Source organism: Oncorhynchus keta, chromosome 22 (assembly GCF_023373465.1).
Source record: "Oncorhynchus keta strain PuntledgeMale-10-30-2019 chromosome 22, Oket_V2, whole genome shotgun sequence".
Lineage (NCBI taxonomy): Eukaryota > Metazoa > Chordata > Actinopteri > Salmoniformes > Salmonidae > Oncorhynchus > Oncorhynchus keta.
In genome coordinates, this window is record NC_068442.1 from 38,646,488 (window position 1) to 38,762,377 (window position 115,890).

The following is a 115,890-nucleotide window of genomic DNA, read 5'->3' on the forward strand; positions in this document are numbered from 1 at the left end:
CCCCTTAGTTTGGCCATTTTCATCTCACATGGTTTTACATGAATTTTTCAAAATTTACAATTTCAATAGCTCCTTGGTCATGTGACCTACTGACCTCAAACAAGGTTCAGAATGTCCACTAACTATACCTTCATATCACTGATGTTTGTCTAATTTCATCTCATGCTATTAGACGTAAATCTGTAATCTTTGCAGGCCTTCATTTTATATGGGTGTGACATTTTTTTATGTTTAAGTCAAACAAATGTTCCATCCTCGCAATAACTATCTTTCACATGGCTGTATGTGGTTTGGATCAAGGACAGGAGAGGTGTGCTTAAGGGAAGGTGCACAGGTAGGCCTCATGAAAAACAATGTTTCATATGCTCTTTTTAATCACAGTAATAGGCAATGATTTGTCAGTCACAGTGAGCTTGATAGCGTGAAATAATTATTTTCATAGCATCACTTTCATATACTGTACATTAAGACAAATCCTTCTACGTTGAGTATTAGGACGCAGTTTACATAACCTGATAATGACTTGATATTTGAGTGCATTCACAACAAGCCACCTGCAGACAACTTACAAAATGCAATATTGCATTTGAGGGTTCGTTTTTCTGATGAAAATAGTTATTCGATGCATGACCTACTATTTCTAACTGGGAAAATTAATTCCTATGTCTTTTGTGAGTAAAATCCTTTTTTCAAAAATGATTTAGGTTCATTTTTGTGGAGCGGTATGAGGTTTGTGATATGGGTCATTTAATACTAAAATAATTTAAGGAATCAATAGATTTCTATATTGCTTCCCCAGTATCTGCATGAACCATCAGGCCAAGTGTTTTTGGTTGACCCTGCTGGACAGAAAGAGAAGGAGGAATCGGAACACACTGCATTCAAATTCAGGTCTTAGTTATTCCATTGTACTGGACCTAATACACATTAGCATTTTACATACATTCATAAGTGTAATAGTTTTTTATGACATACTGTGATTGGCACCGTTGACCTGTATGTATTCTCTCCTGATTGGCTCTGTGGTGCACAGTCTGGCAGTCTGACTAAAGTGCAAGAGGTATGAGGAGAGACATCCTCCTTTGTATTTATGGCAACAAATATAACCTCAACCTTGTGGGTCTATGGGTGTTTGGGCCAATAAAGTGCCAACTCAATTCTACCACTGACTAGTCTCTCATGCCCCTATGAACGGAGACACAGGGCAATAGTTTTTAATCGAAACCAGCCCTTTTTTTACTGGTGTACACTAACCCCTAATTGGGGCTCTTTTCTTGACACATAGTAGCAGTTTACCAGATAAGAAGTCAAGATCAAAAAGTAGATTGTTGTAAGGGTGTATTTACATCCTGTACTGGCTCCATTGTCATATCCATTCTGGATTCTGAGTGGTAAAATCATAGCTGAAAAATGCCTCTATGTATGTGTATACACTTCCACCAAGACAGAACTGCCAAAGGGGGTGGAGTTGCAATCTACTGCAGAGACAGCCTGCAGAGATCTGTCATGCTATCCAGGTTGTGCCCAAACAGTTTGAGCTTCTACTTTTAAAAATCCACCTTTCCAGAAATAAGTCTCTCACTGTTGCCGCTTGTTACAGACCCCCCTCATTCCCCAGCTGTGCCCTGGACACCATATGTGAATTAATTGCCCCCCATTTATCTTCAGAGTTTGTACTGTTAGGTGACCTAAACTGGCATATGCTTAACACCCCGGCCGTCCTACAATTTAGATGCCCTCAATCTTACCCAAATTATCATGAAACCTACCAGGTACAACCCCAAATCCGTAAAATGGGCACCCCATAGATAGCATCCTGACCAACCTGTCTTCTAAATACACCTCTGCTGTCTTCAACCAGGAACTCAGCGATCACTGCCTCATTGCCTGCGTCCGTAATGGGTCTGCGGTCAAACGACCACCCCTCATCAAAGTCAAGCGCTCCCTAAAACACTTCAGCAAGCAGGCCTTTGTAATCGACCTGGAAGGATATTGACCTTGTTCCGTCAGTAGAGGATGCCTGGTTATCCTTTAAAAATGCTTTCTTCACCATCTTAAATAAGCATGCCCCATTCAAAAAAATGTAGAACCAAGAACAGATATAGCCCTTGATTCACTCCAGACCTGACTGCGCTTGACCAGCACAAAACATCCTGTGGCGCACTGCATTAGCATCGAATAGCCCCCATGATATGCAACTTTTCAGGGAAGTAAGGAACCAATATACACAGGCAGTTAGGAAAGCAAAGGCTAGCTTTTTCAAACATTTGCATCCTGTAGCACAAACTCCAAAAAGTTCTGGGACACTGTAAAGTCCATTGAGATTAAGAGCACCTCCTCCCAGCTGCCCACTGCTAGGAAACACTGTCACTACCGATAAATCTATGATTATCGAGAAGCATTTTTCTACGGCTGGCCTTGCTATCCACCTGGCTTCCCCTACCCCGGTCAACAGCTCTGCACCCCCCACAGCAACTTGCCCAAGCCTCCCCATTTCTCCTTCACCCAAATCGTGATAGCTGATGTTCTGAAAGAGCTGCAAAATCTGGGCCCCTACAAATCAGCTGGGCTAGACAATCTGGGCCCTCTCTTTCTAAAAAGATCGCCTCAATTGTTGCAACCCCTATTACTAGCCTGTTCAACCTCTCTTTCGTATTGTCTGAGATCCTCAAAGATTGGAAAGCTGCTGCGGTCATCCTCCTCTTTAAAGGGGGAGACACTCTAGACCCAAACTGTTACAGACCTATATCTATCCTACCCTGCCTTTCTAAGGTCTTCGAAAGCCAAGTTAACAAACAGATCACCGACCATTTCGAATCCCACCGTACTTTCTCCGCTATGCAATCTGGTTTCCGAGCTGGTCATGGGTGCACCTCAACCACGCTCAAGGTCCCAAACGATATCATAATCGCCATCGACAAAAGATAATACTGTGCAGCCGTATCCATCGACCTGGCAAAGGCTTTTGACTTGTCAATCACCGACTACCTCGCCTGGCTCACCAAGTACTTATCAGAAAGATTTCAGTGTGTCATATGGGAGGGCCTGTTGTCCGGACCTCTGCCAATCTCTATGGGGGTGCCACAGTGTTCAATTCTCGGGACGACTATTTTCTCTGTATACATCAATGATGTCGCTCTTGGGGCTGATGATTCTCTGATCCCCCTCTACGCAGACAACACCATTCTGTATACTTCTGGCCCTTGTTTGGACACTGTGTTAACTAACCTCCAGACAAGCTTCAATGCCATACAACTCTCCTTCCGTGGCCTCCAACTGCTCTTAAATGCAAGTAAAACTAAATGCAAGCTCTTCAACCGATCGATGCCCGCATCTGCCCACCCGCCTAGCATCACTACTCTGGACGGTTCTGACTTAGAATATGTGGACAACAACAAATACCTAGATGTTTGGTTAGACTGTAAACTCTCCTTCTAGACTCATATTAAGCTTCTCCAATCCAATATTAAATCTAGAATCGGCTTCCTATTTCGCAACAAAGCATCCTATGACTATCCTGCCGATCCTTGACTTTGGCGATGTCATTTACAAAATAGCCTCCAACACTCTACTCTACTGCCATCCGTTTCATCACCAGAGCCCCATATACTACCCAACACTGCGACCTGTATGCTCTCGTTGGCTGGCCCTCGCTTCATATTCGTTGCCAAACTCACTGGCTCCAGGTCCTCTATAAGTTGTTGCTAGGAAAAGCCCCACCTTATCTCAGCTCACTGGTCACCATAGTAGTGAGCCAATTCCTCGTTGGCCGCCTTTCCTTCCAGTTCTCTGCTGCCAATGACTGGAACAAATTTCATAAATCACTGAAGCTGGAGACTCATATCTCCCTCACTATCTTTAAGCATCAGCTATCAGAGCAGCTTAAAGATCATTGCACCTGTATGTAGCCCATCTGTAAATAGCCCATCCAACTACCTCATCCCCATATTGTTATTTATTTTTTAAATATTGTTTGCTCCTTTTCACCACATTATCTCTACTTGCACATTCAGGGTTTATATGCGAAATTGTAATTATTTCGCCACTACGGCCTATTTATTGCCTTACCTCCCTAATCTTACGTCATTTGCGAACACTGTATATAGACTTTTGTATTGTGTTATTGACTGTACGTTTGTTTATTCCATGTGTAAATCTGTGTTGTTTGTGTCACACCACTTTGCTTTATCTTGGCCAGGTCGCAGTTGTAAATGAGAACTTGTTCTCAACTGGCTTACCTGGATAAAAAAGGTGAAATAAAAAAATGACAAACTACTGTATGTGGGAATGTCTTATGTCCGTCCTACATGTCGTGTTGGTATATTGGAATATTCCTCAACTGCATATGTCATACATTGCTATTGCAAATAGAAGTATTATTTTGAACAACTGACATTTTGCAGATATTATTTTGACAAACACACTTTGGTGCTTACAATTCATTCTCTATTGTCATAGATTTGGTGGGCACTGTCATCTGTTTTTTATTTTATTTTATTTTTGATTTATTTCACCTTTATTTAACCAGGTAGGCTAGTTGAGAACAAGTTCTCATTTGCAACTGCGACCTGGCCAAGATAAAGCATAGCAGTGTGAACAGACAACACAGAGTTACACATGGAGTAAACAATTAGCAAGTCAATAACACAGTAGAAAAAATGGGCAGTCTATATACAATGTGTGCAAAAGGCATGAGGAGGTAGGCGAATAATACAATTTTGCAGATTAACACTGGAGTGATAAATGATCAGATGGGCATGTACAGGTAGAGATATTGGTGTGCAAAAGAGCAGAAAAGTAAATAAATAAAAACAGTATAAAAACAGTATGGGAATGAGGTAGGTGAAAAAGGGTGAGCTATTTACCTATAGACTATGTACAGCTGCAGCGATCGGTTAGCTGCTCGGATAGCTGATGTTTGAAGTTGGTGAGGGAGATAAAAGTCTCCAACTTCAGCGATTTTTTTGCAATTCGTTCCAGTCACAGGCAGCAGAGTACTGGAACGAAAGGCGGCCAAATGAGGTGTTGGCTTTAGGGATGATCAGTGAGATACACCTGCTGGAGCGCGTGCTACGGATGGGTGTTGCCATCGTGACCAGTGAACTGAGATAAGGCGGAGCTTTACCTAGCATGGACTTGTAAATGACCTGGAGCCAGTGGGTCTGGAGACGAATATGTAGTGAGGGCCAGCCGACTAGAGCATACAAGTCGCAGTGGTGGGTGGTATAAGGTGCTTTAGTGACAAAACGGATGGCACTGTGATAGACTGCATCCAGTTTGCTGAGTAGAGTGTTGGAAGCCATTTTGTAGATGACATCGCCGAAGTCGAGGATCGGTAGGATAGTCAGTTTTACTAGGGTAAGCTTGGCAGCGTGAGTGAAGGAGGCTTTGTTGCGGAATAGAAAGCCGACTCTGGATTTGATTTTTGATTGGAGATGTTTGATGTGAGTCTGGAAGGAGAGTTTGCAGTCTAGCCAGACACCTAGGTACTTATAGATGTCCACATATTCAAGGTTGGAACCATCCAGGGTGGTGATGCTAGTCGGGCATGCGGGTGCAGGCAGCGATCGGTTGAAAAGCATGCATTTGGTTTTACTCGCGTTTAAGAGCAGTTGGAGGCCACGGAAGGAGTGCTGTATGGCATTGAAGCTCGTTTGGAGGTTTGATAGCACAGTGTCCAATGACGGGCCGAAAGTATATAGAATGGTGTCGTCTGCGTAGAGGTGGATCAGGGAATCGCCCGCAGCAAGAGCAACATCATTGATATATACAGAGAAAAGAGTCGGCCCGAGAATTGAACCCTGTGGCACCCCCATAGAGACTGCCAGAGGACCGGACAGCATGCCCTCTGATTTGACACACTGAACTCTGTCTGCAAAGTAATTGGTGAACCAGGCAAGGCAGTCATCCGAAAAACCGAGGCTGTTGAGTCTGCCGATAAGAATTTGGTGATTGACAGAGTCGAAAGCCTTGGCGAGGTCGATGAAGACGGCTGCACAGTACTGTCTTTTATCGATGGCGGTTATGATATCATTTAGTACCTTGAGTGTGGCTGAGGTGCACCCGTGACCGGCTCGGAAACCAGATTGCACAGCGGAGAAGGTACGGTGGGATTCGAGATGGTCAGTGACCTGTTTGTTGACTTGGCTTTCGAAGACCTTAGATAGGCAGGGCAGGATGGATATAGGTCTATAGCAGTTTGGGTCCAGGGTGTCTCCTCCTTTGAAGAGGGGGATGACTGCGGCAGCTTTCCAATCCTTGGGGATCTCAGACGATATGAAAGAGAGGTTGAACAGGCTGGTAATAGGGGTTGCGACAATGGCGGCAGATAGTTTCAGAAATAGCGGGTCCAGATTGTCAAGCCCAGCTGATTTGTACGGGTCCAGGTTTTGCAGCTCTTTCAGAACATCTGCTATCTGGATTTGGGTAAAGGAGAACCTGGAGAGGCTTGGGTGAGGAACTACGGGGGGGCGGAGCTGTTGGCCGAGGTTGGAGTAGCCAGGCGGAAGGCATGGCCAGCCGTTGAGAAGTGCTTATTGAAGTTTTCGATAATCATGGATTTATCGGTGGAGACCGTGTTTCCTAGCCTCAGTGCAGTGGGCAGCTGGGAGGAGGTGCTCTTGTTCTCCATGGACTTCACAGTGTCCCAGAACTTTTTGGAGTTGGAGCTACAGGATGCAAACTTTTGCCTGAAGAAGCTGGCCTTAGCTTTCCTGACTGACTGCGTGTATTGGTTCCTGACTTCCCTGAACAGTTGCATATCACGGGGGCTATTCGATGCTATTGCAGTCCGCCACAGGATGTTTTTGTGCTGGTCGAGGGCAGTCAGGTCTGGAGTGAACCAAGGGCTGTATCTGTTCTTGGTTCTGCATTTTTTGAACGGAGCATGCTTATCCAAAATGGTGAGGAAGTTACTTTTAAAGAATGACCAGGCATCCTCAACTGACGGGATGAGGTCAATGTCCTTCCAGGATACACGGGCCAGGTCGATTAGAAAGGCCTGCTCACAGAAGTGTTTTAGGGAGCGTTTGACAGTGATGAGGGGTGGTCGTTTGACTGCGGCTCCGTGGCGGATACAGGCGATGAGGCAGTGATCGCTGAGATCCTGGTTGAAGACAGCGGAGGTATATTTGGAGGGCCAGTTGGTCAGGATGACGTCTATGAGGGTGCCCTTGTTTACAGAGTTAGGGTTGTACCTGGTGGGTTCCTTGATGATTTGCGTGAGATTGAGGGCATCTAGCTTAGATTGTAGGACTGCCGGGGTGTTAAGCATATCCCAGTTTAGGTCACCTAACAGGACAAACTCTGAAGCTAGATGGGGGCGATCAATTCACAAATGGTGTCCAGGGCACAGCTGGGAGCTGACGGGGGTCGGTAGCAGGCGGCAACAGTGAGAGACTTGTTTCTGGAGAGAGTAATTTTCAAAATTAGTAGTTCAAACTGTTTGGGTATGGACCTGGAAAGTATGACATTACTTTGCAGGCTATCTCTGCAGTAGACTGCGACTCCGCCCCCTTTGGCAGTTCTATCTTGACGGAAGATGTTATAGTTGGGTATGGAAATCTCTGAATTTTTGGTGGCCTTCCTGAGCCAGGATTCAGACACGGCAAGGACATCAGGGTTAGCAGAGTGTGCTAAAGCAGTGAGTAAAACAAACTTAGGGAGGAGGCTTCTGATGTTGACATGCATAAAACCAAGACTTTTCGATCACAGAAGTCAACAAATGAGGGTACCTGGGGACATGCAGGGCCTGGGTTTACCTCCACATCACCCGCGGAACAGAGAAGGAGTAGTATGAGGGTGCGGCTAAAGGCTATCAAAACTGGTCGCCTAGAGCGTTGGGGGCAGAGGATAAGAGGAGCAGGTTTCTGGGCATGGTAGAATATATTCAGGGCATAATGCGCAGACAGGGGTATGGTGGGGTGCGGGTACAGCGGAGGTAAGCCCAGGCACTGGGTGATGATGAGAGAGGTTGTATCTCTGGACATGCTGGTTGTAATGGGTGAGGTCACCGCATGTGGGGGGTGGGACAAAGGAGGTAACAGGGGTATGCAGAGTGGATCTAGGGGCTCCATTGTGAACTAAAACAATGATAACTAACCTGAACAACAGTATACAAGGCATATTGACATTTGGGAGAGACATACAGCGAGGCATACAGTAATCACAGGTGTTGAATTGGGAAAGCTAGCTAAAAACAGTAGGCGAGGCTAATCAGCTAGCACAACAAACAGCAGGTAAAATGGCGTTGACTAGGCAACTGGGTCGACAGATAAAACAAACAAGCAGAATGGAGTACCGTGATTAATGGACAGTCCAGCGTGCGTCAGCTATGTAGCCAAGAGATCAGTGTCCAGGGGGCAGCGGTGGATGGGCAGGGAAGCTGGGCTGGCGAGTGTTATCCAGGTTTAAAAAAAAAAAAAAAAAAAAAAAACTAACAATGACTAAATAGCTTGTAGCTAGTTAGCTGGTTAGCGTCTGGAGGTTCTTGAGTGTGTCATAAAAATAAAATAAAAATTAAAGGTGATAGCGATTCCGTATCACAGTGGGTGAGGCAGGTTTCCGGAAGGTATAAACAAAATAAAAATCAAAGAGAGATAGAAAGTAAATGGGTTCAGAGTGTTTAGAACGCAGTGAGCCAGATGGTTAGCAGGCCTGTGCTAACAAGCTAACAGTTCGTAGGCCCGGGCTAGACAAGCTAACCGTTAGCAGGCCGAATTAGCAAGCAGGGAGATAGCGAGGGCTAGAGAGCTAACCTTTGGGGGGGATCTGTGATCTTTGTGATATGACTTTAAGCACGTACTGATGTAACTGTCACTTAATATTTTTTTCTTAAAGTCTTCAAACGCTCTACATTTATTCACTCTGTGATAGGGTTTGATTCTATATGCTACTTTTAGTATTGTCCTGTAAATGGTTCAGTACCTATAGTTTAGGCTGTGTGTAGAATGGGGCATAAAGGAAATTACCTCTACTAATAGGAAAACAGCATAACAATTTGGGTTGTGTATTCATTTGCCTATAACTAATCATAATTCCATTATTGTCACGCCCTGACCTTAGAGAGCCTTTTTATTTCTCTATTTGGTTAGGTCGGATATGATTTGGGTATGTTTCAGTGCTGGGTAGCCTGCAGAACTTTATGTTAGTTTTGTATTTTGTTTTTCGGTGTCATAAAAAATAAAGAAAATGTACACCTACCACGCTGCACCTTGGTCCAATCCATCTTTAAACGAACGTGACAGAAGATCCCACCACAAACGGACCAAGCAGCGTGGCCAGGAGGAGCAGACATCCTGGACATGGGAGGATATCTTAGATGGTAAGGGATCCTGGATGTGGGAGAAGATCCTGGCCGGAAGGGATCGCCTTCCATGGTAGCAGACGGAGGCAGCGAGGGCGGAACAACGATGACACCGGGATTCGTGACCACGAAACAAGCACGAGAGGCAGGCCAAAAATTTTTTGTGAGGGAGACACGGGGTGGTTGGCGGAGCCAGGTTTCAGACCAGAGCCAACACCCCGCACTCGCTTTAAGGAGAGTGTGACCGTTCAGGCACCATGTTATGCGGTGAAACACACTGTCTCCAGTGCGCATTCACAGCCTGGTGCGTACTGTGCCAGCTCCTCACACTTGCCGTGCGAAATTGAGCATACAGCCAGGACGGGTTGTGCCGGCTCAGCGCTCTTGGTCTCCAGTAAGCCACCTTGGTCCAGGATATCCTGCGCCGGCTCTACGCACTGTGTCGCCAGTGCACCTTCACAGCCCAGTGCATCCTGTGCCTGCTCCTCGCGCTCGTTCTGAGGTGCGTGGCACACGCCCGGTACCATCAGTGCTGGCCCCACGCACCAAGCTTCCGGCGACAGTTCCCAGTCCAGAGCTTCCGACGACAGTTCCCAGTCCAGAGCTTCCGGCGACAGTTCCCAATCCAGAGCTTCCGGCGACGGTCCACAGTTCGGTAACCTCCAGCGACGATCCACAGTCCGGAACCTCCTGAGACGGTCCACAGTCCAGAACCTCCTGAGACGGTCCACAGTCTGGAGCCTCCAGTGATGATCCATGGCACGAAGCATCGAGTGATGATCCATGGCCCGGACCCTCCAGTGATGATCCATGGCCCGGAGCCTCCAGTGATGATCCATGGCCCGGAGCCTCCAGTGATGATCCATGGCCCGGAGCCTCTAGTGATGATCCATGGCCCGGAGCCTCCAGTGATGATCCATGGCCCGGAGCCTCGAGTGATGATCCATGGCCCGGAGCCTCCAGCGATGATCTATGGCCCGGAGTCTCCAGCAAGGGTCTGCAGTCCAGAGCCTCCAGCGACGGTCCAGAGCCTTCAGCGACGGTCTGCGGTCCAGAGCCTTCAGCGACAGTCTGCGGTCCAGAGCCTCCAGCGACGGTCGGCGGTCCAAAGCCTCCAGCGACGGTCGGCGGTCCAAAGCCTCCAGCGACGGTCGGCGGTCCAGAGCCTCCAGCGACGGTCGGCGACCCTTCAGCGACGGTCGGCGGTCCAGAGCCTCCAGCGACAGTCTGCGGTCCAGAGCCTCCAGTGACAGTCTGCAGCCTAGAGCCTCCAGCGGGGGTTCCCAGTCCAGAGCCTCCTGTGAGGGTTCTGATCTACGGTCCGGAGACCCTGGCAACGATCTACGGTCCGGAGCCCCGGCGACAATCCACGATCCGGTTCCACGAAAGCGGAGGGATCAGCGAGTGGAGCGGGGTCTACATCCCGAACCGAAGCCACCAACGAGGCTAGATGCCCACCCGGACCCTCCCCCTTGGAGTCAGGTTTTGCGGCCAGAGTCCGCACCTTTGGGGTGGGGTACTGCCTTTTTATTTCTCTATTTGGTTAGGTCTGGGTGTGATTTGGGTGGGCATTCTAGTTTTCCTATTTCTTTGTTTGGCCGGGTATGGTTCCCAATCAGAGGCAGCTGTCTATCGTTGTCTCTGATTTGGGATCATGTTTAGGCAGCCTTTTTTCCCCCTTTAGTTTGCAGAACTTTATGTTCGATTATCTTTTGTTGTTTTGTTTGGTGTTCATCAAAATAAAGTAAGATGTAGCTTACCACGCTGCACCTTGGTCTCATTCCAACAACTGACATAACAATTATTTATACATAAAAAAGAGAATACTTCAAAATGAGAGATCCTGCCATGGAAAAGACGACTGGGCAGACATAAAGTGGAAAGGAGGGGAAATAACTCACAGCATGCAGCAGGACACCTTCAGCTGTGGGGTCTTTTTAATGCAGGTTTGATAGTTATATTTTCAATAATGAATGGTTAGCTGTTATGTGACAATTAGGTCAAAAACTATTTTTTTTGGTGTAGATGGCCAAGGAAGTTGCACAGAACTTCCCCAACATCCCCTTCCAAATTGATATGGAACCTTCAAAAACAATAGAGCAACTGCGAAAAAGAAATGGCTGAGGATATACTAAAAATGTCTGGAATGTAATGACATTTAATTCAAAGTAAATGTCAATTCTTTATTTTTATGTAGTTGTGTGGGACAGCCATATGTTCAGTTTATGCCTATGATTTCAGAGTTCCACAAGGCCAACAACTGACTGGGTTAGTAACTTTATTTAACATGTTTATAATCTTTTGACAACAGTGACGGCATGTAATACAATTTATGATATAACACAATGGATGGCTAATTCGTCATTCGTCATACTGCATTGATATTTGATATTATTTATAATGTGTTATGCGTTGTTTTATTTTGATTGAATGTTTTGCATGTCAACGGTGGTTCCATATGCTGTGCCTAGGAATGAAGACAAAAGAGTTCAACAGAAGAAAGAACACAAACTGGAAGTGCAGTCTTTGTATGCTATACCCCATCCACACTGAAGAGGCTCTGAAATGTACATCAACCAGGGATAAAGAGAAAGATAACACTGTGAAATTGTTCATACTTAATTGAAGTTAAGTGTCTATTGACACTTAATTTTATTCTTTGATTTACTGGCCACCATTACTGTGGTTACATGTTCAGTATATGTATTGACCAGCAAACCCACTGCAGCATACCTCACTAGCTCACTCTCCATCCCTGCTTTGGACAATTAATAACATGACACTCGTACTCTGCCCTTTTCCTTTATGGTTGATATTAACAGCGAAAGGCGATACTATCTGTCTCTCTCCTATTGTGTACCACTGTTAAATACTGTGGAAAATTAAACATAGGGAAAATAAGTACTTAAAATGACCAATTACTGTAGATAAATATGAAAGAAAATGTTAAACACAACACTAGACTGAACCCCCTAATTGTCAAACTAATATTAATGTACAACAATATAGAAGATACATGACTAGAGGTTATGCAATATGGGTGTATATCCACTGCATGCTTCTTAGGTGTGTAATTGACATGACCAAGGAGCTATTGCAAATTTGAAACGATGAAAAATGTACATTTCACCGTGTGATTTTACAGTACACAAACAAGAGTGTGCAATATAGAAGGGTAGTCAGTGGACATTAGGTCACATGACCAAGGAGCTATTGAAATCTTACATTTAGAAAAATTCATGTAAAAACGTGTGAGATAAAAATGGACAAAGTAAAGGATGTGCAATGTGTAGGCCCACTGAGTGGACATTCTGAACCTGGTTTGAAGTCATCAGGTCACATGACCAAGGAGCTATTGAAATTCTAAACTTTGAAAAATTAATGTAAAACCATGTGAGATGAAAATGGACAAACTAAAGGGTGTGCAATGTGTGTCTATGCCATCGGGTTAGCAACAACCAGTTTTGAAAGTGTTAGGAGTAATGGTTAAATGGTTTTTCGGTTTTTCGGATGACTGCCTTGCCTGGTTCACCAATTACTTTGCAGACAGAGTTCAGTGTGTCAAATCGGAGGGCATGCTGTCTGGTCCTCTGGCAGTCTCTATGGGTGTGCCACAGGGTTCAATTCTTGGGCCGACTCTTTTCTCTGTATATATCAATGATGTTGCTCTTGCTGCGGGCGATTCCCTGATCCACCTCTACGCAGACGACACCATTCTATATACTTTCGGCCCGTCATCGGACACTGTGCTATCTAACCTCCAAACGAGCTTCAATGCCATACAGCACTCCTCCCGTGGCCTCCAACTGCTCTTAAACGCGAGTAAAACCAAATGCATGCTTTTCAACCGATCGCTGCCTGCACCCGCATGCCCGACTAGCATCACCACCCTGGATGGTTCCGACCTTGAATATGTGGACATCTATAAGTACATAGGTGTCTGGCTAGACTGCAAACTCTCCTTCCAGACTCACATCAAACATCTCCAATCGAAAATCAAATCAAGAGTCGGCTTTCTATTCCGCAACAAAGCCTCCTTCACTCACGCTGCCAAGCTTACCCTAGTAAAACTGACTATCCTACCGATCCTCGACTTCGGCGATGTCATCTACAAAATGGCTTCCAACACTCTACTCAGCAAACTGGATGCAGTCTATCACAGTGCCATCCGTTTTGTCACCTTATACCACCCACCACTGCGACTTGTATGCTCTAGTCGGCTGGCCCTCACTACATATTCGTCGCCAGACCCACTGGCTCCAGGTCATCTACAAGTCCATGCTAGGTAAAGCTCCGCCTTATCTCAGTTCACTGGTCACGATGGCAACACCCATCCGTAGCACGCGCTCCAGCAGGTGTATCTCACTGATCATCCCTAAAGCCAACACCTCATTTGGCCGCCTTTCGTTCCAGTACTCTGCTGCCTGTGACTGGAACGAATTGCAAAAATCGCTGAAGTTGGAGACTTTTATCTCCCTCACCAACTTCAAACATCAGCTATCCGAGCAGCTAACCGATCGCTGCAGCTGTACATAGTCTATAGGTAAATAGCCCACCCATTTTCACCTACCTCATTCCCATACTGTTTTTATACAGTTTTTTTGATTTATTTACTTTTCTGCTCTTTTGCACACCAATATCTCTACCTGTACATGACCATCTGATCATTTATCACTCCAGTGTTAATCTGCAAAATTGTATTATTCGCCTACCTCCTCATGCCTTTTGCACACATTGTATATAGACTGCCCATTTTTTCTACTGTGTTATTGACTTGTTAATTGTTTACTCCATGTGTAACTCTGTGTTGTCTGTTCACACTGCTATGCTTTATCTTGGCCAGGTCGCAGTTGCAAATGAGAACTTGTTCTCAACTAGCCTACCTGGTTAAATAAAGGTGAAATAAAAAAAATAAAAAAATAAAAAAATAAAGAGCTCTTGAAATATCAAATAAAATCAAATGTATTTATATAGCCCTTCTTACATTAGCTGATATATCAAAGTGCTGTACAGAAACCCAGCCTAAAACCCCAAACAGCAAGCAATGCAGGTGTAGAAGCACGGTGGCTAGAAAAACTCCCTAGAAAGGCCTAAACCTAGGAAGAAACCTAGAGAGGAACCAGGCTATGAGGGGTGGCCAGTCCTCTTCTGGCTGTGCCGGGTGGAGATTATAACAGAACATGGCCAAGATGTTTGACATTTGAAAAATTTAATTTGTCACTATGTTGACGGTCCCTAACTGCTGTTGGTGAACGTAATTAAAACTACAGCCGAATATCCGTCGAATATCCAACTTGAAACTGTCTTTACATCGGTCCCAAATCATAGTCTTGTCAATGCCGTTACACAACGCAAAAGTGACCAAACAATGCACAGATACTTGCGCGCCTGTCTTGATTATCTGTGGCGGGAATATTAGTTATTGTTCACGCTCGTGGAGTAGGCCTATTCGAATGTCAAGTACAACCGTTAGTGATGAAACTGTCAACATCAATTAAAAACAAGTTGCAGACATGAGAGTTAGCGAAATGAAAGGATTGCTTCTCTATGACCAACAATGTATCAGCTGATCAGTTCAAACAGCAGACAGAATGAGGTTTATCAGTTGCTTCTTGTGTATGTTGTATGTGTGCACAATGTATGCCGAGGTCATCTACACTAACATTTGGGCTCTACATTTGAATTGCACTCCTGAACAAATCAACAAGATTGCAAAGAAGCATGGTTTCCATAACCTGGGAAAGGTAAAACAATGTTAGTTCACTGTTTATGTCATATAATGATTTGTATTTTTATGTGTAGATCTTTTGGCATATTATGACTAGCTAATTTCTTCTGGCATATTATATTTGTAGATATTTCCAGATGGCAACTATTACCATATGGAGCAAAGACAGGTGGCAAAACAATCATTGCAGGCACACTATTTGCATAATCTTATATTCAAAATGGACCCTAAGGTGAATAGCCAATAGGTCAATACTATCCAAAATTGGCTGGAATAACCAGTCCCAGCATTTCTCTTATTGTAATGAGTGTGATGATGTACTCTCTATTTCGTAGGTGCTTTGGTTTGCACAGCAATCTGGAAGGAGTAGAAAGAGAAGACACTCTTTCACAGTACCGACTGATCCATTTTTCAGTCAGCAGTGGTACCTGGTATGTCAACATTAAGCTTCCATTTTTGTTTGAAGTATATTTCCATAATAGAAGCTCTTTACATTTTTATTCAGCCTGTTTTAGTTTTTTCTGCCTTGAGTGAAAACAAATGGTTATCCCCGTTTTAACAGAAAAAAATGATTTATTCAAACTGCTTTTCCAGAGTGAGGCCTTTGATCAGAATGTGGTGGCTGCATGGGCTCGAGGCTACACAGGAAAAGGGGTGGTGGTGTCCATCTTAGACGATGGCCTAGAGGCAAGCCACCCAGACATTGCTGAAAATTATGTGAGTTGTTATTATATATATTTTTATTTAACCTTTATTTTAACAGGGAACACATTGAGACCTAGGTCTCTTTTACAAATGTGCCTTGTATAATACAACATAAATATGCAGATTATACCCTATATATATTAAAATACAAAACACATTAATGGGAAGCACAAATCACCCAGAAAAAGTTACATTCCTCCACAAAAATGTCCCCAATCAATACTTTAAATTGCCCGAATGGCACTAGAACATCAATATGAAATGTATTTAGAATTTTGTTCCAGCAATACAGTGCTGTAACAAAAATGGAAAAAGACAAATATTATTTAAAAAATCAAATACAAGTGGCAAATGATCCTTATAAAGACCTAATGTATTGTACCTGTAGGATCCACAGGCTAGCTATGACATGAACGATAATGACCCCAACCCAGACACCCAATACACTCTGACCAGACCAAAGAGGTAATTTGCTATGATGTTAAGATTTTAATGTAAGATATTACATCATGTATCATGTATGAAGTGCACTATGTAACAACATTATGTATGGATGAACCCCTTTTGTATTCTGTTCCATAGGCATGGAACACGGTGTGCTGGGGTGGTGGCAGCGGTGGCAAATAATGGGGTGTGTGGGGTTGGAGTGGCATATCAGGCCAAGATTGGAGGTAAGTATTACCCATACATTCACTCATTTGGTCTCTTTTAATAGCATATAGAACTGTACTGCAATTATCCTGCTTTAATTTGCGTCCTGTTACTTGTTCTGTTTTGTCCAGGAGTTCGGATGTTGGATGGACAAGTGACTGACCTGATAGAAGCCATGTCCTTAAATTTGAATCAGCAACACATTGACATCTACAGCTCCAGCTGGGGACCTGAAGATTTGGGGACGAATTTGGAGGGGCCAAACACATTGGCCCAAGAAGCCTTTATCAGAGGCATTACCAATGTATGATACAACTTGTACTGGTTATCCTATATTACCTGTTTCATCAGTAGTGTCCATTTTGTTAGATAAGATAAAACAATGTAATCGGCATTGGCAACTAAAGCGGTAAGATCATACAATGAGTCTTAAAAAACATATTCAATACCTTACAGGGCCGAGGTGGCTTGGGTTCCATTTACGTCTGGGCTTCAGGCAATGGGGGCGCCAGCTTTGACAACTGCAACTGCGATGGCTACACCAACAGCATTTACACGTTGTCTGTTGGTAGTACCACTGAGAGGGGAACACTGCCCTTCTACAGTGAACCCTGCTCTGCCATTCTAACAACGACTTACAGTGGTGGCAGCTTTCATCACCGCAATATTGTAAGTCTCTTTGTCCTCAACTCATCCCACACTAGTGTTTTTAACATCCATATATTTCTTTAAAAAGATGCATTTAGAGTGACAAAGCATTCTGTTAAATCTTTGACAAGTTTAGCATTAGTTTAATTGTGCTTAACAAAGTAGTCACATGAATGCAAAGGTTTGCTGAAGATGTGTGGAACTCTGAAAAAGGTCAATATTTATCTTACATTTACCACCTACAGCAACAGTAAGCAAAGCCTCAACAAAGTACCTGGATGTTGTTTCCCTTCCAGGTCACCACCGACCTGCATCAATCCTGCACCTCAGACCATACTGGGACCTCTGCCTCTGCCCCTCTGGCTGCTGGGATCATTGCACTGGCTCTGGAGGCAAAGTAACCATTCTCTTGTCTCTGTGCACCTGTAACTCAATAACCTATTTGTTGTAAGTTTGAGGCTTTGAGTCATCGAGAAAGATGATAATATCCCAACTTCTCCCACAGCCCGACACTTAACTGGCGTGATGTGCAACACCTCGTGGTGCGAGCATCTAGACCGGTAGATCTTCGAACGCATGATTGGCGGACCAATGGTGTTGGAAGACCTGGTGAGACATAAAGCACTACCTTCTAGTGTTAGGTAGTTGACCAGGGGTGGCAGGGTAGCCTAGTGGTTAGAGCGTTGGACTAGTAACAGGAAGGTTGCAAGTTCAAATCCCCGAGCTGACAAGGTACAAATCTGTCATTTTGCCCCTGAACAAGCAACCCACTGTTCCTAGGCCGTCATTGAAAATAAGAATTTATTCTTAACTGACTTGCCTAAATAAAGGTAAAATAATATATATTTTTTTAGGGAAACTGGGATGTGATTTGCTACACTGTAGGGCCAGAAATAGAGTTGAAATGAATGAACTGCTTTTAGACAGGCAGCCCAGTTCTGATATTTTTTTAACTAATTGGTCTTTTGACAAATCAGGTTGGTCAAAAGACCAGTTAGTGGAAAAATATAAGAATTGGGCTGCCTGTGTAAACACAGATATAGCATCATACACCTGATTTGCTTTATTGTAGTCAGCCATTACTATGGATATGGGCTACTGGATGCAGGGAGACTGGTGGAGTTGGCCAGTAAATGGAAAGCAGTCAAACCTAAAAGGAAATGCACCATTGACCTTATTACCAGAGCCATGTAAGGAAAACACCATTGTCCTTTCATCTCACTTATGGATAGTAGGAGGAAAACAGCCGCTTAGTGTGTTCTATAGCTGTTTACAGTAAACATAAACATGATCTTCAGATTTTATTGAGCATAAACAGAAGTGGAGGCTGGTGGGAGGAGCTATAGGACAGGCTCATTGTAATGGCTGGGATGCAATGCATGGAACGGAGTCAAACATGTGGTTTCCATTTGTGTGGTGTGTGATACCATTCCATTAGCTCCTCCCACCAGCCACCAATGATAAAGTAATTCCACTAATTCATAATGCCAACTTGGCCAGTTAGATGTGTTATACCTGATGCTCTGTCTGTCTGATAGTGAACTCCGCAGGAAACTGACATTGAGGTGGAATGTGACAGCTTGTCACGGCACCAGAAACTGGATTCGGTCTCTGGAGCACATCCAGGCCCGTCTTACACTGACCTATAGCAGACGTGGAGATCTCTCCATCACCCTCATTAGCCCAAAGAAGACCATCTCCAATTTACTCACAACCAGGTAAGGCACAGCCAAGTCAATGGACAGAAAGATTGAAAGCAATACATAGAAGTGATTTAAAAAGTCATAGTCAATCAATTAATAATATTATAATACTCTTGGTGGTCTTTAATTTACAATATGTAGAATCTATGAGGATAGAAAGGTTCAGAACTTTTGTGAAACATCACAGCACAGTGGAAAAATATATGGCAAATAGAAATCAAAACTTGATGGTGTTCAGAGATAGATGGGAGGGGTTTAGTAGAAGATAACTATTGTAAACCATACTGTGTCTGTAAAATGTACACTGCTCAAAAAAATAAAGGGAACACTTAAACAACACAATGTAACTCCAAGTCAATCAAATCACACTTCTGTGAAATCAAATTGTCCACTTAGGAAGCAAAACTGATTGACAATACATTTCACATGCTGTTGTGTAAATGGAATAGACAACAGGTGGAAATTATAGGCAATTAGCAAGACACCCCCAATAAAGGAGTGGTTCTGCAGGTGGGGACCACAGACCACTTCTCAGTTACTATGCTTCCTGGCTGATGTTTTGGTCACTTTTGAATGCTGGCGGTGCTTTCACTCTAGTGGTAGCATGAGACCGAGTCTTCAACCCACACAACTGGCTCAGGTAATGCAGCTCATCCAGGATGGTACATCAATGCGAGCTGTGGCAAGAAGGTTTGCTGTGTCTGTCAGCGTAGTGTCCAGAGCATGGAGGCGCTACCAGGAGACAGGCCAGTACATCAGGAGACATGGAGGAGGCCGTAGGAGGGCAACAACCCAGCAGCAGGACCGCTACCTCCGCCTTTGTGCAAGGAGGAGCAGGAGGAGCACTGCCAGAGCCCTGCAAAATGACCTCCAGCAGGCCACAAATGTGCATGTGTCTGCTCAAACGATCAGAAACAGACTCCATGAGGGTGGTATGAGGGCCCGACGTCCACAGGTGGGGGTTGTGCTTACAGCCCAACACCGTGCAGGACGTTTGGCATTTTCCAGAGAACACCAAGATTGGCAAATTCGCCACTGGCGCCCTGTGCTCTTCACAGATGAAAGCAGGTTCACACTGAGCACATGTGACAGACGTGACAGAGTCTGGAGATGCCATGGAGAACGTTCTGCTGCCTGCAACATCCTCCAGCATGACCGGTTTGGAGGTGGGTCAGTCATGGTGTGGGGTGGCATTTCTTTGGAGGGCCGCACAGCCCTCCATGTGCTCGCCAGAGGTAGCCTGACTGTCATTAGGTACCGAGATGAGATCCTCAGACCCCTTGTGAAACCATATGCTGGTGCGGTTGGCCCTGGGTTCCTCCTAATGCAAAACAATGCTAGACCTCATGTGGCTGGAGTGTGTCAGCAGTTCCTGCAAGAGGAAGGCATTGATGCTATGGACTGGCCCGCCCGTTCCCCAGACCTGAATCCAATTGATTACATCTGGGACATCATGTCTCGCTCCATCCACCAACGCCAAGTTGCACCACAGACTGTCCAGGAGTTGGCGGATGCTTTAGTCCAGGTCTGGGAGAAGATCCCTCAGGAGACCATCCGCCACCTCATCAGGAGCATGCCCAGGTGTTGTAGGGAGGTCATACAGGCACGTGGAGGCCACACACACACACTACTGAGCCTCATTTTGACTTGTTTTAAGGACATTACATAAAAGTTGGATCAGCCTGTAGTGTGGTTTTCCACTTTCATTTTGATTGTGACTCCAAATCCAGGCCTCCATGGGTTGATAGATTTGATTTCCATTGATCATTTTTGTGTGTTTTTGTTGTCAGCACATTCAACTATGTAATGAAAAAAGTATTTAATAAGAATATTTAATTCATTCAGATATAGGATGTGTTATTTTAGTGTTCCCTTTATTTTTTTGAGCAGTGTATATAGTATGTATAGGCTTCTACTTTCAGCTTAAGTGTTGTCGTCTACTACTTTACTCGAATTAGGGTAAGGATGGTAGGGTTAAGTGTGCCTTGGATTGTAAATAAATCACCGACAGTGTCACCAGAAAAGCACCATCACACCTCGTCCTCCATGCTTCACGGTGGGAACCACACATGCGGAGATCATCCGTTCACCTACTCTGCGTCTCAGACACAGAGGTTGGAATCAAAAATGTCAAATTTGGACTCATCAGACCAAAGGACAAATTTCCACCGGTCTAATGTCCATTGCTTGTGTTTCTTGGCCCAACAAGTCCCTTCTTCTTATTTGTGTCCTTTTTTAGTGGTTTCTTTGCAGCAATTCGACCATGAAGGACTTTCACACAGTCTCCTCTGAACAGTTGATGTTGAGATGTCTGTTACTTGAACTCTGTGAAGCATTTATTTGGGCTGCAATTTGAGGCTGGTAACTCTAATGAACTTATCCTCTGCAGCAGAGGTAACTCTGGGATCATCCTTTCCTGTGGCGGTCCTTCTGAGAGCCAGTTTCATCATTGCGCTTGATGGTTTTTGCAACTGCACTTGAATAAACTTTCAAAGTTCTTAATTTTCCGCATTGACTGACCTTCATGTCTTAAAGTAATGATGGACTGTCGTTTCTCTTTGCTTATTTGAGCTGTTCTTGCCATAATATGGACTTTGTCTATTACCAAATAGGGCTATCTTCTGTATACCAACCCTACCTTGTCACAACACAACTGATTGGCTCAAACGCATTAAGTTTTACTTTTAAATAGGCAAACCTGTTAATTGAAATGCATTCCAGGTGACTACCTCATGAAGCTGGTTGAGAGAATGCCAAGAGTGTGCAAAGCTGTCATCAAGGCAAAGGGTGGCTACTTTGAAGAATCTCAAAATATAAAATATATTTAGATTTGTTTAGCACTTTTTTGGTTACTACATGATTCCATGTGTGTTATTTCATAGTTGATGTCTTCACTATTATTCTACAATGTAGAAAATAGTAAAAATAAAGAAAAGGCCTGGACTGAGTAGGTGTGTCTAAACTTTTGACTGTGACTGTGTGTATATATATATATATATCTATATATATATATATATATACACACACACACACACACACACACACACACACACACACACACACACACACACACACACACACACACACACACACACACACACACACACACACACACAACTTATTGTGGGAAGCTTGTGGAAGGCTATCTGAAACGTTTGACCCAAGTTAAACAATATTAAGGTAATTCTACCAAATACTAATTGAGGGTATGTAAACTTCTGACCCTGTCACGCCCTGACCTGAGTATTCTTTGTTTTCTTTATATATTTTGGTTAGGTCAGGGTGTGACATGGGTGATGTATATGTTTTGTACTGTCTAGGGGTTTTGTAGGTTTATGGGGTTGTTTACCATCTAGGTGTTTATGCATTCTATGGTTGCCTAGATTGGTTCTCAATTAGAGGCAGCTGTTTATCGTTGTCTCCGATTGGGAACCATATTTAGGCAGCCATCTGCTTTGGGTATTTTGTGGGTTATTGTCTATGTGATGTTGCATGTTTGCACTCAGTGTTTATAGCGGTCACATTCGTTTTGTTACTTTGTATAGTTTGTTTAAGTGTTCTTCGTCTTATTAAAGAAGATGTATTCATATCACGCTGCGCCTTGGTCTCCTCCATACGACGAACGTGACAGACCCACTGGGAATGTGAAATAAAAGCTGAAATAAATCACTACTATTATTCCGAAATTTCACATTCTTAAAATAAAGTGGTTATCCTAACTGACCTAAGACAGGGAATTTTTACTAGGATTAAATGTCAGGAATTGTGAAAAACTGAGTTTAAATGTATTTGGCTAAGGTTTATGTAAACTTCTGACTTCAACTGTATATTGAACATTCAAGACACAATTGTGCAGAAATAAAGGGAGGAGCCAGGAATATTTTCCACAATGGAATCAGCTGACTCCTCGGCTTTCTAGAAAAAGTCATTATTTCTAAACTAGACTATGAACAAATCATAAACTCAGAAAAAAAGTCCCTTTTTCAGGACCCTGTCTTTCAAAGATAATTTGTAAAAATCCAAATAACTTCACAGATCCTCATTGTAAAGGGTTTAAACACTGTTTCCCATGCTTGTTCAATGAACCATAAACAATTAATGAACATGCACCTGTGGACCGGTCTTTAAGACACTAACAGCTTACAGACGGTAGACAATTAAGGTCACATCAAAACTTATGACAGTGAAGAGACCTTTCTACTGACTCTGAAAAACAGTAAAAGAAAGATTCTCAGGGTCCTTGCTCATCTGCGTGAACGTGCCTTAGGCATGCTGCAAGGAGGCATGAAGACTGCAATTTATTGCCCTGGCCACATCTGCAATGTCCATACTGTGAGAAGCCTAAGACAGCGCTACAGGGAGACAGGATGGACAGCTGATCGTCCTCGCAGCGGCAGACCACGTGTAACAACACCTGCACAGGATCAGTACATCCGAACATCACACCTGCGGGACAGGTACAGGATGGCATTAACAACTGCCCGAGTTACACCAGGAACCCACAATCCCTCCATCAGTGCTGACTTTCCGCAATAGGCTGAGAGAGACTGGACTGAGGGCTTGTAGGCCTGTTGTAAGGCAGGTCCTCACCAGACATCATCGGCAACAACGTTGCCTATGGGCACAAACCCACCGTTGCTGGACCAGACAGGACTGGTACAAAATGCTCGTCACTGACGAGTCGCGGTTTTGTCTCTCCAGGAGTGATGGTCGGATTTGCGTTTATCGTCTAAGAAATGAGCGTTACACCGAGGCCTGTCCTCAAGAGTGGCATCGATTTTGGAGGTGGAGGGTCTGTCGTGGTCTGGGGTGGTGTGTTACAGCATCATAGGACTGAGCTTGTTGTCATTGCAGGCAATCTCAACGCTGTGCGTTACAGGGAAGACATCCTCCTCCCTCATGTGGTACCCTTCCTGCAGGCTCATCCTGACATGACCCTCCAGCATGACAATGCCACCAGCCATACTGCTCATTCTGTGCGTGATTTCCTGCAAGACAGGAATGTCAGTGTTCTGCCATGGCCAACGAAGAGCCCGGGTTCTCAATCCCATTGAGCACATCTGGGAGCTGTTGGATCGGAGGGTGAGGGCTAGAGCAATTCCCCCCAGAAATGTCCAGGAACTTGCAGGTGCCTTGGTGGAAGAGTGGGGTAACATCTCACAGCAAAAACAGGCAAATCTGGTGCAGTCCATGAGGAGGAGTGCACTGCAGTACTTAATGCAGCTGGTGGCCACACTAGATATTGACTGTTTTTGAATTTGAACCCCCCTTTATTCAGGTACACATAATTCAATTTCTGTTAGTCACATGTCTGTGGAACTTGTTCAGCGCATGTCTCAGTTGATGAATCTTGTTATGTTCATACAAATATTTACACATGTTAAGTTTGCTGAAAATAAATGCAGTTGACAGTGAGAGGATGTTTCTTTTTTTGCTGTTCATATATATATAGAGTATTTGAAGAAGTATTTGATACACTGCCGATTTAGCAGGTTTTCCCTTTTACAAAGCATGTAGACGTCTGTAATTTGTATCATAGGTACACTTCAACTGTGAGAGATGGAATCTAAAACAAAAATTCAGAAAATCACATTGTATAATTTTTAAGTAATTAATTAGCAATTTATCGCATGACATAAGTATTTGATACATCAGAAAAGCAGAACTTAATATTTAGTGCAGAAACCTTTGTTTGCAATTACAGAGATCATACATTTCCTGTAGTTCTTGACCAGGTTTGCACACACTGCAGCAGGGATTTTGGCCCACTCCTCCATACAGACCTTCTCCAGATCCTTCAGGTTTCGGAGCTGTCGCTGGGCATTACGGACTTTCAGCTCCCTCCAAAGATGTTCTATTGGGTTCAGGTCTGGAGACTGGCTATGCCACTCCAGGACCTTGAGATGCTTCTTACGGAGCCACTCCTTAGTTGCCCTGGCTGTGTGTTTCGGGTCGTTGTCATGTTGGAGGACCCAGCCACGACCCATCTTCAATGCTCTTACTGAGGAAAGGACATCTTGCATCTTGCGATACATGGCCCCATCCATTTTCTCCTCAATACAGTGCAGTCGTCCTGCCCCCTTTGCAGAAAATCATCCCCAAAGAATAATGTTTCCACCTCCATGTTTCACGGTTGGGATGGTATTCTTGGAGTTGTACTCATCCTTCTTCTTCCTCCAAACACGTCGAGTGGAGTTTAGACCAAAAAGCTCTATTTTTGTCTCATCAGACCACATGACCTTCTCCCATTCCTCCTCTGGATCATCCAGATGGTCATTGGCAAACTTCAGACAGGTCTGGACATGCGCTGGCTTGAGCAGGGGGACCTAATCCATGACAGCGTAGTGTGTTACTAATGGTTTTCTTTGAGACTGTGGTCCCAGCTCTCTTCAGGCCATTGACCAGGTCCTGCCGTGTAGTTCTGGGCTGATCCCTCACCTTCCTCATGATCATTGATGCCCCACGAGGTGAGATCTTGCATGGAGCCCTAGACTGAGGGTGATTGACCGTCATCTTCTTCCATTTTCGAATAATTGCGCCAACAGTTGTTGCCTTCTCACCAAGCTGCTTGCCTATTGTCCTGTAGCCCATCCCAGCCTTGTGCAGGTCTACAATTTTATCCCTGGTGTCCGTACACAGCTCTCTAGTCTTGGCCATTGTGGAGAGGTTGGAGTCTGTTTGATTGAGTGTGTGGACAGGTGTCTTTTATACAGGTAACGAGTTCAAACAGGTGCAGTTAATACAGGTAATGAGTGGAGAACAGGAGGGATTCTTAAAGAAAAACTAACAGGTCTGTGAGAGCCGGAATTCTTACTGGTTGGTAGGTGATCAAATACTTATGTCATGCAATAAAATGCAAACTAATTACTTAAAAATCATACAATGTGATTTTCTGGATTTTTGTTTTAGATTCCGTCTCTCACATATGAAGTGTACCTATGATAAAAATTACAGACCTCTACATGCTTTGTAAGTAGGAAAACCTGCAAAATTGGCAGTGTATCAAATACTTGTTCTCCCCACTGTATATATATACACGGCATAATGGTGAAGTATCAGGGTTTCAATATGCAACAAGAGGTCCAAGTGTGACTCATCTTGTCTGTACTAAAATATTGTAATCCAATGTTGCTTCACAGGCCTTACGATAAAATGTCTACAGGTTTCTCAGACTGGACCTTCATGAGTACACACTGCTGGGATGAGGATCCCTGCGGATATTGGGTTCTACGGATAGAAAACAATGGAGATTCAACCAACAGAGGTACACTGACAAAAACAAATATGTTTCAATTTGAGGTAACTTCAATAACACAGCGAGTGTCTTAAAACTCTAGTATTTCAATTCAATTAGTTACAGAAAGAAATAGTACACAACATTAATTAGAAACAGAACATTTGTCATCTTTAACTAGTATTAGAAATGAAATGCACTCAGTGTGTCACGTCCTGACCTTAGTTCCTTTTTTATGTCTCTGTTTTGGTTTGGTCAGGGCGTGAGTTGGGGTGGGCATTCTATGTTTTGTGTTCTATGTTTTCCATTTCTATGTGTTTGGCCTGGTATGGTTCTCAATCAGAGGCAGCTGGGAATCGTTGGCTCTGATTGAGAACCATACTTCGGTAGCCTGTTTTTCCCACTTGAGTTGTGGGTAGTTATTTTCCGTGTTAATGTTTGTGCCACACGGAACTGTTTTGTATGTTTCACTTTGTTATTTTGTATTTTGTAGTGTTCAGTTTTACATATTAAAATGGACACTTACCACGCTGCAAATTGGTCTGATCTCTCTTACTCCTCGTCAGAAGAAGAGGACGAGCATTACAGAATCACCCATCACCAAAGGACCAAGCAGTGTGGTAACGGGCAGCAGCAGCGATCTCAGGACTCATGGACATGGGAGGACATGCTGGACGGGAAGGGTTCCTACACATGGGAGGAGATCCTGGCTGGAAGGGATCGCCTCCCATGGGAACAGGTGGAGGCAGCCAGGAGAGCGGAGGCAGCAGGTAATGGGAGCCAGCGCTTTGAGGGAACACGGCTGGCAAGGAAGCCCGAGAGGCAGCCCCAAAAATGTCTTGGGAGGTGGCACACGGGGAGTGTGGCTAAGTCAGGTAGGAGACCTGAGCCAACTCGGTGCGCAGCCATAGCCCGGTGCGTTACATCGCAGCGCCTCGTATCGGCTGGGCTAGAGTGGGCATCGAGCCAGGTGCCATGAAGACTGCTCAGCTCATCTGGTCTCCAGTGCGTCTCCTCGGGCCGGGGTACATGGCACCAGCCCTACGCACGGTGTCCCTGGTTCGCCAGCACAGCCCAGTGCGGTCTGTTCCACCTTGCCGCACTGGCCTGGCGACGGGGAGTATCCAGCCAGGTAGGGTTGTGCAGGCTCGGTGCTCGAGACCTCCAGTGCGCCTCCACGGTCCGGTCCATCCGGTGCCTCATCCACGCACCAGGCTGTCTCTCCATCTCCTCCCTCCAGGTGCTCCCTCCTGTCCAGCGCTTCCAGAGTCTCCCTCCTGTCCAGCGCTTCCAGAGTCTCCCTCCTGTCCAGTGCTTCCAGAGTCTCCCTCCTGTCCAGTGCTTCCAGAGCCGCCCGTCAGTCACGAGCTGCCAGAGCCGCCCGTCAGTCAGGAGCTGCCAGAGCCGCCAGTCAGTCAGGAGCTGCCAGAGCCGTCTGTCAGTCAGGCGCTGCCAGAGTCGCCTTTCACTCCGGCGCTGCCAGAGTCTCCCGTCTATTCGGGGCCCGTGGAAATGGTCCCCAGTTCGGGGTCGGCGGCGAGGGTCGCCGCTCCAAAGGCGCCACCTAAGTGGGCCCAGACTAAGGTGGAGTGGGGTCCACGACCCGTGCCAGAGCCGCCACCGCGGACAGTAGCCCACTCAGACCCTTCCCTATGGGTTTAGGCTTTGTGGGCGGAGTCCGCACCTTTGGGGGGGTGGGGATACTGTCACGTCCTGACCTTGGTTCCTTTTTTATGTCTCTGTTTTAGTTTGGTCAGGGTGTGAGTTGGGGTGGGCATTCTATGTTTTGTGTTCTATGTTTTCCATTTCTCTGTGTTTGGCCTGGTATGGTTCTCAATCAGAGGCAGCTGGCAATCGTTGTCTCTGATTGAGAACCATACTTAGGCAGCCTGTTTTTCCCACTTGAGTTGTGGATAGTTATTTTCCATGTTTGTGCCACACGGGACTGTTTCGTTTGTTTCACTTTGTTATTTTGTAGTGTTCAGTTTTACATATTAAAATGGACACTTACCACGCTGCAAATTGGTCCGATCTCTCTTACTCCTCGTATGAAGAAGAGGACGAGCGTTACACAGTGCTGCAGCTGATGTAACAGAGGCTGGCACTGTTTGGCTCTCGCTTTCTTCTTTTGTCGTCCTTCCCGTTCAAGCGCACACCTCATCAAAAGATACTACTCAATGTACTCATGATTTGTTTGTGTTCCATAATTTCTCACACAGTTACAATTTAGGACAGGATTTGTATGCTTTAGATTGTAGAAAACGTCCATTGCACAATGTACTCAAAAGCACAAACTCGTTTTTTTCTTTGTCCATAGGCATCCTGTTGAAATTTCATCTGGAGTTACATGGGACAGATGAACGCATGGCAGACCGTCGCATGGAGAGAGCAGTGATACAGCAGTGTGCAGTGGGGAACTCTGATGGCAGCTGTGAAGGTAGGCAGCAACATCAACCATAACCTGAATTTATACTGAACAAAAATATAAACTCAACATGCGACAATTAATGATTTGACTTATTACAAATCAAATCAAATGTATTTGTCATATACACATGGTTAGCAGATGTTAATGCGAGTGTAGCGAAATACTTGTGCTTCTAGTTCCGACAATGCAGTAATAACCAACGAGTAATCTAACCTAACAATTCCAAAACTACTACCTTATACACACACAAGTGTAAAGGGATAAAGAATATGTACATAAAGATATATGAATGAGTGATGGTACAGAACGGCATAGGCAAGATGCAGTAGATGGTATCGAGTACAGTATATACATATGGGATGAGTAATGTAGGGTATGTAAACAAAGTGGCATAGTTTAAAGTGGCTAGTGATACGTGTATTACATAAAGATGCAGTAGATGATATAGAGTACAGTATATACATATACATATGAGATGAGTAATGTAGGGTATGTAAACATTATACACTGCTCAAAAAAATAAAGGGAACACTAAAATAACACATCCTAGATCTGAATGAATGAAATGTTCTTATTAAATACTTTTTTCTTTACATAGTTGAATGTGCTGACAACAAAATTACACAAAAGTTATCAATGGAAATGAAATTGATCAACCCATGGAGGTCTGGATTTGGAGTCACACTCAAAATTAAAGTGGAAAACCACATTACAGGCTGATCCAACTTTGATGTAATGTCCTTAAAACAAGTCAAAATGAGGCTCAGTAGTGTGTGTGTGGCCTCCACGTGCCTGTATGACCTCCCTACAACGCCTGGGCATGCTCCTGATGAGGTGGCGGATGGTCTCCTGAGGGATCTCCTCCCAGACCTGGACTAAAGCATCCGCTAACTCCTTGACAGTCTGTGGTGCAACGTGGCGTTGGTGGATGGAACGAGACATGATATACATGATGTCCCAGATGTGCTCAATTGGATTCAGGTCTGGGGAACGGGCGGGCCAGTCCATAGCATCAATGCCTTCCTCTTGCAGGAACTGCTGACACACTCCAGCCACATGAGGTCTAGCATTGTCTTGCATTAGGAGGAACCCAGGGCCAACCGCACCAGCATATGGTTTCACAAGGGGTCTGAGGATCTCATCTCGGTACCTAATGGCAGTCAGGCTACCTCTGACGAGCACATGGAGGGCTGTGCGGCCCTCCAAAGAAATGCCACTCCACACCATGACTGACCCACCACCAAACCGGTCAGGCTGGAGGATGTTGCAGGCAGCAGAACGTTCTCCAAGGTGTCTCCAGACTCTGTCACGTCTGTCACATGTGCGCAGTGTGAACCTGCTTTCATCTGTGAAGAGCACAGGGCGCCAGTGGCGAATTTGCCAATCTTAGTGTTCTCTGGAAAATGCCAAACGTCCTGCACGGTGTTGGGCTGTAAGCACAACCCCCACCTGTGGACGTCGGGCCCTCATACCACCCTCATGGAGTCTGTTTCTGACCGTTTGAGCAGACACATGCACATTTGTGGCCTGCTGGAGGTCATTTTGCAGGGCTATGGCAGTGCTCCTACTGCTCCTCCTTGCACAAAGGCGGAGGTAGCGGTCCTGCTGCTGGGTTGTTGCCCTCCTACGGCCTCCTCCACGTCTCCTGATGTACTGGCCTGTCTCCTGGTAGCGCCTCCATGCTCTGGACACTACGCTGACAGACACAGCAAACCTTCTTGCCACAGCTCGCATTGATGTGCCATCCTGGATGAGCTGCACTACCTGAGCCACTTGAGTGGGTTGTAGACTCCGTCTCATGCTAACACTAGAGTGAAAGCACCGCCAGCATTCAAAAGTGACCAAAACATCAGCCAGGAAGCATAGTAACTGAGAAGTGGTCTGTGGTCACCACCTGTAGAACCACTCCCTTATTGGGGGTGTCTTGCTTATTGCCTATAATTTCCACCTGTTGTCTATTCCATTTGCACAACAGCATGTGAAATGTATTGTCAATCAGTGTTGCTTCCTAAGTGGACAGTTTGATTTCACAGAAGTGACTTGGAGTTACATTGTGTTGTTTAAGTGTTCCCTTTATTTTTTTTGAGCAGTGTATTAAGTAGCATTGTTTAAAGTGGCTAGTGATATATTTTACATTAATTTCCATCAATTCCCATTATTGAAGTGGCTGGAGTTGAGTCTGTGTGTTGGCAGCAGCCACTCAATGTTAGTGGTGGCTGTTTAACAGTCTGATGGCCTTGAGATAGAAGCTGTTTTTCAGTCTCTCGGTCCCTGCTTTGATGCACCTGTACTGACCTCGCCTTCTGGATGATAGCGGGGTGAACAGGCAGTGGCTCGGGTGGTTGTTGTCCTTGATGATCTTTATGGCCTTCCTGTGACATCGGGTGGTGTAGGTGTCCTGGAGGGCAGGTAGTTTGCCCCCGTTGTGCAGACCTCACTACCCTCTGGAGAGCCTTACGGTTGTGGGCGGAGCAGTTGCCGTACCAGGCGGTGATACAGCCCGACAGGATGCGCTCGATAGTGCATCTGTAGAAGTCTGTGAGTGCTTTTGGTGACAAGCCAAATTTCTTCAGCCTCCTGAGGATGAAGAGGCGCTGCTGCGCTTTCTAGACAACGCTGTCTGTGTGGGTGGACCAATTCAGTTTGTCTGTGATGTGTATGCCGAGGAACTTAAAGCTTACTACCCTCTTCACTACTGTCCCATCGATGTGGATAGGGGGGTGCTCCCTCTGCTGTTTCCCAAAGTCCACAATCATCTCCTTAGTTTTGTTGACGTTGAGTGTGAGGTTATTTTCCTGACACCACACTCCGAGGGCCCTCGCCTCCACCCTGTAGGCCGTCTCGTCGTTGTTGGTAATCAAGCCTACCATTGTAGTGTCGTCCGCAAACTTGATGATTGTGTTGGAGGCGTGCGTGGCCACGCAGTCGTGGGTGAACAGGGACTACAGGAGAGGGCTCAGAACGCACCCCAGTGTTGAGGATCAGCGGGGTGGAGATGTTGTTACCTACTAAGTCCAGTACCCAGTTGCACAGGTTGATGACGAGTTTGGAGGGTACTATGGTGTTAAATGCTGAGCTGTAGTCGATGAACAGCATTCTCAGATAGGTATTCCTCTTGTCCAGATGGGTTTAGGGCAGTGTGCAGTGTGGTTGAGATTGCATCGTCTGTGGACCTATTTGGGCGGTAAGCAAATTGGAGTGCGTCTAGGGTGTCAGGTAGGGTGTAGGTGATATGGTCCTTGACTAGTCTCTCAAAGCACTTAAAAAACAGTTCAGTTCATTTAAGGATATCAGGCAATTTAAATAAATTCATTAGGCCCTAATCTATGGATTTTAACTTGACCTGGCAGGTGCGTAGGCCCACCCATTGGGGAGACAGGCCCAGCCAATCAGAAAGAGTTTTTGCCCACAAAAGGGCTTTATTACAGACAGAAATACTCCTCAGTTCCATCAGCTGCTCGGGTGGCTGGTCTAATACGATCCCGCAGGAGAAGAAGCCGGATGTGGAGGTCCTGGGCTGGCATGGTTACATGTGGTCTGCGGTTGTGAGGCCGGTTGGACGTACTGCCAAATTCTCTAAAACGGCTTATGGTAGAGAAATGAACATTAAATTCTCTGGCAACAGCTCTGGTTGCTCGCTCCTTCAAAACTTGAGGCATCTGTGGCATTGTGTTGTGTGACAAAACTGCACATTTTAAAGTGATATTTTATTGTCCCTAGCACAAGGTTCACCTGTGTAAAGATTATGCTGTTTAATCAGTTTCTTGATATGCCACACCTGTCTGTTGGATGGATTATCTTGGCAAAGGAGAAATTCTCACTAACAGAGATGTAAACAAATTTGTGCAAGACATTTGGAGGAGATGGCTGCCGTTTTACAGTCTCCTAACCAATTGTGCTATTGTGTGTGGTTTTTTTGGCGTTATTTGTATCTTATTTTGTACATAATGTTTCTGACACCGTCTCTTATGACCAAAAAGAGCTTCTAGATATCAGGACAGCGATTACTCACCTCGTACTGGACAAAGATTTTTTTCTTTAACAAGTCAGACGCTTAGGATTTACTTCGGACACCCGACAAGGCCCAAATCCCTGTGATTCGCATGAGAAAGGGACAGAGATATCAGGGATGTAGGTTGGGGTGCCTTGTAAGGATCCATCGGTGAGTGGGTAATCTGCCTCTACCATCAGTCCTATTAGCCAACGTACAATCATTGGATATCAAATAGACAAACTACGATCACGAATATCCTACCAACGGGACATTAAAAACTGTAATATTTTATGTTTCACTGAGTCGTAGCTGAACGGTGACATGAATAACATACAGCTGGCGGGGTTTACGCTGCATCGATAAGATTAAACAGCCGCCTCCGGTAAGACAAGGGGTGGCGGTCTGTGTATATTTGTAAACAACGGGGGTGCACAAAATCTAATAGTAAGGAAGTCTCAAGGTTTTGCTCGCTTGAGGTATAGTATCTCATGATCAGCTTTAGACCATAAACTCTCTTGGTAAATAGTATATATATATATTTTTCGTAGCTGTCTTTTACCACCACAAACCAATTCTGGCACTAAGGCCGCACTCAATGAGCTGTATACGGCCATAAGCAAAGAGGAAAATTATCATCTAGAGGCGGCGCTCCTGGTGGCCGGGGACTTTAATGCAAAGAAACTTAAATCCATTTTACCTCATTTCTACCAGCATGTTAAATGTGCAACCAGATGGAAAAAAATACTCTAGACCACCTTTACTCCACAAACAGAGATGGATAGCAAAGCTCTCTCTCGCCATCCACTTGGCAAGTTGGACCATAATTCTATCCTCCTGATTCCTGCTTGCAAGCAAAAACTAAAGCAGGCAGCACCAGTGACTCGGTCAATAAAGAAGTGGTCAGATGACGCAGATGGTAAGCTACATGAGTGTTTTGCTAGCACAGACTGGAATATGTTCCGGGATTCTTCCGATGGCATTGAGGAGTACACCACATCAGTTACTGGCTTCATCAATAAGTGCATTGATGATGTCGTCCCCACAGTGACTGTGCAAACATATCCCAACCAGAAGCCATGGATTAGAGGCAACATCTGCACTGAGCTAAAGGGTAGAGCTGCCGCTTTCAAGGAACGGGACTCTAACCTGGACGCCCAAAAAGAAATCCCTCTATGCCCTTAGACGAACCATCAAACAGGCAAAAGTGTACATTCAGCACTAAGATTGAATCCTACTACACCAGCTCCGACCCTCATCAGATTTGGCAGAGCTTAAAAACTATTAGACTACAAAGGGAAGCACAGTTGCAAGCTGCCCAGTGACACAAGCCTACCAGACTAGCTAAATTACTTCTATGCTCGCTTCGAGGAAAGCAACACTGAAGCATGTATGAGAGCATCAGCTGTACCAGACGACTGTGTGATCAAGCGCTCCATAGCTGATGTGAGTAAGACCTTTAAACAGGTCAACATTCACAAGGCCGCGGGGCCAGATGGATAACCAGGACGTGTACTCCGAGCATGCGCTGACCAACTGGCAAGTGTGTTCACAGATATTTTCAACCTGTCCCTGACCAACACGTTTCAAACAGCCCACCATAGTCCCTGTGCTTAAGAACACTAAGGTGACCTGCCTAAATGACAACCGACTAGTAGCACTCACATCTGTAGCCATTAGGTGCTTTGAAAGGCTAGTCATAGCTCACATTAACACCATTATCCCAGAAACCCTAGACCCAGTCCAGTTTGACTCAATCGCACCAAACACTGCCCTTTCCCACCTGGACAAAAGGTACACCTACAGTGGGGCAAAAAAGTATTTAGTCAGCCACCAATTGGGCAAGTTCTCCCACTTAAAAATATGAGAGAGGCCTCTAATTTTCATCATAGGTACACTTCAACTCTGACTGACAAAATGAGAAAAAAAATCCAGAAAATCACATTGTAGGATTTTTAATGGATTTATTGCCCATCATAATTTGCAAATAAATTCATTAAAAATCCTACAATGTGATTTTCTGGATTTTTTCCCTCATTTTGTCTGTCATAGTTATGTATGTGTTCAACACCATAGTGCCCTCAAAGCTCATCACTAAGCTAAGGACTCTGGGACTAAACACCTCCCTCTGCAACTGGATCTTGAACTTCCTGACGTGCTGCCCCGAAGTGGCAAGGGCAGGTAACAACACATTTGCCATGCTGATCCTCAACACGGGGGTCCCTCACAGGTGTTCAGTCCGCTCCTGTACTCCCTGTTCACTCATGACTGCATGGCCAGGCACGACTCCAACACTATCATTAAGTTTGAAGATGACACAACAGTGGTAGGCCTGATCACCGACAACGATGAGACCTAATCCATGTAGTGGCAGGATAACCTCTCCCTCAATGTGATCAAGACGAAGGAGATAATTGTGGACTGGAGGACTGAGCACACCCCCATTCTCATCGACAGGGCTGTAATGGAGCAGGTTGAGAGCTTCAAGTTCCTTGGTGTCCACATCACCAACAAAATATCATGGTCCAAACACACCAAGACAGTCATTAAGAGGGCACAAAGCCTATTCTCCCTCAGGAGACTGAAAAGATTTGGCATGGGTCCTCAGATCCTCAAAAAGTTCTACTGCTGCACCATTGAGAGCATCCTGAGGGGTTGCATCACCGCCTGGTATTTCAACTGCTCGGCCTCCGACCGCAAGGCACTACAGAGGGTAGTACGTAAAGCCCAGTACATAACTGGGTCCAAGCTCCCTGCCATGCAGAACCGCTATACCAGGCGGTGTCAGAGGAAGGCCCTAAAAATTGTTAGACTCCAGTCACCCTAGTCATAGACTGTTCTCTGCTACCGCATGGCAAGCGGTACCGGAGTGCCAAGTCTAGGTCCCAAAGGCTTCTTAACAGCTTCTAAACCCAAGCCATACGACTCCTGAACAGCTAATCAAATGGCTACCCAGACTATTGCATTGCCCCCCCCCCCTCTTTTACACTACTGTAACTCTGTTATCTATGTATAGTCACTTTAAATCTGCCTACATGTACATATTACTTCAATTACCTTAACTAACCTGTGCCCCCGCACATTGACTCTGTACCAGTAGCCCCTGTATATAGCCTCGCTACTGTTATTTTACTGCTGCTCTTTAGTTATTTTTATTTATCCATTTTTTTTACTTAAAACTTATTGTTCTTAACTGCATTGTCGGTTAAGGGCTTGTAAGTAAGCATTTAACTAAGGTCTACTACTCCTCTTCTATTCGGCGCATGTGACAAATACAATTAGATTTGAAATACACTTTTTGTGTATATGGAGAATATCTGGAATCTTTTATTTCAACACTTTACACGTTGCGTTTTATATTTTTGTTCACTATATTTTACAATGAAACAGTTGCACACTTTGTCACATTCTATGACAGTTTGAAAATGTTACTAACCAAGTAAGGATCCTCCTTTTTTAGAGTGTGTCTACCCATTGTACGTGTTTGAGAGCATCTGCCTAATGTCCTGTCCACCTCACTACTATGAGTCAGATGGAAACAGCACCCGTTCCCATCGGAAATGCTTACCCTGCCATCACAACTGCCACACTTGTTTTGGGAAACAGGACACAAACTGTCTGGACTGCCCTCCGTATTCTATCTTGGATTTTCGTCTTGGTACCTGTAGCCCCCCTGTCTACCCCTGGGACCACAGAGGTAAAGTGACCAGTGGCATGGAGCGGACGGCAGCAGTTCTTGGTATCCTGATGGGAGGGCCGCTGGTGATTTTGTGCATCATGTGGGCGATTACATGGATGGTGAGCAGGGTGTTCCTACCATGTGTCGCTGCCAGGAACGAAGTGGACAGCAGCACCAGTCATAGCAGCAGTGAGGAGGCTAGGAATGTGGAGATGGTGGTCTTCCGTATTACAGAAGACCAGGCAGAGAACAGCGAGAGAACATCTCATTCCCAACACCAACATTCCCAATACTTCACTTCAAGAGGAATTTGACTCGCTTCAGTCAACATTAAAGTCACCAATAATAAAATTCTGTCGACTAACAGAAACAGCAGAAATTATTTTCCAAATAGCTTTTATTGTTACTTCAGTATCATTTACAAACTTTTGGATGGATAAGATAAATGTCTATTTGGGACCCAAGTTGCATTCAGTGGTTTTTATAAGAACACATCAATTGGTAGAATATCCATCCATTTGCAATTATAACTTTTAAGTCAAAGTACTTCACAAAACATTAAATATAGGCACTGGAATAGCTTAAAAGGACACACATTTAGAAGTAGAACATTGTTCAAAGACTTCCTCCACAACTAAAGGGAGGAACGGCTCTTGCATTTCAGATAATAAGCATGAATCCACATAAAAAGGTCCTGTATATGAGGAGCAAAATACAACTTAAGCCTTTACAGACTTAGAGGTTAGTGGCATTCTGTGAAGCTCTGCTGAACTTCAGACCACAGGAATGGGCTATTTCTGGGTTCTAAGCTTTCTCTTTAAGTTATAAGGGACAGTGCTCTCCTCCTTACTGAGTTTCCAAGATGTCCGTGGGTATGATACTATCTGATTTGCCACTGGAGCTCTGTGACACCTCCAGAGGCCAAGATGAAGGGGTGGTCTGATAATAGAGTGTGTCCTCCGACCCAAAGAGCAGCTGTCTGAGGCTCAAGTTGTACAGACAGTACAAATTGAAAGCCACCATGGCAAGGAGTGGGAAAACAGTGAGTCCCGATCCAAAGCCTCTCCAGGGGCTACATATGTGGAAGCAGAGCCAGTAGATAAGCCTATAGGAATAAAATGAGGATAAACTTAAAACATGTTCAGCTTTATAATAATTAGGTGCTTACATTTGTCCTATTTCACATATGTGCATGTGTGAATTGGATATTTGATTTTTGCATATCCCACTCCCGACACCCTTGGAGAATGGGGTCAGAGCCAGGGATCAGCCATTATTCATGGGCACCCTGGAGCAATAATGGTTACGTGCCTCGCTAAAGGGCAGACAGATTTTTCACCTAGTCGGCTTGGGGATTTGAACCAATAACCTTTCAGTTTCTAGCCCAATGCTCCTAACCGCTAAGCTACCTGCCGTCCATTCTAGAGATGTCACTCTTTTCACTCACTGAGCAATCAATGACTTTGAAACCACTCACCTCCCACCAACGAAAACGCCAGTCAAAATGGGCACCACCCGCAGCTGGTCTTGAGGCAGGAATGTAGCCAGAACCAACAGATTGAGAACGTAGAGAAACAACTGCTCCATAGACGCAGAGACAAACAGCTGCTGAATGGCCGGTCTTCTGTGGGGAGCCTCAGCTGGATTTAAAGACCCAGTGCAGAACTGGCACATAGCACCAATCAGCATAGCTAGAGGGGGAGTAATAGATATTTTAGTATTCACATTTGGAAACACAACACAAAACACCTAATGGTCTGTTTGACTTTGTCTGGCATTATGAGTCTTCAGCATCCTATTTTTTTTAACTGATTGCTTTTGAACTGATGCTTAGTCCAGTCTTTGATAATACCCTCCGTTTCTGCTTGAACATTCGACTAATAACACTTGAAAGCCAAATATGTGAAAGGATTTGTTTTTAGCCATGTTGCTTTCTACAGTCAAGTCCTTTCAGTAGAAAGAAAAGGAGATGAGGAAAGTAATGAGAAACTATTGGGACACTGCCCAGGAGACTGGAGAACTAGTTACCCTCATCTTTTCTATTCTAGTTTCCATGTTAAGCTATTTATAAGAAAGGGGAGGAAATTGCCAGTGCTTCAGTAAGACTTGCATTGCCTTGAGGTTGAATGTGTTGACAAAGACTAAGCCTTAGACAAATTATGAGACGTGGACTACTAGAAAACCTAAAATAACGTAATACTGCATTCAAGAGCTTTTTGGGAGATTGATTGCTCCATCTAAATAAGTAGGTTTGTAGAGCTCAGTATAAAAAGGCACCCCACTGAGCAAAAACTGGTTGAATCAACATTGTTTCCATGTAATCATGGAATCCATGTCATCAACATAAGGGGATTACATCTTTTCACCCAACTTTTTACCTAAATCCAATTACGTGATTTTTTTTATTTCACGTTTGTTGACAACAACCAAATTTAAATCTAAACTAGATGTTGAACTAATGTCTGTGTCCAGTGTGACAGTTGTGTTGTTTGAGTCGCATATGAAAACAATTATTCAGACATACCCAACAAGATGGGGACTGCAGCTACGGCACAGCAGCAAAGTGTGAAAGTGAGGCGGCTGACCATGTCAGGGCAGTCTGGGGAATCTATGGGAACATAGAAATAAAGTGCATAGAGAAGCCCTGCAGTAATCAGAAGGGAGGCCAGGACTGAGCACACAGCAGGAACACGGCCACTTTGGCAACATCTACAGCAGCAGCACCACAGTCTCTTGTCTGCCACCTCTGGGACAGCCTCACAAGTCTCTTGATCTTGGGAACTCCACATAGTCAACTCTATGCTCTCCGGTGGCAAGCCGAGCAACGGTTGGCCTTCATCAATAGTGGACTCCAGATTGTTGGATTCTGGACTCCATCTCTGTGTGTCTGTGCCATTGGGAATGTCTCTGCGAGAGGCTAGATTTGGAGTGCTGATGCAGTTTTCCACCGGGTCTTCCAAATTCTGCACAAGAGCAATCGGACTTGAAATAGTTCCATCCTGAACTCCCTCTTTCCCCTCTTGCGGTCTTCGCTCTGCTTTGAAGCCCTCGCTGGGTTGCTGGTGGCAGGAATCAAGCTCTGTACAAAACAAAGCATAATCAACATCTTTCTGCCACCATATGTTCAATGTTGTGAATAATGAATGTCACCCAATCTGCATGTTTAATTAGTGGCACTCAAAAAATGTGTTTGTTCGATTATCACTTACGGACAAGTTGATCAGCTGGCAGGGCTTCCAGGGAGTGGTGAGAGCCCATGACTGAGTGAGAAGAGGAGTGGAGCTCCTCCACTGAAGATTCAGGACTGTCAGACACTGGTGCTAAAGAGATCTGGGTGTCCAGGTCGAGGAATGGAGAGAATGACAGCCTGGCAGGGTCAATATCCTGCAGTTGATTGATGATGTCACTGATGGACTCCTTCACACTGTCAATCTCTTTGCCATCTTCTGGGTTGGTGGCTTGACGCCCTGTCATAGTCGCACAGCCTACAGAAATAACTGCAGATAGACAATTTCACATTTACTATGTGAACCCTACAATAACATTACAATATCGGTCGTATTGATATTGTTTGCATCTCCGCACGCGAGGTTCAAAGGGTCCACCCCATTCGCGCCAGGCTGTATTATGAACATCTGGGAATTGAATTTGGAATCGGCCCTTGGGGCAGCGCCAATCGTGGAGGGCGGCTCGTCGTCTGATTTTAGGACTGACACGCAACTAAACCAAACACGTCACGACTGGGGTTCATTCTCCAAACAAAAGACGGATTTACTAGACTATCATAACATTTTGTGCAGCTTTTGGAAAGTGAAGCATCGAATTGAAATGACCAATTGACAAACGGAACGCGCACACAAGAGAAAATGTGCATTTTCTGTTCTGTTGCAGATTAATTGTTGCCAGTTGCATTCATTGACTAGGATATTACCATTTTTCTTTGAATAGGATACTTGATGATTGAAGTGGTCGTTTATTGATCATAAATAATACATACATCTAATATTCCCATATCAAATTACTAATAATAACAAGAGGAGCAATATACACGATAGCCTCATCATTTAGGTCTGATGAAGCCACTATTCAATAGCTTAGTTTATACAGTCATATGGACATACAGTCAAAATCCATACAGAGAAAGTAGGCTACACACTTCTTTCTATTCGATTAAAAGATGCTTAATATACTTACTTTTTCTAGGGAGGCAGAATTACTGTTGTTTCAATTTCTTCGTTATTTTTTCCTTCCCCCAACTTTTGTCTTCTAGAATCTGGTATACAGTCTCAACTTCTGAATCAAATTTCAAGACGGACAAAATACTACGTTTAAGCCCCCGCCCACACACTTTCTGGGTACCATGTCACACAGACCATATGGAGCAAATAAATCCAAAGCGGATACACCGGGGGGGTTTGGGGCTCTGCTGTTTGGTCCAGATATTTAGAAAATAAAACATTACTTAAAACAGGAAGTCACCTGGAGTTGATCATCAAATAAATCAGCCTCCCGTAAAGTGCTATGGCACACACAGAGAATTAAAAACAAATCACATGCAAAGTTATTTCAACTCAGATTTGCAAACTCTAGACGGGTTTCCAAAAGCAGTATGAAATTAACCCACTCAGACCTTAGTGTCGACTGAAAGGTGACCAGGTGCCAACCCCTGAGACTGATTTGTGAAGCATGTTGAAACTTTAGAAAGGTAAGAGAATAGGCAGACAATAGCAGTCTTTGTGTTCCTGCCACATGTGGGGGAAACTGGCATTAGAGTAGGATTCCACTATAGCTTTGGTGGAAAGGTCCGTTTAATGGGAGGGGTACGTTTAGTTTCTGATTAATTCTTGGGGTAAAAATGTATTGTCAAAATTCCACGTACAAAAACAAATAGGCTAACCATGGAAGTCATAGGACACATGACATTTCTATAGTGTGCCAAAGGCACTGTAAAAGGTAGCCAGAATAGATTGACCCTATACTTGCTTACAGCTGCACTGGGGTCGGACAGGATTCCTATTTAGATAAAGAGACCGTGGAGCCGGAGTGAGATATTCCCAGGGATGAGAAATACATTGTACTCCGAATTGTCCCATTATCCCAACTATTAGATTGAGATTGAATGACCACTAGTCTTTCCAGAAAATTGCCCTTTCCATCTTCATGCTAAGTAGCAGAAGCTAAAGCAGCCATTTTGGAATGGCAGTGTCAGCTAATCAGCTCCTTTGTTCAACGCTATGTGCCATTCCGCAATGACTGCGGCAGGTACCGATAGCTAGAATGAGGACAAATAGCAGTTTACTTAAAATAGCAGCCGTTCAATGATTCTCGGTGTAACAGTTTGGATAATGGGACAATTCGGAGAACAACGCATTACTCCCTCCTGGATTGAGTTGTTTTCCGAGCCATATCTTGCACCAGCTCCATAGTGTCTTAATCTAAACAGGAAGCCCGTCTGACCCCAGTGCAGATGTAAGCAGTAGTGTCAGAATCTAGTTTGACAAGCGTAAAGGGAGATTTGCATTTTCGTGCATGAGGTCAACCAGACAAATAAGACTAAATTCATCGGGAGACTTCTCAAATGATTCTGAAAAAGACCAGCATGGTTTAAGTTGTTTTATTATTTACAGATAAACTTGTTCTGGCTTTTTTTGAGGTGAAAAATCCAATCATGTCACTAAAATAATCAAATAATATTTACATAACAGCTTCTAAAAATATATTTTCTGTCAATAAATTAGGATGATTAAGTATGAAGAACATATTAAGTTGCATCATTATATTCAAATAGTTCATTTTTAAACTATTAGCAATATATTGCTGGGCTGAGTGAGAAATGTTTGGGAATCTCTGCATTTTAAATTGACACACTATCAGAAACCCATTGGTCATTCAGGGATTATACAGAAGGACTAGAATAGTAGATATAGTTCATGTTTGCAATTAAAACATTTATGGAAGAATGATCAGAAGCCTTTTCTCAATCCTCAGAGAGCAGTCTGTGAAAGTGGTCTGTCCTCCTCGTCAGTACCTCACGGCAATCATCCTACAGAAGATTGGTGCCTTCAAGTTAGTAAAAACATCCACTATTTATTTTGTAGAACACTGGTGATGTTTCTTGTGGAATAAAAGTAGTGGCACAGTCTTTCTGAATTACATTTCCAAACATATGATAACAGCTTTAACTTGTGGTAACTTTAAATTGGTACCCCACCTCTTTAAGGAATACCTAGGATAGGACAAGTAATCCTTCTCACACCCCCCCCCCTTTAAGATTTAGATGCACTATTGTAAAGTGACTGTTCTACTGGATGTCATAAGGTGAATGCACCAATTTGTAAGTCGCTCTGGATAAGAGCGTCTGCTAAATGACTTAAATGTAAATGTGGTATTTGTAGAATACTAGCCATGGGTTTAAGACTCACTCAAGGTTAGTTTTTCTGCTTTTTCCACACCCCAGGGGCATACCCACCTCCCAAATGAGATCTCTGTTGCATGTGTGATGTTGGTTTTGTCAAAAGAGATTTAATCCTAGAAGACACCTAACTAGGTTGTGAATTATGGAAATTGCAACAAAAAGAAACACTACAATTTAATGAAAATAATACTTTGTATGCCACCGGAGGTGGGATAGCAAAACACTGTCAACGTACTGTTCCGGACACTCTCTCAAGATACGGGATGAGCTTCTGAAGTTCTTTGTCCTCATTATCCCCAGACCAGCTCTTGATGGGAAGCATATTCATCAGCTGCAGAAATAAAGCAGGAAATTTAATAAAACTCCACTCTGCTTCCAAATAAAAAAAATATGCATTGTATAATTAAGTGAAAAACATCACAGTAAACACACATGGTAGGGGTATGTGTGTGGAGCATTGTCCAAAACCACCGTTTTAGCAAGGTCCCTCTCAAGTACGCCCAAATCCTTGACATAGTGCCCAAGAACACAGGTACAGTCCTGTTGATACAAACGGTGTCTACAAAAGAAGATATCAGTTATGTACATGATATATACAGTGTCTACAAAAGGAGATATAATTTATACCCATTTAAAGTACAACCTAATATCAACTGAAATCTATTCCTCAAATTATTCAAAGTAGATGAGATTGTCAGCCTGTCTCTGGTACACAGAACTCTGCAGCTGCAATATCACTAACACAATACAGCAAAACAAGCATTGCAAAAGGACAGCAACCAAAGTTAAAAAATGTTACTTCTCATACCGAAACAGCCTTCTTTTCGGGTCCAAGATGTCCAGTATTTTCCCTGCATATTCTTTCTTTGCCGATGTATAAATAAACATCTGTGAAAAACACATTTGAGTCATTCAATTAACTGGCTTCTTAACAATAAACATACATGGGGGAAAGTTAAACATGTAGCAAAAATAAAAACACATGGCTACTGCACACATAATAACAACAAATACAAAACATACCTCAAAATGTTTTGTCATGGCTTCCAGAAATTCTTTCACATGTGGTCGTAGAATCATGTAGACCTATTGAGGTAAGAGAATTAAAATATTACAATATTTTATGTTACCATCATTAGACAGACATTCATCCTATTGAAAAATAAACACTGGTCATTCAAGCAAAGGATAAAAGCCCTTATCACTGCCTTCCTGAGGCCTTATAAGTCTGAAATGAACAGATTGATTCACTAACTTTGTACTGATTGTCCTGAAAGCATGTGCGAAAGGTGTACTCTGCATTCTCAATCCGGTTCAGAGAGCTGTAAATGAGTGTTTCATCCTAGAACACAAAAAATATCCAAGCAATTGGTACCCCAGTGTTTAATTTTGATGGAATGATAATATAACTTGGTAATCATCATGGAAATACAACCTACTGATACATTAATATACTAACTAAATATTAGACTAAACCAGACCCGCCTAAAAATATATATTATACTTTGCATGGGAATTACATAAGTAAATGCTTTGATTAGTCACTAATCTCAAAGGTAAACCCAACACTCACCAGATCTAAAACTAGAGTGGCTTGGGGCGTACTTCTCGTCTTAGGTGGGATGTCTTGTATGCATGGTTTGTATTGCTGGGATTTGGATGGAATGTTCTTGATGAAGGTAAAGCTAAATACAACAGTACAATGGATTAATTACTTTCAGGAAAAGGGAGTCCTTGAGAACCACAGACATTAGGACAGCAAGTATGGGCAGTGGATTATTTCAGCAGAAGTGCATCACAAACCAGGAACAATTATGTTGGCCAGGCTGGCCAGCTTCTTTAGATGCCCAGCTGTTGATTATCTTATCAGAGTTATTTGACACCAATGGACGGTTTGCTGGTAACTCTTTGATCCTGCATTATGACATAGCCCCAAGATGATCCTGAGGCGATCTAATTCATCAAGTATTTCATCATTATATTTCATAATATGTTATGGCATGCAGCCTTATAATCATTCCACAGAACCAAGAACAAAAAACGGATGAACCCACGGGCTGAAAACGTCATCATTGTCCTCATCTCCAGCGAGAAGGCTGATGGAACCATAGCCAAACACACACTGCTCTGGGCTCATCACATCACCACTGCTGGGGGTTCTCACATCTGAATAGATTTTAAAAAACGAAGAAAAAAAACAGCCTTGATTCAAATGAATAAGACTCATTCACCCTGGACCAATTGAGCCATTACTGTGCTGACCTCATCTACTCTTGCCTCAATAATCACATGCAAGTCCTTGCTGGCCTATACAGTAGTTTGTTTATTAGAAACCGAAAGTGACAGTTTCTCTGTAAACAAATAGGCCTACCCAATGGACTCAGGAAAGTGCCAAACCATGATGGCCTATTCTCCAAGACAGAAGAATGTCTGTTCGGTTCTACACAATATAGTTCTATCTGAACACAAACACTGCACACCCATGAATTAGCCCCTGGCCTTCCAGGCAGACTACCCTACTTGTAATATACATACAAAAGCCAAAACGCACACACTCAGGATCGCTTACTAAATAGTGTGCAAGTACGCAATTTCGAACATAGCCCATCCAATCCACCTTTGAGGTACTTACTTTCCTTGGTAGGTGTGAGGAACCGGACCATGGGGGAGTAGATATTTCGCATAGTGGAATTGAGGGGAGAGGAGGGGTTTAGCTCCGACAGTACCCGGTGATGGTGCACATTAATGGGGGTCTTGAAGCCCAGATCTAGAAATGAATACAGAATGATTGTCAGTATTTAGTTGACATCTTGAAATAAACAATAGAGCAATTGCATTCACCAAAATAAATGGGTACCTTCTCCGTCTTCATAGGCAGGAGCTGCCACCCTTTTCCTCCCACGCCCTTGTACAAGAGGGCGCTTTGTAGCAGTGGGGATATCATCATCAGGGTAGAGTGACTGGTTGTCTGGCTGTTGTACATATTCATCCTACACACAGAAAATATAATTGTGACAGTCTGAAAAAGTAGCTAAAAGCTCACATAAAAAGGATCAGAATTACCCCCACCAACTGTATGTCAGTAAAGTATTGGGCACTAGTATAAAAACCTGCAAGTTGTCTCACATACAGGCTGACCCAAACCTTGATGAAAAAGGCTTTATCCAAAGCGACTTACAGTCATGCGTACATAGTATGTACAGGGGGTCATGGGAAACGAACCCACTATCCTGGAGCTCCAAGCACCCTAATCTACCAACTGACCTACTAATGACCACATTATTATGAGTCTTTGTCCTATGGAGGATTCAATTCAATCAACCAGTGTGTATACTGACATTTAACAAACATCTAGCTACAGTGATAGTAAAAACAGAGCGCATGGGCGACATAGATACTAGTTCAAGTCCTTCCCCCTCGACCTACTTTTGATGCCAGACACTACATCCGTGGAGCTATTTCAAGCGAAATGTAAGACATGACTACCTGCCTGTATCAACTAAAGCCAGTGTGATGCTTTGTCAAATTAAACAAAAACATGAGTCACCATTTTATATTACAGACAGGTTATGTTCAATTATAATAAATGAGATAAAATATTGCATATATAGTTTTGGGTAAGAACGAAAAATACATTCAGGGTGGCCAACTGGTCAGTTGAACTGTGAAGTTAGCCAAAGAGGATACTCTTTTCACGCCACTTCGTTACATCTACAACCGGAATGAACGTTTTCGTAGTAGGTTGAGAATGTACATATTCAGGTTATGATAATTAACGTGTCAGGTTAAAAAAAAAGGCTAGGGTTAGCGAAAATGTTCTCATAACCTGCCAAGAAACCACTTCCGGTCGTATCTGTATCGAAGTGGCGTGAAAAGTGTCCTAGCGACGAAGAGCATTTTTCTAGCTAGCTACTACACCATCATCATTGTTTACGGTTGTCAAATCGGCTAGCTAGTTAGCAAGCGATTGTGAGTTCGGCTAGCAAAATTGTTTTAAGCCAACGATAATGCGTATGACGCATTCAAAGTTAAGCTTATTCCAAGATATTTGGTCAAAACAAGCTCATCGATTTACCCTTTTCCGAGTTACGCTCGGAGCCCCTTTCTTCGAGGACCGCCGACCGTTAAACTGTGCAGATGAAGGGTCAGCAATACTTCGAGACCGAAGTCTCATCTTCACAAAATGAAATGTTGTACACGAACAATAATCGTTATACAGCCCGTGAAAATAATCCTTGTACCTACTAAAAAAAAGTCGAGATCAGTTCCTGTTTGTTGTTGCTTTTCGTCCTTTATTCCATTCGTTCTCGTGCTGTTTTGTTTCTGTTCATTTAAATCTACCGGGAAGGTCTACTGCTGTAATCAAGGGGCGGTGCTTTTGAAAAAAACAAACAGTCAACGTGATACCCAAGTCACGTTGCAGATGGTAGCCTTGTGGTGGCAGACCATTTCTAGATTGGGTAATAGTCATATTCTATTCATATTCCATTCGTATGGCTTTTTGTTTACAGTTAACTCCCGATTTTTGGTGGATGAATAGATGGTGTATGACAAAGTGTAAACTTTCGAGGTGTATTTTTGCGAACCATTAGTATACCTAAAATGTTTTGTAAAAATTGAGTAAGAATGTACATAATGTACATCAGTAATAAGACAAGGTTTAATACAAAATACAATAAACACACCCATTTTATTTAAGATTGTATATTTGTGTTTTTTCCCCCATTTAAAATCCATGCAGATAGGCCTTCATCAGATAAATTATGTCTTAAACTTTTCCAATGTAAAGGCTGATGGATAACAATTTACAAATGTGTTTAAAGATATAGAATGTCATCTTTCCAAGTTTAACCATGCCATTCAGTTGATACCAACATTCAATGTAATCTGTTCTAGAGAAACTCTGAAACATTCATCTCTTTGTGCTGAAGTATTTATCAATGCAATTGTGGTGTAAAACCTCAGCTGACATTCTAGAATTGTTTTATATTTATTTAAATCCAAAATGAATGTATTCACACAAACACATTGATTAAATAGGCAAGAACCGTTCTACACCCCTCAGAAAAAAAGCATTAAAAAGAGATCACACGTTCTAAAAAGAGTGTTGTTGATCTGTTGTTTGGGCACTACACCTAAAAACTGGTCACTGAAGAGGCACAAAATGCCACCCCTCAACTTCACTTGTTTCCTTGTATTTTGGGAAACATCCCATTCAGTGGAAAAAAGGTTCATCATAGAAAATAATGAGAAAAAATATCACATGCACAAAACGGACTGAAAAATACTTGTGTGCCTGTATCTATAAGAAGTATTTATTTTATTTTACCAGGCAAGTCAGTTAAGAACAAATTCTTATTTTCAATGACAGCCTTGGAACAGTGTTCAAGGGCAGAATGACAGATTTTGTACCTTGTCAGCTCGGGGATTTGAACTTGCAACCTTTCGGTTACTAGTCCAATGCTCTAACCACTAGGCTACCCTGCCGCCCCAGGGTAATATATGCCATTTAGCAGACGCTTTTATCCAAAGCGACTTACTACTTATGGGTGGTCCCGGGAACCGAACCCACTACCCTGGCGTTACAAGCGCCATGCTCTACCAACTGAGCTACAGAAGGACCACAGGGTAGGCTGCAGCAATAGTGTTTCAATATAGCAGTTTGTTGCCTAGGTGTAACACCGACCAAAATGCAAAAGTGCTACATGAAAAATAATCTGTAACACCAATGAAGAGAAAGAAAGAAATACAAAGCGCAACACCATGTGCACACACTAACCTGTAACTTTAGCCCTAGCAGGGATACATCCATAAAAACTGGAGGTAGAAGTATGTTCCTGAGAAGTAGAAGAAAAAATCCTAATTTATATTCTACATTTCCAAGTACTACACATGACAACAAAATAGTTAACAAAACCAAGGCCAGTGTGCCAACCTAGCAGGAGTCGTCACAATAACTATTGTTATTAATATCATGATAATAAATGTCATCAGCTGTAAATGTAATATCTGTGCTAGGTTGCTATATCATATTTTTTAAAAGAAAACTTCAATGTAAAAACTAAGTAATATAATCTAGAGCCATCCAAAGAATTTTCAGAAGTGTATAATTACTTTTCAGAAGTGCTATAATTACAAGATTTCTTATGCTGTGACAATTCTTCTATGAATTAACCTGTAAATAGAACTATATATTTTCATTCACGATAACATTGTGTTTTATTTCATCTTCACACATGTTTTGGTTGTCCCAGCCATGTACAATCTGCCAAACAGATAGCTAAAGCAAGTGGTATGTCTTATAATGTCTTAAGGCTGAACATTCATGGAAAGATTCTGATGAGAATCTCTCTAAAATCTAAAGGATATAGAATAGAAATCTATAAAGCAAGCCTCTTCCATGGTAAGTAGGTCTCCTAACTTATGTTGAGATCAAGAAATGATAGAATTCTCCTCAAAATCAAGTTGAAATCTAAACTATGGGCCTTGCAATCAAATATAAAACAGAGGAAAGGCAGAGATTAGGCCTACCACGGAAGCTATAAACACGCTATGCATCTCAAACTGTATCTGATTGTGTGCTGTAAGAAATAATTCCACTAGGAGGCAGAATCACCAAGGCATGAAGTCAGTATTGCTGACAGAGGCTTCCCTGGTCTCCATTGCATGTTGCCAAAACAAAGGGATTGTCATCAATTATGATAAAGAAATTATTAAAGGCGTTAGACCAGGAGTGGGCAAACTTTTTGCCTCGAGGGCCACATTGGGATTTTGAAATTCAACGGAGGGCCGCATTTTTGGGCGGACCAATTGTGTTAAAATCAATTTGTGGGGCCTCCCGAGTGGCACAGCGGTCTAAGGCACTGCATCGCAGTGTTTGAGGCGTCACTAGGTTCAATCCCAGGCTGTGTCACAGCTGGCCGTGACTGGGAGACCCATGAGGCGGCATATAATTGGCCACGTGTCGTCCGGTTTAGGAGAAGGTTTGGCAGGCCGGGATTTCCTTGTACCATCACGCTCTAGCGACTCCTGTGGCGGGCCAAGACATTGGTGCGGCTGGCTTCCGGGCTAAGCGGGCATTGTGTCAAGAAGCAGTGCGGCTTGGTTGGGTCGTGTTTTGGAGGACGCACGGCTCTCGACCTTCGCCTCTCCTGAGTCTGTACGAGAGTTGCAGCGATGGGACAAGACTGTAACTACCAATTGGGAAGAAAAAAGGGCGGGCCGGATTGAAGTGTACTTTGCTCCCCCCTTGCGTTAGACGATTGTCTGCAATAATCTATCCTTCCAACCATTTTGGATTATTTACTGTGTAAAGGGAAATGGTTTTACAAGAGATTTGGTCAAAGCATAGACTTGAGGTAGGGGCGGGCCCTACATTGAGGTCAAATGGATCTGCAGGAAAAAAGACCATGAGGTATACAATGTGTGTAACATCTCCTTATTGTTGCTACAATAAAGTCAAAATCGACCTTCCCTGAGGATTCTGAAAAGTACTGAGTGTGAATCTATGCGGTTTCTTGAAGATACAGAAACAGCCTTCCGTCAGATTCTCCTCTCCACCCTCTCAGGGCTGTGCTTCTCAAACTCTTGGGACTGCTTCTTTCCTGGCAGGCTGCTCTTACCAGGTGACGTGGAGAGGATCTGTGTCAGCACCATATACTCTCACTACTGGCATGACCCAGGGCTCTGTTCTAGGCCCTCTCCTCTTCTATCTCACTCAGCTCCGTCGTATCCTCACACGGTCTCTCCCCTCACTGCTATGCAGATGACACTCAACTACTATTTCCTTCTCCCCTTCTGACACCTAGGTGGCAACACACATCTCTGGCTGCTTGGCAGATATCTAAGCTTGGATTTCGGCCCACCACCACAAGCTCAACAAGATGGGAGCTGCTCTTCCTCCTGGTGAAGGTCTGCCCGCTCCAAGACCTGTCCATCCCAGTTGACAACTCTATGGTGCCCCCCCTCCCAGAGTGCAAAGAACCTTGGCACGACACTGGTCAACATGCTGTCTTTCTCTGCAAACATCAAAGCAGTGACTCGCTCCTGCAGGTTAATGCTCTACAACAGAGTATGACCCTACCTCACACAGGAAGCGGCGCAGGACTTAATCCAGGCACTTGTCATCTCCCATCTGGAACACTGTTGGCTGGGCTCCATGCTTGTGCCATGAAACCCCTGCAACTTATCCAGAACGCTGCACCCTGTCTGGTGTTCAACCTTTGCAAGTTCTCCAATGTCACTCCGCTCCTCAGCACACTCCATTGGCTTCCAGTCGCAGCTCATTACAAGATAATGGTATTTGCCTACAGAGCAGCAACAGGAACTACCCCTCGCTACCTTCAGGCTAGGTTCAAACCATGCACCCCAACCTGAGCATGCCATTCTGCCTCCTTTGGTCTCTTGGCCCTACCACCTCTACAGAAGGGAAGCTCCCGCTCAGCCCAGTCCAAGCTCTTCTCTGTCCTGGCACCCCAATGGTGGAACAAGCTTCTCCCTGAAGCTAGGACAGCAGAGTCCCTTGCCCATCTTCTCCAAACATCTGAAACACTTTACTTTTTTCCCCCTTGCTAGCTCTGACTTTGCTGATAGCTACTTTGTTTAGGGAAAATACTTACTGTGATATGTGGTTATCCCAGCTAGCTATCTTAAGATGAATGCACCTTAGCAGTTAAAATGCAAATATCTCTGAGAGCTGCAAATCAATGGATATCTGATAAAAATGTATATACATATTTTAATGAGAAGATGCTCGGATGGGAATGCTTGCCTTAGGGACAAAGTGGTAAAAATATCAAATTGAAGATGCGTGCTGACCCAAAGTCAGGAATTGATTGGGTGATTCCACCCATCCTTTAAACCATAACACAGCTCTATGTTAACATTAGCCATTTATTGGGATAATAATTGGCTATTACTTTTATCATTCTCTGAAAGAGCTTTTCCCCCCAGGGTCTAGCTGGAGAGGACAGACTCCTTCATACGTTTCAGTGAAAATAGTTAGAATAACCATTGTTCTGTTGCTACAGGAGCATGATTACTATGCAGCTGTGTTATATACAAAAAAACTGTACTTCTGATAACTGAAATTAAGTAAAGCAAATGCCAGCAGATGAAACAGATATCAGTCAATCCCACAATATTCTCTGTAACATCTTCTACATTTACATTTAAGTCATTTAGCAGACTCTCTTATCCAGAGCGACTTACAAATTCTATTGTCATTAAACTGGCCTCTGACTCCTCAACAGATTGAAGATAATGGTATGGCTGTGAATATAAGAAGCACTATATAATGCAAGCATGTAGCTAAATTCATTAATGCTTTGTCGTTATGAAGATTTCACATATCAAGGTGTAGGCACTGTTGAGACATTATGATGACAAGCTTTTAAATAGAGTCACTTTCAGCCGCAAACCTCAATTTTAAAGGCTCAATGGCAGAGCTAAGAATTCCTGCACATATCAATCCCCTACTCTGTGTCATCTCAGAGTGATCAACCTTTAAACTAAAAGCTTTACGTAGAGTGAAGATGATCCCACTTCTTATAAAAGGACCGAGTACCCTGGGTAATTGATGAGACAACCTGATAGAAAACTAAATTCTACATGAAAATCAAAAAAATATGTTTGAAATGTCATGAGAGAAACAAACACTCAAACCAGGAAATACATTTGTATAATGTGTGGCTATGACAGAAACATATAGCAGTTAAATACAATGTTATTGTTTCACAGCAATCTGGCGGACACCTGAGAAAAACCTGCACATATTCTAAAGCCCAATGAGCATTAAGAATGCCTGTTGACTTCTACTAGAAAAAATTGCAAGACAAAACCTGTGTCTGAGCAATTAATAGAAAATCTCAGCAAAGATTGATTTGTTTCTGACTGCATCATGCAAACGTAAAAGAGGAATTCTATAACATGAGGTCACAATGGTACTTTGTTATACCCTGAAGAAATAACATACTTTAAAGCTTCCTTAAAATACAAGAAATGTCAAATGTTCTGCTTTATAGAATCCTAAATATATATTTTTTGCAATGAGTACATTGTTAGTGATGATGATAATAATAATAATAACAATGAGGAGAATGATAATGTTACAAACAACTTATTTTTCCTCTTGAGAAGAAGCTTCATTGTCAGTCAGTAGCTGTGTTAAATGTTTAAACAGTGCATTACCCTTCCAATGTATTCTTTTTCTTTTGTTCTCAGATAATCTGTACATTTATGTAGAAATAAATTATTCATAGGCTGTGCAAATATCTATCATATACTGTGGCTCCTTGTTGGGTTATTCAAATTTATTTAGGCTAAAGAACAAAAGAGGGAAGAATATATGAGAGGACCTGAGAGTGTACTTCAAGTGGTCTGAGTTTCAGTTTGTCTTGCCATATATGTTTTTTTTGGCATAGGCTAAGTAGAAAACGAGGTTTATTTTTGGCTTTAGTTAGCATCAAAGATAGGTGGATGAGGTAGGTGTGTAGGGGAGCCACTAGGATCCACTGTGCCCACCAGGGGCTTTGCTGTTACTTGAGGAGCCTGACAAGGCTGATCCTGCTGCCTGAGCAAAAAGCACACCTGCACAGAAAACAGAAACACCAGTGTGAGACTTCTGTCATTGCAAAAATAAAAGATAGCAAGTTGGTCTGAGTAACCTGACCTACATAAGTCAAATGTTGACAAACAATGTTGTGAATTCAGGAATGTTAGTTGTAGTAACACATACAGTACCAGTCAAAAGTTTGGACACACCTACTCATTTAAGGGGTTTTCGTTATTTTTACTATTTTCTACATTGTAGAATAATAGTGAAGACTTCAAAACTATGAAATAACTCATATGGAATCATGTAGTAACCAAAAAAAGTGTTAAACAAATCAAAATATATATTATATTTTATATTCTTCAAAGTAGCCACCCTTGATGACAGCTTTGCACACTCTTGGCATTCTCAAAACCAAGGAGTTCCTACATCTGCTGAGTATTTGTTGGTTGTTTTCCTTCAATCTGCAATCCAACTCATCCCAAACCATCTCATTTGGGTTGAGGTCGGGTGATTGTGGAGGCCAGGTCATCTGATGCAGCACCATCACTCTCCTTGGTCAAATAGCCCTTACACAGCCTGGAGGTATTTTTTTTGGTCATTGTCCTGTTGAAAAACAAATGATAGTGGGACTAAGTGCAGACCAGATGGGACGGCGTATCGTTGTAGAATGCTTTGGTAGCCATGCTGGTTAAGTGTGCCTTGAATTCTAAATAAATCACAGACAGTGTCACCAGCAAAGTACCCCCACACCTCCTCCTCCATGCTTCACGGTGGGACCCACACATGCAGAGATCAGCCGTTCACCTACTCTGCATCTCACAAAGACACGGCGGTTGGAACCAAAAATCTCTAATTTGGACTCATCAGACCAAAAGGACAGATTTCCACCGGTCTAATGTCCATTGCTTGTGTTTTTTGGCCCAAGAAAGTCTCTTCTTATTGGTGTCCTTTAGTAGTAGTTTCTTTGCAGCAATTCGACCATGAAGGCCTGATTCAAGCTGTCATCAAGGCAAAGGGTGGCTACTTTGAAGAATCTCAAATATAAAATATATTTTAATTTGTTTAACACTTTTATGGTTACTACATGATTCCATATGCGTTATTTCATAGTTTTGATGTCTTCAGTATTATTCTACAATGTAGAAAATGTAGAAAAGAAACCCCTTGAATGAGTAGGTGTGTCTAAACTTTTGACAGGTACTGTATGGTAACAAGACCGTGTTGTTGATTCTATGACTGGTGACTCACCGGTGTACATGACTCCATTGAGTTCCACTGACATACTGATGCTGCTCATGCCATTAGTTGTGAGATTGAGAGCTGAGTCCTGTCGGCCATCTGAGAAAACACACACAGCATGTAATGTACACAACACTCATAGGTGATGATTAACAGCAGATATAAGCATCAACATCTCAGGAAAATGTGTAAATATGAACAACCTCACTACATAAACATATGGGGCGGCAGGTAGCCTAGAGTTTCGAGAAGCAAGCCAGCAACTGGAGGGTTGCCAGTTCAAATCCTGGGTCTAAGGAAGTCACTTAACACCCCCCACAACAACTGCACCAGTGTGGCAGCCCCCTGCTCTAACCTCTCCAACCTGTATATGTATGTTTGTCTTCAGAGGAGTTGGCCACATTTCGGTTGGACCTTCTGTACAATTGACGAGTAAAAGGATCTTAAACTAACTGCACAAACAAACGTATAAATAAATGAATTGAACAATCTAATAACCTATAATAAGGAATATCTGTTACGTCCATTGTTAGAATGAGACCAAGGTGCAGCGTTAGTAGGCGTACATTATACTTTTATTTTAAATGACACCAAAAAACTACAAAATGCTAAACAAACTTAAAGCTATATGCAGTGCAGAAAGCAACTACACACAAACAAGATCCCACAACCGAAGGTGGGTAAGGGCTGCCTAAGTATGATCCCCAATCAGAGACAATAGACAGCTGCCTCTGATTGGGAACCATACCCAAAGAAATAGACAAACTAGAATGCCCACCCAAATCACACCCTGACCTAACCAAATAGAGAAATAAAAAAGGCTCTAAGGTCAGGGCGTGACAATATCTGAATAAACTAACTAACTAACTTCTGGAACAACCTAACAAACAAATGGAACCCACCCCGCTAACTTGGATACATTATATCAATTCATGAGATAGTTTACCAATGTATCCAAGTGAGTGGACACCTAAGGCCATTGATTCATGAATGGTTCCCACCTGATGTCCTCAGTTGCCCTTTGTGCCCGCTCCCATACCCTATCATTCTGTATTTCTTTATGACTGTAACTTGTATACAGGTACACCAGAGAAGCCACATCCCTGATTGGCAAATGAGTGATGTGGGGTGTGGGGGCTGTGCTTTGGCAAAGTGGGTGGGGTTATATCCTTCCTGTTTGGCCCTGTCCGGTGGTGTCCTCGGATGGTGCCACAGTGTCTCCTGACCCCTCCTGTCTCAGCCTCCAGTATTTATGCTGCAGTAGTTTGTGTCGGGGGGCTAGGGTCAGTTTGTTATATCTGGAGTACTTCTCCTGTCCTAGTCGGTGTCCTGTGTGAATCTAAGTGTGCGTTCTCTAATTCTCTCCTTTTTTTCTCTCTCTCGGAGGACCTGAGCCCTAGGACCATGCCCCAGAACTACCTGACATGATGACTCCTTGCTGTCCCCAGTCCACCTGGCCATGCTGCTGCTCCAGTTTCAACTGTTCTGCCTTATTATTATTCGACCATGCTGGTCATTTATGAACATTTGAACATCTTGGCCATGTTCTGTTATAATCTCCACCCGGCACAGCCAGAAGAGGACTGGCCACCCCACATAGCCTGGTTCCTCTCTAGGTTTCTTCCTAGGTTTTGGCCTTTCTAGGGAGTTTTTCCCAGCCACCGTGCTTCTACACCTGCATTGCTTGCCGTTTGGGGTTTTAGGCTGGGTTTCTGTACAGCACTTTGAGATATCAGCTGATGTACGAAGGACTATATAAATAAATTTGATTTGAGTGACAACCAATGTTCCCTCTAACTTCAACGTTGTGAAAATGATGTGCAACTTCCAGCACGCGTTTACTGTGAACACTGAGGCTGTAACCGCTTTAAGTTAGTTTTAACAGGGGCCAAGTAGGTTACTGTGGCTATTTGATCATAGTCTAGGCCTACCAGTGGCCTACCATGAGAGAAAATGCATCCTATAAGATTTTAACATGGAAATAGCTGTTCTATCATTCAGCCTACAGTAGCAGCCAATGTGTGGTGTTCAATGTAGGCCTACATTCCATGAGACTTTTGGGGAAAAAAACATGCAGGGCTTGACATTAACCTGTTTATCCACTTGTCCTTCAGACAAGAACGTGACTGAACATGTTATGTTGTTTGATGCAAGAAACCACTTGACAAAATAAAATGCATTATTATTCCCATACCATTATTACAGAGAGTCAGACAAATTATGCTAGCTACCCTCTGCCTATTGGCTATTTAGTTTATTCAAGCCTGTCTCAAAATACAACACTGCCCCTTTAAGACAAGAAAAAAGCTCTGTACCTGACTAGCTTTCAAAAATGTTTAGAAATGAACACGTTTTGTGCTCTTGTAGTAAGCAATCACACCCCTATTGGTGACTACAAATGATCTATAACTGGGCTAATAACTCACTAACTAGCAAAGGATATGAACTAAATGTGCACACGTGGCTACATGCAACACTACCACAGCTGTAAACACAGTAGAGTTAAAATTAAATGACACAGATCCATATATGGCAATGGTCTATTTGCATATAGGCCTTCTGCAGCTCTGATTAGTTATGCACCGGTCTGTGTAGAGTATGGGCTTAGTCAGTGCGCAAAATAATCATACTCTGATGCCTTGTGCCTACAACAAAATCTCTTGCATAATTTGTTTTGTTTTTCGGTATGTTACACTGAATGTGGCTAATATTGCGTTGATTCGATCACAATAGCCACAGTAAAGGGAAATGTTGATAGTGTTAACTAATGGAAAACTCTAGAAAGTTGAGTGAAGTTCAATCTTGTGCTTCTCTCAGTGGGCTGATATTTCTTCTGTCCTCGGGGCTACTGCGCACTGAAAAAGCTTTGTACCTACACACTGAAGGGTCTCTGTATGCTAATCCCTAATGAAGTGAAAATAATAAAAAATAGAAAAATGAATTAAGCTGTATGCAACATCTTTTTGAATGCGAACCCATCAAACCTTTAATATTAACTATACTAAGAAATAATTTATTTTACTGAAGGGAAGCAATGGTGGACCAATCTTGGTACTTTCAAATAAAATTTAACATTATTTAAAGTGCATTTAAAAATGGCAACAGGCTCTACCTTGGTTGTTGATGCGGATGTTCATGGGCATCTGGGCAGTCCTGGCCAGCAGATTGTGCTGCAGCGCTCTCTGCAGCAGCCGCTGGTGCTTCTCAGCAGGTAGGGCAATCTTCTTCTCCGGGGGCTCACCTGCCTCCAGTCTGTCCCTCAGCTGCTCTAGAGCCGCTAACTGAGCCGCTGCTGCCTGCACCGCCACCGAATTACCAACCAGAGGGTGCCTGGTCATGAAGCCCAAGCCGGACACAGGCTGGTCACCCTCCTCTTCTACAGGGGAGACGGAGAAGTTTAGAGCAGGGTAGTTTTGGTCGAGGACGTGGTAGCTCTTCAAATTAAGTATCTGTTGTATGATGTTATGGGTTACTGTTCACTTCAACCGTTCTGTGATAAGTATGAACCCTCCCAACCCTCATTGTGTTCACGTTCACTTCAATCGTTGGCTTTATTCATGTCAGTGATATGAATGAACCCACCTTTTTAATTTGTTTATTTTAAAAATACAAAATACATTTCCTCATCTCAATGCAGAATAATTGTCCTTTAAAGATATCTGAGTATAGCAAAAGACCTTTCGATCCATCAATACTGTTCATCGTTGGCTAGACGAGTGCATACAAAGTTCAAAACCCCAACAATTCCTTTTATGTACCTTTCTTGATTTTTTGGATGGGAGTGAGAGAGTGGCCTCCGTTGGTGGCCACGTTCATCCCCATGTTCTGCATGGACATCTTGGGGGAGGACAGCATGGTGGGGGTCCCATTGGGGGAGTAGGTGAAGAGTGAGCTGCCGAAGCTCTGCCGGCGGCCCTCCCGTCGGTTACAGTCGATAGCTGCCTGGAGCTCGTTGGGGTTGCTGAGGCTCCTCTTGTCACATTCGTATGGATACAGGTACTTCATGTACCTGTGAAAAAGATATTTCAGTTGGTATTGGGATAATTTTATGAAATATGAAACTATTTGAAAAACAAAGTATTACAATGGATAAGTATACCTTGAAACAAGTTTACAAATGATATGGGGGAATGTGTGTGTGTGTGTTCGGTGTGCATAAGCGTGTGCTCGCATGTGTGGATGTGTGTGTGTGTGTAAGTGCGTGCTTGCGCTTGCGTGTGTGTGTACTCACTGTGTCCTGAGAGTAAAGGCTGCACTGGTAATTGAGGTAGGCAGGTTGAGTCCTTTAGTGATCTCTCTCCACAGCTTCTTGTTGATGACCTCCACCAGGCCTCCCTTCTCTGTCACCAGCTGGTACAGCATGTACAGGTCTAGGACCTGCTTGGCCATGATGGGGATCCTGTTCACAGGGGTTCCTGGAGAAAAGGAAAAGACAATTCACTGCCTGTCGCTAACAACATACTCTTTTGCTAGGTTTCCCTTTTGATAAGTTGCCATGGAACTGACTGTGAACTGAGAAAACTTGCTAGTGGTCTGAAACATTTTAATGCTTCAGGAGTACAAAAATATATTCAGAAGTGTCATGTTCTATATTCTGGGTTGGACAGTAACTGATTAAATGTAATCAGTTACATGTAATCGGATTACCAAAAAAACGAACTGTAATCTACATTACAAGCAAAAAAATAATACATTATGACACCTTGTTTTATCATTGACACTCAATTCAGCACTGACAAAAAGGCGCAAGTTTATGCTTGTTACACCTGAGCGATCACTATGATGACACACCAAATGCATTTGATGGATCCTTTGTCTTCTTCTAATGCCTCTTATTTATTTACATTTTATATTTAACCTTTATTTAACTAGGCAAGCCAATTGAGAACAAATTCTTATTTACAATGATGGCCTACCCCCGGCCAAACCCTAACCCGGACCGTGCTGGTCCAATTATGCGCTGCCCTATGGGACTCCCAATCATGACTGGTTGTGATACAGCCTGGAATTAAACCAGGGACTGTAGTGACGCCTCTAGCACTGAGATACAGTGCCTTAGACCGCTGCTCCACTCGGGAATAATAATAACGTAAGGGGAAAGTAATCATAAAGTAACTGAAAGTAATCAAATTATGTTACTGAGTTTGCGTAATCCAAAAGTTACATTACTGATTACAATTTGACAGGTAAGTAGTAACTGTAACAGATTACATTTAGAAAGTAACCTACCCTACCCTGGTTCTACGGTATTGTTTTCCTACGGAGAGTATCACACCTTTTCATAGCACACAATACTTCAATACATTATCAATTGTCAATGCCATGTCTGTTTTGTTCTTGTTGTAGTATTGGGTCTTATTGTGCTTTAAAAAACATGACTTATTTTTATAATTCTGAAAGAAAGCTATGGAGAATTATTTATTTTTTTCTCATCTGTCTCTTTTCAATTCCCTATATTGTACCTAGAGGGCAGTGTCCAATTCTTTGAGCAACTATGCATGCAGACCAGCCCATACATTTTTTGAGGGCACAGTGTAAACATACCCTAAACACCCAATACTGGATTTTCCACACTGACTAACATAATAATATTTATTACCATTACCTTCAACATGTTGGTCTTATATTTCCGAAGTAGAACTAGTTTGTGAATCAAAATCATACAATGTGCTGTTTGCCTGAGTGCAGACACTTAACGTGTTGTGAAATGTGTTGTGAAATGTAATGTAATGTTTTTATTTGTATATATCTGCCTTAATTTTGCATGACACCAGGAAGAGTAGCTCTAATGGGCAACCAGAATAAATACAAATAGAGTCTGACGAAGTGACGATCATTAATAAAAGATGCAAATGCTGAACCAAACCAAACACCATAACTTAACAGAGCTACATAAAAACTCTGGCGCCTAAACATATACCTAAATACATTCCTAAGTTGATACATGCAATCTCATGTACGCTTTAGTTTTAGACGAGCTGGGAACAGTGAAGGCTTGGCCGACCATAAAGCAATCATCTGCAAATGAATAAAGATCCACCCAGAGGTGAAAGCTGAGAGTTTTGTTTCCTATGTCAGTGAAGGGGGGAGGGGCAGGGGCAGGTGGCTAGAGAACACAACAGGGCCTCTCAGTACTAACCCACCAAGGCAAACAGTAAAATCTCTATCGAGTCATGTATTTTATTTGTATTAATGTGGCTCTGCTGCATGAGATACTGGGACAGAAAGGTACAGTCCTGTCTTGTATATCCGCCACTCCTTTTACAATACTCGCTCACCTCTCTTTTGCATGAAGCTGAATAGGTCATCCAGAAACTCTTTTCTCTTTGGGTCTCCATCTAGTTCGTAGAGCTGGAGAGGAGCGGAGAAGAGGGGGAGAGATAAAAACAGGTTACAGCTGGGAGTAGATTACCAAGGGGGGTTGAAAACTATTATTGCCCCAAAATGGAGGATGGAGTCTCAGCTTTAGAATGCTATTAAGTCGAGAGAGGACGTCCAGTATGATGAAAACCTGATGTGGCCCAGCTGCTATGGCCGAGAGCTCCGGAAAGTTTAGTGAAAATTAACAGTAAAAGTGAAGCACATGGCTCAGGGGAATACAGTGGGCTATTGTGGTAACTTAAATTGCGGTATGAAGATTGTTCATAACAAAGATTGATTCACACTCGCTGGTGTGGAGAGCATCTTTTGACTGACTAGCTTGTCAAACAAAAGTGTAGTTTACAAATCAAACCAATAATGTATAACTGAGGCAGAAGAATACATTTTCTCATCATTGGGTTTTAATTCTCTCTGAAATGACATATACCAAACTAAAATATAAATGCAACATGTAAAGTGTTGGTCCCATGTTTCATGAGCTGAAATGAAAGATCCCAGAAATACACACAAAATGCTTTAACTCTCAAATTTTGTGCACAAATTTGTCTCCATCCCTGTTAGTGAGCATTTTTCCTTTGCCAAGATAATCCATCCACCTGACAGGTGTGGCATATCAAGAAGCTCCTGAGTGGGCTCTCGCGTGGCACAGCGGTTTTTAAGGCACTACATCTCAGTGCTAGAGGCATCACTACAGACACCCTGGTTCAAATCCAGGCTGTATCATAACTGGCTGTGATTGGGAGTTCCGGTAGGCTGTCATTGTAAATAAGAATGTTCTTAACTGAATGTCAGAAACCATCTCAGGGAAGCTCATCTGCATGCTCGTCGTCCTCTCCAGGGTCTTGACCTGACTGCAGTTCAGTGTGTGGGCAAATGCTCAGTGGGCAAATGCTCAGCATTCGATGGCCACTGGCATGATGGAGAAGTGTGCTCTTCACAGATGAATCCCAGTTTAAACTTTCCCGGGCAGATGGCAGACAGCGTAGAGTGTGTGGCCAAGCGGTTTGCTGTTGTCAACGTTGTGAACAGAGTGCCCCATGGTGGCAGTGGGGTTATGGTATGGGCAGGCTTAAGCTACAGACAACGAACATAATTGCATTTTATCGATGGCAATTTGAATGCACAGAGATACCGTGACGAGATCCTGAGGCCCATTGTCATACCATTCATCACCTCATGTTTCAGCATGATAATGCAGGGCCCCATATTGCAAGGATCTGTAGACAATTCATGGAAGCTGAAAATGTCCCAGTTCTTCCATGGCCTGCATACTCACCAGACATGTCACATTGAGCATGTTTGGGATGCCCTGGATCAACGTGTATGTTCCAGTTCCAGACAATATCCAGCAACTTTGCACAGTCATTGAATAGGAGTGGGACAACATTCCACAGGCAACAATCAACCACCTGATCAACTCTATGTCTCTATGTGAATGAGATTTGTTGCGCTGCATGAGGCAAATGGTGGTAACACCAGATACTGTACCTTACAAAAAGTACAGGCGTTGATTAGAAAACCAGTGAGTATCTGTGACCAACAGATGCATATCTGTATTCCCAGTAATGTGAAATCCATTGATTAGGGCTGTCACGGTTTTCAAATGGTGAAGGAGAGTCGGACCAAACTGCAGCGTGTCGATTGCGATCCATGTTTATTCAAACTACTAACTACTAACTACTAACTACTAACTACTAACTACTAACTACTAACTACTAACTACTAACTACTAACTACTAACTACTAACTACTAACTACTAACTACTAACTACTAACTACTAACTACTAACTACTAACTACTAACTACTAACTACTAACTACTAACTACTAACTACTAACTACTAACAAGGACATCAAGACACTCAGGACAATCACCCACAATACAACCAAAGAATATGGCTGCCTAAATATGGTTCCCAATCAGAGACAACGATAAACACCTGCCTCTGATTGAGAACCACTTCAGACAGCCATAGACTTTCCTAGAACACCCCACTAAGCTACAACCCCACTAAGCTACACACCACATACAAAAACCCATGTCACACCCTGGCCTGACCAAATACATGAAGAAAAACACAAAATACTTCGACCAGGGCGTGACAACGGCATAATTAATTTATTTCAATTGACTGATTTCCTTACATGAACCGTAACTCAGTAAAGACTTTGAAATTGTTGTATTATGCGTATATATTTTTGTTAAGTGCACAAGATGTATCACCAAAGCAACAGTTCGGCCAGAGCACACAATGCAGAACTCTAGTCTTGTTCTGGACTTGGGAGTACTTTATGCAGGCTCTTGCTGTGTAATCACAAACAGGCCATTCTCTTTGTGGCATTTAGCGCCCATTAGTGATGCCAAACTGGAGTTAGATCTTATTATCAGAAGGATGGGGGGCTGGATGACGAGGCGGTGGAGGGGCGGTAATAAATGTAGGGCTGGAGGCAAGGCCAGTCTTAATTACAGGATGCATGCATTTCGAGGAGTGCCGAGCCATAAATCTTCAAAATGCTCTCTCTCACCCTCTCTCACTTTCTTTCACTCACAGAAGTTCCAAAAGAATAAAGACATTTCAAATGTCATATTATGTCTATATACAGTGTTGTAACGATGTGCAAATAGTTAAAATACAAAATGGAAAACATCTTACTGCTGTGATGGCACACTGTGGTATTTCACCGAATATATTTAACCTTTATTTAACTCGGCAAGTCAGTTAAGAACAAATTATTATTTAAAATGAAGGCCTACACCGGCCAATATTGGAGTTTATCAAAATTTGATTTGTTTTCGAAATCTTTGTGGGTCTGTGTAATCTTAGGGAAATATGTGTCTCTAATATGGTCATACATTTGGCCAGTTAGTAAGCACAGCTCAGTTTCCACGTCATTATGTGAGCAGTGTACACATAGCCTATCGTCTCGAGAGCCAGGTCTGCCTACGGCGGCCTCTCTCAATAGCATGGCTATACTCACAGTCTGTACAAAGTAAAAGCTTTTCTTAATTCTCACCCCCTCACTTAGAGACCCCCTCTAACCCTCTCATTCTAACTCCCACCTACACACCCCACTAACCCCCAACTACACACCCCTCTAACCCCCTCATTCTAACTCCTACCTGTACACCCCACTAACCCCCCCACATACCCCTCTAACCCCCTCATTCTAACCTCCCCCCCCACATCACTCTGGCAGAACACATCTGTTTATCTGGGACTTGTGAAGTTTGGGGATACAGGTTTTCACATCAACTTAAATCTATAGTACACACACTGATAGGGTGTCGACCGCCTCCTTGTGTGCGACTGTCTCACAAAGAGCTGTGTTAAATGAGCAAAACGTTGGCAGTGAGCATAAACCTCGTTACATACATGCCACTACTGAGGAGTTTTACGTGTTTCTGAGTGATAGAAAAGCAGGCAGGCGTTTTAGAGTGAACTTTAAGAAGCAGGGAGTTTCAGTGTGAGCAGGTTTCCTGCCAGCACAGAGTTCATTAGATCCACCCAGAATGTTACAATGTGAAATGGCCAACAGATAGTCAAAGACACTACTTCAATGCATTGCCTGTGTGTGTGAGCTGCATAAAACGTTTGAGCAAGCTTTGTTCAGGCTGCTGTTTATGACTTAATGTTTCTTTGTTCGTGTCTCATGGATCATTGATACAAGATCTGCAACGTATTCATTTCTGAATGCTTTAACTATGCAGGTCAAGCTTGTTGTTTGCCTGTTGGGTGAAACACACCCAAAAATCTGTTTCATGTCAAACATCATGAATAATTCCAGCACAAGTAGTCACGGTTACTCAGAGGTTGCGAAAAACAACAGCTATCGGAGTCCCATGCGAGTCATCCAGGCACCTCGCAACAAGTGTCACGTAGCACATAATTGGGCCTAGCTATTGAGCCCTGTCCCCACATGGACATTGAGAGGGGATCGCATGGAGCTGGTGTGTCACATGAGCTGTTGCCTATGAAACACACCCATCCTTTCACACCTGCCAGGGCTGACTGACTGACTCACACACACACACACACACACACACACACACACACACACACACACACACACACACACACACACACACACACACACACACACACACACACACACACACACACACACACACACACACACACACACACACACACACACACACACACACACACACACACACACACACACACAGGAGGGCAGTGGGGGAGGGGAGAGAGAGGCCAGGAGGGGGATGGGAGGAAGCGAGCATGCAGCTTGACTTCACCGGTGTGAGGGGGTGCTGTATATGGAGTGTGAACCTGGGCACATGATCTCTCTTATTCAAATAGTGTATAGTTCCGAGCTGTGTCTCTCCCATGCTAGTTTGTTTTCACACGCTTATCAAGTGAACAAGGACAATTCAACAACAACATGTGGCGCAGACTGCTCCCTTTGACTCATTATCACACTCATACTTTGATTTCCAACTCAAAGAGATATAAAACCACAGCACCACCTAAGAAACCACAGTAATGGCAAAGCATCGCAGTGAGAAGAGGTATCTAGCTCCTGCTATGCTGGGTGACTTTGCTAGCTTACTAAATATGTATTGAATTAAAGGAGCAACTGTTCAGTGTTTATCATTTGTGATTGGTGTGTAGAAACAGATAAGCCATGATTTGTGTCGAGCATTATACCACGCAGTTACCATATATGTTTCACAACCAACAGCCTACATTTCTTTATTAGAAAAAATTGCTCATAATGCTATTTAGGTCCACATTATTGGAATTGGCTAGATTTATCGTAGCAAGCAATTTCACTACTTGCCTTCTTGAGAAGATTTCCATTCAAGGGGAAAATCAATTGTACAAGTCACGTTAAACTTTCAATAAGCTGTAGGAACAAGAACTGGAGACTACATAATACACTGAACAAGCTTAAGAAGAGGGAACCAGCAAAGTACACTGTCGTTTAAAAAAAAGTAAAGTTTAAAGTATGTAAATAAAATAAACCCAACCTCTACTTTTTTTTGTAAATGGATGTTTATCTTTTGTAGTGTGAAGACATTAGCACAGTAAGAATGAACACGGAATGAATAGCAAGAGCAGTTCCACTCTCTATTTGAATAAGCCTGAAACTAGTCTGACAATTTTTAAAAATATTTTTGTCTTCCCTGTTTGTCTCTACCCTCTTTCTACACCCCATACATCATACTGTTGTAACACATTACCAACCTTCACACCACAACCAGTTCGTTATTTTAAATGTCGAATAGCTGAGAAAATGTTCTGAAATTTTCATTTGAGATTTATCTGTACTTTTACCGAAAAAACAAATACATAAACCTCTTCAAATACATTTTGTCTTGTTTTCAAACCTGAAAACAAATTCAGCCTTTCTACATTTACATTTTAGCAGACACACTTATTCAGAGCAACTAGGGTTAAGTGCCTTGCTCAAGGGCACAATGCGATTAACCACTAGGCTACCTGAGCACTATACCTAGAGACAGAACCACTGTTGAACATGGCACAACACATTTTAAAAAGGTGCACCATGTAGAAATCGCTCCCCCATTTCCTGGTTGCTAAAATAAAATTATTTAGTGTCATTTTAGTTTATGTGACAAACAAGCAAAATAAGTATAGTGTAGAGAGTCATTGTACCATCTAAACAGCTAAGAAATATCTTTTCAACAACCAAAAATATTGTACTTTCAGCTGGTGTACAAAACCGAAAGTAAAATAATCAAAAACTAAACGTAAGAATGGGAAGCTTCATAGACTTGCTTTCAGAATGACAGATCTATAACTCACATTCTATGTGAATTTGGTTGGGTCGCCCACAAAGCTACACATCCTGACTGAATTCCTGACTTCATAATCCAAGATTCACCTAATGGATAGTGGGTTGGGACAGTATCAAAAGATTTAGACGTAAGCAAATACTCAGAGAAGCAAAAACAAAGCTGTTCCTCCCAGTGAGTATTGCAGCATTTTCTAAGAACTGAAGAGGAGAGGATTGGAGAGGATTGTAAAAAAAATAACAACGAACTGCTTTGCTTGGATTAAGAGTAATATGGTGATACACAATGCAAAGGGTAGCATAGCAAGTGTAATATGTTTGAATTCTGTCAATTAATGGAGTCAATGAAGGAATCCTGCATAGGGCCAATGTCAAAGTAATAATCATGTCTTTCATTGGATATATTTACAGTTGATGTTAAAATAGAGTGAACACCTCTTGACGATACATACAAGACATGGAAATAGAATGAACACTATTCAATGACACATGTATCCCATTCCCACTAACCTCAGCTGTTCTTACAGTACATACAGCCTGTATAGACTTTGATAAGAATGTGGAACAGTTGGCAGCTTGTGAGAGCGTCTAGATTGCTAACTGTATGACGATGTATTAAGGGCCTAACCTAACTACACAGTCTAATGAATAGTATCAAGTTTATAAATGCCAAAGAAGGTAGGGCGGAACTTTGAGCAAGCTGCAGTCTCACATGTGAGCAATGTGAGTGGATGGGGAAATGTTTGATTGGCACGAACAAGAACAGGCTCTAAGAAGACAACATCACCTAACCAAACAAACTGGTCCCAGTGCCTGTGTTACCAAACAGGACCGGCAGACAATCTGAAGGGAACAGAAGACATGTCTGGCGAGAAAGGCTCTGGTTGTTAGCAGAGTGTCAATCAGAATGATTGATAACCTTGGCTATGAGGGTGATGGATAACGACAGCCCAGGTCACGTCCCCCCCACCCTCAGCAGCCCTTTCCATGTGGCTCTTTAGGGAAGGACATGTCCTGGTCAGTTAACACTAGTTACCACAGCCACAAAGTCAAAATTGGCTATATCGTATAAATTAATGAAATGTCCTTCATAAGGTTAGCAGTGTGGTTAAGGTTAAGTTTAAAACCAGATTTTAATTAAGATAATTGTCAAAATAGGTGGGGTTTAGCCATAATTTTGTGGCTGTGGTAACTAGTGACATCGGCCTTGTTTGGGCCATCCAGATCAATAGGTTGGATGGGTAAAACGTTTAACCTGTGCTAACCCTTGATCATAGGGCACCCATAATTGTCCCAGCCAGCATCGTAAGGCCGTCATTGTAAATAAGAATTTGTTCTGAACTGACTTGCCTAGTTAAATAATGGTTAAATATATATATTTTTTTAAATAAAATAAAATTGTCCTCTCCTTGTCAGCTGCCATGTTGTGGTACCGACCTGAATTTGTCAAATAGAAACACATTTTTTCATTGCAAAACATTTTCAGTTTGCAGTAAATGGCAGTAAATGTTTTGCAACAGAATCAGCGTAATGAATACACCCCAGGGGGAGTCATGACAATGCCCACTGTTGTGACTTGAATCCTAACCATCTTTCAGAAGTGGATAGGTTCAAAACAAGGTGTGGCTGGTTAATCTCACACATCATTCTTTGTATGACGGTCATGCTTATAATGGCTATTGAATTGTACATTTACATTTTCCCCAACTGACATTTTCCCCAATCTATTTCAAATAAGGTGGATTCAGAAATACCAGGTAGTGTGAAACATTATATCTGTGTCTAATCTATTTCCCATTCATTTCTTAAAGAATGCAACCTTTTAATGCCCAAGGCTGATGGAGAACTGTTTCAAGCTATTTCAAGGCGACAGAGCACAAAAATGGTCTTTGTAAGGATATGGATGTTTCTATAGATGACTTCTTTCATAGACGTCATAACTTTGTTTGTTGACACTTCAATAGTAACCATTCAATAGTAATCACATTTTTACCAGAGTATTTTGGCACAAGGTTACATTCTAGTCTTTCATACCGTAAGAAGCTTGAGCCTTGTATAGAAATGTACAGATTAGACACAACAAACGACGCAGGTCATCCACAAAGAAAGATATATGGTTTGAGAGGTTGGACTCAGTCTAGCAACGTCAAACATATTTCGTTATTTTTTTTGTTGCTTTAGCCAATAAAGCAAATGCATGTTGTATAATCTCAATCCACTCCCTGACAATGTATTAGTTGACAAGTCACGGTTAAATCAAATCACTTTCTGAATAAATACAAAGCTAGGTTTTCCCAGATAACTAAAGACACTGTGTAGATGCCTTGAAACTATACAAAAAAGGCAAAATGCCAAAATGGGAACAGAGAAAAAGAAATGCTGACCTTTATGCAATCATTGTTTACATTCCTGCAACTAGCTACCCCCCTTCAACACCATATTGAGTGCCTGCCAATTTCCAGAATCCCCTTGGCTGCACAGTTCTGACATCAGCTGCAAAGCAACTAGATACTGAACACTTTAAAACACTCCACTTCACAGCCAAAAGCCAGTATTCACTACACTTGTACTGCTTGGCTGCTGTTCAAACTGCTCTCTCTCTCTCTCCCTCGCTCCCTCCCACACCCTTTAGTTACATCCCTCTGTTTCTCCTTGACTCATCAGGAAGACTTTAATAGGTCTTCCCATGCCACTGTTTGTTTTGTTTAAGCCGTTGTTTTTATGGGATGCCTAGTTCCATTAACCCTGTTCTTTCTTTGTGTTAAAACAAAGTCTGTCACACACCCAAAGGTTCCCCAGTGCACTTCATGGCCGATAGTTTGACGACAGAATTTTTCAACAGACATTCAGCATATCCTCCAATGATCTGTCATGCACTGCACACAAATGATCACACAAATAAATGCTGTGAGAACTAGATGCAATACATCACTGACTTTGCTTAAGTCTGGATTTTATTCATTTACAGTGTCCTCCGTCATTATTATTTTGGCTCTATAGTTCAAAAGTTGGGATTTTAAATCGAACAATGAGGTTCAAGTGAAGACTGTCAGCTTTCATTTATAAAGGACAGCACGTTTTATAAAGGACAGCACTTTTTGTATATAGTCCCCCCAAATTAGGGGAGCAAAAACTTTGAGACAAATTCACTTATATGTGTATTAAAGTAGTCAAAAGTTAAGTATTTGGTCCCATATTTGTAGCACACAGTGACTACATCAAGCTTGTGACTCTACACACTTGCTGTATAATTAGGTTGTTTCAGATTATTTTGTGCCCAATAGAAATGAATGATAAATAATGTACTGTGTCATTTTGGAGTCACTTTTATTGTAAATAAGAATAGAATATGTTTTAATACACTTCTACATTAATCTGGATGCTACCGTGAATATGGATAATCCTGAATGAATTGTGAATAAGGAGTTAAACATTTTTAGACACACAAATATCCCCCAAAAATTCGAACCTCCACTATTATTGTAATGGTGAGATGTTAGCATGTCTTGAAGGTATGATATTTGTGCGTCTAACTTTCTCACTCATCATTATTTACGATTAATTCAGGATCATCTGTAATCATGGTAGCATCCACATTAATGTAGAAGTATTTCGAAACATATTCTATTGTTATTTACAATAAATGTGACCCCAAATTGACACAATACATTATTTACCATTCATTTCTATTGGAATATGTACAATTAAAAAAAAATACTTAACCTGATATGGATGAAAATACCCTAAAATTAAAGCAGTTGCACTTTAACCTCAGTCATTTTTAGATTTCAAATCCAACATTTTAGAGTAGAGACAAAATAAGAAAAAATGCTTCACTGTCCCAATAATTACGGAGGGCAATATATATCAGGCCAATTGACTTATTTTGTACGAGCGAATCCTTTTAGGCTACATGGTTTCAGAGGCAAACTGTTTTACAGTGGTTACACCAATAGCAAAAGGCTCGAGTCACATTTTGAGCAAGACTTTGTGTAATACAAGGATGTACCACTTACAGTGCATTTGGAAAAAATTCAGCCCCCTTGACTTTTTCTACATTTTGTTACATTACAGCCTTATTCTAAATTGATGAAATACCCCCCTCATCAATCTACACACAACACCCCAAAATGACAAAGCAAAAACAGGTTTAGACATTTTTGCAAAAACCAAAAAAGCATTCAGAACTTTTACTCAGTACTTTGTTGAAGAACATTTGACAGTCTTCTTGGGTATGCCATGATTGTTTTTTTTTTAAATTACAAACATTAAAAAAATAATAATAATTCTTTGTCATTATGGGTTATTATGTGTAGATTGATGAGGGAAAAAACTATTTAATACATTTTAGAATTAGGCTGTAACATAACAAAATGTGGAAAAAGTCAAGGGGTCTGAAAACTTTCAGAATCCACTGTATAGGTTACACATTTCAGGAGTTAACATCAAGGAATGCCACCGATATAGGAGTAGTATCAGCAGAATCACGCTGGCGAGTAATCCCAATAAGTGTCACTTTGTGGCATTGTCTCCAATTCATCCTGCATTTCCTGGGGTCACCGCCCTTCCCCCCCATTCCGTGTGTTGGTGCGTGCAAATCAATATTTAATACCAACTCCCTGATAATAATGAGTGTGATACATTTTAAAACAGATACTCTCTTTACTGTCCATCTGTGTTACATCTGACCTGCTATTTGTATTTAAAAAACAGGACAGGGTACATCAAAGTCTTTTCTGCTTTGGAGTTTTATAGCCGGAGGATGAATGTGTAATGAAAGGAGAAGGGGTAGGCAATGGACAGTGGGGAGGTCAACACTCTCCGCCTCGTTTGTGGATGAGCAACAGATTCCCCTTCAACAAAATTACTGTTGTGGTTAGTCAAATTCAGGAAAGAGGAACATGGTAATTGTTATTCTAAAAGGCCCAAAATTTGAGGTTTTGTCTGGAATTGTGCTATAAAAGTAGGGGCCTGGTGGATTGTCAATTAAGATGCAATTCTTTTTACTGGAGTATTTCTCTGTAGGTAAAAACAGCTTGCAATTTATTTCCTCACATTTTTGGAGTTGGACATGTTTGTTACAGAGGTCTGAATGCACGGCATGCTGTGATAATAATTTGTACATGTTTCAAGGTGTTAAAACAAAATACAAGAGGTGAATATGTAAGTCTACACACTAGCTGCAGGGTTAATGAGCTGCAGGGGGTAAAGCCACACAACAAACAAGACTGTAAATTAAACATGGGAGGTAAAACATAGAGTTTACCCTCTGGTGATTGAGCACCAAGCTGCTTCAGAAATGGCACTGTATTCCCTACACAGTGCACTACTTTCTGGCCAAAAGTAGTACACTATATTATTATTTAACCTTTATTTTGACAGGGAAGACATATTGAGACCTAGGTCTCTTTTCCAAATGCGCCCTGTATAACAAGATATAAAATACACATTAAACTAACACCCCCCCCAAAAAGATAAATATATATACACACAGTGCATTCAGAAAGTATTCAGACCCCTTGACTTTTTCCACATTTAGTTACGTTGCAGAAAATAACCCGATGGTCACTCTGACAGACCTCCAGATTTCCTCTGTGGAGATGGGAGAACCTTCCAGAAGGACAACCATCTCTGCAACACTCCACCAATCAGGCCTTTATGGTAGAGTGGCCAGACGAAAGCCACTCCTCATTAAAAGGCACATGATAGCCCGCTTGCCATACGGCACCTAAAGACTCTCAGACCATAAGAAACAAGATTCTCTGATTTGATGAAACCAAGATTGAACTCTTTGGCCTGAATGCCAAGAGTCACGTCTGGAGGAAACCTGACACCATCCCTCCGGTGAAGAATGGTGGTGGCACCATCATGCTGTGGGGATGCTTTTCAGTGGCAGGGACTGGGAGACTAGTCAGGATCGAGGGAAAGATGAACAGAGCGAAGTACAGAGAGATCCTTGATGAAAACCTGCTTATGAGCGCTTCGGACCTCAGACTGGGGCGAACATATTACCTTCCAACAGGACAACGCAGAAGTGGCTTCAGGACAAGTCTCTGAATGTCCTTTTCATACATTTGCAAAAAGGTAAAAAAACCTGTTTTTGCTTTGTCATTATGGGGTTTATTCCCATAATGGGGCCTAATTACTTTCCGAATGCACTGTGTGTGTATATATATATATATACACGTATATACACACACACACACACACACACACCACAAATAGGAAATAGGGTGACATTTTGGACAGTGCTGATCAGTGGAAGTAGGCTAGCCCAGAAAGCACCAGATTCTCGTGTCATGTTATTGTGATAACGAACGGGTATGATGACCTCTACCTTATCAGATGTTGAACTGTAACAGATACATGTAGGCCTACAAAAAAAGAAAAAGATCCTCCCTCATGTGTTTGATGGAGTAAACAACAGTGAATGGAAAGAGGTCCGGGTAGTAATAAAAGAAGTGCTGCCATAACAAAATATCAGGGGGCAGGTGTATGTACAGGCGCCAGGGGGTAGGGATGGGTGTCACTAAAATAACACAGCTCAAATGGCACTCTACCAGGGGCAAATCAGTTTCGTTGGCAAAAAAGTATCCACTGCTGGTATAATTTGATATCCACCCAACGAATCCTTTTTGTAATTCAGCTGCCTCCTTATGCTGCCGGCAGATATCTTCTATCAGTGGCTACTGGCAACCTGCCTCGCCTCAATGTTGATTAATTGATGACCACATTTTTAATCAGACCTCCGTCCCCACCACATGGGGGCTAATTTAGTCTGACCTTTCCACATGGCCAGGTTTGGCTAAAGGCAGCATACACTGGCTGTCATCTAGCACTTACCTGAATGTCTAGTTTTTAATGCAGGGCTTACATTTCTGTTTGGAATGGTTCCAACTGACAGACTGATAGAGACATGCAACATTTCTGAGAGGGACTGGGTCCTGAATGGCCAGATTAGCACTCTCCCTCAGGCACATTCCAACTGCCTCCACCCACCTGCCCAAAATAAATGGTACAGTCTTAACCCCTTCCTCCCCATGGAGAAGCACACGACAGACCATCACAGCACTTCTACTCAGCTACTATCAACAAGAAAACACATTTAACATGTTTTTGTTTAACATAAAAATGAAGGTGGAAAATAGATCAAGTTTGAGTTACAGAGTTCCGTGTGGGGGGGAATTATGCAAAGAAATAAACTGAATTCCGCAGTGAGTCATTAACATTGGATTGCGTAACATTATCTGAATGGAACTCTCTTTTTTTTTTTTACCTTTATTTAACTAGACAAGTCAGTTAAGAACTAATTCATATTTTCAATGACAGCCTAGGAACAGTGGGTTAACAGTGGTAGAACATGCCCAATTCCATACATTTTGCCTTGGGTCTCAACACAGAGACCCATGTACTAAATAATTTCACCAAATACGCAAGTATCAAAACTATATTGTCATTATTACATAACTTCTGAAGTCTGTGTAAAAATGACAATATGTGTAGCAAACATTTAACTTGTATTTCCCTATTTTAAAAAAAGACCCTGTGGCAGCATTTTACAGAGGCTGGCTTATGTAAAATGTGCATATAGCAGCTAGGTATATTTTGTGGTTGGTTGAACTTTGTTTTCACACAAGAGAAATTATAATTTATGTTTAAATAATGCAATTCACTACTCTTTATCAATAGCTAACCTAACCTTTAGCATTAGCTACAATGGAAACATACATCTATGCAGTGTATTATGTTCTCTTCTTTCTGGTCCCCCTCAACATAGCCCTATCGCTATGCTCGAACACAGCTTCTCACAACGGAAATCCTTCACATAAAAACAATCCCACTGTATCTATACAACAATTTCAACAGGGTCTCCAAACCATATCAAAACCAATGCAGTGTTTACAGTAAATATGTGCCTGCTAAGGACGGTTAAAGGTAGACTCAGCAATATGACATCATACACAGCTAGGCGACTTCCTGCTTACATCAACAGCATTCAAATTTCCTACGACCCTTTCCAATGTGAGCATGCCTCAAGGGAGGGAGGTTTCAAATTGGAGAGCCGAACTGAAGAGCTAATAGTGGCCTTCTTGGCAAATATTGTCTTCGGTTGATGTCTGGAAGCAGGAAGTCACCCCTGCTGTGTATGATGACATCATACAACTGAGTATACCTACCTACATGTACCTACCCACTATTACCCCCCTACCTGTCTAAACTGCTCTTCGTAAGTCCAGTCTCCGTGGTCCTGGCCGCCCAGCTGGCTGTGGGATCTGTGTGGGGGGAGGATGGCCACTCTGGGCTCCTGGTCTGGGCGGGTCCCGGTGCGAGGCCGGGCCTGCTTCAGCAGCTGGGAGTGGGCGTGCAGCTGACGGTGGGGCAGCAGCAGGGCCAGCGCCTCCCGGCCCGTGGGAAGCCCCTCGTCCACCAGCTCGTCCTCATAGTCCTCCTCCATCTCCCCCTCAAAGTCCTCCTCATCCCACTTCTGCTTTCTGCAGCCGAGAGGAAGAGCCATGCCAGCCACGTTACAACACAGTACACAAACTGGTATTTACCAATCTACTGGTGTTTGGGTGACTTGGAATGATCTCCAAAAGTCCTTAAAGCTGCTGGATTTGGTGCCTCTAGGGCAATTCAGGCATATGTTAGAGGGCCTTTTTACTAAAGAATGTGTTTGTTTCATATTATTGTGTTTTGATTTTCATGTTTTGCATTTGCTTTCATGTAGTGTGTAATTGATGAGTATATAGATATGTATTGTGTATTTGATGAGTATATAGATATGTGTTGTGTAATTGATGAGTATATAGATATGTATTGTGTAATTGATGAGTATATAGATATGTGTTGTGTAATTGATGAGTATATAGATATGTATTGTGTAATTGATGAGTATATAGATATGTATTGTGTAATTGATGAGTATATAGATATGTGTTGTGTAATTGATGAGTATATAGATATGTGTTGTGTAATTGATGAGTATATAGATATGTAGTGTGTAATTGATGAGTATATAGATATGTAGTGTGTAATTGATGAGTATATAGATATGTATTGTGTAATTGATGAGTATATAGATATGTAGTGTGTAATTGATGAGTATATAGATATGTGTTGTGTAATTGATGAGTATATAGATATGTAGTGTGTAATTGATGAGTATATAGATATGTATTGTGTAATTGATGAGTATATAGATATGTGTTGTGTAATTGATGAGTATATAGATATGTATTGTGTAAATGAGGAGTATATAGATATGTGTTGTGTAATTGTTGTTTATTGATGTGTTGGACATGGTCGTCATTGTAAATACGAAATTGTTCTTAATAGACTGACCTGTATAAATAAAAGGTAAAACATTGAAATAAAACTTATGTAAGCACTCGTGAAATAACGAGGACAATGATTATTTTGATGGAAAGCTAGCTAACACACTATTGAAACTTTAAAAAGGTGTTGCGTGACAGTATATAGGCTAGGCTAAAAGGTAAAGATTGGGAACATTTGAATAAACTTACAAAGGTCAAACAAAACCCTAGACCAGAGCAAAGCACCCAGTCAGACTTTCAAGGTTAGTCATTTAGCAGACACTCTTATCCAAAGTGATTTATTAGGGTTAAGTGCCTTGATCAAGGCTTGGGGATTCAAACTAGCGACCTATCGGATACTGGCCAGGCATAAGCATGTATAAGCATGTGGCAGTCCTACTCACATCATCTCCTCTTCCTCAGAGCCCATCATATCTTTGTACTGCTCCCCTTCCTCCTCCTCGTCATCATCCTCTTCTTCCTCGTCCTCTCCCCCGCTGCTGCGCTCTGACATGGGGCTGTCTGAGGCCCTCTGCAGCCCGGCCGCCACCGCCCTCATGGCTGCCAAGGCCGCCATCTGGGCGTGCTCTGACTCCGGGGTGGGGCTTCCCATCAGCTGGTCCCCAACGCCAGCGGTGGTCCGGCCGTGACCCTGCGGAGAGCTGTCCTGCTGCAGCTGCTGTTGCTCCAGTTCCATCAGCAACTTGGCCCTCTGCTGCCTGTGCAGGTTCTCCATCACGGCTTGAAGCTTCATCTCAAGGGAAAGTGATGCACCGGCCGGGGGTCTCCTTCCCCTCCTCCCCCTGAATAGCTCCAGACACAGGGGCTGGTGGGGGCTGCCGCCTCACTAAGTCCTGATGCTGAGGGGCTGGATGAAATGCCTGACCAGCTAACTCAGCGGCAGGAGCGCTCTCTTGATGGGTAGGTAAGTTAGGTCCTCGAAGAGCGGGAGGGGTTCTTAGAGCAATGAAACATTCACTCGGACACTGTCCACAGCTCCCGAGCCAGAAGTCTCTCGTACTGTTTCTCTGTGCAGGGAAGGGAAGGCCCGTGGAGAGTCCCTGTGAGCGCCGTACTTAGGCACTACCGGCTGAAGTGGTGGAAATCTCTATGTGGACCACACTATAATGGCTTTACCAGGGCCTGTGGGAAAGAGACGAACGTAAGAAAAAGCTTTAGCCACTGCTTCAACATTGTTTCTCGTGTCAGTTAGCCAATATGGTTGGTTGATTGCAGACAGTCTACATGCTGGTTTCAGTTGATGTGTCAAATTCAAAAAGTATTCAAAGAGAAAGTAAAAATAGTAACAAGTGTGTTACATAGATAAACTATTTTCTATATTTCCCTCTCTTTTTTGTTGAATTTTACCCCCTTTTTCTCCCCAATTAGTGTCCAATTATTAGTAGTTACTATCTTGTCTCATCGCTACAACTCCCATACGGGCTCGGGAGAGACGAAGGTCGAAAGTCATGCATCCTCTGAAACACAACCCAACCAAGCCGCACTGCTTCTTAACACAGCGCGCATCCAACCCGGAAGACAGCCGCACCAATCTGTTGGAGGAAACACCGTGCACCTGGTGACCTTGGTTAGCGCGCACTGCGCCCAGCCCGCCACAGGAGTCGCTGGTGCGCGATGAGACAAGGATATCCCTACCGGCCAAACCCTCCGTAACCTGGACAACGCTAGGCCAATTGTGCGTCACCCCATGGACCTCCCAGTCGTGGCCGGCTGCGACAGAGCCTGGGCGCGAATCCAGAGTCTCTGGTGGTACAGCTAGCGCTGCGATGCAGTGCCCTAGACCACTGCGCCACCTGGGATGCCCATATTTCCCTTAAAAACATTTTTTTTAAAAAGACTTCTAGCCAATCTATCTATGGGTAGCAGAGTTGACGAGTTATTTGTATTTATTATGGATCCCCATTAGCTGCTGCCAAGGCATGAGCTACTCTTCCTGAGGTCCAGTAAAATTAAGGCAGTTATACAATTTAAAAAAACATTACAATACATTCAGTACAGATTTCACAACACACTAAGTGTGTGCCCACTACGTGTTATGCTCAACACACTCAGTTTTCCCAACAAAATACCAGAAAATAACCAAAAAGAGTAGAACCAGCGAACTGCTTTCACACTGATTTGACAATTAGATGTTCAATGTTTGTTCTGATTTAGATAGTTCGTTTTACCATATTAAAATGTTACAGGATTGACCTTAAACCTGAGGGACAAATGGTAATAAATCATTAAATCACATAAAAAAATATATTCAAGTGCACTCATACCCCTTAATTTTTTTTTTTTTACCCAAATCTTATTTCCTGCAATTCTATACATTATGCCATTCCCATGTCTTATGTTTGTTCAAACCTGAACGTTTTCTGTTTCTGTAAAAAAAAAAAATTGGGGGAGGGGTCTGTCTTGGTTACAGATCCAAATGAGTATGGCTGAGTTAGAGGATAGATGTATTTGATCCTTTTTTTTAACAAACTTTTTTTTAACCTTTATTCAACTAGGGAAGTCAGTTAATTAAGAACAAATTCTTATTTTCAATGACAGCCTATTAACAGTGGGTTAACTGCCTTGTTCAGGGGCAGAACAACAGATTTGTACATTGTCAGCTTGGGGATTCGATCTTGCAACCTTTCGGTTACTAGTCCAATGCTCTAACCACTAGGCTACGCTGCTGTCTAAAGAACGTAAAACGTACCCTATTCGTGGAACGACCCATAAGTCAGGCATCTTTTTTTCAGTCATAAATGCAAATATAAGGGGGAAATCTATGGCACTCATGACTGAACAGGCCTGGTTTACATGACTTCTATGCAGAGCATGTTCTAGGATGACCATGATCTTTTTGTACTATTCTCAAGTGACTCACACCACAGCAATTCATAAGAAGGCATGTCAAACTTGGCATGACTGTAAGCTAGAAAGACCTAGCACATGCTATAAGGGGAAAGGTCTACATTTCGATTGAATAAGACCTGGGTCACATCTAGGTCAGAAAAAAGATAAGCTTAACACAGTGTTCTCGAATCAATAGCACACACTGACAGGGATATGAAGACACATTCTCCAAGCAGGTGTTGAACAGACTAGGTTGCCTCTGAAATGACACCCTGGCTAGCCTATAACTATAATGCACTACTTTTGACCCTAGGCCTATGACTCCAGCCATGATAGTGTTCATGATGCTTCTCTACTCACTCAAAACGGCACTGGCAAAACTTGTCACTTCCATGGGCTTGTGTTTCAGAAGACGTGCAAGAAATAACCACAAGATGAGCAGTTTTATTAGTAGAGGTGAGTCATTCAATATCGACTCTCTCAATATTATGTAAGATTACAGGCTATGGACCAAAAATGCTATGTTGATATTACATTTAAAATAATATCAAGTTAAACAGACATGATGAATCATCCAACAGTCGGATGCATTGCACCATAATTATTTATCTTATGCCAAGTTGCTGCACCCAATGTTTCACAATAACATTTCATAAGCAAGTGATTAAGCTTCACGACAGTGGTTTTCAACAATGGTGCACACAATGTGCTTCCCTATATTTGGAAATATTCCATGACAGACAGACCATGGCAGAACAGCAAACTGGTTTCCTGTTCCTTAACAAAATACATTTAGTTGGGGGAGGTGTTTGTGGTTCCTCTGCTTCAAATGCCTTTTTTTGTTGTCAACACCTGTGATTTTCCACAGAAATGGCAAGATACAGCAAGGAATGAAGACTGTGTGTTAGGTCATTGATTCATCATTCTGATTGGGACTGTGTGTGTTAGGTCATCGATTCATCATTCTGATTGGGACTGTATGTGTTAGGTCATCGATTCATCATTCTGATTGGGACTGTATGTGTTAGGTCATTCATTTATCATTCTGAATGTTAATAGGGAACATTGAAGCGTTGCATCATATGAATCACCATTATATCAACAACTTTGGGACTATGTTGTTTATGTCTATGATTCATGTGATGGTATAATTGCTGATGATGTCGTGACTAATTCAGTTTCTAACGCCAAGACTAACGGGCCGAAAAATAGGTTTCTAGCCATGGACAGAAAAAACAAGCCTGATCACATAGGAATTATATTTTCTCTGTGTTATGCAATACTGATGTGTAGTGTGGTAAGCATTGTAGAGCAAACAAGCTACTTTGCATCACAGGTAGACGCAACCCACTGGTGGTGAACGGCCAGGGCGAATTGAGTAACTTCACTACACTACACACAATGTGAACCACAACCTTAAGTCAACCACTTTATCATTGCAACCTGTTTACATTACTTTCCTCTCAAATGTCTTTCGGCTTCAAACCAAAGCAATGGACACCCATAAGTGATCTGACCTTATGGTTATTGGTGTAGGCTAGATGAAACTGGATGAGGGGGGAGCTGTCATGAAGCCAATCTAGTGGACAGACGGTTTAAATGAAGGATAAGGGACGAATGATGAGTTATTGGGTTAATCCTTTACTTACCTACTGGCACAGAGACTGAGGGAGGGGTGAGGGTGGAAGATTGCAAGGGCTGAACAAACAGGACAAAGAGATAAGGAAAGCGCTAAGGGTCTAATTCCAAAGGGATAAAGGGTCTCTGCCACCTCACATAATGGGTGCTCCAATACTCAACTTTAGTCTCCTAAAGAATAAACAAGACCAGTACAGAGCATTGAAATTGTGCATTGGTAACGTTTTAAATGTGCAGTGTATATTTATACCGGTAATGGACAGAAAAGAGCTAGTTGAGTTCGGAAGTGTATAGGGATCTCTCCAACATACAGTGGGGAGAACAAGTATTTGATACACTGCCAATTTTTGCAGGTTTTCCTACTTACAAAGCATGTAGAGGTCTGTAATTTGTATCATAGGTACACTTCAACTGTGAGAGACGGAATCTAAAACAAAAATTCTAAAACAAACATTGTATGATTTTTAAGTAATTAATTTTAATTTTATTGCATGACATAAGTATTTGATACATCAGAAAAGTATAACTTAATATTTGGTACAGAAACCTTTGTTTGCAATTACAGAGATCATACGCACCCTGTTGTTCCTGACCAGGTTTGCAAACAATGCAGCAGGGATTTTGGCCCACTCCTCCATACAGACCTTCTCCAGATCCATCAGGTTTCGTGGCTGTCGCTGGGCAATACGGACTTTCAGCTCCCTCCAAAGACTAACTATTGGGTTCAGGTCTGGAGACTGGCTAGGCCACTCCAGGACCTTGAGATGCTTCTTACGGAGAGCCACTCCTTAGTTGCCCTGGCTGTGTGTTTCGGGTCGTTGTCATGCTGGAATATCCAGCCACGACCCCTCTTCAATGCTCTTACTGAGGGAAGGAGGTTGTTGGCCAAGATCTCGCGATACATGGCCCCATCCATCCTCCCCTCAATACGGTGCAGTCGTCCTGTCCCCTTTGCAGAAAAGCATCCCCAAAGAATGATGTTTCCACCTCCATGCTTCACGGTTGGGATGCTGTTCTTGGGGTTGTACTCATCCTTCTTCTTCCTCCTATTTTTGTCTCATCAGACCACATGACTTTCTCCCATTCCTCCTCTGGATCATCCAGATGGTCATTGGCAAACTTCAGACGGGCCTGGACATGCCCTGGCTTGAGCAGGGGGACCGTGTGTGCGCTGCAGGATTTTAATCCATGACGGCGTAGTGTGTTACTAATGGTTTTCTTTGAGACTGTGGTCCCAGCTCTCTTCAGGTCATTGACCAGGTCCTGCCGTGTAGTTCTGGGCTGATCCCTCACCTTCCTCATGATCATTGATGCCCCACGAGGTGAGATCTTGCATGGAGCCCCAGACCGAGGGTGATTGACCGTCATCTTGAACTTCTTCCATTTTCAAATAATTGCGCCAACAGTTGATGCCTTCTCACCAAGCTGCTTGCCTATTGTCCTGTAGCCCATCCCAGCCTTGTGCAGGTCTACAATTTTATCCCTGATGTCCTTACACAGCTCTCTGGTCTTGGCCATTGTGGAGAGGCTGGAGTCTGTTTGATTGAGTGTGTGGACAGGTGTCTTTTATACAGGTAACGAGTTCAAACAGGTGCAGTTAATACAGGTAATGAGTGGAGAACAGGAGAGCTTCTAAAAATTAAAAATAACAGGTCTGTGAGAGCCTGAATTGTTACTGGTTGGTAGGTGATCAAATACTTATGTCATGCAATAAAATACAAACGAATTACTTAAAAATCATACAATGTTATTATTATTTATTTTTTTAGATTCCGTCTCTCACAGTTGAAGTGTCCCTATGATAAAAAATTATAGACCTCTACAAAACCTGCAAAATCGTCAGTGTATCAAATACTTGTTCTCCCCACTGTATCTACTACGGACCACTTCTTGACATCATTTCCATTTTTGCTCAGAATACAGTTGGACATTTGGGAGGCCTTTTTCAGACTGTACTGAACAAAAATATAAACGCAAAATATAACAATTTCAATTTTTTTACTGAGTTACAGTTCATATAAGAAATCAGTCAATTAAAATAAAATCATTAGGCCCTAATCTATGGATTTCATATGACTGGGCAGGGGTGCAGCCATGGGTGGGGGAGCCACCCACTGGGGAGCCAGGCCCAGCCAATCAGAATGAGTTTTCCAAAAGAAAAGGCTTTATTACAGACAGAAATACTCAGCACCACCCCGCAGGTGAAGAAGCCTGATGTGGAGATCCTGGGCTGGTGTGGTTACACGTGGTCTGGCCGGTTAGACATACTTCTCTAAAACAACGTTTAAGGCAGCTTATGGTAGAGAAATTAACATTACATTCTCTGGCAACAGGTCTGGTGGACATTCCTGCAGTCAGCAATTGTACGCTCCCTCAAAACTTGAGACATCTGTGGCAATGTGTTGTGTGACAAAACTGCATTTTTTTTTTAAATGGCCTTTTATTGTCCCCAGCACAAGGTGCACCTGCATAATGATCATACTGTTTAATCAGCTTCTTGATATGCCACACCTGCCAGGTGGATGGATTAGCTTGGCAAAAAATATCCTGCCCAACTAGGCAAATAAGAAATGCTCACTAACAGGGATGTAAACAAATTTGTGCACAAAATTTGAGAGAAATAAGCTTTTTGTGCATATGGAACATTTCTGGGATTTTTTTTATTTCAGCTCATGAAACATGGGACCAACACTTTACATGTTGCATTTATATTTTTGTTCAGTTTAGATAACCACCGTTAATAGCCCTCTTATAGAAAGCTGGCCAATGGCGTTGGCCTTGACTACATGGTATTCTGTCACATTCCTCAACTTCTTACCTAAATTTACATTTCAGTCATTTAGCAGATGCTCTTATCCAGATCAATTTACAGGAGCAATTAGGATTAAGTGCCTTGCTCAAGAGCACATCAACAGATTTTCACTTAGTCAGCTCAGGGATTCGAAACAGCAACCTTTCGGTTACTGGCTCAACACTCTTAACCGCTAGACTACCTGCCGCCTTGGAGAGAATAACACTGCCTTTATTGAGCCCGTTAACAACAAAATCCTTCAGAGCGTGTCACACGTACTTTCCACCAACCTCTTCCACAAACCATGCGAAAAGTCGCCCAAATCTTAAATCTGATCTGCAAAGGCAGCCATAAATTATTTTGGTCAAAATTCAGAAAAATCGTAATCCAATGATCTCCTTACTATACATTTAAAGGAATCTGGGGCGTTTTCAATCAAGCACCCAAATTCAGTCATTTTGAAAAATCGGACATAGGGAGTAGCATACTAACTATTTGCTTTAACATAGTCCTGATGGAATGAAACCTCAAACCAGTTTTTATTTAACATTTTTTCCACCCGGGCAAATTGAGCAATCGTGGGAGAAGGGCCTTGGTCAGGAGATTGACAAAGAACCCGATGGTCACTCTCGGAGAGCTCAAGAGTTCCTCTGTGAAGATGGGAGAACCTTCCAGAAGGACAACCATCCCTGCAACACTCCACCAATCAGGCCTTTATGGTAGAGTGGCCAGACGGAAGCCACTCCTCAGTAAAAGGCACATGACAGCCCGCTTGGAGTTTGCCAAAAGGCACCTAAAGACTCGCAGACTAAAGATTGAACTCCTTGGCCTGAATGCCAAGCACCACATCTGGAGGAAACCTGGCACGATCCCTACAGTGAAGCATGCTGGTGGCAGCATCATGCTGTGGGGATGTTTTTCAGCGGCAGGGACTGGGAGACAAGTCAACCTCAGACGAAGGTTCACCTTCCAACAGGACAATGACCCTAAGCACACAGCCAAGACAACGCAGGGGTGGCTTGGGGACAAGTCTCTGAATATCCTTGAGTGGCCCAGCCAGAGCCCGGATTTGAACCTGATCGAACATCTCTGGAGAGACCTGAAAATAGCTGTGCAGTGACGCTCCCCATCCAACCTGACAGAGCTTGAGAGGATCTGCAGAGAAGAATGAGAGAAACTCCCCAAATATAGGTGTGCCAAGCTTGTAGCGTCATACCCAAGAAGACTTGAGGCTGTAATCACTGCTAAAGTTGCTTCAACAAAGTACTGAGTAAAGGGTCTGAATACTTATGTAAATGTGATATTTATTTATTTTAGACATTTGCTCAAATTAAACATTTAATTAATAATTTGCTTAATCATTATGGGGTATTGTGTGTAGATTGGGGGGGACCAATACATTTTAGAATAAGGCTGTAACGTAACAAAATGTTGAAAAAGTCAAGGGTCTGAATACTTTCCGAATGCACTGTATATTTACTATAATTTGTTCATGTGTTTCACCTAACCTCATGACCAAAAACACACATTGCTCAAAACATCATAACCCTCCGAAGTCTTCAGTGGTGTTATGTGGACTGTGTCAATGTGCATTCCATGAGAAGTGCACCCCTATTGATAAAACTAACACAAATGTATGGTTGTATTGGACATGTGAGGCATGCACTTCTATGTTTCCTTTTCACTCTCTGGATGATTCCGACTGTGTATCTCTCTTAGTTGGGCAGGATATCAACCCTGATAACATGGTCTTTAACCCATTAGATATTAATGAAGCCAACAATAGATATAACGATTGATTCAAACTTCCTGAAATTTACCAGAAATAAGTCTATCACTTGTGATTAATATAATGTTAAGAAATTTAACAACCTTTATAGCATTTTATCTAATTCCAAGAAATGCTTATTTCCTACCTTTCACTTTAACTTTTGCAGTTTTTCTAAAACTCTCCATTGTTGCCCTTTCAGAAACATGGTTGACTGAAGAGACAACCATGCTTTATGACATGTCTCCTTATAATGCTGTTCACCAGTGTAGAACATCAAGAGTGGGAGGATGAGTGTCCATTTTTGTTCATAAACATTTTAAATTCTTTGTAAGAGAGGACCTCACACATCTGAAAACAAAGTATAGGAACAAATTTACTCACCTACTTTGGATATCCCCCAAAATATATATATATTTTTTTATTAAATATATTTATTTATATATATATAAACTACTTGGAAAATCCTCAATCAACAGTTGAATAAGAAACATTTCAATTCTCAATTTATTTTTGGAAATAAGACCTATAGTGATCCTGATGTTATTTCATGTGAATTTAATAACTTTTTTGTGTATGTGAGTTCTTCTCTGTCAAAGAAAATGAGCAAAACTGATGGAAATGGGGCCTCCTGAGTGGCGCAGTGGTCTAAGGTATGCATTGCAATGCTAGCTGTGCCACTAGAGATTCTGGGTTAGAGTCCAGGCTCTGTCGCACAATTGGCACAATGTTGTCCGGGTTAGGGGAGGGTTTGGTCGGCAGGGATGACCTTGTCCCATCGCGCACTATTGACTCCTGTTGCGGGCCGGGCACAGTGCACGCTGACACGCTCGCCAGGTGTACGGTGTTTCCTCTGACACATTGCTGTGGCTGGCTTCCGGGTTAAGTGGACATTGTGTCAAGAAGCAGTGCAGCTTGGTTGGGTTGTGTTTCGGAGGACGCACAGCTCTTGACCTTCGCCACTCTCGAGTCCGTACGGGAGTAGCAGCGATGAAACAAGACTGTAACTACCAATTGGATACCACAAAATTGGGGAGAAAAAGGGGTAAAAAAAATACAAAAATAAAAACAAAAATAAAATACTAATGGAAATCCCTTGGATTATATTAAGGGACATTTCCCTTCTCTGCTCAGTTTGACCCTCCTGATGTAATGGAGGTGATGGAGGTAATTGGTAACTTAAAGATATCAGCAGCAGGTCATGAGGAGAGTGGTGCCTCTATGGTGAAATCAGTATCTTCCTTGATTACTGAGCCTCTAATCTATATCTTCACCAAATCTATGATATTGTTCCTAAATATTTGAAAATTGCCAAAGTTATCCCCATCTATAAAACTGGGTATCCAAGATCTTTTACAAATTATCGGCCAATATCTGTACTACCGTGTTTTTCTAAAATCCTAGAAAAATTGGTGTATAAGAGAATGTTGAAACATTTAAATCAACACTGCATTCTATATGAACACCAATATGGTTTTCGTAAAAACTACTTCACAGATATGGCTCTTTTGCAACTTCTGGATAAAATATTTACAGCCCTTAACAATGAATACGCTCTGGGCATCTTTTTACATGTATCCAAAGCGTTTGAAACGGTTGATCATGAAATATGACTTTATAAATTGCATTATTACGTGTTTCATGATTATACATATAATTTATTATAGAGAACAATTTGTTTATGCAAACAGATGTGCATCGACCAAGGCCAAGATATCCAGCGTGACACAGGGTTTGATAATTGGACCTTTGTTATTCCTAATCTATTTCAATGACCTTGCTGCTGTGTCTTCTACCGTACTTCCCATTCTCTTTGCTGAGGATACCAATTTGATTTTATCAAACAATAATTTTGATTCACTAATTAATGAAGCCAAATCAGGCATGGCCACATTTTGTGAATGGTTCCAGATTAAATTATTACAAATTATCTTTAAATGTAAAAAGAATCCAACTTTATTGTATTCGCTAGTAACAAATATTGTAAATATATTGTGTTAAGTGTTTCCTCCAAATAGCTTAACTCTTACACACTCACATTTAAACAAAACAACAAAAAATAATTATTGTGATTATTGATCATACATTTATAATTAGTAGGTTTAATTATCTGTTTTAACAAACCTTTTGTATTTATGTATTGTATATTGGGCTTCCAATCACACTGTTTAATTTTTTTTATATTTTTTTATCTGTATGGTTGTTTATCACTTTTCTTTGGCAAATAAATTAAACTTCTCCACATTTAATTTTCCCCATAGGGGATTTTAGAAACATTTAGGGGCGGCAGGTAACCTAGTGGTTAGAGCGTTGGGCCAGTAACCGGAAGGTTACGGACTCCATCCTAGCTGGAGGGGTGCTCTCATCTTATCTACCAACATAGACAGGGCTCTAACTCCTCTAGCTCCACAATGAAATAGGGTGCAGGCCAGGCAGCAGGCTGTTAGCCAGCCTGCCAGCATAGTGGAGTCTACCACTAGCACAGTCAGTGTAGTCAGCTCAGCTATTGAGACTGTGTCTGTGCCTCGGCCTAGGTTGGGAAAAACTAAACATGGCGGTGTTCGCCTTAGCAATCTCACTGGGATAAAGACCTCCTCCATTCCTGTCATTATTGAAAGAGATCATGATACCTCACATCTCAAAATAGGGCTACTTAATGTTAGATCCCTTACTTCAAAGGCAATTATAGTCAATGAACTAATCACTGATCATAATCTTGATGTGATTGGCCTGACTGAAACATGTCTTAAGCCTGATGAATTTACTGTGTTAAATGAGGCCTCACCTCCTGGCTACACTAGTGACCATATCCCCCGTACATCCCGCAAAGGCGGAGGTGTTGCTAACATTTACGATAGCAAATTTCAATTTACAAAAAAAAAACTGACGTTTTCGTCTTTTGAGCTTCTAGTAATGAAATCTATGCAGCCTACTCAATCACTTTTTTATAGCTACTGTTTACAGGCCTCCTGGGCCATATACAGCGTTCCTCATTGAGTTCCCTGAATTTCTATCGGACCTCGTAGTCATAGCAGATAATATTCTAATCTTTGGTGACTTTAATATTCACATGGAAAAGTCCACAGACCCACTCCAAAAGGAGCCATCATCGACTCAGTGGGTTTTGTCCAACATGTCTCTGAACATACTCACTGTCACAGTCATACTCTGGACCTAGTTTTGTCCCATGGAAGAAATGTTGTGGATCTTAATGTTTTTCCTCATAATCCTGGACTATCAGACCACCATTTTATTACGTTTGCAATTGCAACAAATAATCTGCTCAGACCCCAACCAAGGAACATCAAAAGTCGTGCTATAAATTCACAGACAATAACAAAGATTCCTTGATGTCCTTCCAGACTCCCTCTGTCTACCCAAGGACGCCAGAGGAAAAAAAATAATTTAACCACCTAACTGAGGAACTCAATTTAACCATGCGCAATACCCTAGATGCAGTTGCACGCCTAAAAACTAAAAACATTTCTCATAAGAATCTAGCTCCCTGGTATACAGAAAAGAGCCGAGCTCTGAAGCAAGTTTCCAGAAAATTGGAACGGAAATGGCGCCACACCAAACGGGAAGTCTTCTGACTAGCTTGGAAAGACAGTACCGTACAGTATCGAAGAGCCCTTACTGCTACTCGATCATCCTATTTTTCCAACTTAATTGAGGAAAATAAGAACAATCCGAAATTCCTTTTTGATACTGTCGCAAAGCTAACTAAAAAGCAGCATTCCCCAAGTGAGGATGGCTTTCACTTCAGCAGTAATACATTTATGAACTTCTTTGAGGAAAAGATCATGATTATTAGAACGCAAATTACGCACTCCTCTTTAAATCTGCATATTCCTTCAAAGCTCAGTTGTCCTGAGTCTGCACAACTCTGCCAGGACCTAGGATCAAGAGAGACACTGAAGTGTTTTAGTACTATATCTCTTGACACAATGATGAAAATGATCATGGCCTCTAAACCTTCAAGCTGCATACTGGACCCTATTCCAACTAAACTACTGAAAGAGCTGCTTCCTGTGCTATGTTGAACATAATGAACGGCTCTATCTTCCGGATGTGTACCAAACTCACTAAAAGTGGCAGTAATAAAGCCTCGCTTGAAAAAACCAAACCTTGACCCAGAAAATATAAAAAACTATCGGCCTATATCGAATCTTCCATTCCTCTCAAAATTTTTAGAAAAGGCTGTTGCGCAGCAACTCTCTGCCTTCCTGAAGACAAACAATGTATACGAAATGCTTCAGTCTGGTTTTAGACCCCATCATAGCACTGAGACTGCACTTGTGAAGGTGGTAAATTACCTTTTAATGGCATCAGACCGAGGCTCTGCATCTGTCCTCGTGCTCCTAGACCTTAGTGCTTTTTTTAACACCATCGATCACCACGTTCTTTTGGAGAGATTGGAAACCCAAATTGGTCTACACGGACAGGTTCTGGCCTTGTTTAGATCTTATCTGTCGGAAAGATATCAGTTTGTCTCTGCGAATGGTTTGTCCTCTGACAAATCAACTGTAAATTTCGGTGTTCTTCAATATTCCGTTTTAGGACCACTATTGTTTTCACTATATATTTAACCTCTTGGGGATGTCATTCGAAAACATAATGTTAACTTTCACTGCTATGCGGATGACACACAGCTGTACATTTCAACGAAACATGGTGAAGCCCCAAAATTGCCCTCGCCAGAAGCATGTGTTTCAGACATAAGGAAGTGGATGGCTGCAAACTTTCTACTTTTAAACTTGGACAAACAGAGATGCTTGTTCTAGGTCCCATGAAACAAAGAGATCTTCTGTTGAATCTGACAATTAATCTTAATGGTTGTACAGTCGTCTCAAATACAACTGTAAAGGACCTCAGCGTTACTCTGGACCCTGATCTCTCTTTTGAAGAACTTATCAAGACTGTTTCAAGGACAGCTCTTTTCCATCTACGTAACATTGCAAAAATCTGAAACTTTCTGTCCAAAAATTATGCAGAAAAATGTATCCATGCTTGTCACTTCTAGGTTAGACTACTGCAATGCTCTACTTTCCAGCTACATGGATAAAGCACTAAATAAACTTCAGTTAGTGCTAAAAATGGCTGCTAGAATCCTGACTAGAACCAAAAAATGTGATCATATTACTCCAGTGCTAGCCTCCCTACACTGGCTTCCTGTCAAGGCAAGGGCTGATTTCAAGGTTTTACTGCTAACCTACAAAGCATTACATGGGCTTGCTCCTACCTATCTCTCTGATTTGGTCCTGCCGTACATACCTACACGTACGCTACGGTCACAAGACGCAGGCCTCCTAGTTGTCCCTAGAATTTCGAAGCAAACAGATGGAGGCAGGGCTTTCTCCTATAGAGCTCAATTTTTATGGAATGGTCTGCCTACCCATGTGAGAGACGCAGACTCGGTCTCAACCTTTAAGTCTTTATTGAAGACTCATCTCTTCAGTAGGTCCTATGATTGAGTGTAGTCTGGCCCAGGAGTTTGAAGGTGAACGGAAAGGCACTGGAGCAACGAATCACCCTTGCTGTCTCTGCCTGGCCGGTTCCCCTCTCTCCACTGGGATTCTCTGCCTCTAACCCGATTACAGGGGCTGAGTCACTGGCTTACTGGTGCTCTTCCATGCCGTCCCTAGGAGGGTTGTGTCACTTGAGTTGGTTGAGTCACTGACTTGGTCTTCTTGTCTGGGTTGGCGCCCCCCTTCTTGGGTTGTGCCGTGGGGGAGATCTTTGTGGGCTATACTCTGCCTTGTTTCAGGATGGTAAGTTGGTGTTTGAAGATATCACTCTAGTGGTGTGGGGGCTGTGCTTTAGCAAAGTGGGTGGGCTTATATCCTGCCTGTTTGGCCCTGTCCGGGGGAATCATCGGATGGGGCCACAGTGTCTCCTGACCCTGACCTGTTCACCGGAAGTGCTACCTGCTGTTTTCAACTCTCTAGAGACAGCAGGACCGGTAGAGATACTCTCAATGATCAGCTATGAATAGCCAACTGACCTGTTCCACCCTCGACAACTACTGTGATTATTATTATTTGACCATGCTGGTCATTTATGAACATTTGAACATCTTGGCCATGTTCTGTTATAATCTCCACCTGGCACAGCCAGAAGAGTACTGGCCACCTCTCATAGCCTGGTTCCTCTCTCGGTTTCTTCCTAGGTTTTGGCCTTTCTAGGGAGTTATTCCTAGCCACTGTGCTTCTACACCTGCATTGCTTGCTGTTTGGGGTCTTTATTTAAGATTAGTCATAAGGTTAGCAGTGTGGTTAAGGTTAGGTTTAAAATCAGATTAAGAAGATAAATTGTAAAAATAGGCAGGGTTTATTACTTTGTGGCTGTGGTAACTAGTGACAACCCACAGTCAGATCCTGACCAAGGCTCCATTCCACCTACAGTATGTCACTATCAGCAGGCCGGGATTCCCCCATGTCTCAGACTAAAAGAGTGATGTAGTGATTTTCTTATTTTTTTGGCAGGAGAAACAGAAAATGCTTCCATGCCAGGAAGACACTTAGGAATTTGGGTTTTGGCAAAGCAACAGATGAAAACAAGCAAACTCACAACACTTTCCCCTTAAAACTTCTTAAGGAAGTAGCAGAATACAGTTCCCTGGCAGGAACATCACTCAGCGGAGTTTCAGAGCGCCAGCTATAGTTTTTGATAAAACTCAAACTGTCATTAAACTTTCATTAAAATACACATTCAAGGTAGTGAATTAAAGCTACACTCGTTGTGAATCCATCCACCAAGTCAGATTTGTAAAATGATTTTCGGCGAAAGCATGAGAAGCTATTATCTGATAGCATGTCCCCCAAAATACTGCAACGTCACCTAACGACAGATTTTGCGGTAGCCGGGGCTACCCAAAACGCTACCCAAAACGCAGAAATAAAATATAAAACATTCATTACCTTTGACGAGCTTCTTTCTTGACACTCCTAGATGTCCCATAAACAACATTTTGGGTCTTTTTTCGATTAAATCGATCCATATATAGCCTAGATATCGATCTATGAAGACTGTGTGAACAACGAAAAAAATAGCGTTTTCTAATGTAACGTCATTTTTTTAAATTAAAAAAGTTGACGATAAACTTTCACAAAACACTTCGAAATACTTTTGTAATGCAACTTTAGGTATTAGTAAATGTTAATAAGCAATCAAATTGATCACGAGGCGATGTATATTCTTTAGCTGTCCGTCTGGAAATAATGTCCGGGTAAATCTCAACCAAAATATCCGGTCGGAGACCTGAACAAATGGCTTGTCTCTTCTTCGTTTGACCAAGAAAAAAATCGTAGGCAAATGACAAGACTGTTGACATCGTGTGGAAGCTGTAGGTATTGCAACCTCAGCCCCATTTAATGTGGTTCGCCTTTAACAATGGGTTGAAGTGGCGGATGGATATATTTTTCCATTTTCAGTGATCAGATTTTCCTGCACTTTTCCATGAAACCCACGTTCTGTTATAGTCACAGCCGTGATTTAACCAGTTTTAGAAACGTCTGAGTGTTTTCTATCCACACATACTAATCATATGCATATACTATATTCCTGGCATGAGTAGCAGGGCGCTGAAATGTTGCGCGATTTTTAACAAAAAGCTGCGAAAATTCGCAACAGCCTTAATAGGTTTTAAAATGTCAAGGAAACTAGAGGAGTGAAGTTTACAGGCAGGCAGGTGGGAACCAGACACACACAATAGTAATAGAAGATGACATACGATATTAAACGTATAGAAGACAACAGGAGCCCGCATGTCCATTTATAGTAGCAAATCTGAGCAACAAGATTATGACAGTATGATCACTACAAATAAAGCTCTCAGTTCAAGCCTAGAGTATTTGACAGAATCTTATTTTAAAACAAATACTTATTTCATTGGCCTTGTGGTTACCGTTACTTCTTGACATAACTCTGAGCAGGCTTATTCAAATTGGTTACTTCGGGGTGGTTAGAGCATTAGGCCATTAACCGAAAGGTTGTTGGATCGAATCCCCCGAGCTGACAAGATAAATATCTGTTGTTCTGCCCCTGAACAAGGCAGTTAACCCACTGTTCCCTGGTATGCCGTCATTGTAAATAAGAATTTGTTCTTAACTGTTAAATAAAAAAAGACTTATCTGCTATGAATTTTTTGAAAATATCATGGGATGTAATTCAGCAAAGTTAAGTGGATTTAGATAGGACTGTCAACCTTTGCGATATGAGAAACCAATTACACTTTTGTGCAGCAAAACCCCAGCTTCAATCTTCAACATACAATACTTCTTCTTCTTCTTTTTTAGCACGCTACTCGGCCTACACCGTTTAAGCTAGAAACGCTGTTCAAGCATTATAATGTGCGGAATGGTCTCACTCGAGTTGCTTGTAGACAACCTTTAATATATTTGATACTTTTTACGTTATTCATTTTTTTTTTTTTTGTCCTCCATCTGCTTGTTATGGCATTTCCTCAAAATTCTAAAGCTCTCTATTGTGACATCATCACTTCCAACTGACATTCTCTGTAAATGCAATAATACAACTTTTGACACAAATCAGCTACTTTGACCACTTTGCAACAACTTAGAAAAAAGTTTGAGCGTTTACATCATCGTCTACTTCTCTGCTACTCAAATCTGCCGTTTGAACCAAAAAATATGTATATATTTGTTTCATTAATGTTTATTCAAGAGCACATAATGAACTTGTACCATAAATACACAATATATCTTTGCTGTTTTTACAAAAAATCTTTCAAGAGTCCAAATAAGAATACAATTTGTATAAAGCCACAGAAAAATAACAGAAAAAAAAATGACAGAATAAGACCAGTACGATATGTACTGACCAGACACCTTCATACCTTTGCTGCCTATGTTGCAAGATTGATGTAATTCTCTCCAAGTTAGCAAGTTCCCCGTATAGACCTAACAAACATATCTTTTGAGGGTGCATGATTATTTTTCCGGCATTTTGTTACACATTTATTTCCTTTCTGCTACTGAAAGATAATCTATCAATTTAAATGGAGAGGATTGGAGTATATCCACAGGAACAATACCAAGAAGGAGATGACATGGGTCTAGTTGAATAATAATACCTGTGATGTCCTGAATAACATGGAGAATTTCAGACCAAAAATACTTGGACCAAAAATTATATTCTGATAAAAGTTACAGCTGTTTGAGTAACCACAACAACATTTTCTGTAACTTTTTTGCAAACAACTGTCGTTTTGACCACTACCCCAACAATTTAGACAAAAAGTTAGAGGGTATGAAATCTTCCTCTACTTCTCTGCTATTCATATCTGTTTGCGGAACCAAAACATTCACTACAGATCTTAAGGTACAGCTGTTTTAGTAACTGTATTACTAAAACACATTTTCTGCCAAATTTTTTCAAACAACCACCATTTTGACAACTAACCTAACAAGTCAGATAAAAACAATCAGAGGTATGAAATCTTGCCCTACTTCTCTGCTTGTCAATCTGAAAAACGGATTAGGAGTAGTGTCTACCAATCTGTAGATAGAGCTGTTTTAGTAAACCATCAACAACTCTCTTTCTAGCTGTAGTAAATCATGTCAGAAGCTAGCAGATTAATTATTTACCAACAACAGCTGCAAATTCCAATAAGCCTGTAATCGAACACACAAATGCTGATGCGCCAGATACACAACTACTCTAAAGAATGCCAGTTTTATTGCTTCTTAAATCAGAACAACAGTTTTCAGCATACTTGAAAAAGGGGTTTCTAATGATCAATTAGCCTTTTAAAATGATAAACTTGGATTAACTAACACAACGTGGCATTGGAACACATGAGTGATGGTTGCTGACAATGGGCCTAAGTACGCCTATGTAGATATTCCCTTAAAAATCTGCAGTTTCCAGCTACAATAGTCATTTACAACATTAACCATGTCCACACTGTATTTCTGATAAATTTGATGTTATTTTAATGGACAAAAAAAAGGTTTTCTTTCAAAAACAAGGACATGTGTACGTGACCCCAAACTTTTGAACAGTAGTATTCATCATGTTTTGAAGTTCACTTTCCTTGCTTTGTCTAACAACACTATCATGAATCTAGCAAATTCGTTTTTTGGGTCAGAGTGCAGTATTTATTTCATATTAAAGCACAAATTTACTGTATGTTAGCATGTTTCCTCACACTTGCTTGAGCCAGAAGAGAGTAGTGTTGTCAAGGCTACTGTTGCCTAGCAATGCTTGACTGCTGGAATGAATGTCTTTCATTGCTATTCAAATTCTCATGATTTGTCAATCTGTTTCAGACCAAACAAGCTAGTGTTAAGATTAAGAATACTTTCCCAGTCTGGACGACCTGGAACGATAAAGAGAACATTTCTAATGCTTACTAGCTTCATCCTCCTGTTCCAGGATCATGCTCCGTGCTCTAAATAACTCAACTGGCTAGTTCAAGTTATCTTTATTGTTCCAATTGGGAAATTTGTTCTGCAGTCAGGGTAAAAAACAACAACAAACATTAAAAACAGTGACGACCATACAACTGATATACACATAACATGAAACAGAGAGACGGATAAAAAGGAGCAATCATTGTGCAAAATTGCAGCAATAGACATTTCATTTCATGTACAGATTCAGAAAGTTCATGGTATGTGGGATAAAATAGTTATTGTATCTGTTGCTATTGAGTTTGGGAAGTCTAAAACGATGACCTCAGGGGAGAAGCTCAAAATGGTCAAGGAGGGGGTGATCAGGACAGTCTAGGATACTGTTAACTCTCCTCACCACCTGCGTTCTGAATGTCTCTGAGTGCTGTGCCTGTTGCACACCGATGATCTTGCTGGCCACCTTAACCACCCTGTCCAAACTATTTTTGTTGCAAACATTAAGATTGCCAAACCACGCCACCATCGAGAACATCAATACGGATTAAATAAAACTCCTGTAAAACAGTTTGCTTGTCTCTAAAGAGAAGAATGGGCTGTACCCCTCCGATTGGATAAAGCGGATTAGGAATAGCTCCAACCAATAAAAAGTTACAGCTGTTTGTCGGAGTTTAGAGTGAAAGTTGCTAGCTGACGTCTCTGTGTCATCATTGAGCAGCCTAAACGGAGCCGTTGCTATGGATACATTGTAGGATTGTAGGATTTTTAATGAATTTATTTGCAAATTATGGTGGAAAATAAGTATTTGGTCAATAACAAAAGTTTATCTCAATGCTTTGTTATATACCCTTTGTTGGCAATGACAGAGGTCAAACATTTTCTGTAAATCTTCACAAGGTTTTCACACACTGTTGCTGGTATTTTGGCCCACTCCTCCATGCAGATCTCCTCTAGATCTCCTCTAGAGCAATGATGTTTTGGGGCTGTTGCTGGGCAACACAGACTTTCAACTCCCTCCAAAGATTTTCTATGGGGTTGAGATCTGGAGACTGGCTAGGCCACTCCAGGACCTTGAAATGCTTCTTACGAAGCCACTCCTTCGTTGCCCGGGCAGTGTGTTTGGGATCATTGTCATGCTGAAAGACCCAGCCACATTTCATCTTCAATGCCCTTGCTGATGGAAGGAGGTTTTCACTCAAAATCTCACGATACATGGCCCCATTCATTCTTTCCTTTACACGGATCAGTCATCCTGGTCCCTTTGCAGAAAAACAGCCCCAAAGCATGATGTTTCCACCCCCATGCTTCACAGTAGGTATGGTGTTCTTTGGATGGAACTCAGCATTCTTTGTCCTCCAAACACGACAAGTTGAGTTTTTACCAAAAAGTTATATTTTGGATTCATCTGACCATATGACATTCTCCCAATCTTCTTCTGGATCATCCAAATGAGTGCTACGGGGCGGTAGTCGTTTAGCTCAGTTACCTTAGCTTTCTTGGGAACAGGAACAATGGTGGCCCTCTTGAAGCATGTGGGAACAACAGACTGGGATAGGGATTGATTGAATATGTCTGTAAACACACCAGCCAGCTGGTCTGCGCATGCTCTGAGGGCGCGGCTGGGGATGCCTTCTGGGCCTGCAGCCTTGCGAGGGTTGACACGTTTAAATGTTTTCCTCACGTCGGCTGTAGTGAAGGAGAGTCCGCATGCTTTAGTTGCGGGCAGTGTCAGTGGCACTGTATTGTCCTCAAAGCGGGCAAAAAAGTTATTTAGTCTGCCTGGGAGCAAGACATCCTGGTCCGCGACAGTGCTGGTTTTCTTTTTGTAATCCGTGATTGACTGTAGACCCTGCCACATACCTCTTGTGTCTGAGCCGTTGAATTGAGATTCTATTTTGTCTCTAGACTGACGCTTAGCTTGTTTGATTGCCTTGCGGAGGGAATAGTTACACTGTTTGTATTCGGTCATGTTTCCAGTCACCTTGCCCTGATTAAAAGCAGTAGTTCGCGCTTTCAGTTTCATGCGAATGCTGCCATCAATCCACGGTTTCTGGTTTGGGAATGTTTTAATCGTTGCTATGGGAACGACATCTTCAACGCACATTCTAATGAATTCGCACACCAAATCAGCGTATTCGTCAATGTTGTCTTCTGACGCAATACAGAACATACCCCAGTCCACGTGATGGAAGCAGTCTTGGAGTGTGGAATCAGCTTGAACCAGCGTTGAACAGACCTCAGCGCGGGAGCTTCTTGTTTTAGTTTCTGTCTGTAGGCAGGGATCAACAAAATTGAGTCGTGGTCAGCTTTTCCGAAAGGAGGGCGGGCAGGGCCTTATATGCGTTGCGGAAGTTGGAATAGCAATGATCCAATGTTTTTCCCGCCCTGGTTGCGCAATCGATATGCTGATAAAATTTAGGGAGTCTTGTTTTCAGATTAGCCTTGTTAAAATCCCCAGCTACAATGAATGCAGCCTCCGGATATATGGATTCCAGTTTGCAAAGAGTCAAATAAAGTTCGTTCAGAGCCATCGATGTGTCTGCTTGGGGGGGGGAATATATACGGCTGTGATTATAATCGAAGAGAATTCCCTTGGTAGATAATGCGGTCTACATTTGATTGTGAGGAATTCTAAATCAGGTGAACAGAAGGACATGAGTTCCTGTATGTTGTTTTGGCCACACCACGTCCCGTTAACCATAAAGCATACGCCCCCGCCCCTCTTCTTACCAGAAAGATGTTTGTTTCTGTCGGCGCGATGCGTGGAGAAACCAGCTGGCTGCACCGTCTCTGATAGCGTCTCTCCAGTGAGCCATGTTTCCGTGAAGCAAAGAACGTTACAGTCTCTGATGTCCCTCTGGAATGCTACCCTTGCTCGGATTTCATCAACCTTGTTGTCAAGAGACTGGACATTGGCGAGGAGAATGCTAGGGAGTGGTGCACGATGTGCCCGCCTCCGGAGTCTGACCAGAAGACCGCTTCGTTTTCCCCTTTTTCGAAGTCATTTATTGGGGTCGCCAGCTGGGATCCATTCCGTTGTCCTGGATGAAAGGCAGAACAAGGGGTCCGCTTCGCGAAAGTCATATTCTTGGATTACTGATGGTGAGTTGACGCTGCTCTTATGTTCAGTAGTTCTTCTCGACTGTATGTAATGAAACCTAAGATGACCTGGGGTACCAATGTAAGAAATAACATGTAAAAAAAATAATTTAAAAAACGCATAGTTTCCTAGGAACGCGAAGCGAGGCGGCCATCTCTGTCGGCGCGGAAGTAATACAGGTAACGAGTGGAGGACTTCGTAAAGAAGAAGTTACAGGTCTGTGAGAGCCAGAAATCTTGCGTGTTTGTAGGTGACCAAATACTTATTTTTCACCATAATTTGCAAATAAATTCATAAAAAATCCTACAATGTGATTTTCTGGATTTTCCCCCTCATTTTGTCTGTCATAGTTGAAGTGTACCTATGATGAAAATTACAGGCCTCTCTCATCTTTTTAAGTGGGAGAACTTGCACAATTGGTGGCTGACTAACTACTTTTTTCCCCCACTGTATGTCCAGCGTAAGAAACAATGCCTTTTTTTGCAACTTTTTAAAATCATAATCGCACACCTCATGTAGCCTTGCCTATATGCCTATATGTTTTAATAAGGTTTGTATCACAACTAAAGTGGCCAAATAACTTCTTAAAATTAAGCACATTAATCTGCTTTACAAGGGGTGTAGAGCCTAACTGACATACATAAGCAGCGTGTGAATTTCAAGTTTGGGGAACATAATTTTCACCATAAAAATGCACCTTTATAATAAAAGCATTACATGCATAATTGCATTTGCGGTCACTTTTGATAATGGTGTTTTCCGCTAATGGAACATTTGTGCTTATAGCCTACTAACATGTGTGCATTGCTGCACTTATACTGTGAAGAAATAGCCTAATAGTTTATCAACATTTTAACCTAAACGTTCTGAACTGTTGCATCAGCCACATTGCACAAAAAAAGTTTTTTTTTATGCTAGTGGTTGTATTCACTTGGGATCTATCGCATCCCACAACTGTCACAGACTATGTTTGGAATATTTATTTCTAGGACAGAATAGGTCGACTTTTGTACTATGGTGGATAGTAGATTGACATAGGCTAGTGGTTTTGCTGTTCGTTAGGCCTACTCATCTTGTTGGCTGACGAAAAGTAAAATGTGGACAGTTCTTCCAATATCTTCAACATATACCTAGAATTTGGATAAGGACACGTGCAGTTGCATCCCCGATGTGTCTGTCTTCACTTGTAGCCTGCGAGAAAGACCCGATCACGTGACAGAGAGCCATGTGAGTGAGAGTAGCTTCGGAATGCGCAGCACTCAGGGCCGCAAAAGGCATGGATTTTTTTTAGGGTGCATTACAGCCAGACGGGATGCCGCCGTGAAATTCAAGGCATATTAAGTGCTTGTCAAATTATGAATGAGAGACTATTGAAGTGTGTACAGCCTGCGCAAAAAAAACAAAGCAGGGCTCATGCCTTTCAAGCAACTTTTTTCAAATCATCATTAGAGTCTCATCATTCAGCCTTACAATGTATTCAAAATCAAAACATATAGCCCAACGTTTGTAGAACAACTAAAGTTACACGCTGACTAAACCGGACACGCGCGTGAGCCTGCGTGCTCCATCGCGCGCATGTTGATTTTGTACCCCAAAACCAGACACGATTAGGACACGCAGGTTGAAATATCAAAACAAACTCTGGACCAATTATATTAATTTGGAGACAGGTCGAAAATAATTAAACAATTATGGCAATTTAACTAGCTAGCTTGCTGTTGCTAGCTAATTTGTCCTGGGATATAGACATTGAGTTGTTATTTTACCTGAAATGCACAAGGTCCTCTACTCCGACAATTAATCCACAGATGAGAAAGGAATTTGGTTTACCGTTTTGTCATCTCTCCTCCTTCCTCAGGCTTCTTTTTGACTTCTTTGGACTTTATATGGCGGTTGGCAACCAACTTTACTGTGCATTACTACAAAGGACTGGAGTGTGGATGTCAGTTCACTTTTTAATCACACATGTGAGTATATGCTCCTAAAGACCAACGAGGAGATGGGAGAGGCCGGACTTGCAGAGTGTTGAGCGTCACAAATAGAACCTATTTCTATTTTAGCGCCTGGCCACGCAGATGCTAAAGAGGCGCCCATTGTGGTCTGCATTTTAAATTAGGAACTCGAAATTAAGTATATACGAGTACCTATTTCTTTGTTAATCACTCAACACAGAATAGATTCGTTCAATTGTATTCTGTATACTATAAAATAATGCCACTGAATTATAAGCAAATCTTGTTTGCTTAATGAACTAGTGTATCCCACAGCCATTTGGCATAGCCACATCAGGACCTAACATAAGGACAACTCAGAGTATGCTATTCTTTTCTTCTGAAATAGACTACATTTTCTTCATATCATGCTTCTTTAGACCCGTCTAAAATAAATAATGGATTTATTGTGAAGGTGTAGGCTAATTACATGCATTTATAAGACATGGATTTATGTGTGGAAGCCAGGAGATGCTTAATTAACGGTCAATTACCGTGAGACCGACAGTTATTTGCTTGATAATCACCGGCTGATGAAATTTTGTGACCACCACAGCCCTACTTCTGACCACAACCACAGACCACAATTAACAACCACAACTTCTGACCACAACCATACAACTTCTGAATACAACCACACAGTTGCTTACCACATCTAGTGACCACAACCACATAACTTTCGACCACACAACTACTGACCAACTCAACTGCTGACCACAACCTCTGACCACAACTACACAATTACTGACAACACAACTTCTGAACACAACCAAACAACTGCTTACCACATCTAGTGACCACAACCACACAACAACTGACCACAACACAACCACATAACTTCTGACTACACAACTACTGACCACAACCACACAACTGCTGACCACATTGAGTGAACACAACCACACATCTACTGACCACAACCACACAACTTTTGACCATACAACTTCTGAACACAACCACACAACTTCTGACCACATCGAGTGACCACAACAACTTATGACCATAACCACAAATACTGACCACAACTACTGACCCCTACTGAACAAACAACAGACACCAAACCAACTTTCACATGTTCAGGTTATCCTAACTTAAAATTCTGATTTTAAAAAAATCAACTATAACTATATTATTTTGCATACATTTCAATAAAATAACCCACCAACAGTAACTCTTGAACCATTCAAGCTAGATACAGCGAACCAACTTTATGTTCAGGCTATCCTAACTTTTGATCGACCTTCTTTTTCAACTATAACCAGTCACCAGAAATACTACTGCAGACACTACCACTACGATAAAGTTTTACTTAGATACTTTAATATTTAAAGCAAAAAAGTTTCAAAGTAAAATGTTTTAAACTTCTACCACTACCACAAAAACACTTTAAAGAGCTTTAGCAAGCCCCACAACTTCACTTTTAAAGTTAATCTATTTATTATTATAATTTTTGGGTGGGTGTTTATAATTTGTCCTATTTCACACAAGTAGAACTGTAATTTCACTGTAGAGATAGAGGTAGATAGCCTAGCACTTAAGAGCAGTGGGCCAGTAACCGAAAGGTCGCAAATTCAAATCCCCAAGCTGACTAGGTAAAAAAATCTGTCCATGTGCCCTTGAGCAAGGTACTTAACCCTAATTCCTGTAAATTGCCCTGGATAAGAATGACTAAAATGTAAATGTAAGATTGGACAGTAACAATATTTTTACACATGTCATTTCTAGAGTTGGCACAACAGCTAAAACTGATATAAACTCAACCACATTAAGATATTTACGTGTCTATAAAAACACAACGAGCTTCAATGCCATACAACACTCCTTCTGTGGCAACCAACTGCTCTTAAACGCTAGTAAAACCAAATGCATGCTTTTCAACCGTTGCTGCCCGCAACCGTCCGCCCGACTAGCATCACCACCCTGGACGTTCCGACCTAGAATATGTGGACAACTATAAATACCTAGGTGTTTGGCTAGACTGTAAACTCTCCTTCCAGACTCATATTAAACATCTCCAATCCAAAATCAAATCTAGAATCGGCTTTCTATTTCGCAACAAAGCCTCCTTCACTCACGCCGCCAAACTTACCCTAGTAAAACTGACTATCCTACCGATCCTCGACTACGGCGAGATCGTCTACAAAATAGCTTCCAACACTCTACTCAGCAAACTGGATGCAGTCTATCACAGTGCCATCCGTTTTGTTACCAAATCACCTTCTACAACCCACCACTGCGATCTGTATGCTCTAGTCTGCTGGCCCTCGCTACATACTCGTCGCCAGGTCATCTATAAGTCTATGCTAGGTAAAGCTCCGCCTTATCTCAGTTCACTGATCACGATAACAACACCCAACCGTAGCACACGTTCCAGCAGGTATATCTCACCGATCACCCCCAAAGCCAACACCTCATTTGGCCGCCTTTCCTTCCAGTTCTCTGCTGCCAGTGACTGAAACTAATTGCAAAAATCGCTGAAGTTGGAGACTTTTATTTCCCTCACCAACTTTAAACATCTGCTATCTGAGCAGCTAACCGATCGCTGCAGCTGTACATAGTCCATCGGTAAATAGCCCACCCAAATAGCCCACCTACCTCATCCCCATACTGTTTTTATTTTAATTAATTTGCTGCTCTTTTGCAAACCAGTATCTCTACTTGCACATACTCATCTGCTCATTTATCACTAAATTGTAATTATTCACTCCTATGGCTTATTTATTGCCTACCCCCTCATGCCTTTTGCACACACTGTATATAGACTTTATTTTTTCTACTGGGTCATTGACTTGTTTATTGTGTTATTGGCTTGTTTACTCCATGTGTAACTCTGTGTTGTTGTCTGTGTCACACTGCTTTGCTTTATCTTGGCCAGGTCGCAGTTGCAAATGAGAACTTGTTCTCAACTAGCCTACCTGGTTAAATAAAGGTGAGAAAAAAATAAAAGAAATTTAGACAGCAAACATAAGAACCTGATTTTTTCCTATATCTTGCCTGTGTTTTCATAAACAAGTAAGCTGTTAGGTGAGTGTACTTTCACTGTGCCTGGAAAGAGACCGTCGAAGAGAACTATTGGATGAATCATAGTTTAAAGACATAGATCAGTTGCCAGTTTAAACTGGTTTTAGATACTGTTATGTAATGACAAGGATGAAGACGTTCTCGCTGTTCTAAATTGCCCTTGTTTTATTACTTTTTCATAAAATGTCTGCAGATTGATGCTGGGAATGTTGTCAGCACAAATATGTAATATATATCATTCCAGAATTTGTGTCATGTGTTTAAAAACTTCTTATGGCTGCAATCCCGTTAACGGGATAATTTTCATCAACAACCGCTCATTTGCAAAGCGCCACATTCAAATAATATTACAAAAAATATTTATATTCATGAAATCACAAGTGCAATATAGAAAAACACAGCCTTTTGTTAATCCACCTGTCGTGTCAGATTTTGAAAATATGCTTTACAGCGTAAGCAAACCAAGCGTTTGTGTAAGTTTATCGATCGCTCAACAAAACATTATGAACACCTAGGATCAAAGTAGCTTGGTCACGAAAATCAGAAAAGCAATCAAATTAATCGTTTACCTTTGATGATTGTCGGATGTTTTCACTCACGAGACTCCCAGTTACACAATAAATGTTCCTTTTGTTCCATAAAGATTATTTTTAGATCCAAAATACCTCAGTTTGTTTGGCGCGTTATGTTCAGAAATCCACAGGAAAGGGCGGTCACGACAACGCAGACGAAAATTCCAAATAGTATTCATAATGTCCACAGAAACATGTCAAACGTTTTTTATAACCAATCCTCTGGTTGTTTTTAAAATATATAATCGATAATATATCAACCGCAACTGTCTTTTTCAGTAGGAGAGGGAAAGGCAATGGCTGCCCAAACTCTGTTGCGCATACAAAACGCTGCTGGCACCCAGCCATACAATGACGCGATGTTATGTTTCTTGCTCATTTTTCGAAATAAAAGCCTGAAACTATGTCTAAAGACTGTTGACACCTCGAGGAAGCGATAGGAAAAGGAATCTGGTTGATATCCCTTTAAATGGAGCAAAGGCAGGCTATGGAACATGGAGTTTCCAAAATAGAGGCCACTTACTTCCTGGTTTGATTTTCCTCAGGGTTTCGCCTGCAATATCAGTTCTGTTACACTCACAGACAATATTTTGACAGTTTTTGAAACTTTAGAGTGTTTTCTATCCAAAACTAATAATAATATGCATATATTAGCAACTGAGACTGAGGAGCAGGACGTTTACTTTGGGCAACTTATTCATCCAAGCTACTCAATACTGCCCCCCAGCCATTAGAAGATTTAAGTGGAAATACTGAATAATTCTGTTATAACACCAAATTTACAGTTGAAGACGGAAGTTTACATACACTTAGGTTGGAGTAATTAAAACTAGTTTTTCAACCACTCCACAAATTTCTTGTTAACAAACTATAGTTTTGGCAAGTCGGTTAGGACATCTAAGTACTTTTTCCAACAACTGTTTACAGACAGATTATTTCACTGTATCACAATTCCAGTGGGTCAGAAGTTTACATACACTAAGTTGACTGTGCCTTTAAACAGCTTGAAAAATTCCAGAAAATTATGTCATGGTGTAAGAAGCTTCTGACATCATTTGAGTCAATTGGAGGTGTACCTGTGGATGAATTTCAAGGCCTACCTTCAAACTCACTGGCTCTTTGCTTGACATCATGGGAAAATCAAAAGAAATCAACCAATACTTCAGAAAAAACATTGTAGACCACAAGTCTGGTTCATCCTTGGGAGAACTTTCCAAATGCCTGAAGGTACCACGTTCATCTGTACAAACAATAGTATGCAAGTATAAATACCATAGGACCACTCAGACATCATACCGCTCAGGAAGGAGACACGTTCTGTCTCCTAGAGAAGAAGTACTTTGGTACGAAAAGTGCAAATCAATCCCAGAACAACAGCAAAGGACCTTGTGAAGATGCTGGAGGCAACAGGTACAAACGTATCGATATCCACAGAAAAACGAGTCCTATAGTGGGGCAAAAAAGTATTTAGTCAGCCACCAATTGTGCAAGTTCTCCCACTTAAAAAGATGAGGCCTGTCATTTTTTTTTCATAGATACACTTCAACTATGACAGACAAAATTAGGGGAAAAAATCCAGAAAATCACATTGTAGGATTTTTTATGAATTTATTTGCACTATGGCCAAGACCAAAGAGATGTCAAAGGACACCAGATACAACATTGTAGAAAGTAACCAGTTACACACAGGTGGATTGTATTTATCATCATTAGTCATTTAGGTCAACATTGGATCATTCAGAGATCCTCACTGAACTTCTGGAGAGAGTTTTCACGCCCAATTTTCCATTTTTGATTTGTTAAAAAAGTTTGAAATATCCAATAAATGTCGTTCCACTTCATGATTGTGTCCCACTTGTTGTTGATTCTTCACAAAAAAATACAGTTTTATATCTTTATGTTTGAAGCCTGAAATGTGGCAAAAGGTCGCTAAGTTCAAGGGGGCCGAATACTTTCGCAAGGCACTGTATGTTGGAAAATTTTCTTCGTAGACTAGGTTATAGAAACCCCATGAAGGGAAAATTCTAGTATCATGTATTAACCTAAACCAATTTATGTTACATTGAACTGGGTGAATAGAATATCAATGTCAGTCATTTAATATGCTGTAATAGAAATAAGGCCATACTCATGAAAACAACTAAATTGTTTTCACTCATCTTAAACGGCTCTGACCGCCACTGATTTATAGCCTACTGTAATTCAGCATCCCATACACATCCCTTTTCCAATGGAGGGCCATTTTCCTTATTTGACTGCAATGAGGCCTCTTTAAGAAAAGGGGGATTTGCTCAGTGATTGGACCTCTGTGGATTATAAACGTATGGTAGGAGATCAAGTTCAGGTCTTAAAACCCCGATGTCTTTGCATAATGAATGCAGTCTAATGAATAACATGCCTTGTTAAGGCAGAGTTTACGTTACTGCTGGCCACTGTTGTTGTATACATGAAATTATGTTTGGAATGTGCTCAGAGTCCAAGCTGGGCTCACCAAGGGAGCGCTTTTGTAGTATAACTGAAATTGTGAGTAGGAAACAAGCAGGTACTGATGGTTTTACATGTGCCATTTATTATAAACTCAGCAAAAAAAGAAACGTCCTCACTGTCAACTGCATTTATTTTCAGCAAACTTAACGTGTAAATATTTGTATGACCATAACAAGATTCAACAACTGAGACATAAACTGAACAAATTCCACATACATGTGACTAACAGAAATGTAATAATGTGTCCCTGAACAAAGAAGGGGTCAAAATCAAAAGTAACAGTCATTAGATGGTGTGGCCACCAGCTGCATTAAGTACTGCAGTGCATCTCCTCCTCATGGACTGCACCAGATTTGCCAATTCTTGCTGTGAGATGTTACCCCACTTTTCCACCAAGGCACCTGCAAGTTCCCGGACATTTCTGGGGGGAATGGCCCTAGCCCTCACCCTCCGATCCAACAGGTCCCAGATGTGCTCAATGGGATTGAGATCCGGGCTCTTCGCTGGTCATGGCATAACACTGACATTCCTGTCTTGCAGGAAATCACGCACAGAACAAGCAGTATGGCTGGTGGCATTGTCATGCTGTAGAGTCATGTCAGGATGAGCCTGCAGGAAGGGTACCACATGAGGGAGGAGGATGTCTTCCCTGTAACGCACAGCGTTGAGATTGCCTGAAATGACAACAAGCTCAGTCCGATGATGCTGTGACACACCGCCCCAGAACAGGCGGACCCTCCACCTCCAAATCGATCCCGCTCCAGAGTACAGGCCTCTGTATGGACATTGCAATTTATTGCCCTGGCCACATCTGCAGTCCTCGTGCCTCCTTGCAGCATGCCTAAGGCACGTTCACGCAGATGAGCAGGGATCCTGGGCATCTTTCTTTTGCCGTTTTTCAGAGTCCATTGAAAGGACTCCATTTTCATAACTGTGACCTTAATTGCTTGTAAGCTGTTAGTATCTTAACGACCGTTCCACAGGTGCATGTTCATTAATTGTTTATGGTTCATTGAAACAGTGTGGGAAACAGTGTTTAAATCCTTTACAATGAGGATCTGTGAAGTTATTTGGATTTTTATGAACTATTTTTGAAAGACAGGGTACTGAAAAGGGATGTTTGTACATAGTGCAGTTTAGAGATAATGGCTTTTTTCTAGAAAGCAGAGGAGTTAGCTGATCTTTCCATTGTGGAAAATATTCCTGGCTCCTCCCTTTATTTCTGCACATTGTGTCTTGAATGCTCAATATACAGTTGAAGTCGGAAGTTTACATAAACCTTAGCCAAATACATTTCAACTCAGTTTTTCACAATTCCTGACATTTAATCCAAGTAACAATTCCCTGTCTTAGGTCAGTTAGGATCACCACTTTATTTTAAGAATATGAAATGTCAGAGTAATAGTGGAGAAAATGTATTTATTTCAGCTTGTATTTCACATTCCCAGTGGGTCAGAAGTTTACATACACTCAATTAGTATTTGGTAGCATTGCCTTTAAATTGTTTAACTTGGGTCAAACATTTCGGGTAGCCTTCCACACGCTTCCCACAATAAGTTGGGTGAATTTTGGCCCATTCCTCCTGACAGAGCTGGTGTAACTGAGTCAGGTTTGTAGGCCTCCTTGCTCGCACACGCTTTTTCAGTTCTGCCCACAAATTTTCTATAGGATTGAGGTCAGGGCCTTGTGATGGCAACTCCAATACCTTGACTTTGTTGTCCTTAAGTCATTTTGCCACAACTTTGGAAGTATGCTTGGGATCATTGTCCATTTGGAAGACCCATTTGTGACCAAGCTTTAATTTCCTGACTGATGTCTTGAGATGTTGCTTCAATATATCCACACAATTTCTCTCCCTCATGATGCCATCTATTTTGTGAAGTGCACTAGTCCCTCCCGCAGCAAAGCACCCCCACAACATGCTGCTGCCACCCCTGTGCTTCACGGTTGGCAAGGTGCTTGCAAGCCTCCCTTTTTTTCCTCCAAATATAACGATGTTCATTATGGCCAAACAGTTATATTTTTGTTTCATCAGACCAGAGAACATTTCTCCAAAAAGTACAATCTTTGTCCCCATGTGCAGTTGCGAACCGTAGCCTGGCTTTTGTAATGGTGATTTTGGAGCAGTAGCTTCTTCCTTGCTGAGCAGCCTTTCAGGTTATGTCGATATACAGTGGGGCAAAAAAGTATTTAGTCAGCCACCAATTGTGCAAGTTCTCCCACTTAAAAACATGAGAGAGGCCTGTCATTTTCATCATAGGTACACTTCAACTATGACAGTCAAAATTAGGGAAAAAAATCCAGAAAATCACATTGTAGGATTTTTAATGAATTTATTTGCAAATTATGGTGGAAAATAAGTATTTGGTCAATAACAAAAGTTTATCTCAATACTTTGTTATATACCCTTTGTTGGCAATGACAGAGGTCAAACGTTTTCTGTAAGTCTTCACAAGGTTTTCACACACTGTTGCTGGTATTTTGGCCCATTCCTCCATGCAGATCTCCTCTAGAGCAGTGATGTTTTGGGGCTGTTGCTGGGCAACACAGACTTTTAACTCCCTCCAAATATTTTCTATGGGGTTGAGATCTGGAGACTGTCTAGGCCACTCCAGGACCTTGAAAAGCTTCTTACGAAGCCACTCCTTCGTTGCCCGGGCGGTGTGTTTGGGATCATTGCCATGCTGAAATACCCAGCCACGTTTAATCTTCAATGCCCTTGCTGATGGAAGGAGGTTTTCACTCAAAATCTCACGATACATGGCCCCATTCATTCTTTCCTTTACACGGATCAGTCGTCCTGGTCCCTTTGCAGAAAAACAGCCCCAAAGCAGGATGTTTCCACCCCCATGCTTCACAGTAGGTATGGTGTTCTTTGGATGCAATTCAGCATTCTTTGTCCTCCAAACACGACAAGTTGAGTTTTTACCAAAAAGTTATATTTTGGTTTCATCTGACCATATGACATTCTCCCAATCTTCTTCTGGATCATCCAACTGCTCTCTAGCAAACTTCAGACGGGCCTGGACATGTACTGGCTTAAGCAGGGGGACACGTCTGGCACTGCAGGATTTGAGTCCCTGGCGGCGTAGTGTGTTACTGATGGTAGGCTTTGTTACTTTGGTCCCAGCTCTCTGCAGGTCATTCACTAGGTCCCCCCCGTGTGGTTCTGGGATTTTTGCTCACCGTTCTTGTGATCATTTTGACCCCACGGGGTGAGATCTTGCGTGGAGCCCCAGATCGAGGGAGATTATCAGTGGTCTTGTATGTCTTCCATTTCCTAATAATTGCTCCCACAGTTGATTTCTTCAAACCAAGCTGCTTACCTATTGCAGATTCAGTCTTCCCAGCCTGGTGCAGGTCTACAATTTTGTTTCTGGTGTCCTTCGACAGCTCTTTGGTCTTGGCCATAGTGGAGTTTGGAGTGTGACTGTTTGAGGTTGTGGACAGGTGTATTTTATATTGATAACAAGTTCAAACAGGGGCCATTAATACAGGTAACGAGTGGAGGACAGAGGAGCCTCTTAAAGAAGAAGTTACAGGTCTGTGAGAGCCAGAAATCTTGCTTGTTTGTAGGTGACCAAATACTTATTTCCCACCATAATTGTCAAATAAATTAATGAAAAATCCTACAATGTGATTTTTAATTTTTTTTTGTCTGTCATAGTTGAAGTGTCTCATCTTTTTAGGTGGGCGAACTTGTACAATTGGTGGGTGACTAAATACTTTTTTGCCCCACTGTACATTGTATTCCTTCTATGCGCTCTCCTCCTCTCACCTTGTCCTTTCGTTTGTGGACTTCAATGCACAACACATCAGCTTCTGCTAAATGAATTGCCTCTCTGAGCACATTGAAATTCTCTGAATCTGAATGTGACCATTCAAAAAAAACTTTCCAAGCCGAACAATATCAGAACCGCTACATACAGCCTACATCGTTGTCACTATATTAGCTAAAGTAACATCATAGTCAACAGAACTAACGTGTTAGTAAACCCACTACAATCATGCAGTAACTTTACAGTGTATAGTCAGTAAGCAGTTTATAATGGCTTCTTCTTCATTTTTGAAGAAATTGATTTGTTCAAAACTGTTCAACTATTGTCTTTCTCTCTCTTTGAGTCAACTACTTACCACATTTTATGCACTGCAGTGTCAGCTAACTGTAGCTCATGCATTCAGTACAAAGGATAATTCTCTACTCCTTTGATTGGGTGGACAACATGTCAGTTCATGCTGCAACTTCCTCTGGAAGTTGTCATAATTACTGTGAAAGTCTATGGAAGGCATGAGCCTCCTAGATTTTGGACTGATGTCAATGTACCCAGAGGAGGACGGAAACTTGCTGTCCTACACCATGGTGCAGAGTGCACTACAGAGTGCGGTTGAGGCTACTGTAGACCTTCATTGCAAAACAGTGTTTTAATCAATTATTTGGTGATGTGATTGTATTTAGTGTAGTTTTATCTAAAAAGGAGAACTCTCTAAATGTTTAAAAATACACTGCTCAAAAAAATAAAGGGAACACTTAAACAACACAAAGTAAGTCCAAGTCAATCACACTTCTGTGAAATCAAACTGTCCACTTAGGAAGCAACACTGATTGACAATAAATCTCACATGCTGTTGTGCAAATGGAATAGACAACAGGTGGAAATTATAGGCATTTAGCAAGACACCCCCAATAAAGGAGTGATTCTGCAGGTGGTGACCAGACAACTTCTCAATTCTTATGCTTCCTGGCTGATGTTTTGGTCACTTTTGAATGCTGGCGGTGCTTTCACTCTAATGGTAGCATGAGACGGAGTCTACAACCCACACAAGTGGCTCAGGTAGTGCAGCTCATCCAGGATGGTACATCAATGCGAGCTGTGGCAAGAAGGTTTGCTGTGTCTGTCAGCGTAGTGTCCAGAGCATGGAGGCGCTACCAGGACACAGGCCAGTACATCAGGAGACGTGGAGGAGGCCGTAGGAGGGCAACATCCCAGCAGCAGGACGGCTACCTCCGCCTTTGTGCAAGGAGGAACACTGCCAGAGCCCTGCAAAATGACCTCCAGCAGGCCACAAATGTGTCTGCTCAAACGGTCAGAAACAGACTCCATGAGGGTGGTATGAGGGCCCGACGTCCACAGGTGGGGGTTGTGCTTGCAGCCCAACACCGTGCAGGACGTTTGGCATTTGCCAGAGAACACCAAGATTGGCAAATTCTCCACTGGCGCCCTGTGCTCTTCACAGATGAAAGAAAGCAGATTCACACTGAGCATGTGACAGACGTGACAGAGTCTGGAGACGCCGTGGAGAACGTTCTGCTGCCTGCAACATCCTCCAGAATGACCGGTTTGGCGGTGGGTCAGTCATGGTGTGGGATGGCATTTCTTTGGGGGGGCGCACAGCCCTTCATGTGCTCGCCAGAGGTAGCCTGACTACCATTAGGTACCGAGATGAGATCCTCAGACCCCATGTGAGACCATATGCTGGTGCGGTTGGCCCTGGGTTCCTCCTAATGCAAGACAATGCTAGACCTCATGTGGCTGGAGTGTGTCAGCAGTTCCTGCAAGAGGAAGGCATTGATGCTATGGACTGGCCCGCCCGTTGCCCAGACCTGAATCCAATTGAGCACATCTGGGACATCATGTCTCACTCCATCCACCAACGCCACGCTGCACCACAGACTGTCCAAGAGTTGGCGGATGCTTTAGTCCAGGTCTGGGAGGAGATTCGCCACCTCATCAGGAGCATGCCCAGGCGTTGTAGGGAGGTCATACAGGCACATGGAGGCCACAAACACTACTGAGCCTCATTTGGACTTGTTTTAAGGACATTACATCAACGTTGGATCAGCCTGTAGTGTGGTTTTCCACTTTAATTTTGAGTGACTCCAAATCCAGACCTCCATGTGTTGATAAATTTGATTTCCATTGATCATTTTTGTGTGATTTTGTTGGCAGCACATTCAACTATGTAAAGAAAAAAGTATTTTATAAGAATATTTCATTCATTCAGATCTAGGATGTGTTATTTTAGTGTTCCCTTTATTTTTTTGAGCAGTGTATATATTTTTAATTAAATTCACTGAGCAGGATGGTCCTGCCCTTGTTCCTCTGAGGAGCCTCCACTGCAATATGGACAGGCACAAAGTGATCCACTATGGTTTCATCAGGGCCAGCTCCAGTCTCTTATGGTCCCAGGCAGATATCGTTAACATGGCAATTTAATTTGTACCTTTATTTAACTAGGCAAGTCAGTTAAGAACAAATTATTATTTTCAATGATGGCCGAGGAACAGTGGGTTTACTGCCTGTTTAGGGGCAGAATGACAGATTTGTACCTTGTCAGCTCGGGGATTAGAACTTGCATACTTTCGGTTACTAGTCCAATGCTCTAACCACTAGGCTACCCAATGGGTAGAATTGCAGTAAATAAGATTTTTCTCTCTGCCCCTTGCAAAATAAGTAGAGTTGCATGAAATGTGTCATAAAATTGCACTAAAATATAAAATAATTTGCCATGCTGTCCAAACTTTTCAAGTAGAGATACTGCCTTGGAAGCTGGGTATGATAGGGAGAGAAAAGTCTGTTTTGGATTGATATTTGTCTGGTTAATATGAAATTAAGACATATTAATAACCAGTTATTCAAATCAGCTCTGTACCGCATCGACGTGCGCCGCCCAAATGTTATAAAATGGGCACCATATAGCTCCGCATTGACATGATTGGTTGACGACAAGTGGGGGCGGGAGGTCCAGTATAAACACAAACTCCCTTTCTTGAAAACTTCTACACAACACCTCTGCTCATCAAAGCCCAAGAAGTATAAATGCCCTGACTTCTGCAGAGCCCCTATCGCAGTAAAAGTTGTATGGCAACTGAAGAGATCAAATTGACCATGTGTAACGGATGTGAAACGGCTAGCTTAGTTAGCGGTGTGCGCTAAATAGCGTTTCAATCGGTTACATCACTTGCTCTGAGACCTTGAAGTAGTAGTTGCTCTGCAAGGGCCGCGGATTTTGTGGAGCGATGGGTAACGATGCTTCGAGGGTGACTGTTGTCGTTGTGTGCAGAAGGTCCCTGGTTCGCGCCTGGGTATGGGCGAGGGGACGGTTTAAAAATTATACTGTTACATTGATGCTGTTGACCCGGATTACTGGTTGCTGCGGAAAAAGGAGGAAGGTCAAAAGGGGGGTGAGTGTAACGGATGTGAAACGGCTAGCTTAGTTAGCGGTGTGCGCTAAATAGCGTTTCAATCAGTTACGTCACTTGCTCTGAGACCTTGAAGTAGTAGTTCCCCTTGCTCTGCAAGGGCCGTGGCTTTTGTGGAGCGATGGGTAACGATGCTTCGTGGGTGACTGTTGTCGTTGTGTGTAGAAGGTCCCTGGTTCACGCGAGGGGACGGACGTAAAGTTATTCTGTTACACATGCAAAACCTTTTACGTGACGCTCCTCATTCCCTTTCAACTTTTATATATTTACAAAAAGTCAATTCAAAGGCTATGCTGAAAAGGACCAATTAATTAATTATATGCAATCCATCTAATGTAATTCAACTGATAAATATAATAGGTATATCGTTGTTTATGTTTATAACTTTCATGAAACGAATATATGCCCACATATGATCATCATATGCTTTTCAAGAAATGAGCAACTAAAATTATGTATTTATCAGTCGAGTTGTGGCTACTCTGTAGCCTACTCAAATGACTCACTAAACAAATAGGCTATATTGTCTTAAATGTGGTGGACAACATCAACACAAAAAGCAGGTCAATTGAACGCTTGACAGTTGTATTTAATTTGACTTCAGGAAACGTAAATACCGTTTCCAGAATCTTTTGGCAACTTCCCAATTCCTACACCCAATGTGAGCAACAGGTGGCCAAACATAGCACACTAAGCTACGATACAACATATAATAGCTTTCTATATATTATTATATAGCTTATTATTATTATAGCTTCTATATATTATTATTAGTGATGTACTTTACTATTTGCAAATGCAAAATCAACCCAAATTCTAAACGATAATTTAATTACTTGGCACATCGCCACATATGCGGTGTGAGGTGTTGCAGAGGCTCCCCTGGTAGTGGGCTTTTTAGGACTACTACTGAGAGTGGTGTTCTTACTGGCGCTTTTACAGCCGCCAAAGCATCACCCAGGTGGACGATCCAGCCTACCTACAGAGGAGCTGTGAACATCGAAAACGAGGTGCCGGATGGAGAGCTCCGTGGCCTGTCTGTCAGATGTCTCTAACTCCCTGCGTACTGTACTATCAATGCTCCATCCGCTGAAGATTGTACCTTTCCGCACAGCCCATCATCTAAAACTGTGGAAGACCATCGACCAAGAACTGCCAGATCCTCCTACTTTTGTTTTGTTAAATAGTTTTCTGGTTGTTTTGTTTTTTAAAGCGACTTTGAGATTCAACGTGTAATGAAAAGCGATATATAAATAAACATATTCTTAAATATCAAAAGGGGCATGTACACATTGGGCTGTATCCGATTAGTCAAGTTGAATCAGACATGATATCGTATCTTAATTATCCCAGGAACATATAAAACATAATTAGGCAGGATAAGACTCCTGCTTGTATAATGAATTCAGACCGAGCGTGCGACTCGCAATAAGATAAAAAAAATACTTACCAAATCAGCTTCCGTTTTATTTTTGCATTCTTGGGAACCGGAAGAAATATTCCTGATTTCCTCCTGAATCTAAGGCGTTCTGGAGGTTAACGATTGTATATTTCATATATAGTAGTAAACTGATATCAATTGATTGTGGTATTTCTATTACGTTGCACACATCTAATCCGATTTCAATGTATGGCTTGATTCACAGGTTACATTGTATCTTGACTAATTTAAGGCGTGCTCACGGTCGTAGAGTCAAATCATTGGTTGACAAACAGCAATCAGATGCAAATTACCTCTGAATCATTGGGGGCCAACCTATACATACAAAGGGAATGTCGGCAAATGTAAATATATGTGCAGTCAGTGTGGGGGAAAATAATGGCATTGTATTATAATAGCTTCTAAGCTTCATGTTGGTGAAATATGTATGAGATGTTGAAACGTGTGTTCTATACCTCGAGGAAGAGGTATAGGTATTATATAGGTATTTTCTCCCTAAGCACATCTCAACGTAAGAAACTTGGCAGATTGTCCCTTGACATTATAATGAAAGACTACCTACCCCATTTGAGCTTTTGGCGAGGTTCCCTTATGTAGTGAGTGATTCCTTTTCACCCTACATCAGGTGGGTGGTGCCAATATTCTGCTGCTGGGGTCTGCAACTGGCGGCCCATGAGCCAAAACCAGCCCCACAAGCGATTTATTTTGTTTTGTAGATTTTATATATATATATATATAAAGACTAAAATCACCAGGAATTCAGCTAAAAATTATGTTTAATTAAGGAAATGTGTTGCCAAGTATTCCCACGAATAAAAAAAGAGATGTGATCGTGTCTCAATTTTCAAATACAATTTCTTTCTGGGCTTAGTTGTGGTCAATTTGCAATGTTCAAATT

General features: G+C 42.2%; 4 protein-coding genes across 5 annotated transcripts; 1 reads left to right on the plus strand and 3 right to left on the minus strand.

Annotated features, from left to right (window-relative positions):
- The first annotated feature begins 14,811 nt into the window (after positions 1 to 14,811).
- On the plus strand, positions 14,812 to 26,068 carry LOC118400667 (furin-like). Its single transcript, XM_052475801.1, has 13 exons — positions 14,812 to 15,048; positions 15,160 to 15,264; positions 15,368 to 15,463; positions 15,627 to 15,749; positions 16,126 to 16,202; positions 16,320 to 16,408; positions 16,520 to 16,692; positions 16,845 to 17,057; positions 17,333 to 17,433; positions 17,542 to 17,645; positions 18,109 to 18,226; positions 18,575 to 18,754; positions 25,879 to 26,068. Exons 1-13 carry the CDS (start codon positions 14,896 to 14,898, stop codon positions 26,066 to 26,068), a joined length of 1,722 nt encoding a protein of 573 aa, XP_052331761.1. The 5' UTR covers positions 14,812 to 14,895.
- Positions 26,069 to 36,444: 10,376 nt separating this feature from the next.
- Positions 36,445 to 41,429, minus strand: LOC118401444 (transmembrane protein 79-like). The gene is made up of 5 exons (XM_035798950.2): positions 40,266 to 41,429; positions 39,281 to 39,568; positions 38,596 to 39,150; positions 37,549 to 37,762; positions 36,445 to 37,176 (listed from the first exon to the last, which is right to left on the minus strand). Exons 2-5 carry the CDS (start codon positions 39,543 to 39,545, stop codon positions 36,918 to 36,920), a joined length of 1,293 nt encoding a protein of 430 aa, XP_035654843.1. The 5' UTR covers positions 39,546 to 39,568; positions 40,266 to 41,429; the 3' UTR covers positions 36,445 to 36,917.
- A 241-nt stretch (positions 41,430 to 41,670) lies between these two features.
- ctdspl3 (CTD (carboxy-terminal domain, RNA polymerase II, polypeptide A) small phosphatase like 3) lies at positions 41,671 to 46,875 on the minus strand. Its single transcript, XM_035798951.2, has 11 exons — positions 46,562 to 46,875; positions 45,344 to 45,476; positions 45,119 to 45,253; positions 44,541 to 44,652; positions 44,060 to 44,171; positions 43,742 to 43,828; positions 43,510 to 43,572; positions 43,295 to 43,374; positions 42,919 to 43,045; positions 42,722 to 42,817; positions 41,671 to 42,114 (listed from the first exon to the last, which is right to left on the minus strand). The coding sequence occupies exons 1-11, from the start codon at positions 46,658 to 46,660 to the stop codon at positions 42,049 to 42,051; spliced, it is 1,110 nt and encodes a 369-aa protein (XP_035654844.1). The 5' UTR covers positions 46,661 to 46,875; the 3' UTR covers positions 41,671 to 42,048.
- Positions 46,876 to 51,209: 4,334 nt separating this feature from the next.
- LOC118401446 (AT-rich interactive domain-containing protein 3A-like) lies at positions 51,210 to 115,203 on the minus strand. 2 transcript variants are annotated; one of them, XM_035798952.2, is made up of 9 exons: positions 115,002 to 115,202; positions 76,164 to 76,902; positions 74,655 to 74,937; positions 60,559 to 60,631; positions 58,512 to 58,695; positions 58,039 to 58,289; positions 57,393 to 57,656; positions 54,290 to 54,379; positions 51,210 to 53,073 (listed from the first exon to the last, which is right to left on the minus strand). In XM_035798952.2, exons 2-9 carry the CDS (start codon positions 76,511 to 76,513, stop codon positions 52,988 to 52,990), a joined length of 1,581 nt encoding a protein of 526 aa, XP_035654845.1. In that variant the 5' UTR covers positions 76,514 to 76,902; positions 115,002 to 115,202; the 3' UTR covers positions 51,210 to 52,987. The 2 variants fall into 2 exon arrangements, with proteins under 2 accessions (XP_035654845.1, XP_052331121.1); XM_052475161.1 differs by lacking the exon at positions 51,210 to 53,073 and adding an exon at positions 53,111 to 53,644 and having other exon boundaries at positions 115,002 to 115,203.
- Positions 115,204 to 115,890: the final 687 nt, after the last annotated feature.

Coding starts and splice junctions, on each gene's coding strand:
- LOC118400667 (XM_052475801.1), top strand. CDS start 14,896: ATGAGGTTTATCAGTTGCTTCTTGTGTATGTTGTATGTGTGCACAATG. Junction 15,265..15,367: donor TATTCAAAATGGACCCTAAG/GTGAATAGCCAA, acceptor TCTATTTCGTAG/GTGCTTTGGTTTGCACAGCA. Junction 17,434..17,541: donor GCACTGGCTCTGGAGGCAAA/GTAACCATTCTC, acceptor CTTCTCCCACAG/CCCGACACTTAACTGGCGTG.
- LOC118401444 (XM_035798950.2), bottom strand. CDS start 39,545: ATGACAGGGCGTCAAGCCACCAACCCAGAAGATGGCAAAGAGATTGAC. Junction 39,151..39,280: donor GCCAGCTGATCAACTTGTCC/GTAAGTGATAAT, acceptor TGTTTTGTACAG/AGCTTGATTCCTGCCACCAG. Junction 37,177..37,548: donor GGCGTTTTCGTTGGTGGGAG/GTGAGTGGTTTC, acceptor TTATTCCTATAG/GCTTATCTACTGGCTCTGCT.
- ctdspl3 (XM_035798951.2), bottom strand. CDS start 46,660: ATGAGACTTCGGTCTCGAAGTATTGCTGACCCTTCATCTGCACAGTTT. Junction 43,829..44,059: donor CCACTCTAGTTTTAGATCTG/GTGAGTGTTGGG, acceptor TTTGTGTTCTAG/GATGAAACACTCATTTACAG. Junction 43,573..43,741: donor TTCAGGACAATCAGTACAAA/GTTAGTGAATCA, acceptor TTACCTCAATAG/GTCTACATGATTCTACGACC.
- LOC118401446 (XM_035798952.2), bottom strand. CDS start 76,513: ATGAAGCTTCAAGCCGTGATGGAGAACCTGCACAGGCAGCAGAGGGCC. Junction 54,380..57,392: donor CATCCGCATCAACAACCAAG/GTAGAGCCTGTT, acceptor GTGTTTTCTCAG/ATGGCCGACAGGACTCAGCT. Junction 53,074..54,289: donor CAATGGAGTCATGTACACCG/GTGAGTCACCAG, acceptor TTTTCTGTGCAG/GTGTGCTTTTTGCTCAGGCA.